The 144,179-nt window shown below is 39.6% G+C and overlaps 1 protein-coding gene across 8 annotated transcripts; it reads left to right on the forward strand.

Moving 5' to 3' along the window:
* The first annotated feature begins 5,921 nt into the window (after nucleotides 1–5,921).
* Nucleotides 5,922–118,823, forward strand: prox1a (prospero homeobox 1a). Of its 8 annotated transcripts, none has more exons than XM_078404895.1 (7): nucleotides 5,922–6,031; nucleotides 18,544–20,323; nucleotides 34,310–34,417; nucleotides 43,220–43,414; nucleotides 52,091–52,159; nucleotides 111,639–111,848; nucleotides 118,168–118,823. In XM_078404895.1, the coding sequence occupies exons 2-6, from the start codon at nucleotides 18,611–18,613 to the stop codon at nucleotides 111,825–111,827; spliced, it is 2,274 nt and encodes a 757-aa protein (XP_078261021.1). In that variant the 5' UTR covers nucleotides 5,922–6,031; nucleotides 18,544–18,610; the 3' UTR covers nucleotides 111,828–111,848; nucleotides 118,168–118,823. The 8 variants fall into 8 exon arrangements, with proteins under 8 accessions (XP_078261021.1, XP_078261019.1, XP_078261018.1 ...); XM_078404893.1 differs by lacking the exon at nucleotides 5,922–6,031 and adding an exon at nucleotides 8,928–9,042; XM_078404892.1 differs by lacking the exon at nucleotides 5,922–6,031 and adding an exon at nucleotides 13,539–13,710.
* The last annotated feature ends 25,356 nt before the right edge of the window (nucleotides 118,824–144,179 follow it).

The following is a 144,179-nucleotide window of genomic DNA, read 5'->3' on the forward strand; positions in this document are numbered from 1 at the left end:
CCGAAGATAGACACGAAATGCAGGAGTAACGCAGCGGGACAGGCAGCATCACTGGAGAGAAGGAATGGATACCGGTTCAGTTCTCGACCCGAAACGTCACCCATTCCTTCTCTCCAGACATGCTGCTTGGTCTGCTGAGTTATTCCAGCATGTTGTGTCTATCCTGAGGATGATTGGGTTAACGTTTGAATGTTTTCGCTGGCGTTTAGAAGGAAGAGAGGGGATTTCATTGAAACCTATCGAGTAATGAAAGGCCTAGATGGAGTGTATATGGAGAGGATGTTTCCAGTAGTGGGAGAGTCTAGGACCAGGGAGCATTGCCTCACAATAAAAGAGGTCTCTTTAGAATAGAGATGAGGAGCAATATTTTTAGCCAAAGGGTGGAGAATCTGTGGAATTTATTGCCACAAATGGCTGTGGGGGGCATGCCATTGGGTGTTTTTACCACAGAGATTAGCTTCTTGATTAATAAGAGTGTCAAAGGTTACGGGGAAAAGACAAGAGAATGGGGTTGAGAGAGGAAAATAGATCAGCCATGTATGAATGGCGGAGCAGACACGTCAGGCTGAACGCCTTAATTATGCACCTTTGTCGTGATATTATGATCTTATGATATCTCCTCCACATTCAATACTTTAGTCAGATGTGGTGAATCTATGGAATTCATTGCCATGGATGGCTATGAAGGCCAGGTCAATGGATATTTTTAAGGTGGATTGACAGATTCTTGATTAGCAAGGATGTCAGGAGAAGGGGAGAAGGCAGGAGAATAGGGTTGAGAGGGAAAGATATATGAGCCGATTCAAGATTTCAAGATCAATTTATTGTCAGCCATGATCACATTGAATGGCAGTGCTGGCTCGAAGGGCCGAATGGCCCCCTCCTGCACCTATTGTCTATTGTCTATTGTCACATGTACCAATTAAGGTACAGTGAAATTTGAGTTACCATACAGCCATACTAAGTGAAAAGCAACAAGACACACAGCCACATAAAATAAAATCCATAAACAAATAAAATAACATAAACATCCACCACAGTGGATTCCACATTCCTCACTGTGATGGAAGGTAATAAAGTTCAATCATCTTCCTCTTTGTTCACCCGTGGTCGGGGCTGTTGAACGATCCGCAGTCACCACTGCCGACTGTCTGAGGTCGTCACGCCGGGATGATCAAAACTCCCCGCGTCGGGACGGTTGAAAAACTCTCCATGGCATGAAGCTGCCGAGTCAGCCTCTTCTTACCAGAGATCGCTCATTTCGCGATGTTAAAGCCCACAGGTCCCGCGGTTGGAGCTCTCCACAGTCGATCCTCGGCAAAGGATCGCAAGCTCCACAATGTTAAAGTCCGTGCCGCATCCACGGCATGAAGCTCCAGGCCGGTCTCCAGGAAAGGCCGCCAACTCCTCGATGTTAGGCCGCAGTGGGGATGGGGATACGATACGGAGAAAAATCACATCTCCGTCGAGGTAAGAGATTGAAAAAAATGTTTCCCCCAATTCCCCCCGACCCCCCACATAAAACAAACCAAGAAACACTAAAACATAGTTTTAACACGTACTTAAAATAACAAAAACAGTAGAAAGGACAGACAGACTGTTGGCGACGCAGCCAGATTGAATGGCGGTGTAGACTTGAGGGGCTAAATGGCCTAATTCTGCACCAATAACTCATGAAAAAATATGCAGTTGTACAGGGCATTGGTGAGACCGCACCTGGAGTATTGTGTGCAGTTTTGGTCTCCTAATCTGAGGAAAGACGTTCTTGCCTTAGAGGGAGTACAGAGAAGGTTCACTAGATTGATCCCTGGGATGACGGGACTTTCATATGAAGAAAGACTGGATAGACTAGGCTTGTACTCGCTGGAATTTAGAAGACTGAGGGGGGATCTTATAGAAACATATAAAATTCTTAAGGGGTTGGAGAGGCTAGGTGCGGGAAGATTGTTCCCGATGTTGGGGGAGTCCAGAACCAGGGGTCACAGCTTAAGGATAAGGGGGAAGTCTTTTAGGACCGAGATGAGAAAACATTTCTTCACACAGAAAGTGGTGAGTCTGTGGAATTCTCTGCCACAGAAGGTAGTTGAGGCCAGTTCATTGGCTATATTTAAGAGGGAGTTAGATGTGGTCCTTTTGGCTAAAGGGATCAGGGGGTATGGAGAAAAGGCAGGTACAGGTTACTGAGCTGGATGATCAGCCATGATCATATTGAATGGCGGTGCAGGCTCGAAGGGCCGAATGGCCTACTCCTGCACCTATTTTCTATGTTTCTATGTTTCTATGCAGGAAACTAGATTGTGAACTTGTGACTTAGAAACATAAATACATAGAAAATAGGTGCAAGTCATTCGGCCCTTCGAGCCAGCACCACCATTCATTGTGATTATGGCTGATCATCAACATTCAATAACCTGTGCCCAACTTCTCCCCATATCCCTTGATTCCCCTAGCCTCCCGAGCTCTATCTAACTCTCTTTTAAATTCATCCAGTGATTTGGCCTCCACTGCCCTCTGTGGCAGAGAATTCCACAAATTCACAACTCTCCGGGTGGAAAAGTTCCTTCTCCTCAGTTTTAAATGACCTCCCCTTTATTCTAAGACTGTGGCCCCTGGTTCTGGACTCCCCCAACATTGGGACCATTTTTCCTGCATCTAGCTTGTCCAGTCCTTTTATAATTTTATATGTCTCTATAAGATCCCCTCTCATCCTTCTAAACTCCAGTGGATACAAGACTAGTCTTTTCAATCATTCCTCATATGACAGTTTCCAGGGATTAATCTTGTGAACCTACGCTGCACTGCCTCAATTACAAGGATGTCCTTCCTCAAATTAGGAGACCGAAACTGTACACAAGTGACTTAACCTACTTGAGATTGACAAGATAGTTTGCTGTGGAATAATGTCAAGGAGGCTCAATCATGGGGCATGGCTGAGGAGTAGATTCCAGTAGACCCTGATTGTCTTGGCCATGGGTACTGGTTGCCTCCCTGTCCTTAAGAAATTTCCACCTACTCTTGGTTATCAAAAGGGTGTGTACATGATTGTTAAAGCCACAAATTACCCTGTGATTGTTCCACCAACATTTATTCTTCAGATCAGCTTTCTGTTAGGCCTCAGCCTGTAGAACTGTTTCAGGGGCAGCAGAGCTTCCAATCCAAGTAGACCTTACATTTGTAGTTAATTAACTCCTAGATCTCCTGCTTATTTCAAGGGCAGCACAGTAGCGCTACAGTGGAGTTGCTGCCTTACAGTGCCAGAGATCTGGGTTTGATCCTGACTAAGGGTGCTGTCTGTACAGAGTTTGTACATTCTCCCTGTGAGCATGTGGGTTTTCTCCAGGTGCTCCAGTTTCCTCCCACATTCCAAAGACATGCAGGTTTGTAGGTCAGTTGACTTCTGTAAATTGTTCCTAGTATAGAAGTAGTGTTCGGGTTGAGTTGTGTTTCATTTGGTTTAGCTTATGTTTACGTGTACCGAGGTAGTGATAAGCTTCTGTTGCGTGCTAACCAGTCGGAGGAAAGACAACACATGATTACAATTGGGTGGTTGCTCGTTGGGAGGATCCCGGAGGGCCGAAGGGCCAGTTCCCTCGCTGCATCTCTAAACTAAATTAAACTAAACTAAACAGAATCAACCACCATACAAAGAGTTTGATATCACAAATACTTTGACCTCCAACTACTCAGATGGTCTGTGGAATATCGTTCTCAAATTTAGAGGTTTGAAAAATTTTTGCTTTAATTCCATGTCTCCTAAAACAGTCATTCTTTTCCACATTCCATTGGGACAAAAAATCACCAGCTGGATAGGGGAAATGTTTCCTGGATGTTCTCCAAGCCTCCTTGAAAAAATGTAACGTCATAACAAGAGGAGTTGAGTATAGGAGCAAAGAGGTCCTTCTACAGTTGTACCGGGCCCTGGTGAGACCGCACCTGGAGTACTGTGTGCAGTTTTGGTCTCCAAATTTGAGGAAGGATATTCTTGCTATGGAGGGCGTGCAGCGTAGGTTCACTAGGTTAATTCCCGGAATGGCGGGACTGTCGTATGTTGAAAGGCTGGAGCGATTGGGCTTGTATACACTGGAATTTAGAAGGATGAGGGGGGATCTTATTGAAACATATAAGATAATTAGGGGATTGGACACATTAGAGGCAGGAAACATGTTCCCAATGTTGGGGGAGTCCAGAACAAGGGGCCACAGTTTAAGAATAAGGGGTAGGCCATTTAGAACGGAGATGAGGAAGAACTTTTTCAGTCAGAGAGTGGTGAAGGTGTGGAATTCTCTGCCTCAGAAGGCAGTGGAGGCCAGTTCGTTGGATGCTTTCAAGAGAGAGCTGGATAGAGCTCTTAAGGATAGCAGAGTGAGGGGGTATGGGGAGAAGGCAGGAACGGGGTACTGATTGAGAGTGATCAGCCATGATCGCATTGAATGGCGGTGCTGGCTCGAAGGGCTGAATGACCTACTCCTGCACCTATTGTCTATTGTCTATTGTTTATTGTCTTCACAATCAAATTGGATCACTGGCCTGTGACCTCTCAAGTTGGTGAAAGGGCGTTCAGAATGGCATTAAGAACCTGGAGTCACTTCACCGTCTGTATCTCTCATTTCCCTTATCGCTAACCAGTCTGAAGAGGGGTCTCAACCCAAAACATCACCCATTCCTTCTCTCCAGAGATGCTCCTGCCTGTCCCGCTGAGTTACTCCAGCATTTTGTGTCTAACTTCGGTCTATTCATCTGTTGCCAGATGTTAACAGAGGTGGAGAGCCGCATTTTTCAATCCGCCCACCATTTAAAGCAATTCCTTTCCTCATACCAGTCTCACCAGTCTCCCCAGATACTATGCAGGATATTTTCTAGAGTAATTGGATTTTAAAAAACAACCTCATTAAAAAAAACAGTCCAATTATATTCCAATTCTAACTTTTTTCAGCTACTACCAGAAGGAAGGTTTAGACTCAAAGTTCAAAGTATCAAGTCCAAAATCCAAATATTTCACAAAATGGTTTATGAACCTGGGGCGAATAAAGCAGGTCGTGGTATTAAGTTAGGAGTCCAAATTCAAAAAATAACTAACTGATGGTTTAGCAATATGCAACCACTGAGAAAAGAATGTCTGGCCACCTAAAAACAAATGTATCTATTTATCCGATTCACACTTTGGCATAAAAAGTGGGCCGGCTTTGGAGCTGCGGAACGTCGGAGTCCAGTTTGTTTTGATAACTTGCTCCAACAAAAAGCAGCACGTGTTTTCTATCTCCCTCCGGAGTTTCAAATAAAGTCTCGAAGTCTTTCAGACTGCAGTTCGGGGAAACAACAAACGTAATCAGTAACCTCAGAATCTGCTGCCAGTAATCTGGAATCCACATGAACGGGTGGCACTGCACAATATTGTTATAAAAATATGAATTATTGTACGAGTGATCCATCTGGTACGTCCTGTGTGCAGTCTGTGATAAGAGGTGTCCAATGTTAATAAACAGGTTTCCTCTACACCTCATCAGCGCCTTCCTTTTCTGAGCAATTGTTCCTTTAATGTTTGGCGTGTTTTTCCATTTATTCAGAATTGCGCCTCTAGGGTAGATGCGAGATTATTCGTCGCGTTTCAAAAATAAGTGCCAAGAATGGAGACACCTGTTTTGGAAAGAGGCTAGCGCTAAAAATGATTATAAAATAATCCTTATAGGCCGCAGTGACCTCAAAGAGAATTGTTATTTACTCCCCTGTTGGAAACTGTTGCAATCGCCTCCCATTCCAACATTGTATTTTCTTTTGCAATTTATGCCTCAATAGGAAAATCCAAGTTGTGCACAAAAACACACAACCCTGTCGGAACAATAAAACACTAAAAATTATAGCTTATTCCAAGTGAAGGAGAGTTTGTAGAGTGAAAATGGGGAAGGAACGAAATCAACCTGTTGGAGCAGAAAATGAATAACCCCTTAAATAATCAACGAATTGAAACGTCAATTGATTTTTTTTTGTTGCCTTTAGCGTTACATTTCCTATGTAACGTTTACTTGTTCAAACCGTAAGTACGTGACCGGAGTTAACTGGATCACATAATTTAATTTATTTACCTCGCCACACATTTCTTGGGCGCAAAAGTGAAATGTTTATTTGAAATCCCCCGAAGTAACATGTCCTACGATCTATTAACTACTTTTGTATCAAATACTTTTGAATTGAAATAAGAGACAAAGCGATCATTTGTTTTATTATTATCCACTCTCTAATGATTTTCGAAAGCCCACCACTCCTATACATATACTATTTATGATGAGCTGGACCATATTCTAAACAACTGGATTTGCACCTTCAGAGCATGGTTGCTTTATAATAGGATAATTTAATAACATTCATAAAGCAGTCTTTGTGGCTATTTCAATAAGTTTCAATTGATCCAGTTGTGTTAAAAACATGTCTTAATTAATTATTTCTTCAGTCAAGTTAACTAGTAATTGTTAACTGAAAATACTGTATATGTTTTTATTTTTTATTTTTATGAATCTTCCCATTTAAGGCCACATTCAATCATTTCATCAAGTGAAACGTTTTTTAATTATAATCAACATTTTTGTTTTATAAACTATAAATGGGCCAAACAGACACAAATTATACAGAATCCCACCCAGAGAAAGCACACAGCACCTTTATTGCTTAAACCCAACCTGTTCAGCTATGAGCAATGCATGCTTTGCAACTGCTTGGCATATGTTGAAGAAAAAAACCTTAAGTGCTTCGACCCTGATCTAGTTTTTTTAAATATAAGATAGGAATATTTAAGTAAGTATTAAAACCAAATCATTAAGATGTGATTTTAGGAAGCATTTCTGCAGTAAAAATAGATTATGGGAATCTGGAACTTTCTTAACCAAAATAAAATTGTTGAGTCTACATGAATTGAGAAATTAGAATTGGAAAACAATAGATTTTGATAAGTGAGAATATAAAGGATTATATAAAAGAATACGAGTAACTGGAGTTAAGATACAGACCTGAAATGTTCTAAATAAGTGATGGAAGTAGCTCATCTAGCTACTCCAAATACATTTTGGAGTTTTTGAGCTTAGTGAATTGGGTTTAACCGTAGACAGAGACACCCTGAGGTTAATTTATACTCATTGGTTTAACACTGGATGGAATATAAAGCAGTGCTTTGCAAATTGTCCAGAGGGTTGTAGACACAATCAACTGCAAATGCTGGTTTACCAAAAAAGGACACAAAGTGCTGGAGTAACTCAGCAGGTCTGGCAGCATCTCTGGAGAATACTACCTGACCTGCTGAGTTACTCCAGCACTTTGTGACTTATCCAATAGGTTTACTGGATGTTCTCTAATCATTTAGATTAATTGCTAATATAGATGATAGCAAATTAAGGATTGCCTGTTATCTTTAAATATTTATATTTTGATTGCTGGCTGAAGACCAAACTATGATTAGAATGTGCTGAGTTCCCTCAGCAGCAGACATGAAAAACATGTAAGACTGTGTTAGAAAAGTATTCCCCGACTGGAACTTATTGTCAAACACCAGTCCAAGTTTTAGAAATGTCTGCAGTACCAAGGAAATTGACCATGTCATAGAAAATACCATTGAAATGTAGAATAGTACAAAACAGACGAGGCCATTCATCCCAGCATGTCTACATCAGCTCTTTCAAAGAGCATCCAGTTGTTTCCAGTTACCTTTTGTCATCCAATATCCCTTTCTGGTTCAAGTGTTCATCCAGTTCACTTTTGAAAACTCTTATGGAATCTGTTTCCACAGCCCTTCGGGCAATGCATTCTAAATCCTAGCCACTTCTTTTCTAAATTTGGTTCCAAAACTCATGCTATATAAATTTAAACAATTCTAACAAATCTTTCCATTGCCTTCTGTCTCACTAAGTAATCATCAAACTTATTTTCAGAGTGAATAATAAAGAAATAAAACCAATGGATAATATGGGAATATGGAGAAATGGTAAATTGCACGATTAGACAATAGTTGGTTACCCTTTATTTCCAGTCGCTTGCTTTTTTTCACTAATACCTGATGCCCCTGCTTAAGAAATGTGCAGTCTTGGAAATTGATATTTTCCAGCACAATCAATGATGAGAGGATTCCAGATTTCTCCCAGGTTTAAAATGAAAAAATACTTTTAGATTTCAGTTTTAAATGGTCTGGCAATAATTTTAAGATGCACCCACTGAGCATTAAAAATTGTATCTCCAACCTTTACAGGTCATTTCAAATATTATAAACATATTATATTGTTCCTTTACATGTAAATGAATTATAAAGAAAGGCTTTCACAACATTATGATCCTCAGATCATTTTGTAACGGTCTTCCATCTGAAATATTAATTCTGTTCTCCTTATTCTTGTTTGAAATTGTGAATTTATGACCAATAAGGGAAGTAAAAGGATCAGGTCTGATGTGTCAGTGTAAAAACAGCACCTCCAGTTTTACGGTTCGACAGTAACTGTTGAGCTCAAGCCGATAAAATTAACACTAAGCCGTCTCGATCTGGAGAATCAGCGCTGCCTTCTCCCCAAAGTCCAATGTATCCAGCCGAAGCGCCAAACCTGACACCAATAACACTCGGAGTGCAAAGTAACAAATTAAACACGCAGAATATTAAAAACAATTGTAAATGGAACATAACTGTCACAATTGTAAATTTCACGTTGATGAAGCATGAAACATGGAACTGCTACGTTCAGCACTTCAACACCGACATGTACACAATCAAACATCGCTCAGACCCAATTTACACTGTTATAGACGTGCATTAGATGGGCAGAAGAATCATTTGTGATACGGTCTTTCAAACAAAGCACGACAACTGACGTTGATGAACAAAATGGTGTTGCACAAGCATGTGATAAGGACTGCTTGTCTTGATGCCTCGTCAACTTGGATTCAACTCAACATTAGCAAAACAACCCCTCGCTACAGTGGATCACGTGACGATGGGAACAGCAAGCCACTGAACTGGATGGGTAGGAGTCAGTGAGTCAATGATTCCACATCATCCTTGCAGTAGAGATGCTGGTAAGAATCCCTTTGCGCGGAATATGTGGGGACCAATAATTTAATCTCACATTAATAAAGTAACTGCCGAGAATGGGTAGAACTGTCCTTTGTTTAAAAAACACTGACCTAATATTGTTGATACATTTAAAAGTGCATCGTCCTTCTACATCGACTGAGAAATGCATTAGAATTTACTTCACCGTATTTATGTTGAAATAAACACCAAAAAAACCCATTAGTTTTACTGACATCGTTAGATGTCAGACATACTGACATCCCCATTATCCTTTCCATCCGTTCCCAAAACTTGGCACATGGGTGTTGAGTGTCGAAGAAGAATTCTGGTTCTCGTTCGTCTTCGGGGTGTAATTCTTGTATAATTTTGACAATGCAAACATTGGTGACTCATCATTCAAGATCTTCCTTGTATCAAAAGAATAAAGCCATTTCCCAATTTCAGCAAAGTCCTCCCTGTTTCACCAACGACACCTGCAGCTTGTTTAACCAGCTATCTTAGTCGCCTTAAGCTGTGGGAAATGCGCCCACTCTATGCAAGAAACCGGGCTGGGTAATAATGATGCACAAAACTATCCGCGAGTGGGATATTTACTGAGAAACAGTCAAAAGTCACAATATTAATTGAATTGAGTCTCCATTATGTTTTATTGGAATACGCCACATCTCAACCCCGCATCGATTAAGAATAGAAGCGTTCTTTGAATGAGAGCCTGACAATCAAAATAATTACCTTTCTGGTTTTACGAAGTTGCTGTACTAATGGAAGAAACACGCGGGAGTCAGTAACTCATGTAATTCGGTATGAATCGGATCTGTAATGAAGGGCCAGTTTACTGTTAGTCAGAGGTTACCATCCAACACGAGGCCTGCAAAACAAGAGCACGCGAGGCATAATTGTAAAATACCCACACCCCCAAGTCCCCTTCGCCCCATGCAATATGTGTTTTCTGTCGGGGTGAAACGCTTTTATAATATTCTATGAGGTAACCTTGAGTTTGGCCAGCCCAACTCGGGGAAATGCACAGCGTGGGGACCGCTGGACATCTCGAACTCAACTCGCCATTCAGAAATGATGAGGTGAGCTTGCACGATGAAACTCCGAAAATGCAAAGCTGCTTACGTATAAATCAACTACCGAGAGGAAATACTTTAAAAGCAAGTGTTGCGAAACGCAGGGGAGGGGGGGGGGGGGGAGTTAAATGTCACCCGTGGGGTATTAATTAAAACCCCGGGTGGAAATAAAAACGAAGACAATGTTAATTAAAATCATAAAGGAATACAGTTGGGATTGCAGAAACACAGAAACTGAGAGTTAGACGACTGTGAAAATGTTTGGACATATACTTTATCGCTGATGGCTAACTGCGAAACTATTTCACGAGTGGGTAACTCTTATCGCAGCTAAAGTTTTCAGCTACCATCAACGATAGAACATATTCCATATGTCCAAACATTTTGGACTCATTAGTAAAGTATACTTTAACAACGCATCCTTTAAGATGGCCCAAGTTGACTAAGGAACAATGAGGTTAGTGATCTACTTAAAACGCGCTCGTCTTCGATTTAAATATACGATTAACCCGCTACTGTAAAGATTATCACGATCACGATTCAACAAATCCATGGACAAACGATACCCACGTTCCTGGTTATTTAGCGTTAGTAAGCAACTGGTGTACCTACTTTACCATAAAGCCGGTCCCCTCTAAATCTTCCGCTTGAATTTGAACAACGGAGAGGTGGAGCTCATGCTCCAGATTTCAATGTATCATTTCCCATATCATCTCAGTTTATCCCATCGCGTATCCTGTATTTTACAGTTAAAATGTGTAACCGTAACCTAGATTTTAAAACTGCAATTGAAATCAAATCCTGTTCCTTCTTAATTTTGAATAATACGTGTAACTTGTGCCCAGCTAATCCCGAAAGGTATTAATCGCTAATATTTTTTGCCTGATAGACAAAATTGCAATGGCGTGGTCTCTACGGTGACATAACAGAGTAAGATAAAAAATCTTTCAATCTAATATGACGAGGCACACCGATATCATATGTGATGAATGCTCTTTACAAATCAACAATTTAAATTAATACCAGCTGGCGTAATCTTAACGTATAACAAACACTCATTATTTCAATTGTGAAAATAGTTATTCGATCATATTAGCTAGTGTTTTTGGATGGCATGCCACAAAAGATGGGGCTATCTCGATTTGATGGTATCACTTTTGTGGCAACCAAATGTTGGGACGAGATCTCCAAATGACACCTGTTTCCTTCTGTTTATTGCACATTAAATTATGAACAGGTTTGTCAGGGCAACCGAAGAAACAAGAAATCTACAGTCATCAGATGAGTCTGATAAAGTTACTTCCCATCACTTCGTTGTGAATTTTTAATTTGCAGGTGTTCAGATAAGGATTCCAAATTTTAGTAATTAGGAATTCTGATCATTTTCAATCATAATTTTATTGTTCCGAATAGGAGCATTAGAGTGATCGGTGAAAGAATAACGTTTTTTTTGTTCTGCTCGGAAAAGTGGATCTTTAGCTATGGACAGATATAGCTGCGTCGTTACAGTTGAACTATGATATGTATTCGCAACACGAGGACAATACGATTGGCGCGCATCGAAAACTGTTTGAATGCAGAAAGCTCCGTTCCTTTTAACAGCGGCGTATGTCAGAAAAGACTATTGTTTGTCCTAAAGTTTGAGATTTAACTAATCCGATTGAGAAGTGACAGCAGATTTCATCCCACTTGCGTCTAGGAATTCTGTGATCTCTCTCTCTCTCTCTCTCTCTCTCTCTCTCTCTCGAGAGAGAGAGAGAGAGAGAGAGAGAGAGAGAGTTGGATTTAGTTCTTAGGGCTAAAGGAATTAAAGGATTTGGGGAAAAAGCAGGAACGGGGTACTGATTTTAGATGATCAGCCATGATCCTTTTGAATGGCGATGCTGGCTCAAATGGCAGAATGGCCTCCTTCTGCACCTATTTTTCTATGTTTCTATGTGATTGAATATATTTCTAAGTCAGGCACTCAAAGGCGTCAAGAAGAGAAGTTGGCTGTTTTCTCAACCCAGAGTTTCATTAAACAAAATAAGCATGAGGTGCCTCGGCAACTTTAGGACAATATCTTAGTGGCGAAACACATAACCCCGAGGATTTCACTGTAAGTTCAAAGAAAGAAATATACAATTTACCAGGCTTAACCATTAAATATTGAATCATTTTCAATTCCTCTCCCCATTACCGCACTACATTGAATTCGTGCGCCGGATAGGTATAGGTCGATAGGTCGAAACTGCGAAGTCTCTTATTGTTTTCAGAAGATACATCGCAGTTTACAGTCGCAACGGTTAATGTTATCAAATTACACTTAGAATAACAAATCCGTGACTTAAACACAGCATTAACTAATATATAGCAGAGACAAAAAGTAACTTATGGATCTCTAAGCTTAACTTTGACAGTCACTCGGCATCATAAAAGAATCAAGAATACACGATTAGGAAATTGCCATGGCGTTTTGATAAATAACATAATAATATTTATGTATGCTTAGTGTATTAAAAGGAAATAACATATCAGGATTAACATTGGTTTAACTGGGATTTATCACCACAACTATTTGCAAGTACAGATTTCATTAAGTATTCCGCAAAAAAGTTCCCCATTCTGTTATTTCCACTGCATTCCTCCACTTTCGATGTAACCATCCCACTAAACTCACTAGTAGTTTTAACCACCTAATTTAGATTTCATGGATTGGAAAAAGTGACACATCCTATACAAACACCGTTAACCCCTTGCAGCACTTTGTTTATCTTCACTTTCAGCTTTCCCTACCAGAGATTAGGGTTCCCCCAGAGTCCGGATGCGGTCCGAATATTGATTGCGCATCGTTTTTTTCCCCCATCGCTACACTGGCATGTCCGACATCAATCCTCCCTAATGTCTATTGTCGACAATAACACATGGGTTTTTGTTTTGTTGCTCGGCTTTAATATTAGTGAGCAGATCTTTCTTTCTGTATATCAACTACACATTGTTGGAGGTACAAAAGAAAAGAACCCCCCCCCCCCAGCTCCTATGCTCTTTACTTCTGAAATCAGATTGCACGAGTCCAATCCCGGGGAAAATAGGACAATCGAAATTAAAATATATATATATATAGAAATAAATTAGTTTATTGCAATGCGCGGCTCGGCGGCTGCAGCCAAAGTTGGCACTTGCTGGACACAAGGCAGCATTGGTGCGGGCAGGGGGTGGGGAGGGGGGGGGGCGGGGGAGACGCAACCTCAATCCCGGAGCACGTGACACGCCTACCCCGCTCCGCCATCCCATTGGCTGAAGGCGGCGGTTTGAAGGCGACCGCCAAGCCTTGCCTGATTGGACGGCGGCGATCGCGCTCGCCATTGGCCCGGGGCCTGGGGGCGACGTCACAAAGACTGTGACGCGCGTTCTTCCTGTTTCCTTCCCCGCGTCTTGAAGTGTCTCTTCAGCGGCTCGCGCAGAATTAACAATCAGGGAGAGGAAGGCGGCGCGAAGCCCTGCCTCCTGGAGGTATACAACCCTCACCATCTCTGCCCCCCTCTCTCTGTCTCTCTCTCCCTCCCTCCTGCAAGCAGCAAGCTCTCCTCCTCGCAGCCCACTCACACTACAAGCACAGTAAGTAACCTTGCTCCTTGCTTACCTTTTTTTTCCCTCCCTGCAACGTCCTTCAGAAACTTTAAAGGCTGCTTGCAGCTGGCTCCCATACCTTCAAAGGGTTTCCTTTTTTTACTTGCATTTCCATGTGTGTTTTGGAAAGAGAGAAAGAGTAGAGAAGTATTTCTAACCCCTTTTTGTTTTGTACACAATACGTTGCTTGTTTTCCAAATATTGCATTGTACTCTTTTGTCCCATCATCTGCTGCCTCTTTGTCTTTAGTCAAGTAGAGTATCCTAGGTATTTCGTGTCTCATCATGCAACGGATTTGTTTTTGATTTGTGTGGATACTTTCTTCCCCCCCCCCCCTCCCGATCTAGTACAGATGTGTTAGTTTCGGTTTGCCTTCTTTTAGGATATAATTTAGTTAATAAACGTGCTATTGTACAGTTGGGTTCGTCTTGCATTGTGCTCACGCTTGTCTCTTCTTGAAACTTTAATAGAAATAGTGATTACATTAAAGGTGTTTTAAAGTGTACGGTCATATTGGTTGTAGTATTTGCTCCTATCTCTTCCCCAGCCCCCTCATTCTCCCCCCCCCCCTCCCCCTACATACACATACATGGTCACAAGGCGGCTGTATTGATGGTCAGATATGGACAAAGAAGTTGTCGTCACAAGGTGTCCTTTGTCAACAATTCCCCCTTGTACCCACTTGCATTTTTGTTCTGAAATCTCAGGGAATTAATCTTGCGTTCGTAGTAATAACGCACGAAACTCCGACCTCGCTCTTGATTGTACTTAACGTGGAGGTGCGCTGTCAGATGGAATGGTCGGCTTTGCATTGGCAAGGATTGATTAAGAGTAAACAACATCTAATTGGAAGCTACGTTTGAGCAGTTGGAATGATGATGCGTGCGGGGAAAAAAAGGTGCATTTTGTGTTAATGCAAGCAGGTTGTAGATTGCTTGGAGAGGAGGGAGAGAAATGCATTGGCCTTATCGGGAAAGTGAAATCAACTTTCTGAAAGTGGATTTTGCAGCATCGCGAATCTTGGAAACGTAGTTTTATGATTTCAGTAAAACAACCCAAAAACGGTTGTTGCCGGTGCTGCCCTTTATTTGCGCAGTGCTTTCTTTACTTTGAGCTTGGTGGAGATCTGAGTTTGTTCTCCCGCGACTGTGGCCTTTTTAGAATTGCCTTTAATTGTTTACAGACAATTCAAAGTCGCTGGCATCCCCGCGTGTCTTGTACATTGTTCCCGAAATTGATGTTTACCCAGGCAGCTGCTGGATGCCTGAAACACAGGCGCAGCAACGGAAGGATCGCCTTGCTAATGTTTTCCTGACGGTTCACCCCCCGCCCCCCCCCCCCCCCCCCCCCCCCCCCCCCCCTTCAAACGCCAGACCCCGGCTGAAAGTGAGCTGGTGAGCACTTCAAGGCAGATTGTTTTGTTTCAAAAAGGCGAAGTTTCAGGATGGTGAGAGGTGTTGAATGGTGTTGGCAGTAGTCAGACAGTGCGCATGGGCACAGGCAGACAGGTGTGCTGTGTCTCGGGCAGGTGCAGCGTCTTACAAGGGCTCAGCAGCGTCTCGCCTTGTGAAGAGAGGCTGCCATCAGATCCCAATGAAAATCACGATATATCAAATTGAACGCCCTCCAGAGACTAAACAGTTTCTTCTCTCCAAACAAAAAGGTATTGTCCATCGCTGGTACGCGTATTTTTTTGTTTTGTTTACAAAATTATAATATGAAGTGCTATAAAATCTGCAAAAGCTTGTTTTCGGATACTTGATAAAGGTCCTCGTTTAACAGGAATAAATTGATCTGGGAATTGTGCTGGACACAGCAATCCGGTCCAACCGCAGCGCTGCCAGGATCACACTTCGCTTAAAATCCCCATTAAAACTTTAGAAAGATTGATGCTTGGAAGTCGGTTGAACTATCAATTTGTATCTGTAGAAATAATTCAGATAAATAACTGAGCTGCAACGGTGTTTTCCTCGATAACATCTCTTCACGTCCCTTAGTGTCCATAAAGTTTAATTTCCCCGAAGTGCTTCCCCTGTACCAATTATAGGTAGATAATTTATTTAATTTTTCCATAATATATTGACCCTGCATATATCGGTAAACACAAAACTGAATAGGTATTTATTATACCGAGGAAACCTACATATGGTGAGGTTATAAAGTCAGTCATCTATGATTATTCAAGTTTTATTTTCTTCCACAGCAGATTATCCAAGTTGTTTTTGCTCTAGCCTATATACTTGATTAGATGCCTTGTGCAGACTGTTATGTATTGGGTTCAGCTTTCCAGAAGAAAACTAGGCAGATAATACTCTCCTCCAATGATTTAGCTTCGCTATGTTTTAATTAACGTTACATGAGAAAGAGAAATTGCTTGAGAATTGTTGGATGGATTAAAGATAAAGTTATTAATTATGCATTTAATTCTGGTATAGAATGGGAACCTTTTAACAATTAGGTGTGCTTTGATATTTTTATGCATGGCTGTATTGTGAGAAATTAAAAAGGAGTTATTTTAGAATCATTAAATTGTTCTTTAAAGAGTGCTGTCTTTCCACGTCCCTTAGTCAACTCAGAGGCATCAACATCCACTTGAACCAATTTCTCCGTTTTCCCTTTTTCCATTCTTTCCACACCCTCAACAAGACAGCTAAACAGCAACTGTTGTCTTGATGTAAATGCAGCTTAATAAACAGTTGAATTAACGCAAACATTTCCTGAAACCGCAGGTGAATAAGCATGTAGAGGAAGATGGCTCTTACTTCTGGTAACCAGGACACCTTACTCCCAAGGAAAATAACTGTTGAGAATGTGTTCATCCAATTGATTTTGAGCTGAAGACTGTACATCCATTTTTGTTTGCTTAAGATGATAATTAGAAGTAATTTATATTTAAATGCATCTCATACAGTTAGCCGTTTCCCTCTACACAATACTCCACATATGCAACACTTTAAAATATATATATATATTGATGATATCTGTTAACTCTCTTAATCTACGAAGCATATTTATTGATGTTTAAAATGACTTTTAACTAGTAAAGGCATGGCTGGAATTTTAAAATATTTTGAAGGCTTTTTACTGTTGAATTCTTTAAAGATAAATATAGAAATTTGCTCTAGGAAGAGTAAGAAATTAACACATTTGATTTTGCAAGTTTGAATGCCTTCTAAGCTGCCCTAAATGTTTAAACTTATCGCAGGCAACAGCTTACATTGGACGTAAATTAACCAGGAGGACTAAATTCTCACAACTGTGTTATCCTAAGTATTAAATTTTGCTCTGGTCTCATATTAATTATGAATTATGACGAGCACATAGCAAGCCTAAATATCAAATCTTCCGGCAGGGAAGCAGGTTGTTTTTATTTAAAATTGTGACGGTCCGTTTCCAAATATCTGCAGGTTGAAAGTTGCTTAGTCGATGCTTGTTTCTGTAGAGATAATCACTCACAGCTGTGGTGCTGTAGAATATGTGGATGTTTTTACAGGTGAGTTGAAAGGGACGGGAGCAAATCCAAAATGTCTGCATGTTGCCTTTGGCAAGCAGCCGTGCTATTGTGGAGATGAGTGCTGTTGAGTTGATGCAAAAGTTTCACATAGAGTAAATCTAGCATGAAAAATATTTTGTGATTTTCTGTTTTTGTAGGTTAGAAACTTAAACCCTAGTTTCAGGCACATGTAACATCCATGGGATTACATCTATGTGAGTTAACCAGGCATGGATCACTTCTAAGTTAGCTTTATGTGAGAAACGACACACACATTAGTGTATTTTTGATCTTGGGAAATTGGGAGTTCTGACATAAAAGGAAATCCATTCCCTTCCTTTCCCACGCTTGTACTCCATGTTTTCTTGCTTTGTCACTAATTAATTTCTAATGTGATTTTTGAGGCTATAAAGGAATTCTCACATACATTGTATCTGAACCTCTCGGTAGATTTTATATAACATTTCCTTTGATTAGTACGCTCATTGGTGTATACAAAGTTTTTAACTGATGACCTTTGATTAGTTAAATATTACCATAACATTTGAAAAGTGATGTAAATATTTAGTAATGTCATTGTCAATGGTGTTTTTTAATGTACAGTATGAATCTGGAAGCAATTTCTTACCACCATTAGCATTCGATAACCTTTTGCCAACAATTAACTATTTATAGGTTTTAAAAAAGAATAAATGGACAGCGTAAATCTATATTTAGGTTTGCTCTGCTGCCTTTCATTTTGTGTAGTCAGTAATGTCATATCTCATGGCATTCTTTGAATGAAGTGCAGAAGAAATGAATGCAATTTAGTAAGTTCATAAGTTAACTGTGCATAGAACAAAATTAACAAAGCTAAATCTGAACAGATTACACAAATTTGTCAGCATGGCTTTTTAGTAAATTACTTTTGCATTAAACTGCAGTGATGCAAAATAGAAATGCATAAAACACTAGTTATATTGATTTGTTCTTGAATTATTTTCAGATTTTTGTATGACTTAATCAATATATTTGTCTGCATGTTTTTCTTTCACTTTGGTTACTTTTCCCCTTAAGGTAAATGATAACACTTGTACTTGTGAATTATATTATTGATGCTCAAGGAGCTTATTAGCTTTAAAAAAAAAAAAATCTTAATCTATCCCAAACCATGTGAAAAGAAATATTTGTAAAAATCATTTTGCACCAAAGGCATAATGAACTGTGATAAATGTAATGTCCCATAACTCCCTTTACCAGCACTTGCCTATTTTATGCAGATTTGAGGTCAGGAAATTTGGAGAAAATTAAAGAAAATGATTCATCGGTCCTTTTGTTCTATTGGCTAGGGTCCCGGGATTCTCGAGCTGTGCCCAGATGACAAGCCTTTGAAGATGGCACAATAACAAACCAGTGATGCCTGATCATGACAGCATAGCCCTGCTAACCAGACATACTAAGAGACGAAGAGTCGACATTGGAGTGAAGAGAACTGTCGGAACATCCACGGTGTTAACTAAAGCAAAAGGGAAGCTATTTAGTGTCATGAATTCCCAAAGTTCAGATCAGGACATTGAGTGCTCAGTGGTTCAGCACACAGATGGGGACAAATCAAATGTGCTCCGCAAGCTGCTGAAGAGGGCAAACTCTTATGAAGATGCCATGATGCCTTTTCCTGGAGCTACCATAATTTCCCAGCTACTGAAAAACAATGCAACTAAGAACGGAAGCACGGAGCTCAATTTGCAAACCAGTGGTCTCTCCAGCACGGGGTCAGAGGCAAATCAGGAGGATGTTTGCAGCAACTCTTCAAGGGAAAGTGGCCAAGAATGCCTGTCGCCATTTAGCAGGCCTAACATGAGTCAGTTCGACGTGGATCGGCTTTGTGATGAACATTTGCGGGCCAAGCGTGCACGAGTTGAAAACATAATTCGAGGCATGAGTCATTCGCCAAATGTGGCACTGCGGGGTGGAGAGAACGATCGAGATGGGGTACAGCAGCCTGTGAGTCCCCGAGAAAGTTACAGGGAGAACAAACGCAAGCAGAAGCTTCCCCAGCAGCAGCAACAGAGCTTTCAGCAACTGGCTACAGCCCGGAAAGAGCAAAAGCGAGAAGAACGGCGGCAATTGAAGCAACAACTGGAAGACATGCAGAAGCAACTGCGCCAGCTCCAGGAAAAGTTCTACCAAATATACGACAGCACGGACTCTGAGAACGATGAAGATGGCAATCTGTCCGAAGACAGCTTGCAGTCAGAAACTGCTGATACTAGAGCACGAGACCGGTCCAACCATGAGATATCAGAGTTGGATCCAGGACACTTCCTTGATCGTGCTCGAGCTCTTATTAGGGAGCAGGAAATGGCGGCAGAAAATGAAAAACTGAAGAGAGATGGCCACTCAAGGAAAAGCCAAGGCCTAACCACCTTGCATGCTGAAGGGAAACAGCTCGCTGAGACGCTCAAACAAGAACTCAATTCCACCATGTCACAAGTAGTGGACTCTGTCGTCAAAATGTTCTCTAAATCCTCCCACCAGCTTCCTCGGGTCTTCCCCCCTATCCAGATTCCACAGGCGAGATTTGCCGTGAATGGAGAAAACCACAACTTTCACACAACAAATCAAAGACTTCAATGCTTTGGCGACGTTATAATTTCGAACCCGTTGAATACTTTTGCCAACATGCACGTGTCTAATTCCTCGGACCAGACGGAAGCACTGCCTCTCGTAGTACGCAAAAACTCCTCCGAGCAATCTGCGTCCACCCCCTCCATGGGAGGCCACCACGTTTCCCATCACCAGTCCCCGCTCTCAGCCGCAGCAGGGTTTTCATCCCCTGCCTTTCGCCATCCGCTGCCTCTTCCTCTCATGGCCTATTCCTTTCAGAGTTCGATAGGCAATGCCTCCAGTGCAGTATCTGGGAAAGACAGGTCATCTCCCGAGTCCTTGGACCTGACCAGGGAAACTGCCTGTCTGCGGACCAAAGTATCATCACACCACATGAACCATCGTCCCTGCTCACCAATCCATCCGTCCAGCACAGCGGAAGGTCTCTCGTTGTCTCTTATTAAATCTGAGTGTAGTGACTTGCAAGACATGGCAGACATTTCACCATACTCTGGAAATACAATATCCTTTACTGATTGTTCTTTAGTGTCTTAAATAGGTATATGCAACTAAAAAGAGTTCCAAGTTTTCACCCATATTGTTCCCATGGCATCTCATTAGAATTGAGTTGAACTTTAAGCAAGGGGTCCAGTCATTGATTTTTATTTACCATCATTATCTGTTTTTGGATAACCCAGACAGTGAAGGTGCAACAAGTGCATCACCCCCACCCTTTAATGTTCTGCAAGTTCAGTGCAGCTGCCTGCTATGCATGATTAACCTCTGTTCAGCTGTACACAGAAATCTTTTGTCCTTGTATATACAAAGCAAATGATTTTAAAAGCTTGCGAGCACAATCAGAGTGGGCTCAGCTAAACTGAACTTCTTTCACAAGATTTACTGTACTTTTTTTCCTCTTTTTCAAACAGATAACTCAAAAATATTTCATGAAGTACCGAAATGGTGCACCAACTGCAAATTGTCCTATTTTAAAGTGCCAGTTCTCAAAACAGCTTTCCCTTTTGTTTTATCCTATCACTTTGTTGAAGTAATAGAGCTTCTATTTTTACTGTAAAGATTTGTTGACAGGAGTCAGTAACATACGGCACCATTTATTGTTGCTTAGCAGCACTCTGCGGAGTTTCGTGAATTTAATGGCCAGTTACATATTTCATAGGTGTCGAAAATGCACTTTTTAAATTGCCGCTATGAATTTATCACCTTACCTTGAAAGTTACGTTAAGGTACATATTGCTTGCCCTTTATTTTGGCCTACGCTATACACAAATTTTGGACTGGAGTATGTTGTAGGAATTTTCAGGTATTTAGCTAAACTAATAGAGGATGCTCAGCCATTTCACTCACATAGTAATAATTTATTGTCCTCAAAAAGAGAAATGACTTTTACTGTGTACTATTTTGTACTTATTGAACTAGAAAGATTATGATTGTATTAAAACCCATTATGTCCAACTGCACACAGTTGTATCTCAGTTACTTTAACTTAATGGTGAAATATTCTGCAAGCTCATGAATAGAACCATAGTAATTGGACCGGGGTTCTTTACTGTACCCCCTCCCCACCCCACCCCACCACACCACCATCCCAATCCCTAATGTTAAAGGAAACAGTTGAATGGCTGTTCTCAAGATTTCAGCCTTGATCCTCCATGACACAACCCTCCTTTTGCATCTCAAGAAAATAACCTGTAGAACACAACATCATTTGCATACTGCACATTGGAGCTGAGCTACTTGCTCGGGGCAAGGCTAATATACGAGTACATTCAATCTCCATGGAGCTATCAAAAAAATAAGATGACACCTAGAGTTGTAAACTAAAATATAATATTAGGAACCAGGCAGAGTGAAACTACAATCAAGTTCTAATGCTTCCAATCATTGGTCCAGTGCCAAAATATTTAATTGCGAGTAATCTGGTAACTAAGATCACATTACATATGATATGGAATAATGGAAAAGATGATAACTTGAACAAGATGGAATTTAGAAATTCTACTTAAAATTATCTACTCGATCACAAATTTTGTGAATAATTATTTTCTGGCAGCAATAGGCATACAGTGATACTTATAAAGCAAATACTGCTTTGATTATTATTTTTTTAAACAAAACTTTATTGTCCATCTCAAGGCTGGATTTTAAAAGTCTTCTCGGGCTGAATTGAAAATGGCAATGTTCCAGTTACACTGCTGCTGTCTTTAATCCATCCAATTGTACAATTTTATATTGTCCTGCACTGACATAACTCATCTGCCTCTCAGGTAATTCTACATATTTGCCTTATAAAAACTCTGTATGCAGACTACACACAAACTCGTGTGGTGTTTGAATAGTCTTTAGGTTCAGCTGCAGTGCAGTATTTCTCTGATCTTTTATTTTCCTGAGCAGATGTCTTTCATTAATTTATGGATTTATCATCTTTTCTTTTTTTTACACCTGGCAGCTGGCTCAAGTTTCAGCAGTTATTGTCTATTTTGCATGACATGTAGAATTGAATGTCATCTGTCTTAACAAAGCTGAAGCTAAAAGAATGAGGTGAGCCACATGAGCTGCTGGGACAGAGCTGTACGTTTTCTTACCTCCTTAATATTTATTTGTGCTCATTTCTTCTGGCCTTGAATGGGCTGTGCTCACATTCTGTGCAGCTGTATGTTTACAAAATCTATTCCAACATGAGTCATTGTGCGTGTGTAAGTATCCTAGAAACAGCCAGAGCTTTCTTGAGAGAACAGTTGCTTTTAGCGTAAGCACTTAAAAGGGAAAATGGTCAGTTCTGCTTTACATTATTGTGAGAAGCAGTGGCATCAATTTTGATGTAGCATGATTTTAAGATGCTTTTTGTGGTTCCTATTAGAAACAAGTTAGGCAAAGTAGCAGTTACCCAACATTATTTAAAAAATGAAGTATTTCATTAATATGATGTATTAATTATTAAGGTTGTTTTAAGAACTCTCAAAAATGCCTTAATTTAATTTTTTCCGTTTTCATTTAATATGATTAGATGTCGTAATATGTCGTAGCATTTAAAGAACGAACATATAAATTTGCAATTTTGTCTGATCATTATGTATTTTTACAAATGTACTACGCAGATTTCCGATCCTATAACTGACTGAGGAAATCAAAATGAAATAACATGTCAGCAGCTGTTCATATGCTCACGCTTTACGTTGCTTTGTGTCGTTTACCATTTTTTCCCCTTCTCTGTCATCTCTAAATATAATTATTCATATTGAGGCATAGTCTCAAGGACAATCATGGTGCTATGGAAATTAACCATTCTTCTTGAACTAGCTCGAGTAATATGTGCAGGCATGTTATTCCATGATCATTGCAGAACCCTACACTGTCTTCATTTAACAATCATGCATATTTTTTTGCTGCAGGCGGCAAATTTGCTTGATTTGTTTTGTCCCTCGGCTTGGAGCACTGAGACCAATGGCGGTATTTCAACTGCCAACATAACTCTAACCAGATAATTTCAAGAGGGACCTGGGATTAAATTTGGAGTCCAGCTGGGATGACTCAATAACAATGGTGTACATTTGGTAGCTCAAGCATTGGGCGCTCCCTCTTTGACATTTCTTTTCCACAAAGTGAGATTGGGCAGGTGATTCACTTTAAAAATAACACACATGCTCTTTAAATAACACAAATATTCTTTAATGTTTAATTAATAAAGTTATTGTTTAATGTAGCTCTTTAATGTCTAGTTGATGTTCTGTATTGTGGTGCAATGTCATGTCAGTTTTTGCTGTGATATTCTGCAGAATATAAAATACAGTTTAATCTAACTTTCTTTTAAGATAAGAGGAAAGTATGTCCAGAATGAAATAAGATGGAAAGAAACTATTTATCTCTACACCAGATATAATTAGAATATGTATTTTTACCAACAATTGTGCAAGGATATTAAACTATGGAATGTTAATCTTATTAAAGGGTGGTTATAATTAGTTATGTGATTTATTAGTGCAAGGTTGAACAAATATTCTTTTTACCACCTCTATCCACAAATTGGAAATAAATTTGAAGTATAAAGCTTTAAGTAATTGCAAACGTTCTCTGTACCATGGTGATTGGGCACATCCACCATGGATCAGCACTACCAAGAACTGCAGATATTAAATTGAGCTGCCCTGGCCCTTTAAATGCCTTTTTAGCAAGCACAGCGTCCCACATAGAATGATCGCTGAAATGCTGGTTGGACACAAATAATGAAAGCATAGCACTTGATACCATTTACTTTCAAACGATGCTCCTCATCTGTTTTTGTTGTCTTTTAAAAAAGGGGGTCCAATGATAATATTAAGAGATTAGAATTTAAGCAGTGAATGCATTGTAACAGGAGGATGTTGACAGGCTGCAAAGATGCACCCCTTTGCTGAGCGGCTTTGAAAGAAGTCGTCAGCAGTTTGTTTAGAAATGGTAAAGAACGTGCACTTCTTTATGAAATTCCTGAGAAGACAGATTCCAATTTTCCTTATCCATTGCAGGCAATATAAAAACATATGTTCCTGTTAACACAGTGACGTAAATCGAGAGAGAATAACTTTGCAGTAAAAATTTGCATCATGATCCATTTGTTTGAATGGCTAAGAAGATAGCCAGGATCAAATTAATTTTGAATGTTTTATATTTTAAATGTAGACAAAAGGAGCTATAGATAATGAAATCTGGAAAACACAAATTAAATAAATGTACTATAAATTGATACAATTTGAATAAACATTTAACTTTGTGTCAATGTTTTATTTAAAATCATTCCTTGAAGGAATAATAGTGCAGATATTCCTGCTATAGAATTCTTGGAAGGACACAGTAAACGTATCAGCTGATCTAACAAATAACACATGAAAATTAAAGTGATTCATTTTCCTCCATTGCCTTTAAATTTTGGTATAAATTCACAAACACTAAACAGATTAATGGAGTTCATATAATCCAATAAAACTTTAAAGTTCATTTAGTTATTTGGATTAAATGCAAATAAATTAATCATTCTTTGAGTAGTTACATTCTTCTTCTGAAGGTGTACACTGTTAAATGCCATAAACCAACCCCATCCAACCCACTGAACTCTAAAGAAGAAAGGATCTGCAATAAACAACATTGTCTGTTGTCGGTCAGACTGATTTTCAATAATATTTAATCCATCCTGGAATTGAAGATGCAGAAACACATTATTTGCGTATTCCCTTATTTCATTCCTTCTGAAAATGAAAGTGTTCTTAGCCCAGGAACACAATCCATATCCTTGTGCAGGTATTTGGCATAGAGATATAACTTGCTGGGGCATAGATAAATTAATTACATTCGTGTGATTTTTATATTAACGTAAAAACATGAGGGGTGATTTTCACAGGAATCTGAGAAGTATGACATTAGAACCGGTAAGTGGGAGCAAAAACGACATTGAAAGTTCATGAATATGGGAATGATCTCTACCATAAAATTACTTGGGGGAGGTGGAGGTAGCTGGAGCAGCAGACCAAGGTCAGGACTGGGAGGCCAAAGATTCCCAGTGAAGTTTGCGAGAAAACATTTTCTCCACCTTTCCCAAAGGATTCAACAGAAGTAACTTTTTCTCCACTTATTTTGGTCTCTTGCGGCAAGTCCACGACCCCACCTATTGTTCTGTTGTCATGGTTAACTCCGTGCAGCCTCATTAATAGAAATATGGCTGCCATGTTAGAATTACCCAGCCTGAATGAAGGTAAATAAAGATAATGTGGTGGGGGAGGGGTTAGTGAAGCATGATACCCTTCCTCCTGCATTCTATTACTAGCCAAAGGTGAGTGGAGGCCAGGGGTAACCTGCATCATTGTTTCCCATCTAACTGAGAATAGAAGCAGTTAATGTAAAACATTCTCAAAAAGTATCTGGAGCAAATTCATTTGCGTTACACATTGCTCTTGTGGCTACCAGAGCCGTGCTTGTTAGATGATGAAAAGATTGGAGGCAGCTGATTTTTTCACCTGTGGTTGCTCTCAACAGATGTGGGAATTTAACAAATTGAAATAGACTAAATTTTGTAATAAACTTTACTAAAATCGGATAAACCATCGACTAAAATTTCATCTTGAACCGCTGCACAAGTTGTAGGTTTGCACAATATATCCGTGTAAAATTGAGTTAATGCCACTTTCAACTCCATGGCGAGCAGTTTTACTTGGCTTTGCTGCATCATGAGGCCTCAAATTACATCTGCCCTTCCTAGAAACACCCACAGAGCAAGTTTCTGACATGGAATCTGCCCATCAAGTCAGTTAATACATATCCCTTCAAAACATTTAATTTTGATATTAACTTTAGTAATTTAGTCAATAAGAGATTTGTGACTAAATGATAAGTGGATTATTTGCATGGTTGCTATTTATAAAATAACATTTCCTCATCTCGATATTTAATAAGGCTTAAATCTGAATAAAGCATGCTTTCTGAGCAATTAAGGATGAACAATAAATATCACATCACTGCATCCCAAGAACAAATTGGAGTAAAATTGTGGACCAGTGGACAATATTGTAGTAATCCAAGGTTTTTGGGAAAATAAAAGCAAGATCAAGTCTGCAAACTCACTACTTTCTTAACAGCCATATTTTTATGTGGGCTGCCGTAATTTTCATGATAATACGAATGTAGGAAAAACTGTTGTACTGAAGTACCTGAAGCTGTCATAGAGTAAATGAGCTCAGAAGCAGGTCCTCAGCTCACCATGTCCATGTGACCATCAAGTGCCTACAATGCCCTCCATAATGTTTGGGACAAAGACCCGTCATTTATTTGCCTTTGTACTCCACAATTTGAGATTTGTAATAGAAAAAAATCACATGTGGTAAAGTGCACATTGTCAGATTTTAATAAAGGCCATTTTTATACATTTTGGTTTCACCATGTAGAAATTGCAGCAGTGTTTATGCATAATCCACCCATTTCAGGGCACCATAATGTTTGGGACACAGCAATGTCATATAAATGAAAATAGTCATGTTTAGTATTTTGTTGCATATCCTTTGCATGCTTGGTCTGCAATTCATGGACATCACCAGTTGCTGGGTGTCTTCTCTGGTGATGCTCTGCCAGGCCTGTGTTGCAGCCACCTTTAGCTTATGCTTGTTTTGGGGGCTAGTCCCCTTCAGTTTTCTCTTCAGCATATAAAAGGTATGCTCAATTGGATTCAGATTGGGTGATTGACTTGGCCACTCAAGAATTGACCATTTTTTAGCTTTGAAAAACTCCTTTGTTGCTTTAGTAGTATGTTTGGGATCATTGTCTTGCTGTAGAATGAATTGCCGGCCAATGAGTTTTGAGGCATTTGTTTGAACTTGAGCAGATAGGATGTGTCTATACACTTCAGAATTCATTATGCTACTACCATCAGCAGTTGTATCATCACTGTTGATAAGTGAGCCAATACCTTTAGCAGCCATACATGACCAGGCCATAACACCCCCACCACCGTGTTTCACAGATGAGGTGGTATGCTTTGGATCTTGGACAGTTCCTTCTCTCCTCCATACTTTGCTCTTGCCATCACTCTGATATAAGTTAATCTTTTCTCATCTGTCCACAAGACAATAGACAATAGACAATAGACAATAGACAATAGGTGCAGGAGTAGGCCATTCAGCCCTTCGAGCCAGCACCGCCATTCAATGCAATCATGGCTGATCACTATCAATCAGTACCCCGTTCCTGCCTTCTCCCCATACCCCCTCACTCCGCTATCCTTAAGAGCTCTATCCAGCTCTCTCTTGAAAGCATCCAACGAACTGGCCTCCACTGCCTTCTGAGGCAGAGAATTCCACACCTTCACCACCCTCTGACTGAAAAAGTTCTTCCTCATCTCCGTTCTAAATGGCCTACCCCTTATTCTCAAACTGTGGCCCCTTGTTCTGGACTCCCCCAACATTGGGAACATGTTATCTGCCTCTAATGTGTCCAATCCCCTAATTATCTTATATGTTTCAATAAGATCCCCCCTCATCCTTCTAAATTCCAGTGTATACAAGCCCAATCGCTCCAGCCTTTCAACATATGACAGTCCCGCCATTCCGGGAATTAATCTAGTGAACCTACGCTGCACGCCCTCCATAGCAAGAATATCCTTCCTCAAATTTGGAGACCAAAACTGCACACAGTACTCCAGGTGCGGTCTCACCAGGGCCCGGTACAACTGTAGAAGGACCTCTTTGCTCCTATACTCAACTCCTCTTGTTACGAAGGCCAACATTCCATTGGCTTTCTTCACTGCCTGCTGAACCTGCATGCTTCCTTTCATTGACTGATGCACTAGGACACCCAGATCTCGTTGAACTCCCCCTCCTCCTAACTTGACACCATTCAGATAATAATCTGCCTTTCTATTCTTACTTCCAAAGTGAATAACCTCACACTTATCTACATTAAACTGCATCTGCCATGTATCCGCCCACTCACACAACCTGTCCAGGTCACCCTGCAGCCTTATTGCATCTTCCTCACAATTCACACTACCCCCCAACTTAGTATCATCTGCAAATTTGCTAATGGTACTTTTAATCCCTTCGTCTAAGTCATTAATGTATATCGTAAATAGCTGGGGTCCCAGCACCGAACCTTGCGGTACCCCACTGGTCACTGCCTGCCATTCCGAAAGGGACCCATTTATCCCCACTCTTTGCTTTCTGTCTGTTAACCAATTTTCTATCCATGTCAGTACCCTACCCCCAATACCATGTGCCCTAATTTTGCCCACTAATCTCCTATGTGGGACCTTGTCGAAGGCTTTCTGAAAGTCGAGGTACACCACATCCACTGACTCTCCCTTGTCAATTTTCCTAGTTACATCCTCAAAAAATTCCAGTAGATTTGTCAAGCATGATTTCCCCTTCGTAAATCCATGCTGACTCGGAACGATCCCATTACTGCTATCCAAATGCTCAGCAATTTCGTCTTTTATAATTGACTCCAGCATTTTCCCCACCACTGATGTCAGACTAACTGGTCTATAATTACCCGTTTTCTCTCTCCCTCCTTTCTTAAAAAGTGGGATAACATTTGCTATTCTCCAATCCACAGGAACTGATCCTGAATCTATAGAACATTGAAAAATGATCTCCAATGCTTCCACTATTTCTAGAGCCACCTCCTTAAGTACTCTGGGATGCAGACCATCAGGCCCTGGGGATTTATCAGCCTTCAGTCCCATCAGTCTACCCAAAACCATTTCCTGCCTAATGTGGATTTCCTTCAGTTCCTCCATCACCCTAGGTTCTCCAGCCCCTAGAACATTTGGGAGATTGTGTGTATCTTCCTCAGTGAAGACAGATCCAAAGTAACGGTTTAACTCGTCTGCCATTTCTTTGTTCCCCATAATAAATTCCCCTGCTTCTGTCTTCAAGGGACCCACATTTGCCTTGACTATTTTTTTCCTCTTCACGTACCTAAAAAAACTTTTGCTATCCTCCTTTATATTATTGGCTAGTTTACCCTCGTACCTCATCTTTTCTCCTCGTATTGCCTTTTTAGTTAACTTTTGTTGCTCTTTAAAAGAGTCCCAATCCTCTGTCTTCCCACTCTTCTTTGCTATGTTATACTTCCTCTCCTTAATTTTTATGCTGTCCCTGACTTCCCTTGTCAGCCACAGGTGTCTCTTACTCCCCTTAGAGTCTTTCCACCTCTTTGGAATAAATTGATCCTGCAACCTCTGCATTATTCCCAGGAATACCTGCCATTGCTGTTCTACCGTCTTCCCTGCTAGGGCCTCCTTCCAATCAATTTTGGCCAGCTCCCGCCTCATGCCTCTGTAATCCCCTTTGCTATACTGCAATACCGACACTTCCGATTTTCCCTTCTGCCTTTCCATTTGCAGAGTAAAACTTATCATGTTGTGATCACTGCCTCCTAATGGCTCTTTTACCTCTAGTCCCCTTACCAGATCAGGATCATTACACAACACTAAATCCAGAATTGCCTTCTCCCTGGTAGGCTCCAGTACAAGCTGTTCTAAGAATCCATCTCGAAGGCACTCTACAAACTCTCTTTCCTGGGGTCCATTTCCAACCTGATTTTCCCAGTCTACCTGCATGTTGAAATCTCCCATAACCACCGTAGCATTACATTTTTGACACGCCAATTTTATCTCCTGATTTAACTTGCACCCTAAGTCGAGGCTACTGTTTGGGGGCCTATAGATAACTCCCATTAGGGTCTTTTTACCCTTACAATTTCTCATTTCTATCCATACTGATTCAACATCTCCTGATTCTATGTCACCCCTTGCAAGGGAATGAATATCATTCCTTACCATCAGAGCAACCCCACCCCCTCTGCCCACCTGTCTGTCTTTTCTATACGTTGTGTACCCCTGAATATTCAGTTCCCAGCCCTGGTCCTCTTGTAGCCATGTCTCAGTGATCCCTACAACATCATACTTGCCCATGACTAACTGAGCCTCAAGCTCATCCACTTTATTTTTTATACTACGCGCATTTAAGTACAACACTTTAACTTCTGTATTTACCTCCCCTCTCACATCGTTCACAATTGGCCCTGCCCTTAATTTCTTTTCCGCTCTGGAACTTCTGTTCCCATTCTTCCTAGAGTCTTTTGCAATATCTCCTGTATTCCCTTTTACCTCATCTTCATATTCACAATTTGTTAACCCCTCCCCCCCACTACTTAGACCTTTTTCCAGAACTATGGTTGCTCTTTTAAGTACTTCTTGCCAAACTAAACTTGGCCATCCTATTTTTGTGGCTAACCAGTGGTTTGTATCATGCAGTGTAACCTCTGTATTTCTGTTCATGAAGACTTCTGCGGATAGTGGTCATTGACAAATCCACACCTGACTCCTGAAGAGTGTTTCTGATCTGTTGGACAGGTGTTTGGGGATTTTTCTTTATTATAGAGAGAATTCTTCTGTCGTCAGCTGTGGAGGTCTTCCTTGTTCTGCCAGTCCCTTTGCGATTAGTAAGCTCACCAGTGCTCTCTTTCTTCTTAATGATACATAGATACATAGGTACAGGTGTAGGCCATTCGGCCCTTCGAGCCAGCACTGCCATTCAATGTGATCATGGCTGATCATCCACAATCAGTACCCTGTTCCTGCCTTCTCCCCATATCCCTTGATTCTTCTGGCCCTGAGCTCTATCTAACTCTCTTTTGAATGCACCCAGTGAATTGGCCTCCACTGCCTTCTGAGGCAGAGAATTCCACAGATTCACAACTCTCTGGGTGAAAAAGAAATTTACCTACACACATGTACGTCTTTGGAGTGTGAGAGGAAACCGAACTGTTCCAAACGGTTAATTTTGGTAAACCTAAGGCTTGGCTGATGTCTCTACCAGTTTTATTCTTGTTACTCAGTCTCATAATGGCTTATTTGACTTTCATTGGCACAACTTTGGTCCTCATGTTGATAAACAGCAATACAAGTTTCCAAAGGTGATGGAAAGACTGGAGGAAAGACTAGGTGCTGAGAGCTCTTTTATACCTGCATTCAGGAGGGGTTTAAGCATACCTGAGGAATTACAAACACATAAACCATGTGTCCCAAACATTATGGTGCTCTGAAATTGGGGGACTATGTATAAACACAGCTGTAATTTCTACATGGTGAAACCAAAATGTATAAAAATACCCTTTAATAAAATGTGACAATGTGCACTTTAACCACATGTGATTTTTTTTCTATTATAAATCTCGAATTGTGGAGTACGGAGGCAAATAAAAACATGATAGGTCTTTGTCCCAAACATTATGGAGGGCGCTGTATCTATACTAATCTCATTTACCAACACTTGGCTTGTAGCCTTCCATGCCTTTGTGATTCAGGTGCTTGTCTATATACTTCATAAACGTTGCATGAATCTCCACCTCTACCACACCTTCAGGCAGTAGGTTCCAGCTTCCAACCTCCCTTTAATAGGTTGCTCAGTAAATTTCTTGTACCCTGCCTTAAAACTTGTCCTTGTGTTATCCACCTCCATTTTCTTTTTATTTGTTAGTCATTTTATTAATTAGCTGGCCATCACATTTTATAAATTTAATTGGTAAATCAATTAAGCCACATCATTTAGATGCAACGATATAACATTTATATTAATTTTTTCTTCCAGGAGATTTTAGCCTGGTAAATGCAATATTATCTTCTGTTTGCCAAAGTGCCACTGGCGTAACAGATGTAAGCCTGTAAAATTGCTTTGTGCAACTCATAATCTTATGGGATTTTTAGCCTTGTGGCAAATCTGTAATAATAATTTAGGCATTAATGATCATTAAGTTATTTTCCACCAGAAAATTTTGTTTTAGATGTGGGTTTTTTTTCAATGCATCATGCTTGATTTAAAAATAATGCAGTAAGGAAGACTGGATAACAAAGTTTACCAGTTTTTATAGTTGAAAGAGAAGGCCCATAGAGAGCTGGTTGGGAATATAATTGAGAGGTTGAGATGCCATGATTAGAATGGTCTTGCATTTCCAAACCAGTGAGAGAGAGAGTGACAAATTATAGTTAAGTTAATTGTATGTTTAAACAAAGTGGATTCAACATAAACCATTATTACTTTATCAATTTAACTCTGCTAAATATACATTAGAGGGCAGATTGTGAACTGTTCTTGATCTTCATTTTTTTTTAATGTAAAATTTTAACATGTTTTATAATGGCATGGACCTGCATATTCCATTTATAATGAACAGAAGGATGCTCAAATCACATTGTCACATATTCTCCAAGGCTTAATGTAAAATTTAATATATATCAACTGTTTAGTGTTCCTGTATTAATATTCTAATATTGTCAATTCATTCAACCCTAATCTCTCTTTCCCAGTAGTCTTCCTTCAGTGATCTGGATTGGGTGCGTCAAAATTCACCAGTTGGTTTTTAAATTTTTGTATTCGAACTGAAACTAACAAATGGATGCTAAAGGAGTGCATTCCTGAATAGGAATTTAAATTGGGATATAGTTCAAAAGATGATTTCCTTGCAAGTCTGCAGTTTTCCATATGGTAATGTCTACCTTGCAATATTTAGTTTGCATCTTTAAAGCATTTTGAAGGTTCTGTCTGTTTCTTGTCCTTCCATTATTTCCTTCAGCGCAGGCAGGCATTGATTCTTTTAGTTCTCGGCACTTCATGTGCCACTGCCGAACAGCTTGCTATACTTCCTTTCATTTGCCATCGTCATTTCACTTATGCATTATGACAGATGGTAGTGGAGAGTGTAATGTTCTTTTAGTCTTCCCTATCAGTCTAATGGAGGTCACAGAAGGTTTTTCAACTCTTCTCTCTTGGCACAAGAAGCATGTCAATCATGAGTTATCATCTTAGCCATCATTAAGCTTTTGAAATACAAAGCATCAGCTTGATCTAGTTGCTTAAGAGTTTGATCCCTCAGATAGGATCTTCATTTACAATGATTTCACCTCAAATAAATTTGTAGATCTTTTCAAAATGACTTGTGTAGCCATGGAAGTTAACAGCATTTTTGCGCTTAAATGTAATCTTCAATAGAATACCCTTTGGAATAACTTCTGGAAAGTACCCCTTAATTGACCTTCCGGGGCCCACATTGATTTTCTCCACATGCATCTTCATTTCTGATAAATTATAAAGCCATTAATTTGTGGAGGAAATGGGGGGCGAACTGCAGCGCAGATGTGCCAAAACCCTACTAATGCACAAAGCACAAAAGAGTGCCAAGGAAGCAATTTGAAAAACAGAATTGCTAGATTGTTACGGTTAGCCTCGCATTAAACTTTCTCTTGGGAACTATTTTAGGAAGCTTCTGTCTACAGAGCTGAAGGGTAGTAATATTTGCAGATAAATAGGTTTCTTTATCAATGTAAGAAAAATATATATTGATCAGCTGGCCCCTGGAGGCTCTTTGACTGTCAGAAACTAACCTTTCATACATCTTGGTTCAGTACCCCTGCGTAGGTCAGATATCTCCAGATCTACTCACTAACCTCTCTGTGCAAGATTTCTAGGCATACTGTGTTCTCTGCTATGAGCAAAGATGTTTAATTTTTAACTTTATAATAATGCCCTTATTTGTTTTGTGAGTTTCTTTTGCATCTCCAGCTAACTTGTTCAATTGTAATGTCAGTTGTGACTTATTCTGACACAATATAATAATTGTCTTCATTTCTTCTCGAATACTGCAGCTTTTATCAGTGAAGTAACAACACTGTAAGACTTGTGATGATTGTAAGTGTTGTATCCATCATTACTAATCTATAAACAGTGCAATATTTCTGTTCTCTCCTGATTAATGTCCGGGGTTAATAACAGTGCACATTGAAATAATTAAAGATTTGTGTACCTTCTAGTTAACTTTGAACGTGAGGATATTGTGGGAATATTGGTTAGTTTTTTAAATTTATTTAGTCTTTTCAGAGGGTCACTAAGACATTGCTCAGCAGAAGTGTTCTCTTCAAACAGTATTGTTTCCCATAAATGCTCCGTAGATTTTCCTTGACACTCAGCATCGTACATACAGGAGGGACTGTCACCCAACCACCTCAAAAAGGCGAAGCTGATGTTCTTCTACACCCGGTACCCCAGTTCAAACATGCTGAAGATGTTCTTCTCTGACGTGAAGGTAAGTCTGAGGAGATTATTGCATTTTCTGTGGTCATGCCTATTGCAATAAGCACAAAAAAACAATGATGGTTCTTGTCTTCTATGTACTATTTAAATTGTTCTTGATGTAGTTATAGACTGAGCATAGGGATGGTGAATAAACTGGCAGATTCAGGCCACATTATTCAACTGAGAATATGAAGGCTGTCCAGTAGCAGCAGCATCCTCCCTCTGCTCCTCCTATATTTACCCCTCTGATTTTCTGATTTGAACTAGTTGCTCTTCGCCCAACTCCGTGTCACCTGCAAAATGGCTATTACACTTATTTTAAACGCTTTGAATATTAAGTTTTAGTTTGTTCAAAATTATCTTAATGAAAACAGCCTGAGACCATTGTGGAATTACTACATCTGATAATTTTCATCAAACTTGGGAAAATTGGTTAGTTTTTTTTCATTTAGTCATTTCAGAGAATCAGTAAAACATTGCTCAGCAGAAGTGCCTTCTTCACACAGCGTCTGAATGAATAGATCCTCTTTCCCTCCCTCTGAATTGGAAATCATTTTTACTACTTGTTAATGATTGTTACACATTCAACAAGACACACATTCCTGCAAAGTTATCTTTTCATCAAAAGAACAAAATCACAGTAGTGATAAACTGTAGTTTGGATATCGGTCAATATAAAATGAAACTCCAAATTTTATAATTTAAAGAATATTAAGTAGATACTAGGCAAACTTTAAAGAATTATTGCACATATTTATATTTTCCTACTGAGCTCCTTTTAAGCCTTTTGCAGTTGACACTTTCCCATCCTTTGCTGTAAGTGACATAATAATAACCATCATGTTCAGAATCGTAGATGCATTTTTTTTAATGTTAAAAAAAAATAATCGTGAGAGTGGTTTCCAATTTTAGTGTTGTTCCAATTTATTAGAAGTGCATGTTGAATTAAGTACAGATTTTGGACTGTACATAACTGTAAGTTACTTTAACTAATCTGAAAACTAAAAAAAGCAGTCCTTCATCAAAATACAAAGTGTGAAGATTATTAATGCTTAGTTAAGAATAATTACAATTTGTAGATCATTCATTGTATCCCCTTAATTATGAGAAGTCTCATTTAGGGTTGGAAATTACAACTGTGTTTTTGGATTACGTGATCCAAATTTTAGAAGCCGACAACACAATATCAAATAAGTGATGTTTTATTTCAATCAAAGGTTAAACTTCCAGGTTGTTATTCACCATGAAGACCAATGTGGTTGATGATTTTGACAGGGCAGTTAATGGGCATTCATAAAATCATGTACCTTTTTTATCAATCTTTCTCCAAAGGAAAATATATGTTAATACCAATTTCATGTTTAAGCTTCGTATATTTCTAAATATATCTTCAGAATATCTCTAAGTAGACCATTTATACTTTGGGAGGTGTTGACCAGTGAGATTAAATGGATTGCTTAGGGCAAGATCCCATCCCACAGTAGATAACTACCACAAGTGCACTCTGGAAGCCAGATTACCAACACTCACCTGGAATAAAGAGAGAATTTACAATTATGGAGTGAAATAGTGAAATGACAAGCAATTGACAAGTGCCTTTCACATCCTCTGAATATTCCAAATTTTTTTTAGTCAATCAGATAATTGCACTAGTGACAACTGTAACAGCATTATCACTTACTGGACAAGTATCAGCCAAGAATGTGTGTTTAAATTCTGGAAAAAGGGCTTGAATCCATAAACTACTGTCTAAAGTAACAATGCTATTAATGCTTCAATTTAACATTATATCCAATTAATGTTTCCTATAGTTTTTCTCGGGTTATCGAAACATATAAGATTATTAAGGGGTTGGACACGTTAGAGGCAGGAAACATGTTCCCAATGTTGCGGGAATCCAGAACCAGGGGCCACAGTTTAAGAATAAGGGGTAGGCCATTTAGAACGGAGATGAGGAAAAACTTTTCCAGTCAGAGAGTTGTAAATCTGTGGAATTCTCTGCCTCAGAAGGCAGTGGAGGCCAATTTTCTGAATGCATTCAAGAGAGAGCTAGATAGAGCTCTTAAGGATAGCAGGAGGGGTATGGAGAGAAGGCAGGAACGGGGTACTGATTGAGAATGATCAGCCATGATCACATTGAATGGTGGTGCTGGCTCGAAGGGCCAAATGGCCTACTCCTGCACCGATTTTCTATTGTCTATTGTATGGCTGGTATTCCCCCTTGTTCACCACAACCCCTCCAAAAAAGTAACGTAAGTTCCATTAAAATATTTCCACTGGGTTTCCAGACTACCAGGTTATAAATGTTTATGCTGCTAATAGTTATCATCAGTTGTCGATATTTTCCTAAAAAAAATAAATGCAGATGGCTGGATTATCAGCCTATTTGAAGAAAATGAGTAATTAAGGTGATAGAGTCACCGTTCTAATTTTATTTTGGGGAAGGAATGATTTTTTGCTTTCTTACATTGAGTATTAGAATAGTGGACCTGACAAGAAAGGTCTCTGTATGCCATGGAGAGTTTTTCTCTGCTCCATCCTCAACTGCGAGCTTTGCTTTCCATCTTTTTAAAGTTGGGGTATCACCAAAAAGACAAGGTGTTCATATGTAAATGTGAAAACTTTACATATTTGAAATTGCCATCACTGGAAGTGATAAACAGCATTATTAACCAATCTAAGAGTGAAAATCACAAGATACCAGTGGAAGTGGCTCTGTGCTAGTAACAGTACTTTATCAACTGAAAGGCTAGGGGTAGTTCAAAGGAGCACTGCTCTGGTGAACACCAGTCAATTCCAAACATTGGCCTCCCAATTTTGCTGTACATGTATTGCTTCTCCCTCTTAGAGGGCAAAAAAGAACATCTGTTTGTTTTCTATCCTTCCGACAGCCACACTTGAGACGTATGGAAGTGTGACATTCAAAGTTCATTTATATTCTGATGCACCATCAGTGTTGACAGGCACACAGGACGACCAGTGATGGCATATTGTTAATATAAAACTACCTTGTGATTGCATGGTTTAAGATCCATTAAATGTGCCTGGGGTCATTTGTTAAAATCCTGAAAACCAGTTTTTAAGATTGAAGTATACGAGGAAGATCTATTTATGGAAGCTTTTAATGGCATTTTTTTCTTCAACAATTGAAGGAACATGTGCCCTAAGATTCAAAGGGCTACTTACAATTTTTATCTTTTTAATATGCCATGCCTCTATCACTGAATATTAGCTCATTGTAAAAGTAAACTTTTGACACAATAATTAAAGAGGGTGGACAGAGATTCCATTAAGGGAAATAACACCAGAACTTTTTTTTTCAGAAGCTTGTGTTAAAAAATATATTTTATTTGATTTAAATTTTCCTGTTAATTCCACAAGAGGTACATATACTGTCTAAAGTTTCATCAATGGATTTAACTTTGTTCAGCTGTTTCTACGCATTAATTGAACAGTTTACGATTTTGATACAAGACAAAATCCTACCTTTGGATTGATGTCCTTGTAAGCTTCCATGTAGTTGAATGATGGCCAGCCATAAATTCGGAGGTCCTCACCAAATGAAGTGTGTGAATCTTAAGAATGAACTCTAAGACAAGTATGGTACAGTGGAGTTATGGATGGCCATCAGATTTGCTGGTACTTAGCAATTTCCAATTTGCTTTTGAGTTATTTCTAGTGCAATTATGTACCACTCTCCTCGCTCCCCCCAGATTTTATTTTTGCTGGTAATACCATGCATTGTAATGCAGAAGTGGGGTGAGGTGATGTGAATTTACAACCAGGACCAATACTATTTATTATTCTCCAGTGACTGTACTTGATACAATCACTATTATTGCACAAAAATGAATTAAGTGGATTAAAAAAAATAATTAGAAAACATAATACCCAATAGTTTTTCAATTTGATGTACTTTTTCATTAATGACATCTTTTTATTACTTAAACGTTGATGTAATGCCAGGCACACTTAGGATAGTGTAATGGAAACTTTGATTTTGGAGTAATAAATTTGCTGAATTCCTGGAAACCTATTACTTGCAGCACCGAATATTACCTGGTCTGGCTTTCTCACCAATTTAAAAAAAGAATCCTGAGCTTGGACTGTTCTATGATATTAATGCCTAGAAACTCTTCACAGGTTTGCAGGGAAAGTTGAGGTAGAGACTGTGGATTGTCCCTGTTTATGAAATTAATTCCCTTGGATTCAGAACAATTTCTAGCCAATATAGCCCATGAACTAAAAAGATATCATCAGCAGGAGCATATCAAAACTGCTGGAAGAGCTCAGTGAGTCACACAGCATCGGAGGAGGCTTGGGCTAGGTGAATGTTGTGGGCTGAGACCATGCTGGATGGATGGGCCCCGATGAAGGGGTTTCAACACACAACATTGATCAACCTTTTGCCTTCACAGGTGCTGCCTGATCCACTGAGTTTTCCCAGTGGCTTTTTGTTTGCTCCAGATTACAGCATCTGCAGTCTCTTGTGTCTCTATGTGACAGTAGCAAGATTGGGCTCACAACCCTTATTGTTCAATACTCCAATCCCTGATTCTGTGCATCATTCACTTTCCCTACCTGAGCTCCCTATCCCTCTGTTCCTTTAGTGTATTGAGTCATTGAGTATATTCAGTCTTGAATATACTTGATGTTTAAGTATCCACAACATTGGAAATTTCAATAATTTTCAGCCCTCTGTTGTAAAACAAAAGATTTTTCCTCAGTATTAAACAGTTAATCGCTTATTCTGTGATTACACTTCCTGGTGTTGGATTCTCTTGTCTAAGGACTGATTTCTTTGCAACTAGTCTGTCCTTTTTTACATTTTTATATAATTTTACAGAATTACCTCATTTTGATTGATTGAAAGCTGCAACATGGAAGCACCATACTTCAGCCCACAGAGTCCATGCTGAACATCAATCGCGCGTTCACACTAATTCTATATATTTTTTAACTCCAGTTATGCACATTTTTATCAGTCAACATGGGACAATGTTCCCATTCCATATCAGTTTTTCGCAAGCAGAAATGGCAACTGGAATGACTAATGCTGCACCTAGTTGCTATATATTTTGGATGTTTTGCAAAACTGCTGTTAAATTTTAATTGCTAAGGTGAAGTTATTTGCAAGGGACCGAGCATAGCATTTAAGATTTAAAAAATTAAATAAAGAACCATTTTTGTATTAACAAGGTAATATGATTAATATTATTGCTTAAAATAACCCAAATATTTAGAATCACTCATGATCACCGAGAATGGAGTTCATCAATATATTAAAAATCTAATTTTCTCTTCTATCCTCTTGCCGTCTGACAATCCCAACCCCACCAACCCCCAAACATTGACTAGTCGATCACTGCCTAACTAGATTAAGGTGTCAAATTGATTTGTTTTATGGGTCTTTTGACTGTGCTCATTGAATATTTAGGAAGTTTCTTCAGCAAACACTGGGATTGGACATGTCCCACGGGAAGCATTAATCCGTCTCAGGAACAACTAGGTTGCAAAAAGAAGAGGCCTTCTCTTGTTCCTGTCACTTGTTTGTGATGCACCACTGAAAACCTTAAAAGATCAAGATTACTATGTTTGTTTAAAAAAAAACTAATTCGGGAACTGTTAATGTTTGATAAGCAAAAAGTGACACAAGTCTTAAATGCTGAGCCCTCATGTTTGAGTGGCTCTGTTGTTTTGGCCAGTGCATCTCTGGTATTTCAATTCTGTAACAATAGGTTTTAAATCTCCCTTTATACCCTTCTACCAAACACTGTCATGTGGACTTATTTTTTTTTTGTATTCCCATTAGGTCATCTACAGGCCATTCTAGAAAAAATACCCTTTCTTTTTTGTCTATTCTTGCATGTAGGAGACAATGTCTTGTAACAATACTGAAGCTTAATCTCCATGTCAAAGCAATTTTCATTCCCGGGTGCGCAGGCTGCTATCGTTTTGTTATGTTTTGTTTCTTAAACTAAAAGAATTAAAAAGGAACAGTAGTCGTCATGGGGCCTGCAGTTCTTATCTCAGTGTCTGGAAATTTGGACAGTGTATTTTGCTGCAGAGATAACATGGAAAGAACTCAGAGTTCAGCAAATAGTAATGGGTTTAAGTTCTATTGAAATCAACAGCAAATCAGATAATGGGGTCCTTCAGTTGTCTTTTTAATCAGGTCCCCGCAAGGCTGAATGGAGACAGAGCAGACACACAGAGTGAAAATATAATTCTTGGATAGGTTAAGTACATGTTTGAACTCTTGCAGTCAGAGTGATTTGATGATGACTTAATCATTTTCTGGTCAATTATCTGTGAGGACCCTTGCAACTGGAAGGCAATTATGATGCAAGCTGGCCTTTAGGAGCTGCACCAGCTTCCACTTCTGTTTCCATGTTACTTAGCCTTCACTGCCATGAATTTTCATTCACTTCATTATCTTAAATTCACTGGAATAGAAACAACTTTCTGCTTTGTAATTACACACCCATTAACTGTCAGCTTGATAGAAGCAGGCAGCCCTCTTCGTGGCCAGAGCAAGTGCTTGATAAGTGCTCACTGTGATTTTTGATTAATGCACACTTTGTGCCGTAAATGGGAAGAAAAATGATAGATGCCTATGTTCAGAAAAGCCTTTCTGATGTACAGGCAGTATAAATTTACTGGCTTTAACTTGACTAATAGAGATTTAGCTGACCTTGAAGGTACATGAAATCCTATTGGAGAGGAGGCCAACATTTGTTATAGACTTGTGGGTCCCCATAAATGATCAGGGTCATCAAGCAACTAGGTCTGAAGTCGGCTACCATGAGCAATCCAACTTCTAAATAGTTTGACAATAGCTATGTCTGGAAGATTGTCCATGACCCTGACACTTTTATGGAGAGAGAGTGGTTTGAATAACTACTTTGAAAACCATCCACTTTGGTCACTTCAGTTGCCAGCTGTGGCTAATATACAAGGTAGCTCTAAAGCCTTGACCTTTAACATGTTTTAATAGCTCTTGAAATAGCAATGGTGATGTTATTGGGGGGCAGAGAAGGGGCAGAGGCTCTTAGTCAGTTTACATACAATAACTATTTTACTGAACATTAATTTTCAGTTCGAAATGAATGGTTTTGACATGCAAGTTTTAGTTTTCTTCATGAAATGGGTAAACTGGAAACAGTCCAACACTTGCTATATGATTGTGTTCTTCAAAGTTGGGACAGCAAGAATATTGGCAGTAATGAAATTGGAGCCTTCACCTCAGCGGGTGCCTTTTTGGTTGTTTGTCAGAAGTTTTGGGAGGTAGGAGTATTTTTAGATGCTATTTTTGTGTCCCCTTGCCTTCCCTTTTGAAATTTGCCTGGTGAGGACCAGGCTTCCTTTGCATCCTGATTCTCCTTGGGGCCAACCTAATAAACTCCATGTCATTGAGGTTGAAGTAGAGACCTCAGCATTTGAAATCATCTGTCCGTGTGGGACAGAGGACTTCCTTTTGGATGGTTAAATGTTTTGCCGAGGAAGTACCCAACAATTTTCTCTAAACATCTTTTCCACACATGCTGAGCTCAGAATGCAAATGAAAATTTGGAGCTCGGAGGGGAGAAATTTGTCCTCTCGCAAGCACTAAATATCTACATTTTTAGCAGCTGCATACTGTTTGTGTCCAAAAGTGGAATGTAACATGCACCAATTACTTTAATGCACATTTGGTGCTGCAGACCCTGATATTCGTTTTTTTTCTTCCCCAGACTAAATACCTGACCTAGTTCAGTTAAACAGAAAAATCCTTAAGTCCATACATCATTGTATTATTTTTCACTACAACACCTCTAAACTAGAGAAACACAGTTACTGGGAACATTAAGGCTGATGGCTGTATTAAAATGGGATGTTCAAAGGGTTAATTTACCAATAACATTTCATTACTTTGAAATATGATTGTCCGAATGATTTTATTTGTTTGCAATTATTACACGATTGTGATTGTTGATATAAGCCACAATATCTATATATGCTTTTTTCTCTCCTTTTTTTGGTGGCATCCTTTGAAACAAAGAACCAAATGTTGTAAAGACTGTGGCACTTCCAGACCTTTTCTTATTAAGTCTGACATAGAAGTATCTTGGGGTCCTATATATATTTCCATAAGGAAAGGACGTTTGTTTCTCCGCACTTTCTTCTGGTGTTCTAGTTATCCACAAATGGATGTTTAGGTAAAATAAAAGAAAGGGAAATTAATATACAAAAGTGTAATTTTATAGTCCAACCTAAACTATTTCATCACAGAAATGAAAAAAAAGCCAAGATTATAAACACTCATCCCAACCTTTACAATGCTGAAAATTTACCATATCCATTTGAAGTTCATCATTTAAGATTTAGTTCTAGTGCAGATTTTGTTTTGTGCAATTGGGTGGAATAATGGTTGCATCTTATACATGCTAAAAAAGAAGAAGAAAAAAGTTTTTAATAACTTTTCCCAAGATGGATTGAGTTTATGGAGAAAATGTGATTCTGCTGAACTGGAGGAATATATTAACTGAAGAGATTGTGCAAGGGATTTTTAAAATGTTTTTTAGCATTGATCTATTAATCATGTCTATTGTTATATATTTTAGAGCAAAGTTGCTTCATTTAGTGTGAGAAATATACAGTTTCTACTGCACAGTACGCCTGTGGTGGATGCAGTATAAACGTATGATCATGTAAAATAGTTGTTTTGGATTTATTATGGAACATAATATTTTATTTTAAATGTTATTAACTTAAAGCATAGTGTCTAATTGAAACTGAATCTGCTCATCCTGTTGTATTTTTCAATTGGCAGTTTAATAGGTGCATCACCTCACAGCTTATCAAGTGGTTCAGCAATTTCCGAGAATTTTACTACATCCAGATGGAAAAGTTTGCTCGTCAGTCTATTAACGATGGAGTAACAAGCACGGAGGAGCTGACTGTCTCCCGTGACTCTGAACTCTTCAGAGCCTTAAACATGCACTACAACAAAGCAAATGATTTTGAGGTACGGGCTTGTTTGTTTTTATGTGAGCATTCAACAATGAGTGTGAAGACTGATGTTAACATTGTTTGGGCAGCAACCCTAGTTCATCATATGTCATGCAGAAGTTTTAAGTTTTTTAAACTTTGAAAACACTGGAATCTTTGGCCGGCTGTCTGTTTTATTGCTCCCACATTGTGAGCTACTGAAAGCACAAGCTGATGAAAGATTAGTTACAATAATACTGTTGAAAATGATATTGGAAACCTAAGCAACACATCCTAACAATTTGTGTCTGCTAAAATTATGTTACGATCCCAAGCAAATTAAATTAAATTCATAGCTCGAGGTCCTAGTGTTGAAAGTTTATGGATCGCTCTTTGTTGTCTGCTAATTTTGTGCTTTGACCTTGGGTGTTCTCAGCAGTTCGTCTTTGATGTCAGTGAAATTTAAATTCCACTGTGTCACCAAACTCTTAGTATGACGCAATCTTCTTTTTAGAGGTCACCCGAACTAAAATATTTAAACATGTAGTGCCCATGCCTACAATGTGGAAGGAAGTAAAACTAATTTTTAAATATACTCCACATGGACCAATATTTTATAACAGATTATACTTTCTTCTTTATAGCATGTTTACTAAATTATTCAGCAGATTTGTAAAAATTCAGGTACGGATAAGTAATGAAACAGGGATATAGTCGTATTAGTTTCATATCTAATTTTCCAAAGAAAATGCACATTAGGAAGGGAATATTAAGTGTGCTGCTGCTAAGAGCTAGGAATGATCTCATTCAACAAATTTATAAAAGAAAATGTAAGGAAGGGGAATTCAATGTTTATTTTGAAATAGGAAAAAACTCTAAAGAATTGGGTCAATTTAGGAGAAATCTAGAAAACAAGTAATAATTCAGAATAATGATGGGCAACTAGAATGTGGAAATTGATGATTTGCACCAGTGAATAAAAAGTTGCATTGGGAAAAGGTTAACATGAATTGAATCTGCCTTAAACAAAAATGGAATAGGGAACAAAATATTCTCTTGAAGTAACAAAACCTACTTTAACACCACCCTGTTTCCGAATGAAATATCTGGCTGTAAATAAAGTGCTTATTCATTTTGGTTGAACATATGAAATTGAGGCCATGATAGCACAATGGTAAATTCATCTTGGACCCATGCTGTTGAACTTAAGTAATGCCCCCTTTTCCATCGTGTGCTTTGTAGCTGATTGGGGCAGTTGTGAATTGTGCCGTTAAGTAGAGGTCCATGACCTTAATTGTGCCTTTAAGTATTGCTTCGAATCTTGAAGACTGGGAAGCACAATCAATAGTCAGAGGGACGTTATTGGCAAGGCCTGTAGTGTATTCTTGAAAGTTGGGAAGGTTTGAAGTCAGTGGGGTGCTTGAGACTGGTATTAGGTCATTGTCGGTCAGCAGAGTGTTTGGTAAGTACTGAAGTTCCACAAGCTTGGGAAGTGTTTGGAAATCATTAGATTTTGGGATTATGTGGGAACGTCACAAATCAAATCAAGAATTTAAAGGTGACCTACTGCAATTGGGTTTCCTGCTCTGGCCTGGGCCATGCTTGGGAATGTCTACCATGAGCCCTCACAAAAGCAGACATCACAGACCATTCATACCCTGCTTCTGAATGAGGAGCTTCTGACTCTCATAGACATCCCAGAGATGGGGTACAGACACACTTTGCTTGTCATGGGATATCACATTGCGTATCAAAGGTCTTTGGTGTGCAGCCCAAGTTAAGGGCCTGTCCCACCTAGGCGATTTTAAGGCAACTGCCGGCGACTAGGCTGTCGCTGAACGTTCGCCGGGGTGTCGCGGGCATGATCGTGAGGAGTCTTCAATGAATTGTAGCGGATCTCGGCGCGTCGCGGAAAAAAATTCCAGATAGAAATTTCTCGGCGACAGCTGGCTTGTCGCCAGGTATCATAGCTTATTGCGGGCGCTGTCGCATGCTGTCCCCAGGTTTGCTAGGTTGTCGCAGATGCATTTAGAAGCATGTAATATTAAATTAAGAAAAGGCATTTGAAGATACCAGAAGATAGTTTTGTTTAACCAATTTATTTACCGTCAGGACATTTGACAGGTAGATTGGAGGCGACAGTTTGACGGTCAGGTAAGCGTGGGAATTTCACGATGTTTCTGAAGACGGTGTAATCTCTTAGCCAGGTGCTAGTTTCACAAAAAAAGTTACTTGTATCGACCTGATTCGGCATTGTCGTGGTCATTTTCATAGGGTAAAAGAAAATTTTGGCGATCTGCTACGACTTTGACAGTCGCCGACAGTCGCCTTAAAAATTGCGTAACTGGGACAGGCCCTTTAGACACACAGAGGACCCTAGCATGAAAATGGTGGAATTTACAATCTGGGTGCTAAGTCACAGATTCGTATTCATATATTTTAATTTTTCTTAGAATTTGGATTTGAAATGGTGTTATGTAATTCAGTTTTGAGGCACAACAATTAATTTTCACTGCCATGGTCTATGTCTGGATTGTCCATATTGACGAAGCTGCTATTGGGGAAAATACATCCAGCATATCAGGGATTCATTATTTTCTAAAGCAGCCAATTTTATCGCACTAAGAAAGCATTCGACCCTTAAAGGCAAGATTCTGCTTGGCTCATGAAGAAATCAAACTTGTCCTCTGCAACAGTGGTCAATGTTGCACAATCCCAGGTCTTAAGAAGAGAGGTGTAGGAGGGAAAGACAAGGAACTGCAGCTCAGGGGGAGAGAGGTTGCTGAGGGTGGAGTTAAGTAAGTAATTGGAAGAAAGAGAAGTTGTGCAGAAAGGGAAATTTAGAGGAGGACATGGTGCATTTGAAACGGAAATGATCTATGAACATCAGACTGGAGGTGTATTTCACCTACTGACTCTGTAAGGCATTCAGCTGATTAGACCAATGACTGTTAAAGTCACCACAGCGTAAAATGTTGTTGGTGCATTAAGCAACAGCAACACTGGGTCCATGATGATCGATGATACACAATTCTCAGTCCCACCCCACAACTTGTAAAACATATAATGGAAAGACCTTACCTCATGTATTTTGCAAGTTGTAGGGTGGGAATGGGGTCTGTATATCATGGAGCAGTGATCTGACAGCTTCATATCCAAAGTAGGAAAACTCTAGGTTACATTCTGATTTTGCAGGGATTTGAAGCATATGAAGATGGAAAGATGCAGGATGACTAAGGTCATGGAGAAATGCATGTGCAACAGAGTCGGGTGGGGCCCAATGGAAAGAGATGGGGTGGGTGGTGGCTATTGCTTGAAATTGGGGAATTCAATGTTCATACCTTTGGGTTGTAACCTATCCAAAACAGTACTTTGTATGCTATGTGTGCACATCCAAATATGCACACACATTTCTTCCACCATCTCCCACTACCCCTGTCACCATGCTCCTTTCCACTCCTCCGTACATACATCCACCATCCCCGAGTCCCATATTTTCCTTTTATCCCTCACCACTTTCCCATCCCCCTTTTCCCATTCCACCCACATCCCTGCCTCTGGCTTAACATCTCACACCTCCTCTCCTTTCCTCACCTCACACCTTTTTGGCTACTTTTCACCTCTAGCCTTGGTCACTTACTGCACCCATCTGCCAATCGCCTCCCTCACTTGTATTCACCTATCACTTGGCAAGCTTTGCCACACTCCCACCCCTCTTTTCCAGCTTTTCCCCCTACTACATCAGTCTGAAGGGTCCCGACCTGCAGCATCATCTGACTCTTCTCTCCTCAGACACTGCCTGATCCGCTGACTTCCTCCAGCAGCTGGTCTTGTGCTCGAGATACCAGAATGTGCAGTTTCTCATATCTACTTCTTTCTTTACCATCTCTACAAGCAATTGACGCAGGAAGGAACAAAATATTTTTTTCTGTAACATTTAATTTTTCAATGTTAGAAAGGTTGAATGATAGTAATTATGTCAGTAAAAGACAAAGAATTAATAGACAGAAAATAATGCAGAATTATAACTTTAAGATGTTTAAATATTTCAGCCTAAGACAATTTCTGCTGATGAGCAGAGGACCAGTTCAATTGCAGACCTGATTTAGAAGAAAGAGATGTTAAGAAATAGTCATGCACTGTTTCCGGTTGTTTGGTTAGATCTGGCCTGCCTGTGTGCTTATTTTGTTTGCACCTGCTTTGTTTAATGTGTGTAGTACAATGCTGTTGTTATGTTATTTGAATAAACTAATTCTAAACTTCCTCATCAAGCTGCTTTGCACTTCGAATCATTTTTATATCGAGCATCACTATTTATTGCACAGTGATCAATTCATTCGCAGCTCAGCAGGTATAATGGCAAGAATTAACTTGCTGCATTGTTTAGCAAGTTCCTACAGAACTTGGGAGACTAAGGTTGAGATGGTACTTTTGCAAAGCCAATGGCAGATGAACAACATTTCAATATTTGTCTATAAATTAGTATCCGTTCATAAACTGAAGTATTTGTCCATAACTTTCAGTTCTAATGCAGTGAGCGTGCCATTGGCAAAGACAGAAGTTACCACCTATCCTCAATATTGACTCTAGAATATAGATGGTGGGGGATTTTGCGATGATAATGCTATTGAATGTATCAGCTTATGCTTGAATATTATTTAGGTGTTTCTGCATTTGGATGCTGACTGCTATATTTGCCGAGGAGCTGTGAATGGAATTTGGATAAGCAAGGATGTTTGATATAAGTGATTCCAAGTGCAAAGCTGCTTGTTGAGGAAGTTTAGAATCCAATTTATTCAAATAACCCCAAGACAGCTGTATTACACGACATACATTAAACAAAGCAGGCACAATCCAAATGAATACATTACCAGACCAGTCTGAACCAAATGAGAGTGGTGTATTCATATGTCTTCTGTGATGCATCTTGACTGCCCTGAATCTTATAACTCAGACTGGCAATTGGAGTGGTCCACCAATGCTCAGCAGAAATAGTCTTGGTCTGAAATACTTATCTTTTAGCAGTGCAGGACCTTCTTGAACTATCTATTTACTGTCTTTAATTAGGAATTACAAAATGAGCAAAACTTTGAAATCCACAATAGCTGAATTATTTTCACTATATTTGGTTTTACTGTGCATTCTATTTCGCATTGTCAAACTTCTTAACACCTCTTGTTAGCAGAATATTCTGAGAATTTCTAAATAAACCCTCTTAATGCTGCTTCTGACTAGCTCCTTTTTAAAATAATCCCTTGATGTGATTTTAATGGCAAATAATATATTTGCTGCAACTTCTGAATCTCTGTCAATTCCCCTCCGTTTGAATTCTGGTGGATGTATTTATCCTATTTTTCCAGTAAATGAACTAATACTCTATAGCAGGAGAGGAAATTTGTGACTTATCTCTTGTGAGTAATAGAGCTACTTTCTTCTTGGGCTGAGCTGTTGTTTCAAGATCTCACCTCTGCATCTGTTTAAAAACCCTGCAGCTACAAATTTCTGTACTTTAAAAGCAAATGACTATTTTTGTTTGACCCATCATCTCTTTAATCTTGCCTATTATTCATGTTTTGTGATCTGAACTTGTATTCCTGCTACAAAGGGAAATATTTAAAAGGGACCTGAGGGGCAACTTTCTCACAGAGTGGGTGATGGTAAAAAGGAAAGAGTTGCCAGTAAGAGGCAGGTGTAATTATAACATTTAAAAGATCTTTATTCGGGTACATGGATAGGAAAGGGTTAGAGGGATATGGGGTAAACACAGACGGATGGGACTAGCTATTGGCATGAATGATTTGGGCAAATGGTGCCCGTTTGTGTGCGAAATGATTCTGATTCTAATGCATTTCGTTATTTTCCTGGGAATGTGTTACTACCTTTATGTAGTCCTAAAAACCCTTAGAGATATTTATCACCTGGTATCTTAGGTAGACATAAAATGCTGGAGTAACTCAGCGGGTCAGGCAGCATCTCGGGAGAGAAGGAATGGGTGACGTTTCGGGTCGAGACCCTTCTTCAGACTGAGGAAGTCTGAAGAAGGGTCTCGACCCGTAACATCACCCATTCCTTCTCTCCTGAGATACTGCCTGACCTGCTGAGTTACTCCAGCATTTTGTGTCTACCTTCGATTTGAACCAGCATCTGCAGTTATTTTCCTACACACCTGGTATCTTACCTCACCATTGTAGCTAATATTATTTTGTCAGCGTTACCTGACATTGCATTTTAACCACGAGCATCCCCACGTCTGACCTTTTAGAATGGAAAATAGACAATAGACAATAGGTGCAGGAGTAGGCCATTCGGCCCTTCGAGCCAACACCACCATTCAATGTGATCATGGCTGATCATTCTCATTGATGTAGCTGTAAAGAAAGTTGGTGATAGGATATTTCATGAGAGTACCTGCATTGATGTCCTGAGTGGGATAACTAAGCTTCCAACATCCACGACAATTTTTCTTAGTGTGATGCATGATTCCAATTATAGGATAGTAACAGAGCCACGTAGGGTGGAAACGGGCCATTCGGCCCACCTCGATAATGCTGACAAATGGGGACCCATCCTTATTAATCGCACTTTCTAGGACTTGGCCCATAGGCTTCTACACTTAGGGAATTCGAGTGCTCACCAGGGCACTTCTTAAACCACCAATTCTGCTTCCACCACTCTCTCAGGTAGTATTCCAGGTGCTCCCCTCTCTGGGTAAATAGGTCCATCACAGATCCCCTCCAAATCTCTTTCCCCATCCCCTAAATCTGGGGTTATCTAACCCTGATTTGGAAAAAGTTTCCTGCAATCTACCCTATCAATATCCTTCATAATTTTATATACCTCAATAATGCTCCCTCCTCTTCCTACTTCCTACTTCCTCTGCTCCAGAGAAAACAGACTAGCCTCAGCAGTCTTTCTTCAGAACTGAAGTACTCCATTCCAGGCAACACATCCTCATGAATTGATATTGATATTTGTTGACTTTCTCTTCATTGTGGAGTCTTAACGTTGCACACAGTTAAAAGTGACCTCGATGTCAGGAGCTCTCCCACCGTGCCTTGTTGATTCAACTGTTTGTTTCATTCTTGGGCCATGATTGTGATGTGGTCTGGAGTCGTCAAGCCCTGACAAAACCCAAAATAAATATTAGCAGGTTATTAGTGAGTAAATTCAGCTTATAGTACTACAAACAATACCTTCCATTATTTTCTGGCAAATGAGAAGATACCAGCTAGGTAGAAATGAACTGGATTGATTTTGTCAGTTATGTTTTGATGATAGGATAAATCTGGACATTTTTCCATACTGCCATGTTTATTAAAATCTTGTGACCAACAGGATGGAACAGTTTAATTAGAGTTGTGGCTACCTCTGGAGCACAACTTTTCCATCTACATGATGTTCTGTACCTAAAGTATTTGGTTGTACGCATTGATAGCTGATTTTCAATATCATGTGAATTAATTTAAATTGGTTGGAAACTGAAGGAAAAAGGAGTATAGATGCTGGTTTACCAAGGAAAAACACAAAATGCTCAGCAGATCAGACGGCATCCCTGGAGAATATGGATGAGCAATGTTTCGGGTCAAGACCCTTCTTCAGACTAACGTGGATAGGCAACGTTTTGGGATGTATTCTAACAATTTTTTCTTTTGAACTACATTTATGTTGTGATTTTTCTTGACCCGAAACATTGCCTATCCATGTTCTTTTCTCTCACATAGAAACATAGAAAATAGGTGCAGGAGGAGGCCATTTGGCCCTTCGAGCCAGCACCACCATTCATTGTGATCATGGCTGATCATCCGCAATCAGTAACCCATGCCTGCCTTCTCCCCATATCCCTTGATTCCGCCAGGCCCAAGAGTCTATCAGATTCTTTTAAATTCATCCAGTGAATTGGCCTCTACTGCCTTCTGTGGCAGAGAATTGTACAAATTCACAATTCTCTGGGTGAAAAAGATTTTTCTCATCTCAGTTTTAAATGGACTCCCCTTTATTCTTAGACTGTGGCCCATGGTTCTGGACTCCCCCAACATTGAGAATATTTTTCCTGCATCTAGCTTGTCCAGTCCTTTTATAATTTTAAACATTTCTGTAAGATCCCCTCTCATCCTTCTAAATTCCAGTGAATACAAGCCCAGTCTTTCCAATCTTTCCTCATATGACGGTCCCGCCATCCAGGGGATTAACCTCGTGAACCTACGCTGCACTGCCTCAATAGCAAGGATGTCCTTCCTCAAATTAGGCGATCGAAACTGCACACTATACTCCAAATGAGATGTCACCATGGCCTTGTACAACTGCAGAAGGACCTCTTTACTCCTGTACTCAAATCCTCTCGTTATGAAGGCCAACATGCCATTAGCTTTCCACTGCCTGCTGTACCTGCATGTTTATTTTCAGTGACTGGTGTACAAGGACACCCAGGTCTCGTTGCACTTTCGTGATGCTGCCTGCCCTGCTGAATTACTCCAGCACCTTCTTTATTTGGAAACTGACCTCTTCTGTGGTGGGGACTTTGTGTTAAAATAAGACTAAATAGATTATCCATTCAATACTGCTAGCTGAAAATATTTGCAAATACTTCAGCATTGTCTTTGGCATAAGCATACCGAGCTCTACCATTATAGATGATGGGAATCTTCCTGTAAGCTGTTCATTTGTCCCTTATAATGCAGAAGGCACAGCTAAGCAATTTCAATTATTCAATCAGATCAAAGCTTTGCAGTCCTGCAGTACTATTCAAGATGGAGGAGTATCATTCAACAGCTCAAGGAAGATGGTAAGTGATAATCAGGAAGGTGCATCCTTTTATTCTGAAGTCACTCTGACTGCTTTAGACCGGAAGTACTCAGCTAGATGTACCTACTTTGCATCTGAACCAAACCAGAAATGCTCAGCCTTCAACTTGTACATTTCTTTTAGAGCTAATGTCAGAAATGCATTCCACCAATTGAAAGTTTTTTTCTTTTAAACTACATTTATTTAGTGTTTTTTAAGAGTTAGTTACCTAGAGAGATGGAGTAAAAGAAATTAAAACCAATCTTCAATATCTTCTGCGTGAATTTTCTTGTTGCTAATAGTACAATATAAAGAAACAACAAGTAAATAATTACTGCCTTGAAACACACAAACAATATGTGCAGCTGTCTTAAAATAGATGCTCTTCCCTTTTTAGAGGCAATGAACTTAATGTCAGTAACACTCATAGTTTCATTTAGTAGCAATATTTTGAATATTGAGGCCAGAGATACTTTTATTCAAATGTAGAGCCCAACAATATGAAAATTACATTAATTCATCACATGAGCCTCGCTGTAGAAATGTCTTGTGATATATTGACTTTAAAACAATAGGCAAATTGGAGCATCAATGAGCAAGAATCTTGAGGTACAGGTCAGCATAGGTTAATGTGAACAGAAGGTAGAAATATGGTTACATCTTCTGTGAATTAATCCATGATTTGTTATTGCGTGCCATTTTTGAACTCTTTGGGGTCAACCTGAATGGACAATTTAATCCTCTGCTTTGTCATCCACAAAATTCAAATGAGGCAAGACAGGGCAAGGAAGGTATTTTAGAAAAAGATGGATTAGCACCTTTCAATAAATGATTATGAATATTATACAGGTCTGCTTGGTCTGGCCTGAGACCTTGTGTGATTCCTAGCGAAAGAGTGAATAATAATAATAATAATAATGCATTACATTTATATAGCGCTTTTCAAACACTCAAAGACGCTTTACAGGAATTTCTAGAACGTAGAGAATTGAATAAATAGATAAATAAGTAAACGTACAGAAAAAGGAGACAGAAGGTGAGGTGACCTTCAGTGGTAAATTGACAAGCAGACAATCATTGCCTTCCACTGTAAAGTTCAGACTCACAATTAGACTTTAATGCTGCTTGCAACATCTTGCAGAGAAATGGCATTATTATGCGCCCTGTGTATTCAGTTTTGTTTCGGTTTGGTTTTGAGATACAGCGAGGAAACAGGCTCTTTGACCTACCTTGACCAAAAATCACCCCGTACACTGGTTCTATCCTACACTCTGGGGACAATTTACAGAAACCGAATAACCTACAAAACCGGACGTCTTTGGAATGTGGGAGGAAACTGGAGCACCTGGAGAAAACCCACAGGTCATGGGGAGAACATGCAAACTCCGTTCAGACAGCACCTGTATTCAGGATCGAACCCAGGCCTCTAGCCCTGTAAGGCAGCAACTCTACCACTGTGCCGCCCACTATTCTTGTCACAACGGTTCTAAAGAAGCTAACCCCCCCCCCCCCCCCCCCAGATACCTGTTGTTTTTGTTAATCCACATAACAAATATCCAACCAACTAGTCACTTCTTCACCTTGCAGAATCTGATTCATGCTAGTTAACATGCGAAAACATTGTGCAAAGGATCCTGTTTCCATGTTCAATGTTTGCGTTAAATGGAAGCGAGGCAGCTCTGTTGTACAAAACATGATATTGTGCTAACTTGTTTGCATTTTTTGTTCTTCTGAATGCAGCTCCATTATTTGAATATACTCCTGATAAGGTGCACAAAACCACTGTTCCAAGCACATGTTAAGTTGTTACTTCTCAGTTTATTTTTAACCCGGCCTATTTGCTGTTTCAGTCAGTATGCAATGCTCTTGCTGACCTGAAATATACAGCTTTTGCTTTCTAGCCTTGGCTACATTTAAAGAAGGTAAGCAATTAATTAACTTTGCCCATAAATTGCCCAGAAGAGGCCTCTTGGAATTTCATTTGTCTTCAGTCTCTGGCAAAATAGAAAAATTATGTTAAATGAACCTCATTGGAGAGCCTGAAATAAATTGAATTTATACCCTAAGCTAGTTTCCATTCTTTAATTGAGACCTGGTGTCACATGGGAGATATCACAATTTTATCTATACAGATTTCCAGCTAACTTTCTGAAAGTTCATACTTATCACGTATCAACATACGTATTCGTTATTGTTACGTAATCGCATTCGAATATGTATTTGTTAGGAAAATGTTATTCAAACGTATCAGCAAAGGAACTATGAATCAGCAAATGATAATCAAAAGAGAAACTATCGTGTTTAAAATTCTAAATTATGGATCAAAGTTGGCAGTGCACAAGAGCTGCCAAATTTTAAGTACTTTGCAATTTCTTTTGACCAAGATTTTTATTTCCGTATTTAAACTGACCTTTTTCAGCTGGGAGTATGATTTGTAACATTATAGTGTTGCACATTTACAAGAAATAAAATCAGAAAAGTTGGGAAGTACTTTGCATCAGGCAGCAACTGTCGAGAAATAAATTGAGTTAGCCTATCAGATTAATGAGCTAAGAATCTAGTTGTATCATTAAACATAATCAATTTCTAGTACCTGTCTATTATCATGTACTGTATTTGCTGCTTGTGCAAATGTAGATGTTTTTGATTGTTAGCTGAAGATATTCAAAGTGTCAAGCTATAGTTCATGGTCTGCAGGTTAATGATCAGTGATTAAATGCTCTAATGATTGGTAATAAGTTGTTCATTAATCAAAAAGTGCAGAATACAAATGTAAAATTGTGAAGAACAAACACCTCTCGGGCAAAACTAAATATTTTAGTGTATAAAATATCAGAAGATGCTAAAATGTTAGCCACTGTCCCTGAGGAAACTCTGAAACAATTCAGCTGTACTGTATTTTATTTTCTACAGCATTCCAGATACTTTGGTAATTCTTTTAAGAAAGTAATCACACTTTGAGTTCCAAGTATGAATAGAAGCAAGGAGCATCATTATTCAGGTTTGCAGGTATAATCTGGTTGCTATAAAAATTGTATGCCTCTTTTCATAACATATTATGATACCAATACCAGCCAACCTTGCCAGTCTGGAAATGGAACCATTTCAATCTCATTCCTGCATTCAATACATTTTTTCGCAGGTTTTTCTCACTGTATCACTGTCTCTCCATCCAACATTTACTCACCAACCTTTCCACCATGAATAATTTTAATTTTATTCTTTCAGTTTATTGCCCCTGGGAAAAAAAATTAAAATGCATTTCTATCTGTTGTCTGTAGTGGTGTGAAGAATTCCGGTCCATTGCATCTTGCACTATAGAGAAGCAAGAGATAAGCAATGTAATAGTCTAAGGACCACTGTCAGCACCATCTTGTTGGTGATCATGGGGAAATGCTGCATTCAGGGCTGAAGTCTGGTGTGTTGCTCAGTATCATGGGCAAAGAATGAGAAGGAAGTGAGAATGGTTGTAGATTAGATGGTTCGCATTTTGGTGATAATAGGCTTTGCTTGAATTGGACCATGAACAGTGTCTAGGTGATTAGAATAACTCGGGTGGGGGGTGGCTTCAGGTGAGGGGACGTTTGGAAAGTTGGAAAAGAAAAGATTTTGTAGGATGGCAAAGTAGCCCGACTATATTAGGAAGCAGCAGAGAAAAATACTTCTAATCTAAGGCAAGGCAGAGAAAAATGATTCAAATACATAAATGTCGGCCTGTGTATAAATTGGGAAATGTAGGGTGTAGGATAAATCAGAAATTTAGAGTTATGCACAATAAGATGATCAAGGAAATTTTAATCTGAGTATAAAATGAATAGTTCAAATTAGTTCAAATACTGTCAAGGACAAACTTGTTTATGTGTAAGAGATGCTATTCTAGATCAGTGTGTTATGGAAGCAGCAAGGGTTAGATCTAGTATTGTGTAATGAGAAATGGTTAAATGATAGTATGGTGGATAAGAGGTGTTTCAGGAACAAATATAACAGCATTTTTTTTAAAGGTTTAAAGCAATTTAGATGTGCATGGTACTTCAGATGCATGGAAGAAGACACAGAAAGCCTCCCAGAAAAGAGATCTGCAGAATTAGTGAATAAGGGGCTCATGGAAATGAGCATTCGTGAAATATAGTATTGTAGAAATTAATGAATTTGAAAGCTGCTAAAATGACCTGATGAGCTGTGTCTTAAGGTCCTTTTTAGGAGTTGGCTATGGAATTGTGATGAACAAAATGTCATGTTTGGAAATTGCACATGTTTCCAAAGATTGGAAGATGAAAAATTAAGACAACAGGAGAGAGAAACGAGGAACTAGAGATCAATTAGTCTGATGTTCGCAAGGTAAATGCTGGAGTCTAATTTTAAAGAAGTTAGAAAAAAAGGACGCCTTGGTGAAAATAATAGTTTGTCAAGATTCAATGTGGGTTTGGGAAAGAGAACATAAATCTGCTAAGAAATTTGAGATTGTTAGCAACAGTGTAAATAGGGATGCAGCAGCTGAAGTGAATATGGACTTTTAGGGTAAGAGGTAGAAAGAAAACATCTTTGATAAAGGGACAACACGTTCTGCTATGTACAGAACTCCCTGGTTGATGCATTAATGAGAAAAGTTAGAGAGAAAAAAGCAAACTAAAGGATTTCTTAAACATGAGAAATAAGATTGAATCAACTACCTTGGGTGTTTTTGGGCATGGTGCAATAAATGTTGGGATTGGAAGCAATTGATTTTGTTTTAAATCTTTTTCTTGTTACAGTACCTTTACAATCATTCATTTCTTCTATTATGTTGTGCTTGTCTTCTATTTACTCCATCCCTTCTTATTGCTTACTACATGTTATTGCCAATAATCTCCATTTCTTCCATCTGTGGTACTCTCAACAGATATCTCAAGTTTGCTGCTTCCAGCATTTTCTGTTGTTTTAAAAACTTTTATTACAGATTTCCAACATCCAGATTTTGTTCAGGATATTTCTAGATTGGAGCTTAATTTTACATTTCATAAGATCACCAGATCACCTAGAAAATTACAGCAATTCAAAGGGTGACATTTAACTGGAATTACAGTTTGATCATTAGATTTTATTGACATTTTTAGTAATGATGTAGTCATACAGAATGGAAACAGGCACACCAGTCCAACTTGTCCATGCCAAGATGCCCCATCTAAGTTAGTCCCATTTACCCCATCTCTCTCGAAACCATTCCTATCCATGTACATGCCCAATCATCTTTTAAAAGCTGTTATGGTACCACCTAAGCTGCCTCCTCCATATACCCAGTACACTCTGAGGGATATTAAACAAATTGTATGGGAAGATAATTTTGCAGTACAATTTCCAGGGCTGGACTTCTCTTTGCACTACAGGCCCCAGGCAACTGTAAACTAGGCCCAAACAAATTGCATTTCATGTACCCAACTACAATGCCGTCCAAACTCCTTGATATTTTTTGTTCCATGAACTTTCTTCCAATTAAGTGTTGCACAAAGCTGATGACAGTTCCAATTCTTAATTATGATAGCGCTCCAATTATATTCTTGCAAGGGGAGGGAGGACTTGCAATATTGTATCCAGCTTTACTGGTGCAGGATTTTTCTGGTTTTTTAATTAATTTTTTTGAGCATTTTTAAAATGTTTATCATCTGAAAATTAGCTGAACTATTCTATGGTTTATTTATTTTAATGTACTTTTCTGGCTTGGGTATATCACATCAAGATATATTAAAAAAAAGCTCTGTTAGAAATTTGTGAAAAGTCTGAGATTAATAAATGTTTGTTGCTTTAGTTGGAATCTAGATCTTGAGATTACTCCTTGGGGCTCCATTGCCATAGGTTCCCACTGATATATATATATATTTATATACGTGCATTTTAAATTCAGGCTATTCTAATAAGATTTGGGGGATACAAACACAACATCGGGACATATTTGGCTCTAGCCTCCGATCTGCACCTTCGTAGGAAACTCCAGCCAAAGGGCCTACATCACAGTAATTAATCCTTTAGATTAATTAACAGTGAGAGCTTTGACAGTTGGTACTGGCATGAACAAGCATGGCCAACAGAAAATATAATAAAGCTCCATTTAAAATTAAAACTGTATATATTTTAAAAGGTGATTACTGGCTGGTAATCTAATCCGGCAATTCAGATGTCTGTTATAAACCACTCAAACATTTTTCTCGCACTTTATGTTACCATGTCAAGGCTTCAATCAAATAACTGCCTTGTAATCATTTCCAGGTATCCATTATTCTCCACAAACCATGCAGAATTGTCTGGTTTTGTGTAATGCATTTACAGAATATTATTAAGTTTATAAAATAAGTGGTTGGAGGAAAAAGACGATCAGTTATATGGTCATTATTTTCATCAGGGTTTAGATGTACTCAGATGGAAGAACACTGGTTACATTTTAAATTGTGTTTGGCACAATCACCACAGTCGGTAACACTTGTGAACCTTACATGGAATAAACAATATGAGGACAATAGGATTACAAAATCCTTAAAAGACATGAAGCGATCTAAATTCATTAGCAGTTTTTTTAGACAAGGATGATGAAAAACGTTGTACTCCATTTCCCTCCTCAACTGCCATTGGCCTGCTGAGTTCCTCCAGCAGTTTGCTTTTTTTTTTTGCTCAAGATTCCACCATCTGCAGTTTCTTGCCTTCACTAAAGGTAAAATTGGTGATGTTGGATTTTAAAATGATACATAGAGTCATAGTGATACAGTGTGGAAACAGGCCCTTCGGCCCAACTTGCCCACATCGGCTAACATGTCCCACCTAGTCCCACCTGCCCGCATTTGGTCCATATCCCTCCAAAGCTGTCCTATCCATGTATCTGTCTAACTGTTTCTTAAATGTTCGGTAGTCCCTCTCTCAATTACCTCCTCTGGCAGCTTGTTCCATACATCCACCATTCTTTGTGTGAAAAAGTTGCCCCTCAAATTCCTCTTAAATCTTTTCCCCTTCACCTTAAACCTATGTCCTCTAGTCCTCAATTCACCTACTCTGGGCTAGAGACTCTGTGCATCTACCCAATCTATTCCTCTCATGATCATGTACACCTCCATAAGATCACCCCTCATCCTCCTGCGCTCCATGCGTAGTGCAAACCAACTTGAGTGAGAGCTTAAGAACCACCTGAGATTAATTGCAAAAGTTAGCAATGCATTAATCTTACCCATTAGATAAATCAAGTAACATTTGTAGTTATCTTCTCCCTATTAGTTTTTAATTTGTTTAAGTATCAGGTCCACCCTAATGTAATGAAATAGTGCTTGCGGTTGGTTACTTAGCTGGCGGAAATGGATGTGAAAACCTCTTTATACAGGTGACAAACTCTGATGTGACTGCAGAGTCACTGGAGCACTAGCTGCTGTGTATTTAGAATTGGTGCTGTTAGATTTTAAATTAGTTAATTTAATTATCATGACAGTTGCAAAAACACATGTTAAACAAAGCAGGCACATGATCTATGAAAGTATAATATGAACAGACTGGTCCAAACTGCTGCCTGCATTGTAACTGCGCTGCCATCATTTTCTGATAGCTCTGTTTCTTGTACCCAGGTGAAAGTTTGGAGAGAACCCCACCATTCAGGGAAGACACATATACTGAAATATATGGGTGTCAGGGATTATGGGGAGAAGGCAGGAGAATGGGGTTAAGAGGGAGAGATAGATCAGCAATGATTGAATGACGGAGTAGACGATGGGCTGAAAGGCCTAATTCTGTTCCTTGACTTATGACCTTGTATGTACACTTTTTAAAAAGTTTTGTCACTTGGTACATCGATCGGTTTCGTCTTTTAATTATGGAGCTACAGAATATTTGACATTCAAAGCCGTGAAATTCATCCATGCATGGATTTCGCATTATCAGTTCTCCCTGTTTATAACACCTGCTTTCTTTGCATTCCAGCTCGTTTCGCAGAACTTCTTACAACTCTTAGTGCTAACAGAATGCCTTGACAATATCTTAACAACTCCTTGTGATGCCTTTTACTGCCTTAGTTTCATGATCTCTTCACCTTTGTGGTAACCTTTCCCATATATGGCCAGTTTAATTCTCTTATACTGTATTGGGTGTCTGGTAGATTTGTCATGTGCACGCATGATTACTTTGTAGTGGTGGAAATAATTTACTGGGGCTTAAGCATCTTTTGATTTTGCTTACGGCATAATTCCTGGGCTAATGTATCATTCTAAAAATCTTCTTTCTCCTTAAAAACGTTTCAAAGCCTGAAGCCCCTTATTTCTGTATCTTAAAAACAAACTTAACCGGTTTTAAACCTATCTAAAAACATATGCAATAACAGCAGGAGAAAGTCACCCAGCCCATTTTGAGCCTGCGTAGCAAATTATCGAAATCACAGCTGATCCTCTGCCCCACACCATTTTCATGTGCTTTGTATCTCCTTCCGGTACTCAGCCTTGTTGTTGTTTGAAATCCTGCACAAGACCGTGGTATCATTGGAGAATTTGTAAATAGAGTTAGAGCAGAATTTGTCCACCCAGTGGTGAATGTTTAGAGAGTATTGTAAGTGGCTGAGAACACAGTGACCAGGGCTTTTGAGAATAATTGTGGAGGATGTTTTGTCATCTATCCTTGCTGATTGTAGTCTTTGGATCAGGAAGTTAAGGATCCAGCTGTGGGGCTGGTGGGGGCTGCTGAGTCCTGGGCCCATGAGTTTGGTCAGAATTATGGTGTTTGAGGCAGAGCTATGGTTAATAAATAGGAGTCTAAACTGGGTGTCGCCTGTTATCCACATGTTTCAGGAATGAGTATAATGCCAGGGAAATGGCACCTGCCATTGACCTGTTGCAGTAGTTGGTGAATTACAGTGGATCAATGCTGTCTGGGAGGCTGGAGTTGATGTACACCATGATTAACCTCTCGAGGCACTTCATGATGGTGGATGTCAGAGCCACAGAATGGTAGGGTGAGGGGTGGTTGTGAGGGAAGGATCAAATATCTCAGTGAATGCTTATGAAATATGAGAAGGCTATTATTATCAAGGCATTGAATGACTACCACTATCCGCTGTTCCAGATGTCAACTTCTCTACCTCGGTGGGGCCAAGGGCAGGTTCGGCGATCATTTCGCTCAACACCTCCACTCAATCCTCCTTAACCTGATCTCCCGGTGGCTCAGCACTTCAACTCCCCCTTCCCATTCCCAATCTGTCCTTTCTGTCCTGGGTCTCCTCCATTGTCAGAGTGAGGCCCAGCGCAGATTGGAGGAACAGCACCTCATAGTTCGCTTGGGTAGTTTACACCCCAGCGGTATGAACATTGACTTCTCTAACTTCTGGTAATCCCTGCTTTCCCTCTCTATCCCCTCCCCCTTCCCAGTTCTCCCACCAGTCTTCCTGTCTCCTCCTATCTTTGTCCTGCTCCCTCCCCTGACATTAGTCTGAAGAAGGGTCTCGACCTGAAACGTCACCCATTCCTTCTCCCCTGAGATGCTGCCTGACCCGCTGAGTTACCCCAGCATTTTGTGTCTACAACTACAATGCTAGTCAGTCACTGCTGTGCAAGAGCCCAGGCACATACAGTCGCACTCTCTTGCTCTCACGTTCTCTTGTCCTTGCACTCTCTCTTGCTCTTTTCTCCCCCAACAACCCCCTCTTTGGAAATAGCAGTTTCATTTGCAGATCCAAGTATTTTGTGCATTTTTTCAATTGATTGACTGTCAAGAATGAACCAATAATCTGACAATGGTGACTAAGCACACTTCCTCCAAGCAGTTAATTGTTACTGTAGCTGGGAAAATTCAAAATGTAGCTGGATTATTATTTCTGCAATATTACGAAGATTTTATTCACATTTCACGTTTGTTTCAAGTGTATTTAATTTAAAACAGTTGCAATGAACAACTTCTTGCAGAGGATGGTGAATCTGTTGCATTTCTCTGCTCCAGAGGATTGTAGATGCTAGAATAGTCGAGGAGAGATAGAAAATTGTTGAAAGATCATTGCATTGAGTGCTATATGGGTTGGCAGAGAAGGTGAGGCCGGGTGCAGATAAACCACAAGGGACCCAGTGGCCTAGTCCTACACCCTATTTTCTTATATTCTTATGTAATTGAGTTTAAACACTTGGGAAAAATTATATCAAATGAATGTCCCTTATTTATACAGTTCTGCTGTATAATTTAGATTTACTTGATAAATCGAAGAATGGTTAGGACTATAGACGAGAACTAACCATCTAATTGTTTGTCTTTGTTCTTCGATTAGGTGCCTTTAAGGTGCTTTTTTGCAGGGTGCATCTGTACACCCTCTTCTACTGTGAGCAGGTAGAATTTTCACACTGTAGACCCTGTGTGTTTTGGGGAATCGTTTCCTAATCTGCTTCTTGGACCTGATTATGGCAGTACTCCAGGTTATTGCATAGGCTCAGGCAGCAGGGAATATCCTTTCTTTCTCTTTCCTACCATCAATTAATGGTGATTATCTGGGTCAAATGAGAGGCGTTTGAGTCCAACAGCTAAAGAAACGGTAACAGCTATGAATGGTGAGAGTCTTTTCTTATTGTGCAAAGTTCACTTATACTAGCTTATGTGTGACAAATTTATTCTCTAATAATGGGCACAATCTTCAATAGAAGAAATGGGGCTGCAACACGGCTTATTCTAGATCGTATTTCTACTTCTCTGCCCCGGGTCTGCTATTTGCCAACCTATACATATACACACACAAATTAGTTTGTGCACCACGGTGTGGCTCGATGAGCAGCTTCTGTTTGAAGAAGCAGCTGACCTGGTGGAAACACATTCAAACGATGGATGCTTGCACTCAATGAAGTGTGGAGTCGATATACATGTTTCACTTCCAGCATCAATGGTTCCTCTTCCATTTTGGACTTGCAGGCCCTACATTCATGAGGGAAGACTTGATTAGAGTGGGAGGGAAGTAGGCTGGGAACAAAAGGTATGCATTTTATTGCATACCGACTAAGAACCTGCAAAACTATTGTCAGATTTATTTTTAGGGAAAGAGCAGGATAAGGATTATAGTGTGAACATGCATGCAAGGGATGTGTACCTCGTGAAAACCCAGCTCCCATTCATCAAGCAGATTCTGTACAAAGAGCTAGAAGTAAGAAGAGTTTAAAAAAAACTATATCATATCATATCATATATATACAGCCGGAAACAGGCCTTTTTGGCCCACCAAGTCCGTGCTGCCCAGTGATCCCCGCACATTAACACTATCCCACACCCACTAGGGACAATTTTTACCTTTACCCAGCCAATTAACCTACATACCTGTACGTCTTTGGAGTGTGGGAGGAAACCGAAGATCTCGGAGAAAACCCACGCAGGTCACGGGGAGAACGTACAAACTCCTTACAGTGCAGCACCCGTAGTCAGGATCGAACCTGAGTCTCCGGCGCTGCATTCGCTGTAAAGCAGCAACTCTACCGCTGCCGTTCTCTGAGTTCACGAGTTTTGTCACTCCTCACAGCTACACCTCTTCCCTCCTTTGCTGCAGCTATGGAAAAGCACAAATGCATGCAAAGCAAACGCCTGAGTCATTTAATGAGGTGTAGGAAGGAACTGCAGATACTGCTTTACACCGAAGATAGACACAAAATGCTGGAGTAACTCAGTGGGTCAGGCACCATCTTTGAAGAAAAGGAATAGATGACGTTTCGCGTCAAGACCCTTCTTCAATCTGCTGCCTGACCCACTGAGTTGCTCCTGCATTTCGTGTCTATCTTCATTTAATGAGGTGCCAGCCTGAATTTATCATGCTGCCTGGGACTACAGGACAATGTGGATGTATTGTTAATCCTACCTCCTATTTGTCTGCTCCAATCAAATAAAAATTCCTGCAAGACAATATCAATCCTTTTTGCATTTAAAAAATGTATTTGTGAACTCTCGTTGTGCTTGTAGTTGCTGCATAACTGTTCAAAACTGAGTAGATATGATTCCTGACTCCAAAAGGGTTAAAGTGAAGATTGATTCCAGCCAGATATAATCCTAATTGCAGTTTAGTCATTTTAAGTTTGTGCATCTCATTCACTTTCAGGAGCTCTGCCAGCTGAAGACAGCTGAGCATTGAACATAATCGAGCTGCAGGGCATTCAGTTTTGTTTTAGTGACACAAAGAACAAAGCTTCAGTAAGTTTTATTATCATCCAGCAATGAGGTTGATGGCAACTGTAACTATGACCATATCGCACAGACATTATGCAAGGTATTCAAATGTAGTGGTTACTTCAGGATATTTCTGTAAGACTGTTCTAACAGTGATCACCATTGCTGCCCTTTGTTGCTGTTAAATAATATTTCAGCAGAGCACCTTAGTTTAGAGATACAGTGCAGAAACAGGCCCTTCGGCCCATCAAGTCCGTTGTTCCCCGTGCACTAACACTATCCTACACACACACACACACACGGGACAATTTATAATTTTACCAAGCCAATTAGCCTACAAACCTGTACATCTTTGGAGAGTGGGAGGAAACTGGAGAACCTGGAAAATCCCCACACAGATCACAGGGAGAAAGTACAAATGCCGTTCAGACAGCACTCGCAGTCAAGATCAAACCCGGGCCTCTGGCGCTGTAAGGCAGCAACTCTACCGCTGCACCTCCGTGCCGTGTCTGTAAGACTTTTCGAACAGTGATCATCATTGCTGCCCTTTGTTGCTGTTCAGCAGGGTATCTCCCATATTATACACTGCAACTCTTCAAAGGAACAAAAACTGCACTTATTCGTTAGGTTTCTGGTACTTAGTTCAGTTTTGAGATAACTTTGCGGTGTGTTTTATATACTCTCTCTTCATATTTATTGGTGTACATCCACAATTAAAGGAGAAGTGAATGCGCTAGTGGAGATACTTGCTGAGGGAGACTGTGGCTTTGGTTTGGGTAGTTTTACACATTATATTGAGGGTTTTTTTGTTGAAGGAAACAACCCTTTACTCGCAGCACTGTAAATGATAGCACAAAATGTCACTGCAATTCAGTAAAGTGAAATTATTTTGTTATTTTATAAAGGCATGAAGGATCACAACAATTAATTTACAGTTTTCAATTGATTTTCATCATTGCGCAACCCAGTGTTTCTTCACCACTGTATTTGGCAAACTCTTGAGACACTTCAATAGACAATAGACAATAGGTGCAGGAGGAGGCCATTCGGCCCTTCGAGCCAGCACCACCATTCAATGTGATCCTGGCTGATCATTCTCAATCAGTACCCCCTTCCTGCCTTCTCCCCATAACCCCTGACTCCGCAATCGTTAAGAGCTCTATCTAGCTCTCTTCAGAATCTTGCTGGATTGAAAATGATAATCACTTGAGTTAGTAAACATGACTTTGGGCAACATCCCGTCATGAAAGCTTTAATGGGAAAGTGGTTGGGGGATCTCAATCCAAGATGTCCGTACACAGAGTTGTTTGTGAAAGGTGAAGGTCATGTCCCATTTATTGCATTCCCAACATTTCACTCAAATCAATTCTTCACTTTTTAGAACCCAAGTCATATAATCATTCAGTACAGAATGGTACATGATCCTTCATGCCCCTGCTGTTCAAAAAGTCTTGTCTTTACACATCACATTTACCAAGCCAACTATGTCGTGGTAATTCATGTGCTCTCCCACAAGCTTAAGCATTGTGAACATACCTGCCTCCATCACCTTCTCCTGCAATGCATTCCTGATTGCAATGAACTGCTGAGTGAAGAAAAATTCCTTTGTTCTCCTGCAAACCTTTGACTCCACGCCTTAAACCTATGTCTTCTGGTCTTTGACATCTGTGTCTTGGGTATAACCGTCTTATCATCAACCCAATCTATACATCTCATAATTTTGTAGAACTCCATCAGAGGGTGAGAGGGACTTGCAGGATTTTTTTGCTGGGAACTAACTGGATCTGAGGGGCCAAAGAACATTCTGGTTTATAGTCAGGCAAGATACAGTGCAACTTGGAGAGGACTTGCAACTGTTGGTGGTGTCAATAGTCAATAGTCGTTTATTTGTCACATACACATAAATGTGTAGTGAAATGAAACATTACCCGCAGTTGAACAATAAGACCAATAAGAATAATCAATAAAAATGCAATAACACATACAATCACAAACTAACACCAAACAAAAAGAAACATCCATCACAGTGAGTCTCCTCCAGTCCCTCTTCACTGTGATGGAAGGCCACAATGTCTTTTCTCTTCCCCTGCCGTCTTCTCCCGCGGTCAAGCTGTTGGAGTTGCCACGTCGGGGCGGTCGGGGCTCCCGACATTGAAGCCCCCGCTGGGCGGTGAAAATCCCGCGGCCTATTCCAGGCCGCGCCGGACGGTGAAAGGTCCGCGGCGGGCCGACCCAAGCCCCGCGATTCGGGTCGGGCGAACACGCTGCCTCTGCCGCTGCCGGAGCTCCCGATGTCGGCCCCCACCCAGGGGCCTGCGGGCTTCCGACGTCCACGCGGCCTGTGCCGGAGCCTCCGGAGACGAGTCGCAGCCGCTCCCGCAGCATCCGAAGGCGGCCAGCGCTGCAGGTGGTGAGTCCGGGCCGCGGACTCTGAACCAGAGCCCCAGGTGGTCCCAGGTGCATGGCCGGTGGTAGGCCGCAGCAGGAACGGAGACACGACACAGAAACAAAGGTCGCGTCTCCGTAAGGGAGAGAGAATTTTACAGTTCCCGTTCCCTCCCACCCCCCCCCCCCCCCCCCCCCCCCCCCCCAACATAACATACAAACCCTACACCAATTGTCGTGCTATCGTGTACCGTTTTGGCTGTAGTTCAGGAACAAACAAACAAACGAGAGTTTTAGTATATAGATATATATGTGTATATAATATATATATATATGATATTTCATATTTATGTTATATATCATATTTATGTTATATAATTGATTACAATTATATTTAATTTTATTCTTCATCATTTTACCCATAAGATTCCGAAAATAGCCCTTTCCAAATTCATGCGTGGTGTGTTTGTGAGATTTCTTATGGGATCTGCTTCTGTAATCCTTTCAGGTTTTATATTCCAGATCTGTAAAAACCATCTGTGTGAAGGTAAACCATCTTTAATTATGTTGCCATTTACAGGCCTTCCCCAGGTTACAAATGAGTTCCATTTTTACAGATGCCCGTAAGTCGACATTGTCTGTAAATTGAAAAGTACACAAAATACACATAGAACCATACCTGCACAGTTTTGTAATGCTTGTAGTTGATCATTGCCAATTAACATGAGGATTTATGGATCGTCTTCTCCTAGCTAGGTATAAGGATGTTCGACACTCAATGGCTGGTTTCCATGGACGTGAATCATCATTGGATGTTACATTGTTTAAGGGAGTATCGTTATACAATTATCAAAGGAAGTGATTGTTGTTAATTTCCAAAACAAGTCGTTTAAGTGGCCTCCCATGTGAAACTGACTGCCAATGTTTTTAAGACAATGGTGCCTGATTATTGCAGGGTAGTTACATTTAAACAAGTTATTTTTCCAAGACTGGTTCTCGTTTAGATTTAGTAATATTTAGGGGAGCTCTGATAGATGCATATATATATACATATATATACATATATCGGTATATAGGTATATATATGTACTTATATATATACTTATATACATATATATATATATATATACATATTATGTACACATATACTTAATGTCCATAAGTCAGGCATTTTTAACCTTGGGACGGCCTGTACTTTAAATCTGACCACTGGTTAACCATTCACCTATTAAAAGAAACTCGCTTCCATTATTCGCTCTCTCAAATCTCTTCAGAATTTTGAATGCCCTGCTTGGATCTCTCTTAAACCATCTGCAAGTTTTTCTAGTCTCTTCAGAAAACTATAGCCAGTCATCCGAGATAAACATTTAAGTAAACTTCCACTGTATCTATATACTAAAACTCTCGTTTGTTTGTTTGTTTGTTCCTGAACTACAGCCAAAATGGTACACGATAGCGCGACAATTTTGCGCCCACCTTACTCGCCGTCGTCCCTTTGGTGCTAATGGAAGAAGTTTCATTGAAATCAATGTTATATTTGTAAAGTTATTCACATTCAAGTTTAAATCTATCTCCTAGGGAGGAGGGGGGATAAGGGGGGTTGAGGGGGATGGAGGGGAGAGGAGGGGAGGGGGGATGGGGAGAGGGGGAGAGGTAGAGGGAGGGGGAGAGGAGAGGGTGCTGCACCAATACAGGAGAGGTTTGGGCCCAACGAGTCCACTTGGTCTAGTCTTCTCTAAATCCTGATGTCCCTGCTTAAGAATGATGGTGAGAATCACAAGCATTAATTCAGAAGATGTCTGACAGTGTGATTTAGCATGACTTCTTTATTTATGTATTAATTGACCCTACCTACAGTTCAAGTAATTTGTTTTCTCAACTTCCTTGCCACCTTCAGAAATTGATGAATATTTGCTCCAATGTCCTCTAGTCTTATACTTGACCCCTCCCCCCTCTGCTCCACCCACCTCATAAAAATAGGACCAGTTTGATTTCATGATTTCTCCCTGCCATTCATGCATAAATTATTTCGTAGATGTATCTGTCTTGTATTACCCTCCTCATATCTACTACTATAATCCATGTCACTCTATTCTCGTGTTTTGTCTTATCTGCCAAGTCAATTTACATTTTAAAGTTTAAATCTATCTCCTAGGGAGGGAGGGGGAGAGGGAGGATAAGCGGGGGTTGAGGGTGATGGGGGGTGGGGAGGAGGGAGGAGGGGAGGGGAGGGGGAGGAGAGGGTGCTGCACCAATGCAGGAGAGGTTTGGACCCACTTGGTCTAATATTCCAATAAAAGTAAATCTTTGAATAACAGTCCCCAATACATGCTGCTGTACCCTTCTCAGTAAAACATCTCATCAACTTTTTCCTCCAAACTATTTTTAAAGCGTATTGTGTATTTGGAAGCTTTAGCTCAACAGATAATCATGTTTCCCCCCCAAAAAAAGTCGCCCATTCAAGATAATTGTAAATACCTCATTGTGGGAGGTATTGAATTTTATTTCATGCCATCGAGCAGTTTTTCGTGTGACATAATTTTTTGGATAGTGATTTTGAATATTCAGTTATTACTTTCTGCTGGCATAGCTCTTGTCAGGATCTGGGGGCAACATTTAATTGCCTAGCACCTTTTTTAAGTGGCATGCAACTAATGTGCCTCAGGTCTGGTTCCTAACTGTAAATGGTAACTAACGTTGAGAATCGTGACCTGGCTGATCGATATGTCTGATGAACAAATGTAAAGAGCATGTAGAATGTGGACAGATGATGTTGGTCCTGTGGGCTGGAAGGTCATCTGTGAAAATTAATCATGGGTCGTATATAACACTGTGGGGCATGTGCAGGGTAAGCAGATGATGCCCACCACACTTGTGCTATGTACGAGGGATCACCAGTCTTCAGACTTTAGAGATACAGCGTGGAAACAGGCCCTTCAGCCCACTAAGTCCGTGCCGACCAATGATCACCCTGTACACTAGCGCCCCATAGACCAGCGCATTCTTACACACTAGGGCCAATTTACAATTTACTGAAGACAATTAACCTACAAACCTGTATGTCTTTGGAGCATGGGAGGAAACCGGAGCACCCAGAGAAAACCCACGTGGTCACTGGGGGAATGGACAAACTCCATGCAGGCAGGATCCATGGTCAGGATCTAACCCGAATCTCTGGCGCTGTGAGGCAACAACTGTACCGCTGCGCCACTGTGCCGCCCCAATCACTTGTAGGTTTTTGGGAGAATCATCCGGATGTCAGCAGATAACATGTAAAGGGCAGTAAGACACATGGTATTCATGTGGAGTTGGAATGGATGCCCTGAAATATGTATAACTCTAAACATTATAGTTCTGCAGTACACTGCGCCCTTTTGATCAATCTGTATCCTGCCCTAATTACAGAACTACAGACTATTAGAATATCATAAACCTTTAAAATTTATGCATGGCTTAAGAACAAGATGTTAATCATTCTTCTTGCTTTTAATACCTGCTTCCTTCACATTCCAATTTGTATTGAATGGATCCGAGAGCCAACTGGCTGTATCTCTAAACACTGGTGATAGTTCGTACATGGCACAAGTGTGGCGGACATTGTCTGCTTTACCCGCACATTTCCCCAGGGTGTGTTGAATAGTTCCAATTCTCTGAATACATTCAAGAGAGAGCTAGATAGAGCTCTTAAGGATAGCGGAGTCAGGGGGTATGGGGAGAAAGCAGGAACGGGGTACTGATTGAGAATGATCAGCCATGATCGCATTGAATGGCGGTGCTGGCTCGAAGGGCCGAATGGCCTACTCCTGCACCTATTGTCTATTGTCTATTGTGAGTCCAGCAGAGCCATGAATAGTAGTATAGTCCCAATGAGTCCTGCAATCAGCCAACTCCAGCCCAAAGTTTACAGGAAGCCTTGCTTCTGCTACCAGCTCTCTGAGGGGGCAACGTATCTAGTGTCCAACGTGTTTAATTTAGCATCATGTTCGTCACAGACCATGTGGGCAGAAGGGCCATATGGTTCTATGTGCTATACTTGTTCTTATTATGGATGGCACCCACTGTCCAAGGATCCTGATCTATCTTTCTCTAAACAATATCCACTCAGACCCCCTTGCATATGCTTGTCAGATAACTCTCTCTCCCAAGTTCCTATCCAATTCTCATTAAAACATTACATTTAAATTTATATTTACCATTTCACAACCCCTGTTCGGGTAGGAAAATATTCCCTTTTTTTAATCAATCAACTTAAATCTGGGTCCTTGACCCTTCTGTCCAAAACAACAGATTCTCTTTATTCATTTTGGCTCGGCCCTTGATTGAATACTTTTACTGATTTACCTGTTAGCCTTCTCAGTGAGAAGGAGAATAGATCCTGTCTATTGACGGAACTGAATCATTCTTTCCTCGATCATTCTTCCAAATCTATTTTTGCGCAAACTCGAGTCTTCTCATCTTCCCTTCAGCACAGTGACCAGAATTGTGTGCACAATACTCTAGTTGTGGTTAAACCAGTATTTTGTTTCAGTCTACCTAGCGTGCCTTTATATTCTCTGCCCAATCACTGAGTCTTACTTAGTTCTAATCACTTTCTCAGTCTTTTCTGCCACTTCCACAGATTTATACGCATTGTTACATTTTAGAATAGTTGTGGTGCAAGCCCAACCTGGTGGGAGAAAGCTTCAGAACCAGTTTATTCATTTATCACGAGAATGATGTATCAATGTTAAACAAAGCAGACAGACAATCCAAACAAGTAGAGCATTAACAGATCAGGTCAGACCAAACAGCAGCAGTAGTGCATCAGCACATAACTCTTGACCACCCTGATTTCTTCTAACCTGCTGGTTGATTCATTCTTCGCTTTCATCAAAAGCCCAGGCAAATGCTGAAATATTTACACCTCTCAACATTATAGTTCTGCAGTATACGGCACCCTTTTGATCAATCTGTATCCTGTCTTAATTATAGACCTGCAGATTATTAGACTACTCTGATCCTTTAAAATTCATGCTTGGCTGAATAACAAGATGCTATTCATTCTTCTTGCTTTTAATACTTGCTTCACTCACATTCCAATTTGTATTGTAAATCTTATCAAGATTTTTGTGAACACAATGTCTTGGGAATGAAACCATCTATCTCTTACTACCTCTACTTTATAGACCAATGATTTGCTTTTTATGTAAAATATTTCATGTTCAACCTAGCTTCCTCTTCTATTCACTGCGATTTGCTTACTGGTAGAGTTATTTGCACTTGCTACCATGTGTGCATAATTACTTTGGAGCCAGGAAAGCAATTTACATCTCCTAGCTCATATTCTCTCTTGTGAACAACTGTTGTTTGTTTCTGGGACTGAGGTATAATATTAAAGTTTAGAAGCAGGAAGCTTCAAGTTTCTGGTTTTTAGAAATAAGATAGAAACTCTCTGCATGTAATGCTTAGTGTTATTTATTTTTTCCAAACTTGCTGGAAATACTCAGCAGGTTGAACAGCAACTGTGGAGAGAGAAACGGAGGAAGGACATTTCAGATGAGTGAACTTTCATAAGCTTTTTGAATTGCTTTGGTAATTACGGAGTTTTATGTATAAAATGGGGGACGATTGGGGATTACATTTTAAATTGAAGATTTAGTGCGATGATTATCGTAACAGCATTGTAGTATCATAGCTGAGAAAAAGTAGCAACACATTCATTTAGAAACAGTGTAGCAGAGGACATTCAGTTGTAGATATTTTCAATTTAGACCAAAATGGAAAATAAAGGATTGATCATTTGCTAAAATGGAAAATAATGGATTGTTCATTTCCTCAAGTGATCCCTTTTGTTTCACCAGTCACCATTCCTCATTTTTCCGATCAAAATACCTCACCTCACTTGTATGTTAATTGCCATCCACCATGTATTTGCCCTTTCCACCAACCTATCTATATCCTTCGCCAATTGCCCATCTCATAGCTTAGCGCTCTTCCAAATATTATGTCATCTACAGAATCTTTTAAAATTGTATTTGGTTTCAATTTGTAATAATATACATCCAAAACAACAACCCTAGCACTGATCTTGACAAACACAAATATATGCCTGAAACAACCTTTTCAATATGATTGTTCCTAAACCAGCTCCACCCCATGCAGGTACTCTCTCTTTCATTTGGTGCACTTCAATTATGTCTTCACTGATGTTGTTATCTCATCAAAATGCTCAATAATATTAGTTGAACATGGTATGTCTTTAACAAATCTATGCTGGCATTCCTTTTTCAATACATTCTTGTGCAAATGCTTATTCCTTTTATTAATGATTATTGTTTCTATCCCCTATCTTTAAGTTTAAACTGACTTGACTGTCATTGCTGTGTTTATTATTACCTTTTTTGTGAACATGGGTGTAATATTTGCAATCCTTGAGTCTTCTGATAATACTCGAAAGAGGATAAGAAGATTATGGCCAGTGTCTCCACAATTGTAACCCTTCTCTCAACAATCTAGGATGCCTCTCATCCCAATCTACTTTTATAGTCTAGAAACAAGGAAATGCAGATGTTGGAATAACTCAACGAGTCAGACAACTTTTCTGGAAAATATGGATATGTCACATTTCGGATTGGGACCCGAGAAGATTATCCAGAGATGCAGTCTGACCCGCTGAGTTACTCCAGCACTTTGTGTACTATTACAGTCTTAAGGTAAGTGTTACCAACAAGTAAACACTATATGTTCTCTATATCATTTTTCATCAGCCTAGAAGTTCTGGTTTTGACGGCACTACATTTTTCCCAAACAATTAAACAATCTTCTCGACTTCTGTGATCAAGGAGCAGATGAACGAGATCATTGATCCCCTCCCCCTCCACCCTCCCCACTCCCCACCTCAAGTACTCACAAGGTGCCTTTACCTCATGCATTTCACTCTTGCTATTTTCTCTTTTTGCTGCTTCATCTCAGCTGAGGATGTGCTCAGTCTTACAGGCTGTTAACACTTTTTACTCGAATATGATCACTCCTGCTTCTATCCATAATGTGCTTGATGGTGTACAGCCATAACTCTTCACATTGGTTGACATGCCATGCAATGATTTCCTCCTGGGGTTAGATATGGATGGTCAGCTTCCTTTTTTGAAGAACTGAAACCATGACATCAATTAGTATTGGTTGTTTCACAATATTTGCACAATATTTGGGAAATTGTTCACAGAATCACAGGAGGAGGCCTTTCAATCCATTGGGAGTCTGCATCAGCTTTATGTAATAACAAACCAGCTGATGCTATTCCACAGAATGAACCAAAAGTCTAGATTTATTAAAAAGCCACTTAATTGTTGATCCTAGGATGTTTCTTTAATTCATTTAGCTTTTCTCATTTAATTATCGGAGAGTTTCGGACAAACACGTTCCGTGAATTAGCTTATATTTAAGAATTTCAGTTTTTATTTCCTATTTTCTCATGGCTGTTTAATTTCAAGAATAAATATAAATTCATTTGACAGAAAATCATTGGAGTTTCTGTTCTATAAGTAAATGATTTGTGCTGTTTCTAACTTGTTACTCTGAAGAGATTATCAGGTTGGTCTACTTGCGTGTTTTAAGTGCATTCCACTTGGAGGGGGAAGAATGTATAAAAACAAGGAAAGCTGCCACGACTGTTGTTTCCTGTAATATATAAACTTTTAGAAACAGGAGATTGTGCAGGTGTTACTGCAGTTCACAGACTGATTTTGAGTTGTCAGTTTTTCAAATGCTGTTGCCTAATTTTTGCTAGCTCTTAAGTTGGTTTCTATGTTGGCCAGATCTGGCTATGGTATGGATTCCAGCAACATTTTGTAACCCAAGTCGAGTGATGAGCATTGCTTATAATTATTGGCAGAGAGTTTAAGGTGCATCATAGGGACCTCATTGCTCCTAGTATTCACAGGGAGGATGATGCATGTTATTTTTAAATTGAGGGGAAATTGGCTTGGCTACCCAATCAAGTGAAGCTAAACTTGTAGCAATCCCTCTACTGATAGTGTAATGAACTTCTCTCTATGTCTTACCTTCAGTGTCTCTGTTCTCTAACCTGCTTTGCTTCAAAAATTTTGAACAGATTATTAGTCAAGTCAAGTCAATCAATTTTATTTGCATAGCACATTTAAAAACAACCCACGTTGACCAAAGTGCTGTACATCTGATTAGGTACTAAGGGGAAAAAAATGAAACATACAGTAGCACGCAAACAGTTCACAGCGCCTCCTCAATGAGCCTCAAACGCTAGGGAGTAGAAATAGGTTTTGAGCCTGGACTTAAAGGAGTCGATGGAGGGGGCAGTTCTGATGGGGAGAGGGATGCTGTTCCACAGTCTAGGAGCTGCAACCGCAAAGGCGCGGTCACCCCTGAGCTTAAGCCTAGACCGCGGGATAGTGAGTAGCCCCAAGTCGGCCGACCTGAGACCTGGAGTTAGAGAGGGGGGTTAGAAGATTTTTGATGTAGGGGGGGGAATGTCCATTTAGGGCTTTATACGTGAATAGGAGGAGCTTGAAGTTGATTCTGTACCGTACAGGGAGCCAGTGGAGAGAGGCCAGAATCGGGGTGATGTGGTCCCTTTTCGGGTACCCGTCAGGAGTCTCGCTGCGGCGTTTTGGACCAGTTGCAGGCGGGACAGGGAAGATTGGCTGATCCCAGTGTATAGGGAGTTGCAGTAGTCTAGGCGGGAGGAAATGAAAGCGTGAATAATTTTTTCTGTGTCGTCGAATTGGAGGAAAGGTTTGATTTTAGCTATGGTTCGAAGTTGGAAGAAGCTGGCTTTTACCACAGCGTTAACTTGCTTATCAAATTTTAATGCAGAGTCAAATATCATGCCGAGGTTTTTGACATGCGGTTTGACTAGGCAGGATAGACTTCCAAGACTGCCTGTTATCGATTTGATGGAGTCGGGGGGGCCGAATAGGATGACCTCAGACTTGCTCTCATTTAATTGGAGGAAGTTCTGTGCCATCCAACATTTTATGTCCTCAAGGCAGTGTAAGAGGCTGTTTAAATTTGACTGGTTGTTGGGTTTCAGGGGGAGGTAAAGCTGAGTGTCATCGGCATAGCAGTGGAAAGAAATGCCGTGCCTTTGAATGATTTGGCCAAGGGGGAGCATGTATAGAGAGAAGAGAATGGTGCCTAGGATGGAGCCTTGTGGAGAGGCTAGCTGGAGCAGAGGAATAACTGCCTATGTTGATGGCGAAACTCCTATCTTTGAGGTACGAAGCGAACCAGTTCAGGGCAGTGCCATCAATGCCAACCGCGTACCGGAGACGGTCAATAAGGATGGTGTGGTCCACTGTATCGAACGCTGCGCTGAGGTTGAGAAGGAGCAGGATTGCACAGTCGCCGGTGTCGATGGCGAGAAGCAGGTCGTTGTGTACCTTCAACAAGGCAGACTCTGTGCTGTGGTGGGCTCTGAAACCTGACTGGAAACTTTCCAGGATGGTGTATTGGTGCAGGTAGGGCACTAATTAGTTTAGAATTGCCTTTTCAAGGACTTTTGACAGGAATGGCAGTTTGGAAATGGGTCTGTAGTTGCTAGGCAAGGTGGGGTCTAGGTTAGGTTTTTTCAGTAGGGGCTGGACCACCGCGTGCTTGAAACTGGTTGGAACAGTGCCAGTGGCCAGAGAACTGTTGATAATAGAGAGGATAATGGAGAGGATGCTGGGCAGTGGGGGCAGGATCAAGGGGGCAGGTTGCAGGTTTCATAGCGGAGACAAGCTTTGCAAGGGAGGATAGAGTGACGGGTTGGAAGCAGTCCAATTTAGATGAACAGACTAGTGAGACAGCTAGGTCACGGGTGGGAGGGGAAATGTTCATTCTAATGTTCTCAACTTTGTTGGTGAAAAATTTAGCGAATTCTTCGCACTTAGCTTAATTAGGTTCAATTGCTTCAATTTAGCCTAGATTCCTTAACCTATTTCTGTTACACACGCACCACACTGAAGTGTTCCAAACCAAAATTCATGAACAGCAAACTCTATGGTTAAAATAATGTTGCAAAATTCCCTCCCTGACCTCTCTCAAACAAGTATAGATCACTTCAATTGCTTCAATGTTATTTTCATTCCCTGAGCTTGAACCCCTTTCTTGCAGCTGGTTTTTCCTCTTGCATTTGTCCTCAGACAATAGAATGTACACATGGGGTCAAACTCCAAATAAACACCAAACACTAGTCTTTGATCTCCTCCAAATATAATGGAGTGCCTGACAATCTATCTTTAATTCCCCGCTAGTTATGGACTATAATGACCGAAGCCACCAAATGTGATGATCTGGGGCTAAAATAATTCTTGGCTTCATTGGACACTGTTTTTTGGCAAGTGGACGACTTCTGGGTGGGGTGGTTGGGGAGAGTTGGTACTTGCTTAATAATATATAGAACTTCTGTGTGTAAACCAAAGTTAATTAATTGCATCCTCGACCATTAATCATTTACAATGTACGGATGTAGTCATTTTACTTGACTGGAATGTCTCTTTTTGGTTATTCTGACATTTAATTTCAGTGGCATCAGCAATTCCTTTAAATGTGTGTATATATAACAAAGTGCTTCCATGTCTGACAAGTAATAGCTATATGAACAGCATATGAAATATTAAGCCTAACAGATTCAGCAAATTATACATTTGCCAAATTTTGAGTCATCAAATATTTTAGCACTTGTTCTATATTCTGGAAGTGAGTGTTCTCTTATTATTGTGCACAATTTTATTCCAAAAATTCAGCCTCGTTTTCTGGCCCATCCACTGTTACTTCTCATTCTCTCCCTAATTCACTCTTCCCATTCACCTCCAGCACTCGCCTCCATTACTACCCCTCTCTGTCAGTGACCTTGTGGGGGTTTGTGAAATCATGAGGTGAATTGATAGAGGGAATACACAGTCATTCATCCAGAGTAATAGAATCCAGAGGACATAGGTTTAAGGTGAGAGGGGAAAGATTTAATAGGAACCTGAGGGTCAAATTTTTCACTCAGGTTGGTGGGTACATGGAAGGAGCTGCCGGAGATGGTAGTTGATGCAGGCACTACAACAACATTTAAAAAACATTTGGACAGGTATTTGGGTAGGAACGGTTCAGAGGGATATGGGCCAAACATGGGCAAGTGGGACTAGTGTAGATGGGGTATCTTGGTCAGCATATACGTTGGGCCAAAGGGCCTGTTTACGTGCTGTGTCCTTTCATTCTTTATCTCCACGATTACTTGCACACACTCACTGACACTCGGATGGGGAGCTGTACTGTATGAAAGCAGAATATAATTTATGGCAGGATATGTTATATATTTGCATCTGGAAAGGATTCGCTGATTATTTGTCTTTTTCTTGTATATATGTATGGATGTGTATGTATGTATATATACACCATACATATACAAATGATTTTTGTATGATAATATGGCATAGAAGCTTCATTCAAAGATCACAGCAATATATATATATATTTATTTATATACACACACATATACATATACATAAATATATATACACACACACATATACATACACACATATATATATATATGTGTGTATGTCTATGTATATATTTATGTATATGTGTGTGTATATAAATAAATATATATATATATATTGCTGTGATCTTTGAATGAAGCTTCTATGCCATATTATCGTACAAAAATCATTTGTATATGTATGCTGTTTGTGTTTTTATATATATATATATATATATATATATATAAACACAAACACCATACATATACAAATGATGTTTGTATGTTAATATGGCATAGAATTGTCATTCAAAGATCACAGCAATCCATTAAACCTTTCAAATTAGAAGCAGTAGAAACATTTGCAGCACACAGCAAAGCAGAGCAAAAGTGTATTCAATGCCCGAGGTAAGATGCCATCCCTCTAACCCAACAAACCTCTGCTGAACTGTTATATTCCAAGATACAGCCATTGCAAGTAATGCCAGTTTGTTCGACTGGTAGTTAATGTAGTAAAGCTATATTCATTGCAACAAACACCACGACTCTGTATCATTGCAAATTACCAAAGCACACACACACACACACATTGACATACACACACACACACACACATATATATATATATATATATATATATATATATATATATATATATATATATATGTTTGTGTTTTTGGATACTATGTATCTAACCCTAGAGATGACTTCATTTATTATTTGAGAAGTCTCCGAGGTTTTGTGATTGGACTTTTGCCTCCCTCAGTTGCTGTAATGAAAAGATTGTCCCTTCTAATGCACTATTGCAGTATTCTAAGATGGCGCCCAAACCAGGCGACTCACTGTGTGCTGTCCCAGAAGTTGATCTGTCATAATTCGTGACAATCGCTCCACTCCTTTAAAACTCTACTCCATCGGCAGGTTCCCTTTATCCTGTATCTCTGTACACTGTGGGCGCCTAGACTGTAATCACGTATAGTCTTTCCGCTGACTGTAAAGCATGCAACAAAAGCTTTTCACTGTACCTCGGTACACGTGACAATAAACTAAACTATTGCAATGCCATCTTCAACTCTGACCTACCCCTTGGCTGTTATAAAACGTGCTCTCAAGTGAGCAGATCAATTGGCAGTCACAAAGCGAAAAAAAAATCCTTCTCTTCCTTTCAAATGATTTATTGGTTATTTTGGATGTTGCCTCTGTTACTGTTCCCCACAAGAAGCAACCACTTAACAAAGATGAACACTAGCAGGAGAGCTCGGCCAGCAGTAGCTTCTCCCTTGCTTTGACCTACCCCAAAACCTTCATAATTAATCGTCCTTCAGAGATGGGAAGTTCAAAGGCGGAATGTGGTGATGTCTATTGTCTGACATTCAGTTCCCCTTACCCACAGCTTTGTCAGCTTAGTTCTTTTTTCATTCCAGAGAGGGTTATCAATTTTAGCAAAGACTGGGCTCTTCAAACAACTGCTGGGAGTCACAGCCTATGGTGAAGCGTGTATTCATGTATTCCCACTAACAATAACGTTAAAATGCAGAAGCCAATAGATCAAAAGCAAAGGTGTGAGGGATTTCAGTGAGCAAGCTGAGTAAAAAGGAATCCTATACTGACAAAGCACAAATTATTCCGTGAATAACCTTTTGAGTTTTTATGCCTACTTGTAATAGACCTTTCAAATTCTACATGACACAGATTAGTGCTTTCTAAATGTCACACAAATAATCAATCAAAGAGAACTTCTTCAGGTATTTTTCAATATTCTTTTAACCGTTTTGCGTTAAGGTTACCAGTGTTATTTGGAGCTGCAGCTACTAACCTAAGACAGCAAATGGCCTGCTGCAGAGGGCAGCTCATAGGAGCATTGTTGCATTGTATCGTATTCATTCTGACCACGGTCTGGATGCAGTAATAACAGTTGTTTACAATCAGCATATTCTGCTGTTTTTTTGTCATTAGTTGACAATGTTCTGGTACTATTGGTGTCCCTCTCACCTTTGCTCTCCCTTGTCTCTCGCCTCACTCAATCCCTCGCTCTCTTGCCTCTCCCTCTCTCTTGCCTCACTTTCTCTTGCCTCACTCTCTTTCCTCTCACCACTTCACTACCTCTCACCTCACTCTCTCGCCTCACTCTCTCTCCCTCTCGCCTCACTCTCTCTCCCTCTCGCCTCACTTTCTCGCTCCCTCTTGTTCTCTCCCTCTCACCTCGCTCCCTCTCACCTCCCTCCCTAGTTTCACTCTCTTTCTCACCTCTCTCTCTTTCACTTTCTGTCTCACAGCCTCTCCCTCACACCCCACTCTCTCACCCCCTCCGCCCCACTCTATCTCGCTTTCACGCCCCTCTCTCCCTCTGTCTCATTCCTCAATCTCTTGCCTCAGTGTCTTGCTTTCTTTCTCCCACGTTTTCATCTTCACCACCAACATTTTCATAGGGAATTGGATAAATACCTAAAGGCGAAAATAAATTGCACAGTTACAGGGAAAGGCCAGGGGAATTTGACTAATTGGATAGCCATTACAAAGGGGTTGGCAGAGCTATGATGGTCAAAGTGCTCCCTTTTAGTTTTCTATGAACTGACTGCTACAAAGTTATCACAATGAAAATAATTGGCAAAAGAAAATCATTCATCTAGTACTGTGTGATATGTTCTGAAATGTGTTGATGCTTAAAAGAAACTTCTCCATGTAGTATCCATCATTTCGTTTCCGTAGGCTACAGATTTTTGGACCCCTCTCAGAACTGTCAAAATCGTATTTTTCAAATTATTACAAAAAACATATCTGTGTTCTTTTGGAACATTTTTCTATTATAACTCTCAAGATAAAGCTCTTATTGTGGTTCTCCCTCCTCATTCTAACAATGTTCCATGCAAAGAAACCTTGTGGGCCAGTATAAGCTACTTTGAACACGTGGCATTGGACGAGGTGAGATCAATTGAGGCGAGTGTATACTCTGAGCAAAACAAAAGGGTTCCTTGAAGATCTTCACAATGCTTGCTTTGGTGTGCCTTGGTATTACATTTAAATTTGCTCATAGTTGGATTCCTGGATTCCCATCTTTCACAATGCTGCAGATACAAAATCAAGATGTGTCAATGCTCAGGTCAGGTTGAAGCCACCATTTTAGAGATGTCCAGTGCTTTATAATTTAAAAAAAACATTAATTTCTATATATTTTAACGTGCAGAGAGGACACAGGTTAATAGTTGTCTAGCAAAATAATGTGAAACTTAATCATGTTTGGGGATTATTTTTAGAAAATAACTCTATAATGTTAGGTCTGACAACTCAAATAGGTTTCAGGTGAAGGGGAAAAGATTGAATAGAAATGTGAGGGGTAACTTTTTCAAACAAAAGGTGGTGGGTGGATGCAACAAGCTGCCAGATGAGGTAGTTGAGGCTGGGACTATTGCAACGTTTAAGAAACAATTAGACAGGTCAATGGATAGGACAGGTTTAGAGGGATAAGGGGCAAACACAGGCAGGTGGGACCAGTGCAGCTGGGACATGTCGGCCGGTGTGGGCAAGTTGGGCCAAAGGGCCTGTTTCCACATTGTATCCCTCTGACTCTAAATGCAAAATCAAGACCCGACACAGTCACCATGGCCTCAAATAACATTTATTCCCTAAAGAGTCTTGTAGCAACGAATTGTACATGAAACATTTCTTGAATCATTTGTATTGATACTATAAAATGCTTCACCCAACTATAATTACAAGTAGAGCATTAAAAGAAAATGGTTACCATGGTCCATTGTGGCTGTGAAAGGTCTAGGAATCTGCCAGCTGCCAGCTTTTATTTTTAGATTTTTATTTCATGGTATTAGTCTATATATTATGGTTTTTCAATGATTGGTGAAAATAGGTATAGGTATGCAGAGTGCATTCATAATATAAAAAATTGTACATGCATATTTCACTTGCATATTGTCTGTGCTTGGGATTACCTTTTTCCCCCAAGTTCCTTGTAATTATTATCGTGCGCAAGAATAGGTACAATGAAAAACTTGCTCGCAACACTATTGCAGGCAAATAAACTTGGATAAACACACAAAAACATAAATCATACATAAATTGCACACACACTTCTCAAGACAGTAAGAAGGAAGAAGTCTGCGCAAAAATAAAACAAACCATACGTACAAAACACAGTGAGAGGACAATGGTAGTATAAGAGGTGGGCCCCAATGTTCTGTTGTCAAAGTAAGATTAGGGGTATGCACTTGGTTCAAGAGTTTTCGGGAAATGGCTGTCCCTGAACCTTGTTTAGTTTCATTTATTAGTTTATAGATACAGCACTGAAACAGGCCCTTCGGCCCACATAGTCCACGCCAACCAGCGATTCCCGCATACTTACACTCTCCTACACACTAGAGACAAGTTACAATTATACCAAGCCAATTAACCTCCAAACCTGTACGTCTTTGGAGTGTGGGAGGAAACCAGAGATCCCAGAGAAAACCCACGCAGGTCACATAGAAACATAGAAACATAGAAAATAGGTGCAGGAGTAGGCCATTCGGCCCTTCGAGCCTGCACCGCCATTCAATATGGTCATGGCTGATCATTCAGCTCAGTAGCCTGTACCTGCCTTCTCTCCATACCCCCTGATCCCTTTAGCAAAAAGAGCCACATCTAACTCCCTCTTAAATATAGCCAATGAACTGGCCTCAACTACCTTCTGTGGCAGAGAATTCCACAGACTCACCACTCTCTGTGTGAAGAAATGTTTTCTCATCTCGGTCCTAAAAGACTTCCCCCTTATCCTTAAGCTGTGACCCCTGGTTCTGGACTCCCCCAACATCGGGAACAATCTTCCCGCATCTAGCCTCTCCAACCCCTTAAGAATTTTATATGTTTCTATACGATCCCCCCTCAGTCTTCTAAATTCCAGCGAGTACAAGCCCAGTCTATCCAGTCTTTCCTCATATGAAAGTCCCGCCATCCCAGGGATCAATCTGGTGAACCTTCTCTGTACTCCCTCTAAGGCAAGAACGTCTTTCCTCAGGTTAGGAGACCAAAACTGCACACAATACTGCAGGTGCGGTCTCACCAAGGCCCTGTACAACTGCAGCAGAACCTCCCTGCTCCTAAACTCAAATCCTCTTGCTATGAATGCCAACATACCATTCGCTTTCTTCACTGCCTGCTGCACCTGCATGCTTGCTTTCAATGACTGGTGCACCATGACACCCAGGTCCCGTTGCATCTCCCCTTCTCCCAATCGGTCACCATTCAGGTAATACTCTGCTTTCCTGTTCTTGCCGCCAAAGTGGATAACCTCACATTTATCCACATTATATTGCATCTGCCATGCATTTGCCCACTCGCCTAATCTATCCAAGTCACTCTGCAGCCTCCTAGCATCCGCCTCGCAGCTAACACTGCCACCCAGCTTCGTGTCATCCGCACGAAGAGAACGTACAAACTCCATACAGACAGCACCCGTAGTCAGGATCGAACCCGGGCCCCTGGCACTGTAAGGTAGCAACTCTACCGCTGCACCCCTGTGCCGCCTGGTGATGTGTGACTTCATGTGTCTGTACCTCTTGCCTGATGGTAACAAGCAAGAAGAGAGCATGACCCAGATGGCGAGATGATGCATGCCACCTGCTTGAGGCAATGCTTCATGGATGCCTTTGATGGGAATGACTGCAGCCATGCTGGAAAGGGTAGAGTCCATCGCTCTCTGCAACCTCTTGCATTTCTGCACGTTAGAATTGCCATACCAGACCATTATGCAACCAATCAGGATATATTCTATAGTGCATAAGTAGAAGATAGACACAAAAAGCTGGAGTAACTCAGCGGGACAGGCAGCATCTCTGGAGAGAAGGAATGGGTGATTTTGGGGGTTGAGACCCTTCTTCAGACTAGTTAGGGAAAAAGGAAACGAGAGATGCAGACAATGACGTAGAGAGATATTGAACAATGAATGAAAGATATGCAAAAATGTAACGATGATAAAGGAAACAGGCCATTGTTTGCTGTTTGTTGGGTGAAAATAAGAAGCTAGTGCGAGTTGGGTGGGGGAGGGATGGAGAGAGAGGGAATGCTGGGGCTACCTGAAGTGAAAGAAATCAATATTCATACCACTGAATTTGTAAGCTGCCCAAGCAAAATATGAGATGCTGTTCCTCCAATTTGCATTTAGCCTCATTCTGACAATGGAGGAGGCTGAGGACAGAAAGGTCATGGGGAACTGGGAAGGAGAATTAAAGTATTTAGTATCCAGGAGATCAGGTAGGTCTAGGCGGACTGAGTGAATGTGTTCAGTGAACACCTTCGCTCAGTCTGCCTGGACCTACCATATATGGCAGTTTGTTTGATTATTTGTTGCCATGCCAATTCTTTTAAACTTCTAAGAAAGTAGAGGTGCTGGCGATTACATCTGTGTGCTAGGCCCAGGGCAGGTTACCCAAGATATTAATGCCATTAATTTGAAGATGCTAAAGGGCCTGCCTCACTTAGGCAATTTTAAAGCGACTGCCGGCATCTAGGCTGTCGCCGACAGTTCGCCGGGGTGTCGCGGGCATGATCGTGAGGAGTCTTCCAAAGATCGTAGTGGATCTCATCGCGTCGCTGAGAAATCAAATGTTTGAAATCTCTTGGCGACAGCTGGCTTGTCGCCAGGTATCGTTGCTTATTGCGGGCGCTATCGCATGCTGTCCCCAGGTTTGATAGGTTCTCTTAAGATGCATTTAGAAGCACATAATATTAAAATAAGTAAAGCCATTTCAAAATACCGTAAAATGCTTGTGTTTAACAAATTTATTTACCGTCAGGACATTTGACAGGTAGATTGGAAGCGACAGTTTGACGGTCAGGTACGCGTGGGAATTTTTGCGATGTTTTTGGCCTCCGCCATTACATTTAAAGTGAGCTCCAAACCCAGATATGCAACCCAGAAACCAGATATACATCTCCCTTACATTTTCAAAGAATGCCCACACACTTTTCACAAAAATCCACTTAACCACTTAAATTTTTTTATTTTTTTTAATACAGCTATTATTAAACTGGAAGTAAATCCAGTTTATTCCTTGTTAGAGTGAAGCTTGTTTTTTAAGTAACCCATACAAGGTGTTATAGTTCAAAACTCTCAAGTACTTACCGACTTGTCAGTGATTTCAGCGAAAACCAGGACGCCGGAGAAGCATTGACAGCGTGGGAATTTTCGCGATGTTTCAGAAGATGTTGTAATCTCGACCTGACTCGGCATTGTGTTGGTCATTGTCGTCGGGTAAAAGAAAAGTTCGGCGATCTGCTACGACTTTGACAGTCGCCGGCAGTCGCCAAAATGATCGCCTAAGTGGGACAGGCCCTTTAGTGGGACAGGCCCTTAACTCTCCCCACCACTGATCCAGCAATGAAAACAGACGCATGGTCTCTCAAATTCCCCTCTCTGAAGGCAACTCATTACACCCGTGATTCGGGCAACCACAGGCGTAATCAGTGAATTTATAAATGACATTGGAGCTATGCTTAGTCACATGGGTGAGTGTAAAGAGAGTGAAGCGGGGCTAAGCATACAGCCTTGAGGAGCACATGTGTTGATGGTCAGTGAAGAGAAGATGATAAATCATAGACATTTTAATCATTTCTATGTGTTCTGTGAATCGGTAAGAAAATCATCTCTGAATTGCTGTTAATGTAAAGGATAATTCTGAGAATATTACATCTCTGATGGTCTTTGCCTCTCCAGATATCTCTGGGTTCTCTAGGGTGAAGTATGATATTTATATTTGCAGTGTTCAGCAACAAACAATAATTCACATTTGGAATAATGCCTGCATTCAGAACAAGATCCAAGTAAATGATATGTAGTTTTCCACCCATCATACTGCAACTAGTGTTGTACTATTCTGCGGTTAATCCATGTGTTTACTGCAACTTTATTCTTCGTTCTAATAGAAGCCACAGCTGGTAAATGCAATATTTCATTTGGGTCAATAAAAAAAACCACTTGTTGTGTTATGTTTCCTGAGGCACTCAAAATGGAATTGAGGCAAAGTTATCAATCAAATGATACACTTTTCACTTTGTCTTCCCTTCATAGATTCACAGATACACCATAAAATGTGTGTGTTTTATCTGGCAGTGCATGCATATACATGAAACTTTGTGAAAATAGAGGTAACTGCTGTCGATTTGATAATGCAAAAGGGCTCATGAAAAATTGAAACAGTTCTTATGAATCTTTAATTAGAAGCAATGAAAAGGGAACTACTCGAGCCAAATGCTTTGTTACAATCACTCCTCATTGGTTACTTGCTATTATTCTTCCACCTTCACAAGCGCACAATCAGTTAAAGCTGACAAAAGTCACTTGAGGCTCAGACACCTGTAGTGACACAAACACCTCTGCCACACAGAAAGCCTGTTGGCAAGTAATTAGTGCCACTTGAAAAGAGTTTTCTTTTCAGTTTTTATTTGTGTCTAATCCACTGCTTAACTCCTGTACATGAACCTCAGTTTTAGTTTTCCTTGTTCATAAGTATCTTTGATTCAGCCTCTCCCTGCTGCCGAACCTCCGAAGGGTTTGCTTTCATTTTTTTTGTCTCCCATGTCACCTTGTATGCAGTCTGGTCTGTGACACTGATGGTGATTATGTCATTATTTTGCTCAAGGGGGCTTTGACACATCTGCAAAGCTGCTGCACATCTTCTTCCAGCACTGGCATACGGCCCACATCCCCAATGCTTCATTAGTCATCGCTGCCTGGCCCTCACCAGACAAAGCGGCCGGCTCCGAGCTGTCTCCCCTCTGCATTGTCCATGCTGTGCCCCTTGTCAGCGCCTGTGATTGGTTTATTCATGTACCTCCTTTACTTGTTCTCGCTCCATGTTCCAGATGTCCTGATTTCTGCCTGCATAAGCACAACCTCACATATGAAAAACAAGGTGACTTTTTAACCCATTGATTTCACTGTGACCAAAAAATTACCTTGCCCACTCGCGAACTAGAATTTAAAAATGTTCACAGTTTAGGGACTGCTAGTATTTTGCACTGTTTTGTTTTGCGTTGTGGAGATGTTGAATCTGGAGGAGGGAGGGTGTGGGGGTCACTTGCCTGCCTGCAGACAGAATTTGACCATGTGACACGTGTTAGTGCATTAATGGTTTTGAACTCTGAGCAGAACTACTCACTCACTCCTGATTCACTCCTCCATAACTCCACACCCACTCACTACCACCCACTCATTCCTCCCGCACACACTCCTCACTCGCTCCACATCCACCCTGCTCGCTCACTCCTCACGCTCATTTCTCACCCACCGACCCCTCACCCACACTCATCACTCATTCACTTCCTCACTCCTCACCCGTCCATCCCCCACTCACCAACTTAACCACTCTGCACTTGCTCATTCCTCATCTGTTTACTCCTCATTGATTCAGTTGCTCACTCGACACTCACTCCACAACCACCCCTTCACTCGCTCACCTCATGCACTCATCCCTCACCCAACCGCTCACCCCACAATTACTCGCTCCGCACTCACTCCCCCCTCACTCATTCACACCCGTCCACTGTTCACTCACTCCCCCCACATTCACTCACACCTGTTCACACCTCACCTACTCACACCACACCCACTTGCTCACCCACTCCCCCTCACTCACTCCTCACATGCTCACTCTGCACTCACTCCCCCCTTGCTCATGCACACCCATTCACTCCTCACTCACTCTCCCCTCATTCACTCACACCTGTTCCTTCCTCACCCACTCACACCACACCCTCTTGCTCACTCACTCACTTACTTCTCACCCATTCATTTTCATACCAAGTTTTTATTTTTACGTAACTTAATATTGCCTTTCAAGTTGCAAATGCATCAAATTGTAGGGAGGGTTTCATCAGAGCACAATCTTTTTATATACACAAATGTGGCTCAATACTGGACATCTGGTGCTTTCTTGTCGGATTGATTTCTAGCCTCTTGTTATATATTGCATTTCAGAAGATGCCCAAACACACAATGACCAAATAGGCCTGACTTTAATTCCTTATCAAGCATTGATTCTTGTAGGTCACTTTTAAGAACTAATTTGACCTTTAAAAAGGTAAATCTGACAACTTTGGGAAGCTGATGGGAATTCAGGGTGAAAATTTTTGAAATACAAAATACATGAATATGTTTTATTCTTCATTTTCCTGAGTAAAGTATAAATCATATTCTGATGGACAGCAAAATTAGAGTCAGGAATTTAACATGAGCAATGGTTAACAATGGCATATGTTGGAGGTAGGGGCTTCAGATGAATTAACTGATTTTTAAAAAAAATTATGAATACTTGCGTTATTTATTCACTCTTCATCCTAACAATGTATCTGAGATTACTTTAGAGATGTAAATTAATACTGCTTACCAGCAAAAGTATTTTCTTTAACTTCACATGGACAGTTTTTATGCATTGGAAGATCCCGCATTGTTGCCATACTTACCTTATGAAAAAATATTTGTTGGTTTGCATTATTTGAAAAATCCTTTCCAAAGCGAAGTAATTAAAAATGGCTGATCTCCCACTTCAGTTTGAAAAGATTCTGTGATGAAGAGCCATTTCAATTCCTTAATATTCACTATTTCCAAAAACATCTGATTTAATCTTCTAGAGAGTAAATCGTTTATCATATAGCCTTTTATATGAGTCGTAGGATGACTTGATAGCAGTATATTTAAAGTCCATTTAAATAAAATTCACACCTGAAGGATTTCCTGGTGGAATAATATGTAATATGTTTAAAACATGGTGCATCATATGGAAAGGTTTATAGGGATATGGGTCAAACGTGGGACTAGTGTAGATGAGGCATCTCGGTCAGCACAAGCAAGTTGGCTTGAAGGGCCTGTTTCGGTGCTATATGACTGACTATATTATAGGAATATTGTTAATACGAATCAGGTGAGAACTTGCTGGATTTGCATTTGAGTTTTTTCTTCTTTTTTTCCGAAAGAAGTTATTCTTTTAAGTGGTGCAGACTTGTGAAAATTCGACAGAAGTAACTGACTCAGTAACTAAACAAATAAAAAGAAAGACTATTTAATTGTATCTGTCTATTCAATTGCAGGATATTTGTGCAAATTAAAAAAATAGACCAAGTGGTATATTTCTAGGAGTATCAATGATCTAATAGGTATTGACTGAAATTCTCAGCTCACTAGTGGTACCATTTGGGAGTTGGGACTGTTCAAGGAATGATAGCTTGAGTTCATAATGAACTAGATTAATTGTTAAGCTTTAAATTGCCTCATTAGACAAAGTTAAAGCTGTGGGATGCAAATACAGTAATATGTATTTTTAACTACAAAGGCACCCAACATATTGATGATCTTGAAAAATTTAGAGGGGCCAAAGAAGAAATAGAAAATTCAATTTAAACAGAATCTCACCGTTTCTGTATTATGAGGAATCAATTGAAAACCAGATGACTTTTCTGTCAATTGTTGCATAGCATAAAGCTGTTTTCATAATATAATTTTCATCAAATTCCTGTGGGATTTCCACTCCTGAAAAATAACTACATAATTGCACATCAACAGCTCCAGAGGCATCAATGCTATTAAGTAGATTATGCCATTAAGAAGTCCCACATGGTGATTTTAGTAGAAACATTTCAAACAAGTTTTTTTTTGGAGCTTAGCTGGCTTTAATAATCTTTTGGCATTATTCTTTACTGTCTGCTATCCCATCTGTATCTGTGAGTATTCTAATCTGCAACGATCACACCAAGGAACAGAGTTGTAATTAAAAGATATGTTCCAATGCAAAAATCAAAAATTCCAGACAATATATGATAAACTATGTATTGAGTCTCAATGTACAGAAATTGTATGAAAGCCACATTTCTTTTTACAATTCATACTAATAGAGAAATAGTGCATACCATGTTTAAGGAAAATCTGTTTGCCTAAAAAGTAACTATTTTTTAATGTCCTTTTACTCTGCAGAGGTACAACTGCATCTGGGTATCAGGAAGGAAATGGCTTCCCTAGGCACAGGAAGTTTAAAGGAGCTATTTCCTCTTTGGTTCCTAAGTGATTACTGTAAGGCTTTTGGAAATCCCAACTTCACTAATTGGTATCACACCATATTTAATGGAGCAGTGTGGCATTTCTATTGTTTTGTAAAAATAGAGACATTTGCAAAAACTGGCACGTTAATACTGTGTATTAAGACCAATGTATAGGTGTGCCAAATGAACTCCAGCACTAATTGCAGATAAATGATTTATATGGTACAAATTTGTACTTGTATCATAAAACATATATCGTAGAACAGTAAAGCACAAGAGCAGGCCCTTCAGCCCATTGTGTCCCTGCCGAACCTGAGGTGAAGACCATCTCTCATCTATCTGCGCATAATCCATATCGTCCCATTCCCTGCATAGCCATATGCCTATCCAAAAGCCTCTTGAATGCCACTATTGTATCTGCTACCACCTACAGCTGGCAGCACATTCCAGGCACATCGCCCTCTGTGTAAAAGACAAGTTGCCCTGCACATCTCCTTTAAACACACTCACCTTAAAGCTCTGCCCTCTAGTATTTGATTGTTCCACCCATAGGAAAAGGTTCTACTCTATCTATGCCTTCATTTCATGCACTTCTATCAAGTCATCCTGCAATCTCCGTTGTTCAAGAGAAAACAAACCAAGTCTGTCCAATCTCTCCTTACAGCTAATTCCCCCTAAACAAGGCAACATTCTGGTAAATCTCTGCACCCTTTCCAAAGCCTCCTCTTTGCAAAATGAATAGTGGAGTCAAATCTTGAGGTGCCAATGTTATTAATTACTTACTTTTTTTTTTCGTTCCCCACCCACAATACAAATTTAATTTGTAGCTTTACAGTAATAGACTAATTAATGCCACAATCTGTTGTCTTGTCTTATTCATTTAGTTGGATCGGATCTTAAGGCTATATTGAGGGGGAAGGTATACCACAGAAATAGCAGGTATGAAATTGGGCTCTGCTATTGCCATCGTTTAAGGATGAAAGTGACATTTGATCTTGCAGGCAGAGTCTGCCAGAGTTGCACAAGACATCATAGTTATGATGATAATAGCACATACATATGCACTACCTACTGGTATTAGTTATTAGCTATCCAGTGAAATCACATATATGAGGACGATCAAGCCATACACAGATACGACAAGTAGTGCAATGAGAATAGAGTGCAGAATATAGTGTTACAGCTTATCGTGTTACAGTTATAGAGAAAGTGCAAGTAAAAAACAAAAGTACAATATCGCAAAAAGGTGGATTGGGAAATTGCACCTGAGCTTATGGAACGACCTTTCAGTAGTCTGATAATGCTGCGAAAGAAGCTTTGTTGAATCTGGCTTTTATATCGTCTGCCTGACAGGAGAGGCAGGTAAAGTAAATAGTCTAAGATGTTGTTGCCTATTTTCCTGAGGTGTATGGTGTAGAACCACACATTTGAGGGGGTGGTGGGGGAGACTGGTTTGTTTGATGGACTAGGCTGCATCAACAACTCTCTAATTTCTAGGAAGGAACTGCAGATGCTGGTTTAAACCAAAGATCGACACAAAAAGCTGGTGTAACTCAGCGGTAGAGGCAGCATCTCTGGAGAGAAGGAATGGGTGATGTTTCGGGTTGAGACCCTTCTGAAGAATTCTGAAGAAGGGTCTCGACCCGAAACATCACCCATTCCTTCTCTCCGGAGACGCTGCCTGTCCAACTGAGTACTCCAGCTTTTTGTGTCTATCCTTCTCATTTCTTGTGGTCTTGAGCAGGGCTGTTGCCAATCCCAGTTGGTAAAAGTCATTGGAGACATGCCAAACTCCCTTAGTCTTTTGGTGTGCTTTCTTGGCTGTAGATTCAATGTGGTTGGTCCAGGACAAATTATGGGTGACATTTATGCCTAGGAACATGAAGCTCTTGACCTCTCCACTTCGGCACCAATGACGCTAACTGGGGCATGCACACCACCTCCTTTCCTGAAATCAATAACTAGGAACAAGAGAAACCAAATTAGTTTTCAGATGCAGATAGGGTGGGGAATGCGTAGGGGTTCGGCAAGGTTACATGGTATAGTAGTTTCCTTGTGTGCTCAATCTGCATAACATCATGCACATCGGTTTTGTAAATCCCAGTCTTCTGTGCAATTAGCTGCAGCGTTTCTCCATTACTTCCAAAGTGTTGTGAGAAGCTCAAACTTTGATTATGATTGCTCACTATGATGACGTTGGCGCAACGGTAGAGTTGCTGCCTTACAGCGCTTGCAGCGCCGGAGACCCGGGTTTGATCCTGACTACGGGTGCTATCTGTACGGAGTTTGTACGTTCTCCCCGTGACCGCGTGGGTTTTCTCCGAGGTCTTCGGTTTCCTCCCACACTCCAAAGGCGTGTAGGTATGCAGGTTAATTGGCTTGGTAAAAGTAAAAATTGTCCCTAGTGTGTGTAGGATAATGTTAATATGCGGGGATCGTTGGTCGGCGCCAAAAGGCTTGTTTCCGCGCTGTATCTCTAAACTAAACTGCAGTTTGAAATGAATGTTACAATACATGGGCAGCATGGTAGTGCTGCATTGTCAGTGATTTCAGCGAAAACCAGGACGCCGGAGAAGCATTGACAGCGTGGGAATTTTTGCGATGTTTCGGAAGACGCTGTAATCTCGACCTGACTCGGCTTGTTGTGGTCATTGTCGTCGGGTAAAAGAAAAGTTTGGCGATCTGCTACGACTTTGACAGTCGCCGGCAGTCGCCAAAAAAATCGCATAAGTGGGACAGGCCCTTTAGGCATCTTTCTGCATCTGTCTCAAAAATATTGAAAGACACTCCTTGCACTACTCTTTGAAGAACAGATTTGCAAAATCTTTCACTATTCGGAAACATCTTCTTCATTGCCTCATCTCTGTCTTATATAGTGACCCTTTATTTTTAAGCATTTTTAGGTTCTCCCACAAGAATAAACATCCTCTCTATATCCACTAGGCCATGGACCCCTGAGGATCTGATGTTTCAATCGTCCCTCTCACTCTTCTAAATAAATAAATATAGACAATCCCCATAAAATTTGTTAGTGCATGCTATACACTACATAATAGAATTTCTAGCTCAGCTTCTAACAATGCCGCATGCATTCGCTTTTTTTACAAGATATCCCCATTTGGGCTCTGGTGTGGGGCTCAACTTTACCCTTGGACTTTGCAGTGAAGAGATTAATCCAAGACTGATGCTAAAATCAGGAGTTAGGGCAGTATAGAGTAATACAGCATGGAAAGGGCCCAACTTGCCCATCCCTACCAAGATGCCCCATCTACACTCGTCACACCTGCCCACAATTGGCCCATATTCCAATAATGCCTTTCCAATCTATTTACTTATCCAAATGTCTTTTAAATGCTGTTATAGATCATGCCTCAACTACTTCCTCTGGCAGCTCATTCCATATACCCAACACCTTCTCTGTGAAAATGTTGCCTCTCAGTTTCCTATTAAATCTTTCCGTTCTCACCTTAAGCCTATTTCAACTGGTTCATGATTCCCCTATTCTGAGTAGAAAACTGCACATTCCCCCTAACTATTCCCCTCATAATCTTATACGCCTTTATAAGATCACCCCTCATCCTCCTGCGCTCCAAGTAATACAGTCCTAGCCTGCCCAATCTCTCCCTATAGCTCAGACCCTCAAGTCCTGGCAACATCCTTGTAAATCATCTCTGTGCTCATTTCAGTCTAACAACATCCTTCCTATAGCAGGGTGATGGAAACTGAGCACAATACCCTAAATGTGGCCTCACCGACATCTTGTACAACTGTAACAAAACATCTCAGCTTCTATACTGAATTTCCTTGAAAGCCAATGTACCGAAAGCCTTCCTGATCACCCTATCTATCTGTGATGCCACTTTCAGGAAATTATGTATAAGCACTCCCAGATTCCTGTGCTCTACAACACTCCCCAGGGCCTGCCGTTCACTATAAAGGATCTATTGTGGTTTGACAATGCAACACCTCTCACTTATCTACATTAAACTCCATAAACCATTCCTCAACCCACTTGGCCAGTTAATCAAGATCCTGCTGTAAGTTTTGATAACCATCTTCACTATCTACAGTACCACCCACTATAATGTCAGTACGTTTAACATAATATTAGTCTGTTTTTTTCAGTGAAGGACTGGGAGAGATTGCATTGATAATGTTATCTTTTACTTTTTAAAATAAATATTTCATCTTTGAGCCTGAATATGATTTCATGCACATTTACATAACAAGCCTATCTCTAAACTGTACCAAGTCACATTTATCAACTGTTAGTATCTAAGATTGTATTCATTTATCCCATATTTAACTTTGTCATTTAGCTAAACCAGTTATACTTTGCCACTGCTGTTTCTACCATCAGATTAAATTCTATCTTGCCTTCTTATTCTGCACATGTCAGCTCCATCTTTAAAAGAAGGGAAGCCATTTTAGCACTGGTATTTATTTGGCTTATTTTTGTCACATATATACAGTGAAAAACTTAGTTTCTCAATTTTCTTTGCTTCTTTGTTTCTTAATCTTGTTTGTGTTGTGTGGGAATCATTTTAAGAAAGCCTGCTGCTAAAGTAAGAGCTCATTAGTTGCTGTGTGAGACTGACCTTGACAAGTCAAATCTATTTTGTTATAAAACTGATTGCATTCAAAGAGATGACCTTTCAAGACACTTACATGGCAGAAATTTGAGTACATTTTACTGGGACATTTGCCTGCTTAGGGTGGATATTTTGCAAAAGCTATCATTATGATGCTTGGTGTTCATGTGTCGTGTTACTTGAGGAGAGATTAAAATATTCAGGATTATGTCAAATAGACGAAAGAAAATTATTTATTATCATCTGCACAATCAACAAATTAAGATTTCTTGCACTTGCTTCCAGCTGTTTGCCCTTTAACTACCAAGACATTTGTTCTCTCAAGTCTCCCCCATTTTTTGTTAGAGTGCGATGAATCCAAATCTCAAAATATATTAATCTCATTAAAGAGTCTTTTTTGCTGTCTCTATGTGCATGGGATGTGCTACCAGGTTTCACTTTTCAATGGTTTAGCTTCAATTTTAGTTTTTTTAGTTTAGTTTGGTTTATTGTCACATGCAGCGGTAGAGTTGCTGCTTTACAGCGAATGCAGCGTCGGAGACTCAGGTTCGATCCTGACTACGAGTGCTGCACTGTAAGGAGTTTGTACGTTCTCCCCGTGACCTGCGTGGGTTTTCTCCGAGATCTTCGGTTTCCTCCCATACTCCAAAGACGTACAGGTATGTAGGTTAATTGGCTGGGTAAATGTAAAAATTGTCCCTAGTGGGTGTAGGATAGTGTTAATGTACGGGGATCACTGGGCGGCACGGACTTGGTGGGCCGAAAAGGCCTGTTTCCGGCTGTATATATATGATATGATGATGATACCGAGGTATAGTGAAAAACCTTTTTGTTGCGTGCTCTCCAAGGATGGTTCAGTTGCCTGATACCAGCTGGAAAGAAACTGTCCCTGAATCTGGAGGTATGTGTGTTCACACTTCTGGTGTGCTCCAGTTATGGTACACCACCCACCAGGCATAATAATTCTCATGTATCTACTTTATACAATCTCTTTATCCTCCTGGCAGCTACATCAGATCCCCTTCTAACATATTAAATGCAAGGGGACATTAATGAGTTTCTGCAATTTTGGTGAATTCAAGTCTTGTATCTTTCATGAGATGGGCAAAGTAAAATGATGTAGACGAGATATATGCTTCCATTCTGATTAAGAACATGTTTCAGGATATCTTTCAGATTCAAACTGGATGATATTGAGCTCCATCTGGTGTAGTTTGTGCATTATATTACTGATGTTCCATTGTAACTTCCTCTGCCGACCTGCAAACATAAAATGCTTCCTCAACCAGCAAACTTGAACATTACCTTTCCATTTCTCTCAAATTATAATCCAAATCCTGGCAAGCAGAGATCCTGGAATAGGTTTCAAGGAAATGTGCATTTTCCACATCTGCCAATCAGAAAATAATTGTGTTGCTCCATTTTGACCTCGGTGTCCCACCCAATGATTGACTCATGTCTTAAGCATACCTCTAATAAGACATAGGAACAGATTTAGGCCATTCAACCCATCGAGTTCACTCCACCATTTGATCATTGATTATCTATTTTTCCCTCTCAACCCCATTCTCCTGCCTTCTCCCCATAATCTTTGACACTCTTACTAATCAAGAACCTTTCAATCTCCGCTTTAAGCATACTCCATGTCAAGAGTCAAGAGTGTTTTTATTGTCATATGTTCCGAAAGAGAACAATGAAATTTCTCCACTGCTGACTGTGTGAATGAATTCCACAGATTCACCACCCTCTGCCTAAAGAGATTCCTCCTCATCTCTATTCTAAAGGTACATCTTTTTATCCTGAGGCTGTGTCCTCTGGTTCTAGACTCTCCTATTACTGGAAACATCCTTTCCATGTCCATTCTTTCTAGGCCTTTCATTATTCGGTAGGTTTCAATGAGATTCCCCCCCCCCCCCCATCATCCCTCTAAACTCCAGTGAGTACAGACGCAGATCCATCAAACGCTCCTCATGTGTTAACCCAATCATCCCCTGGATCATTATTGTAAACCTGTTCTGGACCCTCTCCAATCCCAGCTCTTCCTTAGATATGGGGCCCAAAACTGCTCCCAAGACTCCAAATGTAGCCTCCCCTTATAAAGCCGCAAGGCTTTAATCTACGCTTGTTATTTTTTGCTAATAATTTTTTTGTGTGGAGCAACACCTTCTGTGCCTTCTATGTAAAGTGACTATGATTTCTATCCCCCTAAATAATCAACTGTATTAGTCATGAACAATAAATCCAGTCTGAAGAAGGGTCTCGACCTGAAACGTTGCCCATTCCTTCTCTCCAGAGATGCTGCCTGACTCGCTGAGTTACTCCAGCATTTTAAATTCACACCTTCATTGATCATCAGTACTTGCCAGTTGTCAATCAACATGTCCCTGATCGATTTCTCTAGTTGCCCTACAAATGATATCAAGCCAACTGCTTAAAAGTTACCGTTTTTCAATACATGTCTGACTTCAGAGAGCTTTACCAAATTATGACTAACTGATTTATAAACATAGAAAATAGGTGCAGGAGTAGGCCATTCGGCCCTTTTAGCCAGCACCGCCATTCAATACGATCATGGCTGATCATCCAAAATCAGTACCCCGTTCCTGCTTTCTCCCCATATCCCTTGATTCCGTTAGCCCTAAGAGCTATATCTAACTCCCTCTTGAAAATGTTTCCTCACCAATTTTTAATATTCTAGGTGGTCCGTTTCCTTAGAAACCAGTATGAGTAAGACTTTGCAGATGGTTAATGATTATTGGCTTATTGAGATTCATACTTTATAAACATGTTTTTCTCACTTTGGCAGGGCAGAATGGAGTTTTTTTAATGTGATGCTTACAGAATGGAGAAATACCATGCATTTTAGTTACCAATGTCTCTTAAATCCAATATAACTTTGATCTAGTAGCTGCCTAACTGTTTAATCTGTGGTTGGGGTGTGACTCCATTTGAAGAAAACTAAGGAGGATAATCCGCCTTTCCTGTGGTTTAAAAAATAATAATAACGTGCAAGGAGAGGAGATAAAATATAACACAAGATGCAATTGTAATTTATTACACAGCAACATTTTATTAGTTTATTTTCTTTTTGTCAGAGTTATAAATTAAGCTTGTCCATTAGCCCTGCTGTTCCTTTAGCCTGTCTGATGAGTGATTGACTTAAAAGCTTATGAATCAAATTTTGTTTTAAAAGTGCTAGAAAGAGATCAATACATAAGCTATCTTATCATTTTTAAGTGTGTTTATCCAGCTTTGTGTTCGAAGACTGGTGGCTGCTTCAAGGCCAAATAACATTTGAACCTTGGTTGCAACACGTCAGCTCATTTTGAAACCATCTTTATCTAACTGAGAAACCTGAAATCTGTTTGACAAAATGACACGAGAGCCAGCTTATCTTGGAACAGAGTTGTATCTCACATAGGTCATTGATTCTGTGAAATTAATGTTTACAAGTTGGCCTGTTTTTGTAGACAATTTTTGCTTTGAGATCGTACATATTGGTCGTAGGAAACGTGGCTAAAGAGGGTATTTTTCTTTCCATAATTTTATCCTTTTGCTATTTTTATGTTTTAAATTACAATAATGATGTCTTTTGGGGAATCATACTTCCAATGAATAAAAATCAAACTTTTTTGCTGGTAAGGATTGGCAAATAGTCTCCAAACCTTTTGGCTAAAGGTGTTTGTTTATGTCAGTTATCAATAATATGCAATGTACTCACTTTGTTCCTTTACCTGGCTTATTTTTACTTACTTTGACGTCTGCAGCAATCTGTTAGCCGGCAATTGGAATTTCAACATCAAAATAAGGTTTATAATTTTTTTTTTAAACTGCTGGAGAAATTTAGTGGGTCAGGCAGCATCTTTGGAGGGAAATGGATAGATGATGTTTCAGGTTGGGATCTTTCCTCAAGGTTGATAATCAACAGTTCAATCATTTATGAAAATCAAAGTAATTAAAATGTCTATTACTTTGCCTATGTTCTAATCTTTCATTTATTTGTGACATACATAAGTCTCTTTAGTTAAGAATTGAAAATATGGTTCATCACTTACATTACACAAACAAACCAACAAATTGTTCCCAATCTTGCTTCCTATTAAATGTTCTGAAATAGTGCTTACATTATTGTTGAACTAAACTAGCTAAACTAATATTGCTGATCCCATCATATCAGACTGTTGTTATAATGGACTAGATCGTCCAACCTGTGTTCTCCTCCTAGGATCTCCAGCCTCCTGTCTCAGCTACCTCTTGGTTTCTGACCTCCACCTTAGCCAGAGCCAGGCTCTCTTGCCTCCTTCTCAGCCATTCATGGAGCTTGTCATTGTCTGCACAATCCCAAACCCCACACTCAGTTGTTTCTGTAACAGACCCTGCAAGTCAAACTAACCAAAGCCCTCGACTTTAACAATTTAAGGCAGACATAGACAGATTCTTGATTAGAACAGGCATCAAAGGTTATGGGGAGAAGGCAGGAAAATGGGATTAGGAGACAGAGATCAGCCATGATTGAATGGTGGAGTAGACTCGATGGGCCAAATGGCCTAATTCTACTCCTATAACTTGTGAACTTGTGAAGTGAAATCATCTTAAATATCTGGTGTGACGGTGGTGGGAGTACAAATGTGTTGATGAGCTAACTAAATTCTCTCTGTGCAATTCAATAGTATGATTAAATGTTTTCAGAATTATAATAAGAGTGTATACAGTTAAATCACTGTCTCCTTTAGAAACTGATTTGCCAATTGACCTTTGCAAATTGCCACTGTTCACATAATAAACCATGCTGTCCTGCATTTTGTTTGCCATATCTACATCTCAGAAACAATTCCTTGCAATTCATCCTGCATATTATTTAGGGTTTTAGTTATTGTAAATGAAACAGGAAATGATGGAAGTACTTGGCATGTCAGATAGCATCTGTGGAAAGAGAAGCAATGTTACTGTTACAGTTCATCAGACCTGGAAACGTTCTCTTTCCACAGTTGCTGCCTGAGCTGCTAAGCATTTCCAGTATTTTTCCATTTTACTGTACATTTATTTCATCTGCAATATTTTGTCTTTGAGCTACTGACTTGCTTTTGCCCCTATTTACAGCAAGTACATTACAATCTTTGTTCACAAAATGCTGGAGTAACTCAGCAGGTCAGGCAGCATCTCAGGAGAGAAGGAATGGGTGATGTTTCGGGTCGAGGCCCTTTTTCAGACTGATGTCAGGGGGGCGGGACAAAGGAAGGATATAGGTGGAGACAGCAAGATAGAGGATCTGGGAAGGGGGAGGGGAAGAGGGGACAGAGGAACTATCTAAAATTGGAGAAGTCAATGTTCATACCGCTGGGCTGCAAGCTGCCCAAGCGAAATATGAGGTGCTGTTCCTCCAATTTCCGGTGGGCCTCACTATGGCACTGGAGGAGGCCCATGACAGAAAGGTCAGACTGGGAGTGGGAGGGGGTGTTGAAGTGCTCATCCACCGGGAGATCAGGTTGGTTAAGACGGACTGAGCGAAGGTGCTGAGCGAAACGATCGCCGAGCCTGCATTTGGTTTCGCCAATGTATAGAAGTTGACATCTAGAGCAGCGGATACAATAGATGAAGTTGGAGGAGGTGCAGGTGAACCTCTGTCTCACCTGGAAAGATTGTTTGGGTCCTTGGATGGAGTTGAGGGGGGAGGTAAAGGGACAGGTGTTGCATCTCGTGCGGTTGCAGGGGAAAGTGCCCGGGGATGGGGTGATTTGGGTAGGAAGGGATGAGTGGACCAGGGAGTTAAGGAGGGAATGGTCTCTGCGGAACGCAGAAAGGGGAGGGGATGGGAAGATGTGGCCAGTAGTGGGGTCCCGTTATAGGTGACGGAAATGTTGGAGGATGATTTGTTGTATACGCTGGCTGATGGGGTGGAAGGTGAGAACGAGGGGGATTCTGTCCTTGTTACGAATGGGGGGAGGGGGAGCAAGAGCAGAGCTGCGGGATGTAGAAGAGACCCTGGTGAGAGCCTCATCTATAATGGAAGAGGGGAAGCCCTGTTTCCTGAAGAATGAGGACATCTCTGATGCCCTAATCTTTGTTACAATCTTTGTTGCTCACTACACTCATGGCCTTGCTGCCATGTTTTTGTGGAATACCAAGCATAATAAATAAAATGTCTCCTTTTAGAGATCTTTTAACAATTGGCATTAATATAGCACCTTCAGTGCAAAAAGAAGTCTTAAAGAACTTCACTGGGCCATTAAAATGAAACATTAAGCCCAGAAGAAGATATTAAGGAGGAGTTCAATGAATTGACTGCTTAAAGACTTTTTTTAGAATTTTTTTAGGGAAAATATAAAAAATAGACAATTTCAAAAGAATGGGTTTGAAAATCTAACTTAAAATTCAAGTAATTCAAAAATGTAGCAATATATCATTAGTCAGACAATATGGAATTGTGTTTAATTCAACCTTTGAGTTCCTATCTCAGTCACATAAGTCTGCCTAAAGTACTGACATGTAGGAACCAAAAATCATTGCTAAGTTGTCACCAGGTCACCCTTCACCAGACCCTGAAAATGAATAACGATAAATGCCTGGAAGGCTGATATCCTGCTCTTCAGCTGACCTCTTGAATTTGTAGGTTAACCTCCACCCCAACCATACTTTTTTGTTCCTTTTTGTGAAATACAGAAGGTCCTCAAACAAGAGTTATCCCTATCTGGTTGACTCAGTAACTAAATTTCCATCAGTATTAATGAACATTTGAGACACCACATTGCATTTGGTGCACATTTGGTCATTATTGCCTAATTTTTGGTATGTATTTGGATCCAATGCTTTGTGGGATTTACCTAGAATGAATCATCACTTTCTGTCCAAAGTCCAGTGATGGTTTTATCTGGAAGTCGGAGTAAAGTTCTTTTTTATAACTTGCAAAGATTGTAGGCCTCGGTTTGTCAATGGTGAAGCTAACATTTTCAATGGTAGATTCATTTACTATGGGGTTATTATTACAATTGGAGTTTGAGTCTCAAATGTTATACCATATCATGTTAGATTCGCTAGGCAGTGGATTGTTTAATAAATATTGTGTTGGGACATGGATTTGTACAGCAAAGATTTGACAAGTTTTATTTTGATATACCGCAATAGGATTGTCTTTGAAGATACATAATCATGTATAAAGGGGAAAAAAGCCCCAGTTTAGTATAATGTCAATATAATCCTGTCATTTTCTTTGGAAATGCAACCTTCAGAATAAATAAAGCTTGATAATGGTAGTTTTAATCCGTTTTTCTATTTATCTTTGTTATACTCTGGGTGGTTTACAATTGCATAAAATAGAGCTGTGCTTAATACCTTAGGACTTCTAACTACATTGAACTCATTTATCATATTCACTGCAAAAACATAAATTACTGAATTTAATTCAGTGCTTTAAATAAATTGAGGAGGAATAGAATTCCAGGCGACCCTACAATCACTTTGGAATAGATAGTGAATATATGACAAGCCTTTCTTATTTAACAACAGGAAATTATTTGAGGCTATTTGTTAAAAAATATCATTTCCATTGATTTTAATGCTTACCCTGTTAAACTGTGACTTCTCCAGAATAATTAGTTTAATTTTTAAATTCATTTTCCAATCTATTGCTTTGGAGCAGAAGGCGGCCTTTTGGATCAGCATCTCATCGCTAAGCAGAAGTGTTGCCTCTCCCCCACCCCCAGCTGCTCTCGATCGTACTCCAATTTTTTAAGTGTGTAGGATTATGAAAAGACTCTACTGAAATCTACCTATAAATCACTTTGGAAATTTACTTGACAGAATATAAATGAAGGTAGAAGTGTTGTCAGCCTAGCTGTAAAGTTTATTGAGGTTGATATTGTGTTCGTGCAATGACCTGGGGAAATGCTGATTAAATATTTTTGAGTAATGCACTGGACCCTAGCGCTTTGTACAAATGGTCGTCTTGCATTTTTGTTCGGCATTCATATAACTCTGCTCATAAAAAGAGCTACAAAATGTAAATATGGCAGCATTAAAGCTTACAGCCGCAGGAGAAGCAAGACCTATGTCCTGGTAGGTTTGCAAGCTATTAATGCTGTATGTTTCAATTTACTGGGAGTTCTAATTGTGTGTTCACATGCTGAATGCTTTTGTTATCCAATATGAAAATCATTTTACTTTCTTCCTGTATTGCTTTTTAACCAATAAAGATTAAATACTTGTAGCAAATCGATAATACCCCAGTGCCTCTTGCACCCTCTTTTTTAAACCTTACAGTCCAGGACATGCACAACCTTTCAGAATATGTCTGTTGCTGAGAGGCATTGGGTAATAGTGAGAGGAGTCTTAGATAGTTTGTTAGGACTTTTGACTATTTTAAATTATATTCCAATAGACTACCACAGATATTATCAAAGCAATGAAAAATCACATCATGCACCCATTCTTCTAAAGATGCACCAACTTGCATCCAAATGGGTAGAGTGAACCTTTGTCTCTTCGCAGATCTTAATTGGGGTTTTTCTGCCCAAAATGTAAGTAAGGAATTCCACTTATTTATTAGTCCTTTTATGTAGCAATGAGGTTGCTAGGTTTTCTCAGCTGCTTTCTTGAACAACTGGCCAAACAAAACCATTTCCATTCAAAGGAACAAATCAGAGAAATATAAGGAAGAAATGCATATCATGTGGCAGCTTATTTTCAGTGATTTGCTTCTGTTATCTTCAATGGAAACACACATTGGAAGTGCTTTGTAACATACATAAGCTGCTGTATCTTGTATTCATTTCATTTGATTGAGGATGAATTTATACCCCTATCTTTTCTAATATGATTGCTCCTCCATCAAGAGATATCATAAGAATTGGTGTGCATACATCTACTCATTGGGACAATTGTATTTGCAACCCAAATGTGCCTTAGTTTATTCATTTCATTTCCGATTGCTTTTTCAAAAATTTCCAACAAAATTGATATTAAATTTACGACCATTTTCTTCACATTTATTTCATCTTTTCTCAATGAATGCTGTTCTGTGAACCTCTCTGCCTGCAGAACTATTTAGCAAGTAATTGCACTAATCATTTCATGTTGAAAGCTGTGCAAGGTGAATACAATGTCCTCAGGTTTATATGTGGAATTAACTCCACAGAGCAAGTCCCCAGCTTATGTCACTGCTATCAGGAGATGCAACTCTCCTTGATCAATATTTGCTCAACAAACAGCAGGGATCGGAGAGTTTGTTCAGAGAAATCATGTGCATGCAAGGGTGAATGAATGTTCGGTGAAGTACTTTGACTATTTGCCTCCTGCTGTTTTTTTGCCTCCTCTTGAGTTGTTCTTTGTTCTTAACCAGGGGGACATGCACCTGCACAATTCCCCAAACAAAATAACAATTGGAATGTCTACAGAAAAAAATTCTAATAACAAATAAGTGTCATTCTGGTTCCTTTATTAGAATCAGCAATTCCTAGAAATAACACGCTCCATTTCCTCAGCATCAGGTGGCAACAGTCAATCAAGCCATCGCGAGCTTGTCAGAACAAAAGAGCGCGTAGTTTGCACAATGTAAACGCGGTGACTTTGTGCCAAAGAACCACCCCATCTCTAACTTGCTTTCCCTTCAGGGGTCATTTGTTTGATCTTCTAACTGTCCCTAGACTCGGCAGCACATAATAAAAACCTGACATAGCAGCCTGCCTGCCTTCTGTGTCCTGCGGATACTCATCATAAGTGTCAGGACATACCAAGGTTAGCGGTCACTGAAACAATGCACGTTTGCCTGCCTTTGCAAAATACAACTGAACCAACATTGCTAGTAGGAGGGGAGAATTTTGTGAAGGTGAAAGAAATAGGAGCTCAGCCTTGGTTATTTTGCAAAAAAATGAATTTGCGAAACCAAGTCAAATTAATTCAACCCCAAAGCACTACTTTAGATCGTGTAGTTCCTCAAACAGTTTGTTTTGTTGTTCAATTGTTTTTATGGTTAGAAAATGCTGCTGTGGTACCGGCTCATTTTTTGACTGTAAAAGGGAATCATCCACTTACTATTATAAGAAGATAACCATGGGGAGGGCAAGGAGAAAGGGGTTATTGGTATTTTGGATTCTCTTGACTCTTCGCCTTGGAGAGAGGGTTATTCTTGTCACTGCCTTTTGTCTACATCTGCTGACTGCTTGCCTGCAGCCAGCAGCATGCTTTAACTGTTCGGTCACCTCCTAACATCACATGCATCAGCTGTTGTGCTTTTGTTAGAGGTTTTGTACGTCTAATCCAGTGTGACCATATTGCTGCACAGTAAATCAAATGTAGATTGTTGCTGGAATGACTTCCTCATAAATATTTTAGACAACCTTTACTGCCTTTATTCTTAAAAATTGAAAACCAGATTAAACTTAAATGCTTGTCTGCTGAGTGTATAGATGATCTCTTGATAGTTCCTGCTGTTTATTGTAATTTAGAGAGAGTGAGGACGTGGCATTAACCCTCTGATGACTGAGACCTTTTTTTGGACCTTAGCATTTTCTCATTTAACCTTGACGTCCTGAAAAGGAAAAATTGAAGTAAAATTTGACAAACCTCTCGCACTATAGTTGGAATTTATACGAGGGTTAATTTAACATATTTATTAAATGGCTTTTTATAATATTTCTAAATGCCGCTCATTTACTGCGAATAGACAGGAATATCATTTAAACAGTGGTGGAACACAACAAGATTTGAATCTTAATTTGTAATACTATTGAACTAAAATTGAAACCTGCGCACTTCAACTGATGACAAATGAATATTTATGATTACTTAGCCAAAGATGTAGCCTGATTCCTCCAAGTTAAGCTTATTGTGGAAGGTCAAAGCAAAAATGGTGAGTTGATTATATTTCCTCTACGTGCAATAGACCCAAAGTCCTGGACGATTGAAAGCAGTTAGAAAGGTGATGAAAGTAAGTGTAGCTTACAGGAAAATTATAGAGCGCTACAAATGAGGCGCATAACAGCAGAAGTGAAGAATAGTAAAGCATTGAGGCAGAAAATCACCTTCCTTGCTTAAACGAAACCCACATATATGTTAGAGCAGTGCATTGTGGAATGGAACCAAAATTGCATTGTCAATGGAACCAAATTTCACACGTGGAGCACAACAGTCAGCTGCTGCTATATTTCACCTTTAACAAATGTGAGCAGGGACAAAACTCTACCCCTTTGCAGCCAATTGAAGCCAATTCTGCTCCCAGCTCCAACAAGTAAGGATTCAAAATGATGCATTACATGATCTTTTAAGACTGTGGGTGACATGATTGTTTGGGTTCGTTGAAAGGAAGAACCTTCTAAAATGCTATGTTGTAAAGGGTACACTTTCAACCAAAAGAGAATCTCTCAAAAGAATATGTTGGCTTTATGGTAAGCCGGGAGGCTCATTAGGTGGATTTTAACACTTTTATTGATAAGAAGTATGCAATAACTTGTATTAAAAATTGTTTATAAATGTTTGGGTACAATTTTAGATGTGAGGATGATTGCATTAGTTGCTGGGATTTTGATGATATCTTAGCATTTTCCTACTATACCGTCAGGTCAGATGAAAACCCCATTAGCTGTGAATAATTGTATGGTGACAATGTGGTCATGTGGTATGGCTTTCTCACTTATAGAGTAGCTGATTGTAACTGCCATCAATAGCCTTTCACTTCTCTAATTTGAAAACATATACATAATTAGATTTGAATTTAGTTTGCATGCATTTTGACTTTGATCTGGTAATTTTCAATAAAGTTCAGTTGCATTGAAGTGACGAGAAAATTTCTTAACTATAACAGTCCCAACAACCTCCCTTTATAATTCTTGAATAACATTATTGAATTCTCCTCATCATGAGAAACGTCTGTCATTTCTCTCCCTTGTGACTCTACTGGAACCCTCTCATTAGTTGTTCCATTTGTCAAACTTATTTTAACATTATACAGACAGTCCCTGGGTTATGTAAAGGTTCTGTACTTCTTCCTAAGATAGAAATGTCAATTTTTTTTAAATAGCTGCCACTATATCGTATCACTCTACATACACTTACTATAATTCATTTGTTTCAGCAAATATTCTCCCTAATGCTGCCCACTATTGTACAAATGGAACATGTACTGTATTCAGTCATAAATTAATACCACAAAACATTCTTATTATTTATAATTATAGTAGTAGTGCTTTTCAGTAAGGAAAGTTGCACCTGGGACTTTGTTTTTTATTTGCACTGGTATCGTAGTTATTAATTTATAGATTTTTTGTTTATTATATGTTATCTACATACAATGTTTACAGGCATTTTATGCTGTTATGCATATGTTCCACTTGACTTGAAAAATGCTTAAAAATATATATGGGAAAATTTGTGTAAAGTCAATATTTAGTAAGTTAGGTTATTCGTAACCCTTAGAGCCCTTGTGAAATGCTGCTTTAGGTTTTCATTCTGCTGTGGCATTCTGCAGAAGATTTCATAGATGTAAATGCTATCATTTTCCTAAAGAAAAATATGTGAGAAATAAAAATTTCTGAGATACTTGGCTGTTCTGTACACGAGTTGTAATCCTTGATGAGTAAACTTGTTTCGAAGAATGGCTGGCATCTGCGTATGCAAATAGCTGTCAAGATATGGTTAACAGTCAAATTCAGGGAAATCTTGCAGTAAGAAGTTCCTTATTTTATCAGGCAACACCCAGCATGTTAAGGTTGGAAAGAAGCAGACTTTTGAAATTGTGGAATTAATGGCATATTTTTCTGCATATGTGCTCACTACCCACAGGTTTTGCACCCATTAAAATTGCTAGAGGATACTGCACGCTGGTAGGCATGCGAATGGTGTGTCCCAGCTTCAGTGCCACCTATATGTTACAAAGTACATGATCATCATTTATCTGTTCCTTAACATATGAAGATTCAAAAAAATTAAATGAGATTTGCATGCTGTTCTGCATTATTGCACACAAGCAGCACATTGTCAAACAAGTTTATTATGGCTTTGTCATCTAAACTTTTCAGAATCTTTGATCATTCATGCATCTGTCTGTACGTATTAGCTTTGCACACATGTATCACGTTTACACACCTATGTGTGTTTGTTTATTATTGAAGGTAATTTCAGTTCATAAGGACATTCCGCTATGAAACCTGCAACCTGCCCCCTTGATCCTGCCCCCACTGCCCTTCTGAAGGATGTCATTGCAATAGCCGGTCTCAGCATCCTCTCTATTATCAACAGTTCTCTGGCCACTGGCACTGTTCCAACCAGTTTCAAGCACGCGGTGGTCCAGCCCCTACTGAAAAAACCTAACCTAGACCCCACCTTGCCTAGCAACTACAGACCCATTTCCAAACTGCCATTCCTGTCAAAAGTCCTTGAAAAGGCAATTCTAAACCAATTAGTGCCCTACCTGCACCAATACACCATCCTGGAAAGTTTCCAGTCAGGTTTCAGAGCCCACCACAGCACAGAATCTGCCTTGTTGAAGGTACACAATGACCTGCTTCTCGCCATCGACACCGGCGACTGTGCAATCCTGCTCCTTCTCGACCTCAGCGCAGCGTTCGATACAGTGGACCACACCATCCTTATTGACCGTCTCCGGTACGCGGTTGGCATTGATGGCACTGCCCTGAGCTGGTTCGCTTCGTACCTCAAAGATAGGAGTTTTGCAATCAACATAGGCAGTTATTCCTCTGTTCCAGCTAGCCTCTCCTGCGGAGTTCCACAAGGCTCCATCCTAGGCCCCATTCTCTTCTCTCTATACATGCTCCCCCTTGGCCAAATCATTCAAAGGCACGGCATTTCTTTCCACTGCTATGCCGATGACACTCAGCTTTACCTCCCCCTGAAACCCAACAACCAGTCAAATTTAAACAGCCTCTTACACTGTCTTGAGGACATAAAATGTTGGATGGCACAGAACTTCCTCCAATTAAATGAGAGCAAGTCTGAGGTCATCCTATTCGGCCCCCCCCGACTCCATCAAATCGATAACAGGCAGTCTTGGAAGTCTATCCTGCCTAGTCAAACCGCATGTCAAAAACCTCGGCATGATATTTGACTCTGCATTAAAATTTGATAAGCAAGTCAACGCTGTGGTAAAAGCCAGCTTCTTCCAACTTCGAACCATAGCTAAAATCAAACCTTTCCTCCAATTCGACGACACAGAAAAAATCATTCACGCTTTCATTTCCTCCCGCCTAGACTACTGCAACTCCCTATACACTGGGATCAGCCAATCTTCCCTGTCCCGCCTGCAACTGGTCCAAAACGCCGCAGCGAGACTCCTGACGGGTACCCGTAAAAGGGACCACATCACCCCGATTCTGGCCTCTCTCCACTGGCTCCCTGTACGGTACAGAATCAACTTCAAGCTCCTCCTATTCACGTATAAAGCCCTAAATGGACATTCCCCCCCCCCTACATCAAAAATCTTCTAACCCCCCTCTCTAACTCCAGGTCCCTCAGGTCGGCCGACTTGGGGCTACTCACTATCCCGCGGTCTAGGCTTAAGCTCAGGGGTGACCACGCTTTTGCGGTTGCAGCTCCTAGACTGTGGAACAGCATCCCTCTCCCCATCGGAACTGCCCCCTCCATCGACTCCTTTAAGTCCAGGCTCAAAACCTATTTCTACTCCCTAGCGTTTGAGGCTCATTGAGGAGGCGCTGTGAACTGTTTGCGTGCTACTGTATGTTTCATTTTTTTCCTTAGTACCTAATCAGATGTACAGCACTTTGGTCAACGTGGGTTGTTTTTAAATGTGCTATACAAATAAAATTGACTTGACATGATGGCCTGCATCCTAGTGTGCAGGAAGTTTTTTTTGTTTGTTATATATTATCTGTGTATTAATAATACACAAATAATAAGATAATAAACAAAAAAACTTAAAGGAAATGGTTACAGAGAAAGTGAATACATTATTTTTAATCTGCCAAAATCCTCTGGAATATGATTCCAGAAGATGGGCAATCCACAGAAATAATTCCACTCTTCAAGAAGGAAACTGGCAGTCATGTAGCCAAGCATCAGTTATTGGGAAAGCACAGGTACCCATCATTGAGGAGATAATAGTGGAACATTTAATTAATCATGCAGAATCAGCGTCCAAATATTACAACATAGAATTGCGTATGACAAATGGGCTGGAGTTCTTTGAGAGTGTAACAAAAATCTAGTGATTATTAGCAGAAGTTCTAGAGGGTTGAATACACATCGAGGACACTACATCCAGTGATTCCCCATTCGCTACATATGATGGGTTATCATTAGATGTAGTATATTGGGATTTTCAGATGCGTTAGATACTGTGCCACAGCAGGTCATTCTAGGAAATATGTGCTTTGGGGATAAAATAGATAGGAGAGGGTTTAACAGACAGAAGCATTGTGATAAATGGGCTATTGCTATCAGATGGGGCTGCGACTGTATACTCTTTGTTAGTGATGAAGATGAGGGAATCGTGCACGCTGTAGCGAAATTTGATGATATAAAAATAGGTGAGTTAGCAAGTTGAGAAGAATGCAGAGAGTCTGCAAACAGATTTGGATAGGTTATATGTTGTGCAAGAGATTGGCAGATGGAGTCTAATGTAGGAAAATGCGAGGTAACCAAATTTTCGCACAGGAAGGAAGAATGAGAAAGCAAATTATTATTTAAATGAAGTGAGGCAAAAACAAAATGTAACACAAAAGGATCTGGGCATCCAAGGACATGAAACATAGTTTCATGAAAAAAAGTTTGGCATGCAGATACTATGGCAGATAATTAGGAAGACTAATGGGCTTATTCCAAAAGGGTTGGAAGTTTAAACATGGAAACATTTGGATGGAAATTTACAGGGTGCAGGGCAGAAACTAGATTGATGGAATTATAGGAGTGATGGGAGCAGAAATGCATGAAAGTTGCATGAAATGTGGTCAAGGACTAAGAAAAAAAAGTATAGGGAGATCATGATGGTAGGCAATGGCAAATAATTGACAGTCAGTTTTCATAAGGAAGTGACGTAAGAGGTATGCAGCTGGAGTGAAAGTAGCTGGTTATAATTCTAATGTTTTGTCCCAGAACACAGTTTTGATCAAATGTTTCGGTTCATTTATGTTGCACTCTTCATAACACTAGTGTTCACACTGTTAAAGCAAACAAACTGACTTCTACTGATTGGAAGTTATGATCCGAATGTATAGGCAGAAAATGCTGAATGTACATTTAACCAAGAAGTTCATTAAGTCTAACTCATTATTCAAGGGCATTGTTATCCCTGGAAAATGTTCTGATTTTAATATACTGCAAGTACACTGAATGAAATCATTAATATTTGTCTCAAAATGTAACTATGCTGTCAAGCTTATCAGGCGAAATAATATCTCAAGGCACAATGATGAACACATAACTGCCTATGTAAACCACTAAACCAAAGAAAAGAAGCAGCATGAGTTTAATTCATAATGTACATAAATATTAAAGTTAAGTATCTGAAAATATTTCCAACAGAGCACAATATTTCAACAAAGTGTTATGTAATTTTTCAGCACTGAATTTCATTTTTATTATGCGTGCTTCTTTTAAAACGATTAACTGTTTTTCTGTTGCAAATTGCAACAATTGAGCTTTGCATCAAATTAAAATTATAGAAAATGTTGAAAGCTTGCAAATTTCACTTGAATGTTTTGAGTGTGGAGCTCGGAAATGAAAGAGGATAAAAACATAAAGATCATCTTTCTACAAATAGCCTTCCTGGAATAAACTGAAAACTGCAAACTTTTCCATATTTTGGGGCTGGGTGTGCAGAACTGCTGCAAGCTTCGGTGAGGTTGATGAAAGCTCAGCTGCCTGCCCTCCCCTTTTTTAATAAATCAGAGACTTTGGATTGAAATTGAAAACTCGACTAATGTCATTGTCTCCTTCTGTATCAGCAGGTTCCGGAGAGGTTCTTGGAAGTGGCTCAGATCACATTACGAGAGTTTTTCAATGCCATTGTTGCAGGCAAAGACGTTGATCCTTCCTGGAAGAAGGCCATCTACAAGGTCATTTGCAAGCTGGACAGTGAAGTCCCGGAGGTTTTCAAATCTCCAAATTGCCTGCAAGAGCTACTACACGAGTAAAGATGCCCAGAACCATCAGACGTAATATATCTTTTCCGTTCTGATGCCTGATCTTTGTATTGTTGCTTTTACTTAGCTCTGATTTGTTAAGTTTCCATAATATTTTATCCTTTTACATTTGACCTTATAAGGAGGTTATTCACCACAGCCTTGAACCTACTAATGCTGATACATGAGCCCTTCTGTTTTGAAGGTTATGTTTGGTTTGATTTACTGAAGGAAAAATGAAGTGTGTGTGTGTACTTTTAGTTTTAATATTTCACGATATCACACCTAAAGTGGTCTGCTCTGTCAGACAAAGGGTTTATTATTAATGATTAGTTGTGGCAAATGGCAAATAACTATGACATCACTGGGACAATAAAGCAACTGCCATAGGATACAACACTGCACACTAGGAGGTTTGGCCCAGCTATATCGTTACCAGAGATCTCTAAGCCGGCTATTGTTTTGATTTCAGGCATGATACCAATTGATCTTTTGCCCCCCAGAATAGAATGCACCATACAGCTCAGCCATACCTGTGGTGTCACTTATGTATCTAAATACCCACCACCTGCAAATGGCATGTGTTTCATTCCCCAGTCTCCGTAGCTGATATGGGCCACGTTGTCTTGATCCCCATCTTACAAACAGCTATTGCTTTTTCCACCAAACACACAATTTTTCTAATAGAATTTTACAGTTTCACCAACATGACCACTTCACGTGAGAACAGCCTCTCTGCTGCAGAACAATTCTGCTTTAACACGGACTGAAGATGGCGTTCCAGTGCACTTCCAATGATTCCAGGTGATTCAGGAAAAATTCATAACTGGCCCAATCACCAGGCAGTGGTTTTATTCTCCAGGGAGAAAGTAATCCTTACAAAAAGCAAAATCTCTCGTTAATTTGTTAGAATTCAGCAAAAATTAACAGATCGCTTAAATGTATTTATTTAAAATGAGGCTATTCAGCCAGCTGGATGTTCATTAGTTATTTTATACTCCAATGATACTTTTAATTTCTGGAATAACGTATTTTAATAAGTTCAAGTACCCTGTAAACTGACAGATTTTCAAGCCGAGAAATGTGCTGTGAACTTTATTTGAGATTTTTCCTGGCTATGCTAAAGTTGTATTGTTATAGGCTGACTGAAGAAAATGAACTTGAAAATTAAATGATTGAGAGTGTGTCAGTTTACCACATTTCAATCCATGAAGGGACAGCAGATTAACTTTATTTAAGTTGGGGGAATCTATTTGGGTACTAAAGAAAAACTAAAATGCAAAAAGAAATGTGCTTCAAAGTGCAAATCATTGCAAGACTGCTGAGTGCATTGAGCACATAATTGTAACTAGAATACAGGTTCTTTGTGAAAATGGTTACTTGTACATAGTGTGCAAAAGTTCTATTGACACTGAAAGTCATATGTTCATAAACATGCAATACTGTTAGAATCTGTTTTAAACTAAATGCCCACCACAGGGAATTTGAAACTGTCCAGATCTAATCTGATTACTTTTCACCTGCAACTATGTGAAACAGTTTGCATGCTGTTTTACAATATTTGTGCAAGTGCATCAAAAATATTTAGCTTCATTTGAAACCACTTCATAAGCAGCAGGTTTTTTCTTCCTTGTCCCATTCCCCCTTTTTTTTTTACCAGTTTGGTTTTAGGGTTGGCACTGACTACTGAAAGCATCCCGGGTTATTAGATGAAGGGAACATACTGAACCATGTACAATTTTTAAAGTTTATATATAATATAATATAATATAATATATATATTTACACAGTCGTACTGAGATTACCTTCATTCGCCTGATTTAATTGTTATTGGAGTGTAACTTTTAATAGTAATGTATTTATTTTATTTACCAACATAATTACTACTGAGAACAAACCTCCGTGTTATGACTGATGTAGAGTTCCATCTGTGTCAGTTTATTTGGGACAAAATTGGCTTTAAACTAATTCAATTTGATGACCGTACACATTTTGAGTCAATCAGATCCACTAGCCAGTACACACATAATATATTTAAAAGTGACTAAACTGAGGTATAATGAAGTGTTAGAACTGGGTTTGAATACAGCCACTCTGCCTTTAATAGCAGTTTCTGACAACATGATGAAGCATGTAAGTGTGCACTTTCTGAATACACAATTTATGATATACTACTCTAAAAGAATTGGCATAATTATTGCACCTTTTTGAAATGTATTTTAACAGTGACTTTTCAACTTGCTAGCTCACCACAATCCAGTCTTTTACCAAGAAGGATGACAATGCTGATTTTTTTTGTTGTATCCAAAACCACAGACTGAAAATGGATCAATTTCTGTTTCTGCCCTATTTAAATCTAAATTGTGTCAAACCTATTGGTTTATGGTGTGTTACACATTTCATTTTGCCTAATTGGATTGTAATTTAAGACCATGTATAAAATCAAATCTACCAGTTAGATTTTAAATGGGTTGTGTGATTAGAAATTTCTGGTGTGCAAGCCAGAAATTCCAGATTGTAGGCAGTGATTCACTCAATTTCCAGGTTGCTGAAAGGCTAATACTGCATTATAATTCTGACCAGGAAGTGTGACTAGAAAAGTTTCTATTAGATTCGCAGTCCACTACCTTAGATAATATCGAACTAAAGTGTAGCTAGTCAGGGTAACTGGTCAATGCAGTTATATGCAGTTGCTCACCATCAGATTCTTGTCAGCAAAATGACTTTGTCACTTTTGGATGAACCCATAAATGTTTTTGAATTTGTTCACTATATTTAAGGTTGAAGTGAAATGACTTAAGGATAATGCAAATCTAAATTTAGAACTCTCCTATTATTTTCTCTCCATTTTATATTAAACACATTGGGGAGTAATATATCATGAGTTGCAAAAGCTGAACTTACAATATAAAGGTATTTGATTGTTGAACTCCACCTCTGAAATTTACATTAATTGACTTCAATGGAGCTAAATCATTGAAGTAGAGTATAATGTGTAGCAAGTACTACAGCAACGGTCCAGAACAGGCAAAGGTGAATTTCTTCCCTGACATGTGTTCATTTTGCTGCTCAACAGTATTGATTCTATTTTCAATTTAGGACTATGTCAGTTAAATGGCGTCTGCAAAACAATGATTTTTTTGATTTTTTTTCGAACATCTTGCACTGAGTATTCCAGAATTTGTCAGTGTTTGGATGTAAAGGACCAATTGTCAGCATGTTCTGAATAAATTAAGACTGAGGTGGATACCAAAGCAGGCCTGGCTATGGAACTATCTGTGTTGGATTTCAGCATTACAAACCTAAATGCCCTGCAGAATGTGCCAATACATCAACACATTTTGGAGCATGTGAAAAGTTTGGAAAAAATGATATTACATTTTCAAACTTTAAAAGAAAATAATTCTAATAATTCATTTCTAATATATCTATTAGACAAAGATTAACATAGTTGAGAAAGCAGTTTCAGTGAAAAATATTTTTTTAACTTCTGATATATGTAACAAAAGTTTCAAATTTAAGTTACGTGAATATGGAATAATAGATTAAACATTCATATTTAGCGCTGAGGCTTTAATTAGAATTCTTTATTTTTGATTTGTTGTCAGAAATGCTGATCGTTGAGTTTTAATTAGTCTCAATTAAAAACAGAATTCTCATTTTGCGGCAACAGACGTACAATGAATCATTGACTATGAATGTTTAAAAATAACTCCATTTGTTTTGTAAGACATTTTCCTTGATTGAATTCACCCTAAGAAAATATTTCTCAAGATCAGAGCACTTAAAATCTATATTGTACAAAATGTTAAATTTACAGTGTTTAAATTATGGTGAGTTTGAATTTTAACAATGTAAGCAAATCCTATGTCACAGTTTAACTAATTTTAACTACAGCTGATATAATGAAATGCTGGGAAGCAATTAATGTCAACATATAGCCTTAAAAATCTGCTGACATTGAATTAGCAGCACGTTGGCTGAAATGCCCAATCACATGTAGAAAGCACTGTACAATTAAGGCAATGCAGACAATAAAATGAAGTGCCATTGTATTCACTATGCATCTAAACCAGGTTTGTCTTAACTTTGGTATGCCCCCAGAATGCTGAATCCTTCATTTGATTTTGTGTTGTGCTATGCACTCACTACTTAGCCCTGCCTGGCAGAATTATGTACCAGTCACTCAGTCTCAATTAATACTGGCATGTTGTTACTATGAAATTTGAAAACAAACTTGTCTAATGAAATTAGTTATGAGTATTGGTGAACCTATTATGGGACTGACCTTGCAGAATACAAGCTAACAATTCTATGCTGACATTACAATGTGGTCTCAATTGGAATGTAACGATTATCACAAACAGAGTTAAGGGCCCTACTTTCCAGTGTTGTTGTTTAGAGGGTGAGTGTAAGATCTATCAAATAATTAAATTGTGCACAAAATTGCGAAGAATACAGTGTGCCCTGAAATTTTGCAAAAAAACAAAAAGAATGGGTTCCAAATCATCTCAGTACTCTTCTGTAATAGCGGCACAACTAGTTGAATGGGATAGCTTTGTAATATGATTTTAATAAAAATGCATTCAACAGCCTAATTGTAATTCCATTTAAACTAATTTCACTTTGTCCAGTATATAAAGAATGTTCTGGAAATTTCATTTGAACTGGAATGCTTTTAAGAGAGCCATAATGCCTTTGTGCCTCCAGCAACATTTTTTCCCTTATAAACCTGAGATCATCACGATTGCTTCACAAGGTTTGCTGTCATTATACTGGCACACACTTTACGTATTCATGATGTAACAGCTACAAGAGGCAGGAGGTCAGATGTTTCAGACTGGAAATTTGTACAGTTTAATATGAGCTCACGATGGATGCTAAATCTGTAAATTAAAGCCCATTTCTGTATTCTCATTGCTAATAGAAATTTAACATTGCATATAAACTTGAGGTGATATCCTGTGCCTGGACCTTAAATGCACCAGCTTGAAGGATACAAACACCTTCACTTTCCCAATTTCCCACATATACAATTGTTCTTGTGCCTTCTGTGGCTGAACATTTCTTAATTTGGGATTCTTGAGGATTTCCTTTTTATTCATAACCAACTGCAATAAATGCCAGATTTACTGAGTGATAGCTATGCATATATTGTATCTTTATAAAAATAAAACAGCTGGAAAAAAATTTTTGAAGAGAATTTTTAGAACAGTTTGATAAAGCAAATTATTTTTTCCTCTTCAATTGTTTGCTCAGCATTCGAGTATGGGAAATCTTGTAGAAGCCAATTTTTTGTAACTGTGGTGCAAATTTTGTGTTTTCATAGATTATAAAAGTAGTATAGAAGCAATATTTCATATGATGTGATATATGTGTGAAGAGAAAGCTGACTTTTCCCTTTAGATGGACAACTTTTCTATTTTAGACATGCTGAAAATATGTTTTGTGAAGAGAATGTTTTGCTGTGGCCACTGCGACACTTATATTTATGACTATTGCAGGATATGCCGCAGAGAATGGTCACAGTACTGAGAAAATTACATGGCAGACATTATTGTAGTATTTAAATAGTATGAAGTATTTACTCGCATATTTTGTTGCAGTTTGGTTGTGCCTCAGAGTATCAAAGCTGGTAATCTGCTTTAAGTTTCTGATTTCATATTTTTGATTTTTTAAAACACATTGTAAAATAATTGCATAAAAAATATGTGGGTAAATATTCCACAGAAGTTTAAAAAGGGAGCCCTCGAGAAATGCTAACCTTAAATTACCATTTATGTTAATTTAATTTGGTTTGCAAACTTTTCTTTTCATTTAAATGAATCACCGTTCACATCCAATTTGTTGCTGTATTTATTGCTGTCACAGGAAATATAATGCATGTTGTGATACTGATCATTAAGTATGTATTGAATTTCCTATGAAAAAAACTGCCAATTTTCCAACATGTAAGTTTGGTACCCCTTGGAATTCTAATTAGATTTATAAAAATTCTTTGAAGTTCACTTTATTGTTTATTGTATTCAGAATCCACAATTTCTGCGTTCATTATGACTTCTGTATCGTAAAATATTTACAGAATGTATATTGCATCTACCCAGTAAATAAATGAGAGTAAATGGATGAATCCTGAGACCTTCCTTGTGGTGATGTCAGTGGCATAGAAATCAGCAGCTACATCAAAGCACATGCACTTGTAAACTCTGTAATTTACCCAGGTCCTGACCACACTATTTTATTTAAGTGGTAGTTTAATGTTGACCTATTTTTTGAGAACTCCCTTAAAATTGAATGACAAGGGAGAAGGCGATTTTGGAAATGATTACTACATATTGCACTTCTATTGCAGAATGTGAAGTTGAATGAAACGCGCTCATCTTGTCATAGAGAACTGTGGGATATGAACTGCCTGCGATGAAAACGCTTGTATGTATATGGTTGCAGAAAAGTGACGAAAACACTGCCTTTATATTATTTAGCAATATGTTGTACATAGCGTTATGCTCATTTTTGTATTAAATACCTGTTAATTTGAAAATAGTGCAGTAATTAAAACTGACATAGTCAGTGATTTGATTTTCTTTTCTAGCTAGAGACCATTTTGATTGTGGAATTTTGTTGTTGTTAATTGTTCTGAAGACTGCATAATTTATTGGTTTAATTTATCCTAATTTATTTGAAGGTGTACAATTTTGTATTGCCAGGGATATACTGTAATAATTGATCATGTAATGAAATGATGATCCCTGTCTATGTCATGGGGTGCAGTAGCCAACTGACTTAAGCAATGGTTATTAAATTCTGCTTGGCAGCTACTAAATTTTGAAGATAAAACCTTTTGCTGACTAACTGATTTCATTTTGTGTGTTTTAAGCTTTTTTGTATGGTATCCAGACTTTTACCTTTGCTTTGTACCACCTACAAACTACAGTAGTTCAATTGCCTTGTGTGCCTTCCATTCTTCTCTGAACTGAATGTATGTGCAGTATATATGCAAGCTTGTGCAGAATAAATATAATTCCAAATACATTGTTTGCACTTATTTTGTGTTTACTCTTCACATTTTTATTTTCTGCGGCCAAATGATTTCACTCGCACCTTGAGGGCAACAAAATGAGGTCATATAGAAGTAAAGAGCATTTTAATTTCCTTACATATTACCTGGTCTTTTATCTGTGCTTCCATTTTCTTCCTGTGTACAGTTGGATGTTAATGTGTATAAGATTATTAGGGAGTAAATGTAGTGGGTAAATTATTGAGATGGACTCGGAGCAGCTTGGAAGAAGCATTCCAGCCACATTGCTTAAAAATCATTCTATTTACCATTCAAGCACCAGATATTAATGCCTAGTGTATGCATGTATTTGATAAAACTAGCACATCAAAAAGGTTTTCAGTAGAAAACGGATATTTGTATCCGACTGTATTTTTCTGCCTCGTGTGGTTGCATTTAAACTGGTGTGTCCATGTAAAGCAACACGCTAATTGTACATAGACTCATCTTGAGGTCAATGGAGGTTATTGATGTTACAAGACTTTTTTTGGAAGATGCTTCATTGTTAATATGCACATCCTGAGGTCACTGAAAATAGTCATTTATATATATATATATATATATTTTAAATGCTTCCTTGCTAGATCCTTTAAATTTCCATTTGTAATTCGTTGCTCTTTGCCTCGTGTCATTGGAGCCAATCAGGTTCAAATGTCATTTACCCTTTGAAGTATAACATTTCAAATATGACTTTTTTTCAACATGACATTTTGAGTTATGCCAGACATGTGGCCAGTTCAAAGCTTTCCACATAAACATAAGCAAGAGAGAAATGCAGAGCAAGTGTCAGAGGAAGGTTCCATTCAAGTGTGTTTTAAATTAAAGTGAGTTAACACAGACTTAAAGATACTGCTTAAATTTACTACAGCAGCTGAAAGAGAGTGTTAATGAATCAAATTACAAATGCTTGTATGCAGTGACGAGGCTTTATAATTATTTCATATCAATGTGGGCAACAATATCCTGTTATTTAACATTTAGAAAAACATGGAATTTAAATTCTGAATCTATTAAAGAGTTTTGAAGATTAGTGAAAAAACAGAACCTTGTGAAGTTGTGGGAGACAACCCAACATTCCTTCTAGTCAGAAGTAACAAGAAGAGAAAAGTTGGTAAACCCACATCTGGGAGGTCTAGTTTAGTTTAGTTGTCACGTGTACCGAGGTACACTGAAAAGCTTTTTTGTTGTGTGCGCTATGCAGTCAGCGGAAAGACTATACATGATTCCAATCAAGCCATCCACACTTACAGACACAGGATAAAGGGAATAATGTTTAGTGCAAGATAAAGTCCAGTAAAATCCGATTAAAGATAGTCAGAAGGTCTCTAGTGAGCTAGATGGTAAGTCAGTATCGTTCTTTAGTTGGTGATAGGATGGTTCAGTTGCCCGATAACAGCTGGGAATAAACTGAAGAGGCAATTGAGCATGGAGCCAGCCAAAATCAGGAAGAAAGGACAGCATGTTGATGTGGGTTAGCACTTAAATACTTTCCCTATTCATTAAGAAGGCTTTGAAGTAAGAAATTCTTGATTATAAATGTTGCATCTTGTCTGAAATAGATAAGCTTCACAATTCATATTCAGCCTAAATTCAAGGTTCATCTGTTGGAACGTTGAAGGAGCAACAGTAAAAACATGAATGAAAGATGAAACAGCAACACTACCAATCAGGGTGGAAATTACCAAGACTAGAGAGCATAGTTTTAAGGTTGGGAGGGGGCAAAGTTTAAAGGAGATGTGCGAAGCAAATGTTTTAACACGGAGTGGTGGATGCCTGGAGCACAGTGCCAGGGATGATGGCGGAGGTAGATATGATAGTGGTTTTTAAAAGGCTTTTAAATAGGGATATGGAACATGTGCAGGCCTTGGACCTTTCCTGTGTTGTATTGTTCTATGTGAATAGATGCTGAACAGTAGAACACAAACTTGAACAGAAATATTGGCACCATATACAGAAGGGATTGGACAAGATCCAGTCCAAAACCAAAATTTGTAAACTAGTATATGGGAAAAATAACTAATTTCCTTGTTTAACTTGGTTTTAGATCAGGATGGGACTGCAGCTATTTACAATATACATTAATGACTTGGATGAAGGGATTAAAAGTAACATTAGCAAATTTGCAGATGACACAAAGCTGGGTGGCAGTGTGAACTGTGAGGAAGATGCTATGAGGTTGCAGGGTGACTTGGACAGGTTGTGTGAGTGGGCAGATGCATGGCAGATGCAGTTTAATGTGGATAAATGTGAGGTTATCCACTTTGGCGTTAAGAATAGGAAGGCAGATTATTATCTGAATGGTGTCAAGTTAGGAAAAGGGGACATTCAACGTGATCTGGGTGCATCAGTCACTGAAAGGAAGCATGCAGGTAGGTACAGCAGGCAGTGAAGAAAGCCAATGGAATGTTGGCCTTCATAACAAGAGGAGTTGAGTATAGGAGCAAAGAGGTCCTTCTGCAGTTGAACAGGGCCCTAGTGAGACCGCACCTGGAGTACTCTGTGCAGTTTTGGTCTCCAAATTTGAGGAAGGATATTCTTGCTATTGAGGGCGTGCAGCATAGGTTCACTGGGTTAATTCCCGGAATAGCGGGACTGTCGTATGTTGAAAGACTGGAGTGACTAGGCTTGTATACACTGGAATTTAGAAGGATGAGAGGGGATCTTATTGAAACATATAAGATTATTAAGGGATTGGACATGTTCCCAATGTTGGGGGAGTCCAGAACCAGGGGCCACAGTTTAAGAATAAGGGGTAGGCCATTTAGAACGGAGATGAGGAAAAACTTTTTCAGTCAGAGAGTTGTAAATCTGTGGAATTCTCTGCGTTAGAAGGCAGTGGAGGCCAATTCTCTGGATGCTTTCAAGAGAGAGCTAGACAGAGCTCTTAAAGGATAGCAGAGTCAGGGGATATGGGGAGAAGGCAGGAACGGGGTACTGATTGAGAATGATCAGCCATGATCACATTGAATGGTGGTGCTGGCTCGAAGGGCCGAATGGCCTACTCCTGCACCTATTGTCTATTGATGCTCAGTTAGTGCACCTGGGTTATAAGGTCTTCCTCTTAAGAACAGTGGGTAATCATCTTCTGTCCATTCTCTTGTTCTGTGCTTCAATTCATTGTGATCATGACATTAAGAAGGGAGTGAGAGACTTTACACATCAGGGTAGACATAATTATTTGTCCCATACATAAGTAAGTATGACCAGTTGAAGCCAGAGTAAGTGAACATGTTATAAGAAGCACCAGCAAATAATTTTAAAGAGAAAATATGAGCACTGAGTAAAGATACATTTTGTAAGTGATTAGTTGGCCTTTTTGGAGTAGTAGAATCTGTGTTAATAGAAATTAAATTGTTGAGAGACTGGCCAAACCAGAAAACCAAAATTAATAGGCCTTAAGTTACCAAAAATGAGATTTGTCGCATGTTCTGCAACCGATTCTACAGTGAAAGAGGATGGTCAAAAATGCACGTGGAGCATTTGAAAGAGGACTTAAAATTGCAACTGCAGAGATAATGTGATATGTGGTCTCCAAGCTGTTTACAGGAAAGAACAAGAAGTGTAAACGTGATATCCCTGAACATCCTGGAGTGGAGTTGGGCACAAAATGGACGGCTATCTCTTCTTCAACCCTATTACTTCTTTGTTGCAATTTACTGGAAATATTGTTGAAAGTAGTGCAATAGAATCGGTAATGTATTTGAATCCTTATGAACAAGGGGATATGCTCTTTACGCATGCATTTTATTAATTGAAGAAAGTGAGAATGAATCAAATTAGGTACAGAAATGGAAAGGTAAGTTGATAAATACAAAAGCATTAACATTTGTACTATCTTGAGAATCATTTTCTATCTACAAATGAGGTCCCATGGTTTCGGGTTTCTTTTACAGGTCTCCTGCATTGAATAACATAATAAGACAATTTAGCACTAATTGTGAATGGGTTGATGGATGGATAGATGAATGGTTAAGGTGCTCATAATTGTGATATGGGAAGCCTACAGATCCTGCTATTCATCAGAAATCAAAGCTGCTAATGTAGACACTGTAGACAGTATAGATTAATACAATGTCATCACTTCACTGAGGTATTCTGTCAATTGATTAAAAATCTACAATGCGAGAGTTAGATAATTTTGTTTCAGAGCCATCTAAAGTAATAGGATGTTCACAGCACCCAATGATGTTGGGGAAACTCTACTTGATTTCACTACAGTAGCAGGGAGAATTGTCAATGTAATCAAAAACAGCGCTTAAAAAAAATTCAATCAATGAATTGTTATTATGAAGTGAAGAAGTGAAAAGGACTAACTTCAAAGAAAGAAACTTAAATATCCAAAATAATTTCCTCTCAGATATGTACACAAAAATTGCAGTTCATTAGGCATTTGAGCGAAATATGATTTAAGATTTTTGAAAATACAATTTTGAAGTATTGACACATTTAAATGCACATTCAAGATTGATTGACCATGGCACTAAAAGGTTATTGCATAGTTTATGTACTGTTACAAGCGTATAGTAATTTGAAGAGAACAAGCAAAGGAAGTTGCTATCTTAATGACTCTAGGTGGATTTGTGAAGGGCAACTCAATGACCTCATCTCAGCAACTACAGAAAATGCTGGTAGACTGAAGGTCAATCAGTATCGAAAGGAAGAGCTACCAACCAGGCTCATCAGTGTGATCCTAGTATCTGGGGTATTTTATTGAACAGATATCTTCTTATAGATGATGACTCCTGGGTGTCAGGCTTCCTCCTGGCAAGTAACCCAGCGTATGTGTGATCCTGATGATCAATCATCACTACAAAGAGAAAAATTGTGTTAATTAATAAATAACTCCCTCCAAGGTGTGCTCAGTTTAATTTGATATTTTCCTTCTACATGTACCAGTTTTCAAATAATTGTAAGTTCAAATCTGTTCGTAATCAAAATAAAGAAATTCTGTTATTATTCAAAATAAAGAAATTATATTTAAAATACTTAGTTGCGTACCACAAGCCTTTCTAAAAAAAAGAAACCAAAGTGAAAATAACCAATGGAGCCAGAGGAACTAAATTGTACTAGTATATTTATTTCAGTGATAGGACATTGGAAATGTACTTACCAAAGAGTAAAAAGGCGATTCCAGGCTATTTTGCGTCTCTTAGGAAATTTGACCTGGGTACAACACTGATAAGTGTGAGGTGCTGCATTTTGGTAGGACAAATCAAAATAGGACGTACAGGGTAAATGGTAGGGAATTGAGGAATGCAGTGGAACAGAGGGATCTGGGAATAACTGTGCATTGTTCCCTGAAGGTGGAATCTCATGTGGATAGGGTGGTGAAGAAGGCGTTTGGTATGCTTGCCTTTATAAATCAGAGCATCGAGTATAGAAGTTGGGATGTAATGTTGAAATTGTACAGGGCATTGGTGAGGCCAAATCTGGAGTATGGTGTGCAGTTCTGGTCGCCAAATTATAGGAAGGATGTCGACAAAATGGAGAGGATACAGAGGAGATTTACTAGAATGTTGCCTGGGTTTCAGCACTTAGGCTACAGAGAGAGGTTGAACAGGTTGGGTCTTTATTCTTTGGAGCGTAGAAGGTTGAGGGGGGACTTGATAGAGGTTTTTTAAATTTTGAGAGGGACGGACAGAGTTGACGTGGGTAGGCTTTTCCCTTTGAGAGTGGGGAAGATTCCAACAAGGGGACATAGCTTCAGAATTGAGGGACAAAGGTTTAGGGGTAACATGAGGGGGAACTTCTTTACTCAGAGGGTTGTGGCTGTATGGAATGGGCTTCCGGTGGAAGTGGAGGAGGCTGGCTCGATTTTATTATTTAAGAGTAAATTGGATAGGTATATGGATAGGAGGGGATTGGAGGGTTATGGTCTGAGTGCAGGTAGATGAGACTAGGTCAGGGAGAATGGTCGGCGTGGACTGGTAGGGCCGGACAGGCCTGTTTCCATGCTGTAGTTGTTATATGTTAACATGGCAGAAGTTACAGTCAAGCTGCAGATGTGATTTCAGTTTCATAAGCACATCAAATTATGCAATTCCATGTATGAAGATCCGTTTGAAGCATTGGATGGGAAACTGGACCCATGTTGTCATGGGAGTAACCATGTTTTCATAGCACAACACCAATGGGGATTACACTGTCCCATATTTGCATTTTATCTTTCAAACGCAAACCCTTCAGTATTCGTGGAGACACAAGAGATTGCAGATGCTGGAATCCTGAACAAAAAAAAAAAAACTGCTGACGAAACTGAACAGGCAAGGCAGCGTTTATGGAGGAGGATAGACGCAAAATGCTGGAGTAACTCAGCGGGACAGGCAGCATCTCTGGAGAGAAGGAGTGAGTGATGTTTCAGGTCCCTCTTCACGGAGGAAAATGAGCAGACAAAATTTTGGGTCAGGACTCTGTCAAACTGATGATCCCATTCAGTGTTGTCCAATCTGAAACATTATCTATCCATTTTCCTCCACAGATGCTGCCTGACCCACTGAGTTCCTCCAGCAGTTTGGTGTTTTTTTAATCTTGGGGTTTTTTACCTGGGGTTACGAGAGATAGATCAGCCATGATTGAATGGCGGAGTAGACTTGATGGGAAAAATGGCCTAATTCTACTCCTATCACTTACGATCTTATGATGTACCTGTTATTCCGATCAATATTGTCTCCACTAACACCCTGATCATGTCCTTTAAGCCAATAATATTTTCCCAAACTACAGCATTATCCCAGGACCATCCTCTAACCCGACCCAATTGCAATTCACCAATCTCCTTACCCAACACACTGATTCCCATCAAAGACAATAAATTGAGGTCACTTACCTGAACTCTGACCTTACCTCACTGACTCAATCCCACTACACTGATCACTTATTTGGTCACTTATGCAGGCCCTGATTGTATACCTAAACTCCAATTTCCCCTCATGCCCTCTGACACTTGACCTCTGACACTGATCCAGTCCTAGATTCCGCTCACAAACCTGACTAATCCCCAGCCCAGGCCACATGCCTGATTGCTAACCCAAACCCAACATATCACTGAGCCTTTACTAATTCACACCGCTTGCATCCTGGGCCCAACTCTGGCCACTTACCAGATTGCCAATCTGACCAACACAAGTACACCAGGCTGTGCACCAATGAAATTGAAACTAATGATAGGTGCAAAAAGCTGGCGCAATTCAGCAAGTCAGGCAGCATCTCTGGAGAAAATGGATAGGTGATGTTTCGGGTTGGGTCCCTTTTTCAAACTGATTGTAAGTGGGGGGTGGGGGAGGAGAGACTGGAAGCAAGAAATAAATCTGGACAACTTGGTGCCGGCAATAGATGAACTCCGGTAGGGAGGTTCCCTGATAGGCTGATTGTTGGCTAGGGCCAGCGTGATCCCGAGGGATACATCATTACAAACTGCGGAATTGGTTAACCAACTTTTACTGGAGGCAGGGGAGAAAGAAGGAGGGGAAGGGGAGGGGTGTTTGTGGACGTTACCTAAAATTAGAGAATTCAACGTTCATACTGCTGGATTACCTAAAATCAGAGAATTCAATGTAATTCAACAATTTAGTCCAGCATGTTGTGTCTACTTTTGGTATAAACCAGCATCTGCAGTTCCTTTTTTATTACAATTAAAGCTAAAATCAGAATGATATTATGCATGATGTAAACGGAATTAAATGACATATATACTGAAAACAAAGTCGGCCGGGAATTGATCAGAGATTTACCCAGCCCAGACCCATCCTCAGACACAACGTCACCCATTCCTTCCCTCCAGAGATGCTACCTGTCCCGCTGAGTTACTCCAGCATTTTGTGTCTGACTTTGGTGTTAACCAGCATCTGCAGTTCCTTCCAACACATTTTGCCTTTACCCAGCCCATTTTAGAACAGCAACAGTAAAACTTGAGTTTGGTATTTTAAAAACCTGTACAAAACTATTGCAAATGTTGCCGACTACATAGTCAAAATTCAATTTTACGTACTCTAGCAGCATTATTTATTTGCCACGGTGACAGCTTGGAAACAATTTTGATCAATTCCCAGCCAGCGTCCACGACAAGAAAATATCGACACCCGAAGAAATCCAAGAACCAGCATATTTCAGAAATTATTTTCATTAACAATGGTTTTTATTCTTTTAGGGGGCAGAATGTGTTAAATTTGTAATTTAGAATGTATTTAATCACTTTTCTGAACTTTCTTGCGAATAAGGAAAAAATGTTCTTTTTGACCTGCTGGCTTCAGCAGTGCTGTCTGCAGCAGTGCTGTCTGCAGATCTGTTTAAACTTCAAATGCAAATCACATAAAACAAATGGTGATCAGATACCAAATATGTTAAAATGGCAGTGACGTTCAGCAACAATGTGAAAAAGGTGTAAAGTATGATTCATTATGTAATCTTTTTACATAGTCATGTGATGATTTTGCTATAATTCAGTAACATGCCAGTTATTTCATGGTGTGGTGCAGTCATATGATACTGTTCTTTGTGTTTCATTTGCCTATCGATGTTGCATTAGTTACATAAAGCAGATGAAATAAACGGGGGCATGTATTAATTATTGTATTGAAGCCCACAATTATATAAGGTAGTATGATATGCTAATTTAGAGGTGTTGAAGTTGAAGAAAAAGGAAAATTAATTTCTTAAAATAATGAGATCAGTTTAAAACACACTTCAATTAAATCTTTAATCTACTGTGTAATAACCTCAGTGCAATTAAGGTAAAATCTGAATCTAGTCCAGTTCTGTTATTCAAGGATTATGAGTTACCAGCGTTCCCGGGAGAAGACCAACATCCCATTGCTATCTAACTAATAAAATATATATATGCATTTATATATATATATGTGTGTGTGTGTATTCTTACATGTATCTGTATGTATGAATGCACATTGTGATAATATATGATTAAAATCTGAAGAAAAGCAATTCAGTTTTTTCCCTTCAACCTGCTACCATCTCTATTACCAGCCGTGCGTTCCACTCCAAACTCAAATTTAAATCTAAATTGGAAAAGATCCTTGTAAACAGGGCTATTGGGTGAATTTAGTGTCACTGTCAGACACAACAGCCAGAAGCAGACAGTTTGAAACGACACCACCACTGGAACCACCTGCTTTCTAAATTTCCCTGAAATCTTTTCCACCACCACTCTCTGCAGCGCCTCATGTATGGCTGAAGAGGCATCTTTGTATTATACGAACAGTCTGCTCCATAATCAAATACCATCTGTCGCTACATCTGAACCTAGTTTTAACATCTGTGCTTTCTGGTTTTAACAAAGCTTTAAAAACCAATTCACAAGTTTCACAGTCCACTGCCCAGATACAAAATTACAAACTCAAATGTGTGTTTTCAAATATTTGTCAATGTATTCTTACACTAGAGTTTGCAAATCGTTGAGATGTTCCCTCTCTGAGGTATTTGTGAGATTAAATACTATTCACCTCAGCTTGGGCAGCCAAGTGTAAAGGAACAACACTTGTTCCTGGGAGCTGCAGCAACCTTTGCCTGTGCCAACAGAATCTGCACATGCCAATTGAGAAACAGCAAATTGATCAGCACGGCAACCTTTTTACTCCAAATGAGTATAGATACAGTGATGGTAGAGGCAGGGGGAGGGAGTGTATGGGCTAGCGGTGGAAACTAATTGGTGTAACTATTGCATCTGACTGTATAAGAGGAAAAAATAGCCACGTAAAACCTACACCACGATCTCAGGAGTGTGTTGCACTTAAAAGCCAGGGTGACTGGTAGCTGAATTATTTTTTCCTTGCTCCCTATCACAGGTACTATCGCAATGTTTAGCAGGTACCATTGCAACGTTTCAGAAACATTTGGACAGGCACATGGATAGGACAGGTTTAGAGGGATATGGGCCAAATTAGGGCAGGTGGGACTAATGTAGATGGGACATGTTAGTTGGTATAGGAAAGTTGGGCCGAAGAGCCTGTTTCCACAGTGTATAACTAACTCTATGACTATAATTCTGATACCTGTTCAGGCAGATGAATGCTAAACACATTAACTCAGCCTCCTTCTATCCAGAGATGCTGCCAGTCCCGCTGAATTACTCCAGCATGTTGTGTCAATCTTCGGTTTAAACCAGCATCTGCAGTTCCTTCCTACAATAGATCAATAAACCTCTGATTGTCAGCTGACCAACAGGAGACAGGCAAGATAAAAATAGAAAATGATTTTAAAAGAACACAATATTTAGCAGCACGCCCTGAGATTAAAAATCAACTGCCATTGGGTGTGAGATGAGGCAAGTTCATTGCTTCTCTGAGTAACAGCTAAGGAGAACTTTAGTCATCAGTTTTACCCAGCCTCCTGTTAGTTATTTCCGTCAGTCATAGATTCTGAAACCTGCCCTTGATTTCAGGTCACATTGATTAAGTAGAAGCAGAAGGATTTCTAATTTGATTAAATAAAACCTATACATGGATTAAACAGCCATATGCTAATATAAGGACAGGCATTGTTAAAATGTGGAGGTCATATGTAAATGAAATGTGTAACTAAATTTAAGTTTCTCTTTGTAAATGAGGTTAAGATCTTTATTTAACTTAGCATCATTACATTTAATTCCTAATTTCATTTTTTTTTGTTTTGATTGAACAAAAACTTGTCTAAATGTTCCAGCTCTATTTCATTCAAGTGACAGAATCCCAGTTCAGTTACTCAGGCTACACATTGACAATATAGGTTGAAATGGTGACACTCTTTTATCCATTCATGTGCAGACTTTCTTGTTATCAATGCTACCACATTTTATATCCTGGTGTTTAGTTGAATCCAGCTTCTTGAGCTCAATCTCATTTATTAAATAATCCATTCAAATCACTAATCCTCCCCTGTGTGTGTGTGTAAAAAAAAAACTTTCTAACATCTGTCTTAAATTTCTTTCATCTATCCTACAGAAATTTCTTTTTCACCAAAAAGATTCTTACTACGAAATCCAGTTTTGAGCCTGAAGATTCACTTTATTTCTCCAAGCGGATCCCTTTCAACTAACTTCACTTATCTGGGTAATAAGTGGTTTAATTTATGATGATCAGAGTTGAACAGAGTAATCCGGGCATTGCTGCAGGTTGACTTGAAGAGATTTGAACACGATTCATTTGGCAACATAATCCATCATCTTGTTAGCTTTATTGAGTACTTTTGCAGACAAATCAATTAGCACCCCTTTCTTAAGCTAGTTCTGTCCTACCACACAGCACTCTATTTTAAATTCCAAAGTGGAGCATCTTCTATTTCCCCATTCTGAATATAATTTCCCACTGATCATCCCAGGGTGCCTACCTTACAAATGCCACTTAGTGAGAAGGAGGGGAAAAAATCACCCAGAGATTCTTGCCCTCCCCGCTATGCGATAGTGCTACTGGAAAGAACCTCCAGGTAGCCATCATTAGAGTGGAATATTGGAGCTACCCTTAAGCTGAGCATGGGCAGTCTTTGGCAAGGCACACAGTACACTGCTATCAAACTCTGTCCTTATGTGTTGGAAGGAACTGCAGATGCTGGTTTAAACCAAAGATAGACACAAAATGCTGGAGTAACTCAGCGGGATAGGCAGCATCTCTGGAGAGAAGGAATAGATGATGATTCGGGTCCAGAAATGAAATGTCACCTACTCTATCTCTCCAGAGATGCTGTCCAGCTGAGTTACTCTAGCATGTTGTGTCCTTATCTCTTAGGGTGGTCAAATGTGCACTTTTAAATAAAGGTCACTGGATGATGATCAGATGTAAGAGCATTGCTGATTTATTCGAGGTCTAGGAATGGAGCTTATTTATTGCACAACCCAGGCAGGTGCGGCACCTCAGATCTACTAATTTGGCAGCGGCTGGCACCATCTGATATGCAGGACATTGATCAATGTCTGGCTGATACAGGCATTCAGTATTTAGATGTTCAAACGAGAAGTCGCCAGTTCATTCTTCATGGTCCTCATTACTCAGGAATGTACGCCCTGACAAAGAATCAATGACGGACAGAAAATTGGTGAAGCAAAAAAGAGGAAAAAAGATTTGCATTGTACCTGCGAATCATGCTGCATCAATTAAACAGAGGGACACATAAGATACAGTCACTTGTGCGCTGTTATAAGTAGCAAGTGATCATAAGTTCTAAAGTGGGTGTTGCATTTATCTGTTTGTAATTTTTCAATATCAGCAGCATCAGCAAATCAATTTTCATTCATTCCAGTTATCATGATTATGATGCAATGGGCAAGCAATTCTGGAAGTGAAATTGTACTTAATATCCAAACCCAGTTTGGTTTAAATTATTATGCAATATTCTGCATCATTAGAAAGGAGACCAATTTGTTGCAAGAACTGATATAATACAGTAAATAACAAGCCTCCCTATATAAATCTGTGGAATTCTCTGCCACAGATGGCGGTGGAGGCCAATTCACTGGATGTTTCCAAGAGAGAGTTAGATATCGCTCTTAGCGCTAACGGAATCAAGGGATATGGGGAGAAAGCAGGAATGGAGTACTAATTTTGGATGATCAACCATGATCATATTGAATGGCGGTGCTGGCTCGAAGGAACGAATGGCCTACTCCTGCAACTATTTTCTATGTTTCTCTGTTTCTAAATGGCTACAATAATGTAAATAGTTTGATATATCCAGAGACTTGAGGAAATAACGTGAGGAAATAAAAACATATTAAATGTGTGTTGTCCGAGCTTTCCTTTAACTTAGCAGCACATAAGATGCAACAGCTGTTTTGGAATTGAGTCAGCCTTGTGGATGTCCATTGAGTGAATGAGACTGTGGAAGGCGAGAGAAAATTAATGTACAAGGACTTTTTCTAAAAAAACATACTTCAACACTGACAGCTGGCAGTCTGTTAGGAAAAAGGTGATTGAGAAGGAAAGAAAAACAAAGAGTTGTAGGACACTAAAAGAAAAGATTTCCTAGTGCTTGGAAGTCATTACATTAAAACTGACGGAGATGTTGGCTGCAATTAAAGTGCAGCAAACAAATAACTAGATTGAAATAAATTTTGTTAAAATATTTATTCTCTGATATCACTGAGGCTGGATTAATTACACCTAAGCAAGCAACAACAGCAAATTGATTTGCATTAGTTCCAGTTATCATAATTAGCATTATATTGAAAAATCACAGGCAGATGAATGCAACACCCATTTTAGAACTTAAGCTCACTTGTTACATTTAATAGTGCACAAGAGACTATATATAATGTGTCCCCTAAGGACTTCAACAGTTTAATTTATATCTACAAGTGCAATTCTTAATTGTCTTGATAATCCTTTATTTACCTTCCTTGACTCTGGAGTGTTTAAGGTCTCATTTTAATCTAAGCAAAATATTTGCAAGCTACTCTGATATATTTTTGTCTCCACTGTGGAGGCGTGACCTGGGAATGAAAGAGTAGTATTTTATGTGCAATGATCCTTGAAGCTGTCCTTGATTTCTGTTTAAAGTACAAGTATCATTTTCCTTGTTTTCTTGAAAGGATACCATAAACCTATCATTTATGGCAGCGTGGAATCTGAGATTGTGTCCATAACTGCGGTGATTTAAAATGCTCTGCAACCTCTATTTTCAATACGAACAAAATACATGTATATAACAACACTTTATTTTAAATAAGCTGGGGCCTTCATTAATGTAGTGCAAACACAAATGCCATATAAATGTATTCCTAGTCTTATAGTAATATCTCAAAATAACTAATATTATAAATCATCACGAGACAGATTATGGTTTTCCTTTTGTCATTGATCCACAAATAGTGTGTGTTTAAAGGTATTTAATAGCACATGGATATTGTTAGTATTGCAGTGACTGCAGAATTATTTCTCCATTTCTTATTTTCAATGAATTAAATCAATGGTGAAAATTAAGTTTGATTTTAATCAATTCAAACTCTCCAATTTAAACTTGCAACCAAAATGTAAAATGACAACCTCTTCTGGCCTATCTACGCATTCTGAAATAAATTACTTTATTTGTATAATTTGAATAAGCAAATCAAATTAATCAAATTTAAAATAAAATTATATTTTGTTTGGTGGTTTTAATACTACTGAAACAAGATGTTGTTACTTACATCAAAATGTGGATCTGAAACAAAATTATCAAGTCTGCAAAAGCAAAAGAATAAAAATGAGCAACATGGTTCTTAATTTATAAAATTGTTTCATCTTCTCAAATGTAGAAATATCACCAGGAAATTAAATGGGAAATAACAAAAAGTTAATGGTAAACTGGGCCATTCTAAAACAAGAAACTATCTTTTGGGTCTTCTCTTCAATATGAGTTACAGTAAACACTGAAATTAGCTAAAGGATGTAACGGACAGACAAAATATCACAGCATCTATTGTTCAGATGTGGAAAGATTTCACAGATAATATCAGCCAGTTTCACAATGTGCCATGCAACATGACTGACTCTACCATCTAGAAGAAAGATTATTATATTAAAAAAGTGCTAATCATGAACCGTGTGGTGATGATAATGTTTTCAGATTCCTGCCTTTACTTCCAATGCATTATTGAGGGCACAATAAAATCCAAGTGCTGTGTTACGTGGAGAACAACCTTTTTTGTTTTTATAGGTCAGGAAACATAGAAAGCACTACGTCTTGCATGAACTGCAATTAGAAACAGATGTTGCCTGCTTAAAGGTATATAGGTGACAATGTGACAGTGCTGGTAGAGTGAACATGCTATTTGTCAGACAACAGATGTTTTTCAGTTTCTGCGCCAGAATCATAGACCTGACTTTGTCACAACCTTATGTATGGATTAAAAGCTACTGCTAAATTTCAGCCTGTTTTCACTTCATGCAAATTTAAAGGGAGAAAGCGATTGCAGAGTTTCCCTTCATTTATTTGGAACTCATGGTCAAATCTATATTTATTCTTGAAATGTGAGAAAGACTTTCGTAATAACAGAATAGCTCAAAGAGCTGTGGCAGATTTTTCCTGCAAATTAAGCGGTGATTGAAAAGTAGGCAGGCATGAGTTTACCATACAATGCTGATTTACAAGTGATTTTTCAGAAGATATGTCTTAGCATCATTTGTATAATGCTTCCCCCCCCCCCCCCCCCCATTGCAGCAATGATTTAGATTTTATTGAAAATGTCCATGAGTCACTTTGGGATAGCCTAAAGTAATGAAAGTCTTAATATTTCAGATTTCCAGCATTGTCAGTATTTAGCTTTATTTTGAGTACAAAAAAAAAATGAAGTCATTTTAGAGAACCAGCTTGTAATTAGTTGTTCTAAAGTGATCCAAGAACAGAAAATGAGGAAACCATTCAGCAGGTCAGGCAGCATCTATGAAAAGAAAATCAGATGCTAACATTTCAGATCGAAGAACCTTCTTTAGAAGTGGATAAAACTAGTTTCAATTGAGTGTCTCTGATCCGAAATGTTAACTCTGCTTCTATTTTCTAGGACTCTCTGCCTGACCTGCTGAGAGTCTCCAACATGTTCTGCTTTCATTTAAGATGTTCTGCACCTGTAGGTTTTTGATTTTTCTTTGATGTTTTGAATGGATTTATACTGGAATCTACTCCAATAATGTAAACTACAACTTAAAATAACATTTTAAAATTGTGAAACCTAGGGACAAAGTACTATAAATATCAAACGACAGAGTTTATAAATATTATTTAGATACTGATAATAAATATTCAAATTGAGGAAATCAGAAGTGTCACATATATAAACCTACCATATGAACTGAAGGATAATTAGCAGTTAAATAACTATACCAAGCCTTGTCTTGGTTCTTATCTAGGTTTATGAACAAATTGAACTGCACAACCTTTCCAGGTTTCAGCTTTACACAACATTTGTTGAAACACATAAAGTTACGAGATAAAGAGATGGTGAAAAGCTTAAGTAAATTCAGAATCAAAGGTTTTATTCAGGCTACACTCAAATTTCCCATACCTGTCTCCAATTCTTTGCACCAAATGCATCTCAACGAATTAAAAATGACCATCTCAGGTCCAATGAAGCTGCATGTGAATTTCCTGTAACTATGCATGGTCTAAATAGATATAAAATTACCTACAATTTTACGCATAGCTAGAAACAAAATGACTACTAATGTTTTATTGTGTATTTTTAAACATTTTGAAAACCGTGCTCAATCAGAATTACACTGTGATTTCTACTTCTCTGAATAGCCTTAGATTTAGATTTTTTTTAGATTTAGATTCTACAGCGCAGAAACAGGCCCTTTCGGCCCACCAAGTCTGCGCCGCCCAGCGATCCCCGCACATTAACACTATCACACACCAGGGACAATTTTTACATTTTACCCAGTCAATTAACCTACAAACCTGCACGTCTTTGGAGTGTGGGAAGAAACCGAAGATCTCGGAGAAAACCCACGCAGGTCACGGGGAGAACGTACAGACAGAGCCCGTAGTCAGGATCGAACCTGAGTCTCCGGCGCTGCATTCGCTGTAAGGCAGCAACTCTACCGCTGCGCCACCGTGCCGCCCTTAGTGTTACATATTAGACACAAAATGCTGGAGTAATTCAGCAGGTTAGACATCATCCCTGGAGAAAAGGAATAGGTGATAGTTAGGATCCAGACCAGAGTCCAGAGATACTGTCTGACCCGTTGAGTTACTCCAACTTTTGGTGTCTATCTTCAGTTTAAACAACCATCTGCAGCTCCTTCCGACAGATTACATACTATACATTTCTCTGATTGAATCTTCGCTGTACCTGATGATGCAAAGTGCCTAATATTTTCCACACTGAATGCAAGAACTTTTGTGTGAGTCCCGTACTTCCTTTAGCTTTGATTGTTTGCAACGATTTAAGTTAGTTTTCAGTCAATTTTACATTCTGATGTTGCTAGTAGGTTAGGAAAGAGATTTATCTGATTTTGGCTATAACTTCTCAGTTTACTGTCCCAAAAGTAATTCTATCAAGAGAGATTTGTCTTCACAGTAAAGACATGCAATAATGAATAGAAAACTAAAATGCAATGGGATCTTAGAGTCATAGAGTCCTACAGCACAGAAAGAGGCCCTTCGGCCCATTGTGTCCACGCCATCTTCTAGGGATTTGTTTATAACGACAATTATACTTTGCACTACAACACCATAAATCCTAGAGGAGATAGTGATGGATATAAGCGGGTGTTAATTGTATTTCAGTATATTGTGGTGCAGCAGGATGCTGGTTCACAGTGATATTCCCCAGACATTGCATTCCTGATCTCAGCTGTGCTGTGAGGGAACACACCTCCCCACAGGGAGGAGAATGGATCTCTTGGGGAGATGAGTTCTCCCAGCTGCTGCCTAGAAACCAGCATCAATGGAGGCCTGGGAAACATCACCTGTCCAGCTGCTCAAACTAAAGATGGGGGGTGCCTGGGCAGGGGAATGACCAAAACTTCAGCTAAAAATGAGAACTCTGTCACTGGTCTAAAATTTGGTGAAAATTTTCACCGAGCAAAATGTTCAACTGTGAGTTCCATGCAGAGACATGCACTCGTTGCAGGGCATTACATTGCTCGGCGCAAAGTTCATGGCATAGCTTTGAAACCTCTTCAAAATCAAAGAAACCGCAAAGGGACAGAACTTTCCTTGGAAAGATCATGGGAAAATGAAGCATAAAACATCATCCCTATTAATATGCTGAAATGTACACAAAACTAAAATATTTCCATTTATCTGTTTGTTCCTTAAGCATTCTTAGTCTTAATTGTCCGTTTTAAGTAATCACCAGAAAGCCTCCTGCCACGGTGACAACGTTCAGCTGATGGGATCATAATCCGTTATCCCTCTCCACGCTCATAGAGGCAGACCCCTAACTTTTTGCTGCCATCATGTGGTTTGGTGGGGAATTGGGATGATCTCCCCAAGCAGTATCTCAACTGTTAATGTGCATCTCGTTTTTTCATCCTCTAAGGTTCGTTGTTTTTCTTGCGATCTGTGCCCTAATCTTCGTTTTGCGTTAACAATAGTTTGGATTGCAACGAACGTTACAAGAGCGATTTCTGCACAGCTTTGCATCATCTGCCTGTCTGTCTGTCTGTCTGTCCACTCATTGTCAGTGGTGCAGACAGAATCCTGTCAATCGTCCCGGGCAAGAACGGGAGTAGTAAAGAAGATAATCCTAATTGGATTAGACCGTTAATTGGCTTCTGTAAAATTGTCAATTGTTCCTAGTGTGTAGGAGAGGACTCGTGTACACACTAGTTAGTGTACGGTCGTTGGTCGGTGTGGACTCAGTGGGCTGAGTATTCCAGTATAATATACACACGGGGTGACGAGGCAACCAGAAGAATTATCTGAAACTTCTCAAGGGTGTTTGAGAAATCAAATGACAAGATCTTTCTAAGAAGGAACCACCCCCGAAGACATGGATGAGCTGACCTGTGACTCCACGTGGTTGGTCACCTTTTACACCAAAACAGGATTTGCGTTTGAAGCAGGAAATCACTTTCAACTTTAGTCTTCCATGGTTCCAAAATAGACTAAGGAATATTTTGTATGATTGCATTTTTTGGTAATCATTTGGTAAACGCTCATAGGTCGCTCGTGGTATTGCTCATGGTGAGTTAGAAGTCAAACTAATTCATTATTTCAACTTATTTAACTCTCAGAAATAATCATTGCCATTGAATGTTCTTGAGGCAAAAAAAGGCACAATGTCATGCAGCTGTGTGTGTGTGTGTGTGTGTGCGTGTGTGTCTACGTGTGAGTGTCTTCTGTGGGTCTGTTTGTGGTGTGTTCACATATGTGCATGCCACTCAGTATTTACCTCCTCCACTGCTGTGTCTGTGGAATTCTCTGCCACATAAGGCAGTGGAGGCCAATTCACTGGTTGTTTTCAAGAGAGAGTTAAATTTAGCTCTGGGCTAAAGAAATCAAGGGATATGGGAAAAGGGCAGGAACAGGTTACTGATTTTGGACGATCAGCCATGATCATAATGAATGGCAGTGCCGGCTCGAAGGGCCGAATGGCTGACTCCTGCACCTATTTTTCTATGTTTCTCAGCTTTTCCTTGGACTGATGAAGGGCTGCCTTTCAGGTACAGCAGGCAGTGAAGAAAGCCAATGGAATGTTGGCCTTCATAACAAGAGGAGTTGAGTATAGGAGCAAAGAGGTCCTTCTACAGTTGTACCGGGCCCTGGTGAGACCGCACCTGGAGTACTGTGTGCAGTTTTGGTCTCCAAATTTGAGGAAGGATATTCTTGCTATTGAGGGCGTGCAGCATAGGTTCACTAGGTTAATTCCCGGAATGGCGGGACTGTCGTATGTTGAAAGGCTGGAGCAATTAGGCTTGTATACACTGGAATTTAGAAGGATGAGGGGGGATCTTATTGAAACATATAAGATGATTAGGGGATTGGACACATTAGAGGCAGGAAACATGTTCCCAATGTTGGGGGAGTCCAGAACAAGGGGCCACAGTTTAAGAATAAGGGGTAGGCCATTTAGAACGGAGATGAGGAAGAACTTTTTAAGTCAGAGAGTGGTGAAGGTGTGGAATTCTCTGCCTCAGAAGGCAGTGGAGGCCAGTTCGTTGGATGCTTTCAAGAGAGAGCTGGATAGAGCTCTTAAGGATAGCGGAGTGAGGGGGTATGGGGAGAAGGCAGGAACGGGGTACTGATTGAGAGTGATCAGCCATGATCGCATTGAATGGCGGTGCTGGCTCGAAGGGCTGAATGGCCTACTCCTGCACCTATTGTCTATTGTCTATAATACATTCCTTTTGACCCAGAAATAGTTGAGTCACTTCTGTTTTGATCACTTCCACTGGTTCCTGCTGTTCTTCTACCTGCCATTAGTCCTTGAGCCTTTCCCCATTGTATGGACAACATATTAGTGCCATTAGATAATAATCTGCTAAATTCAAATTTATCAGTGAAGCTCTGGCTCCTCCTTCACAGAGATGTTAATGGTTCCAGCTGTCTTCGAAGTGTTGATATCCTTCATTGAAGAAATTCTTGTGGCACCTTCTGCTAACATGCTCAGCACCCAAACAACCCCTATCCTCCAGAGCAAAGGCAGGCAACATCCAATGGAGGTGCATTGCAGGCTGTTTGGAAAGCATGTCGGCACAGTTGGTGCTGAGCATAAATTGCCGCTGCTCAAGAGTTTGCAAGCTGTTGGTGGCATTTTGCTCCCTTCTAACAGTTCCTCCTTCTGCTCTCAAGCTGCTGCCCTCCTCTGTTGGCATATTGGGATCTATGTTTTCAGTTGGGGGAGTCAATAGAGAAAATAACCAATCTCCCGATCAAATTTTAATGTAGTGTCAGGATTAAGATACAATAAAATCTTTTTGGAGGCATTAAAAGCAGTCAGGACGGAGCAGTAAAAATCTCCACTAAAGCAAATGCTCTAATATGTGGCACGGATGTTCAGGAAAAAAACTTGGCAGAAATCGTGGGTAAGCATCGCACCAGGGTTTAAAGATTAATGAGTACAAATAACTTAGGGATCACATTTGTCGGCTGCGTGAGGGTTTACGAGAAGCGAGTGGTGATCTGGCTGGTTTCTGCAGCTCAGCTGGTACAGTGGGTGCTCTTTGCAGGAGGCGTTTAGATAACATGAATCCTGTGGCCATATTAAAATGTCACCATCTCATTCTCCGTATCTTTGCACATCGGAAAATTTGCTGCCGTGAGAATTATGTTTAAAACCAATGTAAACAGAAAGTTCATAAACAATGCACATTGTAACTTGGTAGGCAATTTTAACCTTTCCCCAGTGGAAACTGAATGCAGGTGTTAAAATTGTCCCTTCACAAGTTTATTGTGGGGGCAAGTGAAATGGGGGCACTTCTCTAATCTGAGACCCTGGCAACGTTGGCACCCTCTCCCCCTCCTCCAATCCCTCATGCCGCAGCCTTGCCCACTTCCTGGTTCCAAGATCCCTATAAGATTCCCACGAGGAAGCCTTGGCAACCAATCCGTGCTGGCAGCCATGAGAGGCTTGATGTGCACAACAGAGTGAAGCAATAAAAGCTCATGATAAATTTCACGCTGGTATCACTTTGAAGAAGGGAAATAAAGGCACCAGTTTGGTCGCATTCAGTATTTCAATTATTTCTTTAAATGATACAGGTGTTTCCTATGTGGCTGCAGGGATATCACACGATTTCAAAACCCTATCAAATGGTGGTAATTAAATATAGCTAAATATTGAACCGATCACTCTGTATTTTAATAATAGGAAGCACCAATAATGTCAGTGTGAAACATGTACGGCAGAAATGAGCCTGAGACTGCTTAGTTGTTTTGGACCATGTCAGTAATTATTCTGGCAAGACCCAAACCTCAGTTTTGGAGCCTACAGCACAATGCTACAAATCCCACACAACGTATTTTTGTAAAATTCCTAAATGATAATTTATTTTCAATTCAGAGAAAGAATTACATACAGTATACATAGCATGTTAAAGCCACTATGTAAGTGGAAGTATTATTAAATATGTTCTTCGTTATTAAATGCTCTCCATTTGAAATCTGTTGAAACAACTGGTTACTGTTTCATATTCAAAATCCCATGAGCAATTGAAGGGTTTTCACATGTGTTTTACACCATTATCTTAACGAACAATAGAACCCTTAAACAGTTTTGTATAAAAGATGGCATCACAAGCATTTTTTTTTACTATGAATCAGTTTCACACCCTCTCAAAGAAAATGCTGGAAATACTTATGTCAGGACGCATCTGTGACAACAGAAAATGTGCGTAAATATTTGCAGGTTAATGGCCTTTTTCTAACTCCAGTTCATGATGAGATTTACGCTGCCTTTAAGATGTTCATGAGAAAGGTTCAGATGTTACTAGGCTCCAAAGAAGGGTTACAACCTGAAACGTCATCCGTTTATTTTCTCCAGAGATGCTGCCTGAACTGTTGAGTTGCTCCAGCACTTTGTGTCTATCTTCAGATGGTTACTATTTCTCTAACTGTTTCTCCCTGCCCAATGATTATTCTACCCTATAAGAACCACAGAGTGAAAAGCCATTGTGTGACATAGTGCAGATTCTTCCACTACAATATGGCACTGTGCCACTAGAGATAAAAAAGCTAGAGTTTCTGCTGGAGACCTTACCTGGATGGTGCAAAGAGAAGAAACATTCAAGGTGACTGAGAGTCATATCACGGAACATGGTATTTCCTCCCAAACAAGTTTATTGTCCAGGAATTGTTAAAACGATCGTGGATAAAAATGTAAAATCCATTATATATTTTGAAAGGGATATTACAAGTTAGTACAATGTTGTTTTCCAAGTTTATCTGTCTATTGATCAGCCATGATCATATTGAATGGCGGTGCAGGCTCGAAGGGCCGAATGGCCTACTTCTGCACTTATTTTCTATGTTTCTATTTACAGAGCTGTCAACTGCAACTAAACATTTTGGAGAAGTCAAAGATAATACAAATTGCTACAGAAACTTAGTGTTGGGCTGCATCCCTGGAGAACATGGACCTAACAGAAGAAGGCTGAAGATTAGGCACAATGAAATGTCTGGTGCAGGCATATCAGAAAGCCTGCATGCAATGTCAACAATGTACCTGCTTGAAAATTGGAGAATTACAGAAGAAATTATGCAATCAATCCTGAAGCAGCTGATTTAGCCACTAAATAATGCCAGTCGGGTATTCAACTTGTTTGTGTAAGATATTAGCTGGAATATTGTGCTCTAATTTAGTAGCACTGGTCCACACTCTGACTCCCATGGACTTTAGCAATGTAAGCACTGACGTCTTTACCAATAAAGCAGCTCAGCCAAATCGATCTACAAGAACAGGTTTCAATGGGTATTGTGGGACAACTTCAGCAAAAATGATCAGTAACTGGGATCAATCTTAGTACTAAATCTAATCTTATAAACAGTTTAACTTATTAATGTTATATCCATTTAATAACTTTTATCTTTTCTTTTGAAGTAAGAATTGTATTGTCCTGCTTCAGGACATATGACAATAAAACACTCTTGATTTGATTAAAATTGAACATCAATGGGAAATGGAATCATAAGAAATAAGACTTTGGAGTTAATACTGCATGTTGTGAACCAAGGGACACGTGGATCTGGTTTGTTTCAGGGAATAGAGATGGTTTGAGTAAAACACAAAGTGCAGGAGTAACTCAACGGGTCAGGCAGTATCTGCGGGGGGAATGGACGGATGACATTTCAGGTCGGGACCCTTCTTCAGAGGGTAGTAGAGGGGAGAACATTTGAAAATATGGAGGTAGAATAAAGCCTAGCAAGTGATAGGTGGATAGAGGTGAGAGGGGTTTGATCGGTAGATGGGTGAGCGGTAGGACTCTCAGAGGGGGAGATGAGACAATAGACAATAGGTGCAGGAGGAGGCCATTCGGCCCTTCGAGCCAGCACCGCCATTCAATGTGATCATGGCTGATCATTCTCAATCAGTACCCCGTTCCTGCCTTCTCCCCGTACCCCCTGACTCCACTATCACAGATCTCCCATCGGAGAAAGGGGAACCTCTTCAAAGAAGACATACTTTGAGAAGATTTCACAGTGGAGCAGTAAAATGGGGACATAAGCAACCACAGATGCTGGAATCCTGAGTAATATACAAGGTGCTGGGGGAACTCAGTGGGCCAGGCAACATCCCTGGAGAAAATGGATAGGGTTGGGAGTTCTTGTGTGGTTGGCAGTTTATTGTCTAGTGGTATTGTTTTATCATAATCAGAACAGTGCACTTTCAAATGGAGAATGCACTTTATGGCCTATTGGGTAACAGTGTGAATGTGATCCAAGATTTCCTATGTACGTTATAATAGAGCATGACCATAAGACACAGTAGCAGGATTAGGCCATTCACCACATCGAATATGCTCCGCTATTTGATCATGGACGATCTATTTTTCCCTCTTTATCACATTCTCCTGCCTTTTCCCGTAACCTTTGATGCCTTCACTAATCAAGAACATATCAATCTCTGCCTGCAAGATACCCAATGACTTGGCTTCCACAGCCGTTGGTGGAAATGAATTCCACAGATTCACCACCCTCTGGTTAAAGAAATTCCTCATCCTCATCTCCATTCTCCATAATAAAATCAATTGACTACTCTAATTGCCCCAAGAGCTAAATTGATTACGAATCAATTCCATAGCTTCCCAGCTACATGCTCCCCAGTACAGATTGGAACCCTTCACAAGGCTGACAAAGGGAGCCCTTCCGAGTGAATCCCCAACAAGACTGCAACAGGACAAATAATCAGACGTGAAATCTGTGCTCAGTCTAGGAGAATCAGTTCAGTCGCTGCGCAAAGAAAGAAAATGACAGCAAGTTGTGAAGAAGGATATAATAGTGTTAAAAATGTAGGCTAAGAAAAATTACTTTGAAAATGTGGGCTCTGGCAGCATAATATCAATTTCAAAGAGAATACAGCTCCATCTAAAATAGTCTGACCCCAAAACATCACTAGAGCACACTCTAATCACAGGAGATGTACTCTGCTAATCCCACCCCTCATCAGCTGTGCTGGCCCATTGTAATGAATATGAAAATTAAATCCTTTTTAGCTTTGAGACCAAGAATATTTTCATCTTTGCCCTGAAGGGAAAGCTTCATACAGTTGTAGGATTACAAGGTGAACCCGCAGGTCACGAAGAGACCTTTCCTTTTCTCATCAAAGAATTCAATTTCAGAGCCCAAGTCTTTTAAAATAATACATTCTTGCAACTCATGAACAGGTTTTATTCATATCTGGTATGGGAAAAAAAAAAGCTTGCAGAAGACGAAAAGAGGATCAGAGGTGGGGATGGAATATTATTATAATCTGCCACACTCACACATCAGCCTTTTACTGAGTAATCACAGATAAATTGAGGATTTACATATTTAAGAGGGGAAGAGAACCTCTGTATGAAAATTTTAATTCAAAGATCAGTTTCCAGGACTTTAACTCTTGCAATCCTGTGCATGTCAAATTATTTATAGTGATGTGGCAAAGGGTAGCTTCCTTTCCAATGCACAATGAAGTGTAACTTCAGTTGTTTTTTACAGAAAAGTTAAATTGTTGTTAGTCAATAGACAACAGACAATAGGTGCAGGAGTAGGCCATTCGGCCCTTCGAGCCAGCACCACCATTTAATGTGATCATGGCTGATCATTCTCAATCAGTACCCCATTCCTCCCTTCTCAGCATACCCCCTGACTCCGCTATCCTTAAGAGCTCTATCTATCTCTCTCTTGAATGCATTCAGAGAATTGGCCTCCACTGCCTTCTGAAGCAGAGAATTCCACAGATTTACAACTCTCTGACTGAAAAA

The sequence above is a fragment of the Rhinoraja longicauda genome, chromosome 9 (genome assembly GCF_053455715.1).
Source record: "Rhinoraja longicauda isolate Sanriku21f chromosome 9, sRhiLon1.1, whole genome shotgun sequence".
NCBI lineage: Eukaryota > Metazoa > Chordata > Chondrichthyes > Rajiformes > Arhynchobatidae > Rhinoraja > Rhinoraja longicauda.

Coding starts and splice junctions, on each gene's coding strand:
- prox1a (XM_078404895.1), top strand. CDS start 18,611: ATGCCTGATCATGACAGCATAGCCCTGCTAACCAGACATACTAAGAGA. Junction 43,415..52,090: donor ACAAAGCAAATGATTTTGAG/GTACGGGCTTGT, acceptor TTATTCAATCAG/ATCAAAGCTTTGCAGTCCTG. Junction 52,160..111,638: donor TCAACAGCTCAAGGAAGATG/GTAAGTGATAAT, acceptor CTTCTGTATCAG/CAGGTTCCGGAGAGGTTCTT.